The sequence below is a fragment of the Gigantopelta aegis genome, chromosome 14, assembly GCF_016097555.1.
Source record: "Gigantopelta aegis isolate Gae_Host chromosome 14, Gae_host_genome, whole genome shotgun sequence".
Lineage (NCBI taxonomy): Eukaryota > Metazoa > Mollusca > Gastropoda > Neomphalida > Peltospiridae > Gigantopelta > Gigantopelta aegis.
This window is the reverse complement of record NC_054712.1, coordinates 7,559,591-7,693,154: the sequence shown is the minus strand read 5'-3', so window position 1 is coordinate 7,693,154 and position 133,564 is coordinate 7,559,591. Positions and strand designations below refer to the sequence as shown.

The window sequence follows — 133,564 nt, the reverse complement described above, 5'->3', positions numbered from 1 at the left end:
GGTGTGTGCCCAGGACATCGTGCTTGAACATTAATTGGATGTAAGCACGAAAATAAGTTAAAATTAATTATATGAGATTCTTCAAGATTCTTATCACAGCAAATACGTATCGTGTGAGGCCGGCTTTACCATTTTTCATCGGTTGCTATGTCCATTGGACTATTCTCTATGATGCACTCGTATAGTATGGCATCGCCATAATTCATTCATTTCAACTTATTTTGGTGCTTAAGGTTCAAGCACAGTGTCCTGGGCATACACCTTCGCTATCCGGGCTTTCTGTCCAGGACAGTGAGTTAGTTGTTATTCGTTGTTAGTGGTTGGAACAAGAGAGAGAGAGAGAGAGATCGTGTAGTTGTGATACACCTACCCATTAAGTCGTTAAAACTCGCTCTGGGTGGGAGTCGGTACCGGGCTGTGAACCTTGTACCTACCGACATTATGTCCGATGGTTTAACTACGACACCAACGATGCCGTTATCGCCGTAAGGTCAGGTCAGGTCATAGGGATTAACGTGCACATTCAGAGTTAGCTGTTGTAGCGCATGCCTGTCGTGGGCGTAGGTGTCGACCCATGTCGGTTTCTCTGTCCAGGACAGGAAAAGGTTTGGGGTGGGTGGGATAAGGGTTCGCCCACGCTGGCATGTGCAAGGAAGCACAAACAGCCCGACCAGAGTCGGTACCGGATGAAGGTTGGTTTTGGTGCTATCGAATTTGCAAATGTCTCGTAGGATTAAAGCCAAATAGCAAATGTTGCGTAATTTCGTGAAGGTAATTTTGACGCACAATTTAGAGGGTCATTCCTTTAATTGTAGCAACTGTAGAAAATAGTTGTCGCAGCACTTTGACCTCTGATTGTACAGTAATATTTAAATGTATTATAAAATAAACACTATTTCTGAGTTGTCTAGTTCATTCCCTGTACTTTTGAGTCATTATTGGACCTGCCATTACTCTTCTTTCCCTCAAAAAGGACCGTCGGAAAATGCCGACCTTTAAAAATACCCATGTCGCAAATGAGGATCAGCATAAAACGGGCATCACAAATACATGATTGTTACCTCTAAAGTATGTTTTTATACTCGGGTAAGCACAACAGCATGGCACCTTTTCAAAACATGTGTCTACTCTACTTAAAATCATCTTAAATTATGGAATATTCACTAATAAATCATGTCGCAAATTCTAGGTCACGTACGTTATCCAATTTGAAAGAGAAAACTACGTAGGCCTGACGGCCTAGATCGATTCGGATTAATGACTAAATTCTGGTAAATATACTTAATTATGTGTATCTGCTTATCCTTCCTCTGAAAAATGTACATAAAAGATGCAGAAAGACAAATAATCCATAATACTGGGCCGTGTCTGTAAGGGTGTCACGTACGAACGTTCCCGTCTTACAAAAGTAGACACTTAAGCGCATTAATACATAGTTTGGCTTGGAGTTTCTGAGATGTACAAGGGCACAAGCAGAGAAATGCTGATAAAATGTAGTGCATATATGACTACAGGCCCTTCTTACTGCAAATGTCACGTACGAAACTGTCACGTACGTTATCAGACATCCATTAGTCTGCGTTCCAGGCTGAATCAACATTTTAGATACAACATCGACGGGCAAAATTGTCGTCTGCATGGCGCACATGTTTGGACCCCGATTTTATTCTTAAATACATCAGGTATGCTAGAGATTCATTAGATATTTTTGCATGTACTGATAGTTCACTACATATAGCCCATAAAGAAAAACTTGAAACCCTGTGCAAGAACATACGTCCCATCGGTGGCACGATGAAACTTCATGCGGTGTATGGCCAAGGTGATGGTCAGATTAAAGTCGCTCAACTCTCGTGTTACTGCGAACATTGCTTTGATACTGGTACGATGTATTGCGGATGCGATTCATGGGAGCATCGTGTTATTGAGAACAAATCTAGGAAGGCCACCACAACCAGAGAAGATGCGGCATCGAACCCCGTCACTGCGACCACCGTGGAGACACCAACTAACCCTCCCCCCACTGCGACAGTATCTACAAGTAGCCCTGCCGTGGAGGTCACACAAACTACCCCTCCTCCAACCATGCCGGCTGCGACAGTATCTGGCCCTGCCGTGGAGACCGTGCATCAGAAACCATTCGAACTTGTCCCAATTACCGCTCCTGTTCATCCAACCGCATATTTGAACAAATGGGTGATAGTAATGTACGATGGCAAGCTCTATCCTGGAATGGTACAAGCCGTAGATGAGGACGACTTGGAAGTGAAGGCAATGTCTCGCATTGGGCGTAATCGTTTTTTCTGGCCCATGTTTGATGATGTCGTATGGTATGCCAATACTGATGTCATTTCCTTAATTTACAAACCTACTCCTGTAACAAGCCGCAGCCGCCATCTTTAAGTTAACCCGTGTGAGTGGGACGCTATACTGAAGGTACTTGGTTTGGATTAAAGGGATTGAATTACATAGGGCCTAACCATGACGTTATTCTTTGAACATGTGGATGGCACTATGGACAATCATTTTAAACCAAACCGAGTCACGTACGTTATCCCCAGATGTTGTGAGGATACACCGTTCGTGTGTCCTTTGGAGATAATGTAGCATTTGGGTTAAATCCCTCAAATCAGAAAGACAACAATGCTGGGTAGGATTCGGTTTATTTGGCAACCGTCAAATAAAGGTCCTGAAAATAGTATATAAAAATATGTAATATAATATAATTGGTAAAACACCGTGTCGTCATCCTCATACAATGCAAATGTTATACATCTCACAACTTTACAAAATACACATCGTCAAGGATACCAAGTTATAGATTACTTAACAGTTATACGTTATCAGAATAAACATGTATATACATCCAAAACCTCATCCGTGGACATAACCCACTGATTCAATACAACATAAATACACTACTGGTTCATCGATCCAGCTTACAAAATGACAAGCGCTGGCCAACACGCTTGTGAAACCAACAACACACGAAAAATGCGTGCGTTGTTACTGGAAACTATACACACAAACACCTATAAATAGTTAAGTTACACACCTTGGCTGTGGGCTATGGACCGAACTGGTTGCCGAGTATTAATGACAATTCCTCATCCTATAAACAAACATCATAATATAAGCGAAAATATATAATGGTTAGACCTATATATATTTATAGTTATTGTATACAATATAATTACCCTAATAATTATTGTCTTTACAGTTAGTAAATTAAGAATATATATTTAAAAATACATTAAAATTACATTAAATATACTTTTAAATACTTATAACCACTACCTTTCCCTAGTGTCAACTACATTATCAATTTATATCTATCCATAGTTAATACAGATTATGATTTTTATTTATCAATAGTTAATACAGATGATTTTATATCTATCAATAGTTAATACTTAAATCATAATGGAACATAATGTGCACAATAATTATATAAATATATAAATTCATGTTAGTCAAACCTGTGTAACCGTCGCAGAAAAGATGAAAAAATAATCAAGAAATTGTTGAGAATTATGTCGTGTGTTGATGGCTTGCTGTTCAATGTGAATGTGGCACGGACTAGCCGTGACCAATGTCACATGACACCAGAATAAAATATCATTGGCTAAACTCCAATTTGACTGGAAAGAAAGGTTAGGGCGTTGTCTAATAGGGTATTCTCTACGACGAATATCCTAAAAACAAACGAAATAACCCATTAATAAAATATTATAAAATAAGTAGCAAATAAAATAAAACATATATACATACAGTGTTATATATTTTTACCCCGTTACAATAATGTCCTGGTATCTTATACATGTCATAGTTAGGGGAGGTAACCCTGTACGTGTTTTGTTAGAATTGTTTTATTTTAAGCACTTACTTGTTGATCAAAAATCAATTTATGAACTATTTACTTGTATTACAGGCATATTTTCAGTGACATTCATTAATTAAATGGGCAATATGCACATGATTCGCTAGATTATCATTCTACATGTTAGCCAAGGTCATGGTGATGGATAGTTTTGTTAGTAAATATAAACAGATTGCAAGAAACTTTTACAAACGACCATATCCTAATTTAACGTCACGTACGTTATCCGTACCTTTTGATACAGTTGTCAATAATAAGTGAACACTTCTGAGTAGTATACTTCCCTTTTGTGTTATTTCATGTGTTTGTTAGGTGCAGATAAACTGTGAAATTTACCTGGAGCAAGTCTGTCACCAATTCTATGCAGTTTGGAACATAAGGTATCAATCTGTGCATAAAAATGTAGTCAGATTGTGTTATTACAAACATCGATCTTGAACAAATTAGTAAAGAAAGTTGTATTTTTCAAGTTGATTTCATTAAAGATGTTTCTTCTTGTTCAGAAAATGTATTTTGTTCACTTCCTAACATGACCAATTTGTATATTTATAGGGTACAATTCCTAAGGAGGGCATGACGGGTCACGTACGTTATCAGTACGACTTTCTTAGTTCAACATCCGCCACTGTTAAAAGGGTGACTCTTTACAGGGGAATTTATTTTTAAATAGTTACAGACAATTTAAGACTATGCAGGCAGGTCACTTTTAACATTCTCAGAAGATATTTATTTTTCAACATTCATACTTTATTGGTTGCTACAGTTAATGGAGAATGACCCTAGAATGGTTCATCAAAAATTAAAGATGGAGCTAATTGGTTGATTTGACTTAGCTGATCGAAAGGTAGCTCCTTGCTGGAACCTTTTGGGATTGGGTAGAGTGAGCCGGTATTCTTTTGTCCGATTGCCTCTGGGTACGAGTGCAAGTGCGTATTAGGGAGCCAGTTTTCCTTTGCCTGGCTCCCCATGGAACGTAGTGCAGTGGTGCTGGGCCATTAAAGGTAGTTTGGATGCATTGTTATCATTAGTCAATGCATCTTGTGATATGTTTAGTATGCGTGCTGTATGATTGTTGTTACTTAATTATCTGTATTTATTATCACCACGAGAATAATGTCTTTAAATACCTGTACACGTGTACCGCGGGCAGGCATTCGGTCCGTGGTCTACAGGGTTGTAACATGTCGCGGGAGCGGGGTCCATGATCATACACTGTCTTGATGGCGCACCTGAAAATTGACTGTTTCATAATTAATCAACAGTATAATGCTCTAGTCCTATCCTCTCATAAACACATGCATTAGCAGGCCCATAGGGACGATATCTGGAGGGGAGCACAAGCCATAGTTTTACCTTCATTTACATTGAATAGGACAAAAAACCGCTTCTGTGTTTTCGAAATCCGCGTTGACTTGATACAGTATACAAACCTGAAGTAGTGTACATGTGCCAGTTAAGGGTGTATACCAAATCAAATCCCATAGACGACAATAGTAACATATGTGGCTAAAACTCCTACATGCAGCGTATCAATCGACATAAACGCCACGGATATAAATACTACCACCCCTCACCCTTAAAGTGAATCAGAAAAAAATGGGGGTCAAGCTGCTCATTTCAGAGATAACGGGTAGCGTCTTTGACTATCCTAGTTCCGCACAAATTTTGATTACTTTTTTTTTACAGGTACCCCATACATGTTTCAAGTACAAGGTTACTTGACACAGTGGTACTAGATGAAATAAAATTGCATACATGTTTTTGCGCAGATGAAACTAATTTTTTTACATCCAACACACCCACATTTATCACCAATCACAGGACTTGTGGTGTTAACTCTCTATCAAAAGTTAGGTGCACCTCGGACTTTGACCCAGCCGGACGTTGTTTTGGTTTAGTACTACCTTAAGCTATCGAAACTACTGAATAGTAACTTATAGCTTAGCCTACTAATTATTTAAAGCCTAAGTCTGTTGCTAATTAATTTACTATTCAATATTATTTTTCTTTACATGCTCATGAAAATAAAGTTCAGGTTCAGTCTCATGACCTTGATTTGTAACATGGCAATTTCAGGTTTTTCACCCTATTAAATCAAACATTTGTTCATAATTCCAGCTGCCTCTGTGCTATAAAGGTTTCTCTGTGAGATTTTACTTAATATTTAAATATTTGAGTGATGTTTATCTCAGTTTTCTTACTTTTATCAATTTTAGAGAGTGTAACGCAATATGACACATTTCGGGAGACTTACTCGAAAAACAATAAACTTTACCTTGATATCCATAATTTTGACAATGGCATATCGTACACGGATCACTATCGGGAATTCTTTGTCCAATTCCGTAGATGACCCCGTCATATTGACAAGCGTCTACTGGTATGGTAGACGGTGGTTGTTGTTGTTGTTGTTGTTGTAGGTGGTGATGGTGACATCATAGGCATCGTGGCTGCGAGCGCAAAGCTCCCGGAAAGAGCGAACAATACGTATAATACCATGGTTTACACACTGTTAACGTTGTTAGTGAGTTGTATAATGACTCTGCGACTATTACAGTTTATATACTAGAGTATCTTTCAACACCGACACCTGTTGCATTATAGCAAATATGCGGCCTGATTATTAAATGCATGTATATCGTTCCGCACGGTGTTCATTCTTGAATCATATTGTTAGTGACGAATTACTTTAAATCTCCTGTAGTAAGCATAATATTAAGTTAACTGTTAATGCTTCTTTTCTTTCTTTCTTTCTTTTCTTTCTTGTAAGTTGCAAAACGTGTGCCTAATCCATTTTTCTAAAATCAATAAAATATGTTTCTATGCAACCTGGTGCATGGGTGACGTTTTGTCAATATAAGCGTTAAATGTAGTACCAAGAGAGACCATTTCCTTTTTGTTAATATGCATATTATATGTTAATTATGTACACACAAGAAAACCCTCAATGTCTAAGCTGTTTCCATGCTATCTGAATCCGATAAACCGGTAAATTCCATGACCAGGTGGCGTTAAACTTCAGGCCCGTACGCAGTGGGGGTGCGAGGGGTGCGTACGCACCCCCCATAGTTTGCCGAGGTTCGTCTGTACATGTGTAAAAAATATATTTGACATATTTTGAGACAAAGAAACATTTCAAATTTACTTCCCAGAATGCAGGAAAATGCATCTCCTGCATTCTAGATTAAAAGAAATTTCGGGGGGCATGCCTCCGGACCCCCCTAGCAACTCCGTCTCTTTGGGCCGTCGATTACACACACACACACACACACACACACACACACACACACACACACACATTTCTGCGTACGGGCCTGAACTTAGTTTGTTCTGTTTAACTACACCACTAGAACACTTTGTTTTGTTAATCATCGATTAATCATTTCATATTCTGACACGTAGTCTTCAAAGAAGAAGTTTGTCTTGTTTAACGACCCCACTAGAGCACACATTTGGTAATTTTGACATATATTCTTATAGAGGAAACCCGTTACATGTTTCCATTAGTAACAAGGGATCTTTTATATGCACCATCCCATATACAGGATAGCACATATCACGGCCTTTGAAATACTAGGCATGGTGCACTGGCTGGAACTAGAAATAGCCCAATGGGCCCACCGACGGGGATCGATCCTAATACCGACCGCTTATTCATGTGATCTCTTTACCACTAGGTTACGTCCCTCCTTCGGACGGAATTACCTTGATATCTTAGACATTGATCTACTACTATCCGGATCAGTAAACCTACCAATTGAAGAAAACACTTTAATTTTTAAAGCAGTACATAAATATATAGCTGAAAGTAAGAGATTCGAGTTGAACTAACTTATTATTTTGATTTTACTGCCCCATATAAGGTTAGCATCAACAATAGGACCATTACTATCATATTTTTTCTCGACTATCCCATTTCTATTCTATCTACTCTCTACCTGTTATTACTATATATTAAAAAATATTGCCCTGCCTTCTGGCCGTAATGACCTCAGAAATCTGTGTCAGTCTAGGCCGAATGGCCTTGCCCTCTAATTTGCCAGATTATTAGCATGTGATTAAATTCCAAAAATGATAATGCAAGTGGGTTGCAATTTTGATTCTCCCTACTTTCCACTCCAAAAACGTTCCTGAAAGTGTCTGGGACATTACGAACAAATTTTGTGTGCATCCAACCTTATTTCTGTAATCCAGGGAACATTTTGTTCAGTATTGCTTCGCGATTCGCTACGCAAGTTACAAAAATCACTGCACATTTTTCAAACATTAAACAAATAGTTGCTAATTTGAGTAATCAACTTTCAATTGACTAGAAATATCTCTAATCAAGATTTTGAAAACAAAATGTTCCCTGTAATCTGGCATCTGTTTTTGTAGTGCAGAATCTCAATGAATGTTCCAGGACTTTTCAACAGTTTAGAGCACTCTCCCAAAGTGTGATGGGTCTTAGGATCAATCGCGGACATGTTTTTCCCAGATTACACCCACCCCCACTATTAAAGCCGTTTTTTATCATTAATATCAGACATAACTTACAAGTCACAGTTTATTGTTTAGAATAACCATTTCTGTACATCCGAAGTATTTATGGTTACCCTGGTGTTTGTAATGCCATAAAATTAATTTTTTCATACTTCTAAAAACACATCTCAGAAGCAACGGTTGTGGAGACAATCTCTAGTTTCTTTTTTTTTAGGTAATTTCTGTTTCAACGTCAGTGACTCTTGTTTAACTCAACTGCATCTTTATCCAGATGTGTTACAGGTTTGTAGATCAACCAAACTTAGTGTCTTGTTTCCATTGGTTCAAACGAGGGTGTGCGGCTTTAATATTGCTGAAGGGCCGGCTGCATTTAGCTCAGTCGGTTGAGTTCTCGCTTGAGGTGATAGCATCGTAGGATCGAACCACCTCGGTGGGTCCATTCAACTGATTGGGTTTTTTCTCATTCCAACCAGTGCACTACAACTGGTCAAAGGCCGTGGTTTCTGCTTTCCTGTCTCTGGGAAAGTGCATATAAAAGATCCCTTGCTGCATTAGAAAAAAATGTAGCGGGTTTCCTCTGATGACTACGTGTCAGAATTACCAAATGTGCTCTAGTGGTGTTGTTAAACAAAACAAACAATATGGTCGCTGTAATTTTGTACCATTGGTATTTAATTTTTAAAAACAAAATCTTTCTGTACCTTTGACTCTCTTTTTTTTTTCTCTTTTTTCTTTTTCTTTTTTTAACTTAAAGGTGCCATCGTCTCTTAGCGAATTCACGTGTAATTCTGTGCCAATGATCCGCGAGGTGGTCGGGCACGACGGCGACCCTGACGAGGACTACGTGTACGACCTCTACTACACCAACAGCAGCAGCGTCGACTTCCGCCTGTTTGAGAACATCCTCCGGATCGAGGCGCTGCGGGAGGATGCAGTGGTAGATGAGCGACTAGACTGGAGCGATGACGAGGTGCGCGACGATGACGATGACAGCAATGAGGAAAACAACTGGAGGAACGATTACCCCAACGAGGACCCACACTTCTACGAAAACGTGGACGCAGAATATTACGGGGACGGGGAGTCATGAGTGGAGTCGGAATAAAACGGAAGAAGAAATATTACGGGGACAGTTTGGAGGGGAGGGGAAAGGAAGGAATAATGTTTTGATGGTATTCCACCAATGATATTCCAGCAATGAGAAAAACAACTGGAGGACCGATTACCCCAACAAAGACCCACACTCCTACAAATTTGTGGACGCCGAATATTACAGGGACGGTGAGCCATGAGGGGAGGGGGAATAAAAGGAAATAAGGAATGTTACGGGGATGGTGAGTCATGAAGGGGGAGATAACTGGAGGAATGATTACCCTATTGAGGACCCGTACTTCTACGAAAATGTGGACACAGAATATTACGTGGACAGTAAGTAATGAGGGAAGGGGAAATAAAGGGAAGGAAGGAATATTACGGGGACAGTGAGTCATTATGGGAGGGGGGATAAAAGGAAATAAGGAATATTACGGGGACAGAGAGTCATTATGGGAGGGGGATAAAAGGAAATAAGGAATATTACGAGGACAGTGAGTCATGGGGGGGGGGGGAATAAAAGGACAGAAATAATATTACGGGGACAGTGAGTCATGAGGGGGGTAACTGGAGGATCCACTACCTTATTGAGGACCCATACTTCTACGAAAACATAGACACGGAATATTATGGGGATGGTGAGGTCATGGGGGGGGGGGGGGGCAATAAAGGGAAGGAAGGAATATTACGGGGACAGTGAATCATGAGAGGAGGAGGAATAAATGGAAGGAAAGAATATTACGGGGACAGTGAGTCATGAGAGGAGGGGGAATAAATGGAAATAAGGAATATTACGGGGACATCGGGTCATGAGGGGAAGCGGAATAAAGGGAAAGAAGGAATATTACAGGGACGGTGAGTCATGGGGAGGGGGAATAAAAGAAAAGAAAGGATGTTTATAATGAACAATGTTACAGATCAAATTTAACATTCTTGGTGATATAGGGCAGTGACCCCAGTATTCGACCAGTGTATTTAATTAATTACCATACTCGTTTAAACTGAATAGTATATAGATTTTCCGAACGTATTTTGAACATGCGCTACAGGGAGAACATTCTTTCTTCCGGAAACGCAATAGCAGACGATAACCATGTGAATGAACGTAAGTATATATTCATCGGCTATAGTGATAATATGAACGTCGGCCATTTTTATAGCATGCTATTACACCATCCAACATCCCGTGAACATTTGCAATACTTTTAATCCAAGTAAAATCTTTGAAAATGTCTTTAATGTTTTTATTTATAATCAAATGGAGCTGGCAATGCGATGTGACCTCAGTCATTATAATTTCGATCATGTGACCACGTGATCAAATAATGGCATATGATAGAGAGTATGACCCCAGTATTCGACCAATAGAAAAGCTTGAGGATACATTCCCAAAATAAACTCCCAAGAACCACAAATTTACTACTTTTATGTCTTTTGGTGCTGTTTGTTAGGACTTACACAATTATGTTTTCTTTTATTTTCAGTTTAATATCATTATTTGTAAATTGAGATAGGACCAAAGAGACTGTTTATCAGAAAGTAATTGTGCGTGTGTGAATGTGTATATTAGCATGTGCGTGCGTGCGTAAATGCATGAATATGTGTTACAGTTGTTAAAATCAACACTTTTTGGATTTAGTTGTTTGACATATGCTGCATTTACTATAAAATAAACTTCAGTGTTTAGTTTTATTAGTTAATTAGAAAGTGGTCGAATACTGGGTCAGCTGGTCGAATACTGCATACAGTTCCTTGCGCCATTCAAACCTACTCTAGTCGGCGTATACCGCATGAACAAAACTTTGGTCTATTCAATGAATAGCATTGCCAGTAAGTATTTACGAAGAAAAACAAATATTAGCAAATGCCAATAAAATGAACGCGTTATAATCCTTTTTTTCTTAAGTGGTCGAATACTGGGGTCGTTGCCCTAACCATTTTTCAGAGTTATAGCCCTGAATTTAGGAGATAGGAAAATAATTTGGGGCCGAGACGGGACTTGTATATTTAGCAGTACTCTCGGAATGCTTGTTCAATTTTATTTTGTATTTGTGGCTCATAAAATATAAAAACTGAAGACCTGTGACCTGGTCAAGTTTTAGAATAGTTATAATTTATCCATTGTTCTGTTTGCAGATGGAGTTGGGAATCCCTTGTTCAATGACAAGGAACCTTTATCAGAGTGGATGTCATCAAGGTGTAATATAGGTAGCGTATTACATGACCTACATCACGAAAATACTTGATTTAACATAGTTTGGTAACAGGTGTAATATAGGTAGCGTATCACATGACCTTTATCACGAAAATACGTGATTTAACATAGTTTGGTAACAGGTGTAATATAGGTAGCGTATCACATGACCTTTATCACGAAAATACGTGATTTAACAAGTTTGGTTTGGTGTAATATAGGTAGCGTATCACATGACCTTTATCACGAAAAATACGTGATTTAAAATATACTGACACACAATGAAAACGCAAAACAGATATTTTTCAATATTTTGTTGTGATTAATGAAAAATATATTTATTGGACTTAAAATAACAATTTATGAGAGGAAGACATTGATTGGTACTTTTGTCTGGGTTTTAATCCTGGTTTTGTTCTCGTTACACATACAATAGCAGAAACACACAAAATGGTGTGAAATGCGTTCACTACATGCTCGATCATGCTGCATGCAATGCACATAAAATGCCAGTATGTGGACACATAAAAGTCACGTAACGGTGTCATATTCCTCGTCACATTAAGAATGCCACGACTCAGAGAAGAACAATGGGAGCGAGCGCTGGGCATGGTTCAAGGGGGGACTTCGCAAAGCCAAGTTGCTAGGACCTTCAGAGTCCATCCATCAACTATTGGACGACTTGTTGAACGTCATCAACAGACCGGGAGTGTCCGTGATCGACCTCGACCTGGTCAACGTCCCGTTATGACCCCACGCCAAGATCGGCAGATTCGACGACACCACCTCCGTGACCGGTTCAGAACTGCGACGATGACAGCAAGCAACACGATAGGACATCATGGAAGGCCTATCCATCCGAATTCAGAACTCATGGCCAATGGTGGACACACCAGATACTGACCATGATGGGGGGGGGGGGGGGTTGAACTTTTCCATTACGAATGCAACTCCATTACTGATGATAACTGGCCATGTTTCCATGTGAATGTATCTCATGAATACCAGTCATTAATGTCTTATTACATTATCCATCAATTCATTAATAGTTTGTCGTTATTTGCAATGAAAAGTAGTTTTTTGCGTTTTCATTGTGTTTCAGTATAGTTTGGTAACAGGGGTAATATATGTAGCGTATCACATGACCTTTATCACGAAAATAAGTGATTTAACATCGTTTGGTAACAGGTGTAATATAGGTAGCGTATCACATGATCTTTATCACGAAAATACCTGATTTAACATATTTTGTTACCGGTGTAATATAGGTAGCGTATCACATGACCATGATCACGAAAATACGTGATTTAACAGAGTTTGGCAATATAGGTAGCGTATCACATGGCCATATTACAAAAATATGTGATTTAACATAGTTTGGTAACAGGGGTAACGTACGTAGCATATCACATGACCACCTTCATGTAAATACCTGTTGTGTTTGCTTACAGAGGATGATGGTGACGACTCCAATGATGAATCTCCACCCGGTCAGTATGACCCGCTGTTTGGACCGACAGCTACATACGAACAGTACCTCAAGTGAATCCACCATGAAGTGGATTCACTCGATGATTAAAAACACTGCAAGGATGGATGATTGTTGGTACTACATGTTCCCACTGTTTGGACCGACAGCTACGTATAAACAGTAGTTATCTCAAACGAATCTACCATGAAGTGGATTCGCTCGATGACTGAAAACACTGCAAGGATGGATGCTTGTTAGCACTACGTACTGTTTGGACCGACAGTTGATGTAGGAACAGTACTCATCTCCAGTGAATCCACCATGAAATGGACTTGTTCGACGATTGATGATAAAATTATTCTCAATAACGGGGCTTTGTCTGTATGACCCACTGTTTAAAACTGATGGCTACTCATCCATGTAAAACCTGAGAATATTCTCCAGTGATTGGGTTTTTGGGGGGATATTTAGTTTTTTTGGAGGGGGTGTTTTGTTTTTTAAAAGACATCATAAATATATAACACAGAAACCAACAATTTTTTTTGTTTAGACATGACAAAGATACAGATAACAGTAATGAAATGACTGGTGAAGCCACAGTATTCCCATTCAGTATGAGACTACATGACAGTGGGGTGCTCCACACTTGCTGTATTTGAGTGATCTCCAGTGTCACTCGAGCCTGGACAGTAATGAAATAACTGGTGAAGCCACAGTATTCCCATTCAGTATGGGACTACATGACAGTGAGGTGCTCCACACTTGCTGTCAGTTGAGCAATATCCAGTGTCACTCGAGCCTTGATAACACGGAACCTGCAGTGCCTGCCAGGTAATCATCCCCATTTTAACTCTGGTCCGTTGTTAGGATCGATGACTTGGCGGATTTACTCTGTGAATGCAAACCCTGAATGTGTAGATGATAAAAGTTTGTTTTGTCTAACGACACCACTAGAACACATTTATTAATCATCGGCTATTGGATGTCAAATATCATTTAATAATTCTGAGATACATTCTCAGATGAAGCCTGCTACATGTTTCCATTGGTAGCAAAGTATATCTTTTATATGCACCATCCCACAGACAGGATAGCACATACCACAGCCTTTCATATACCTGTTGTGCACTGGCTGGAACGAGAAATAGCCCAATGGGTCCACGGACCGGGATCAATCCTAGATTGACTGCACATCCAGAGTTTACCACGATCCCCTTTCAATTATTGGTACAGAACAGATCACCTCTTTGTTATTTGTCGGATTCTGTCCAAAATATAGTTGGGTATTAATGACTTTTTTTTTAATTTACTATTTTTTTTAATTTTATATATCCATGATGTATCCATTGTTTCATTGCAAATGATTGTTTAATTATTGAATAAATATTTTTACCTTTTATTATCATTATCATTATTTTAATATAATACAGGTTAATGCGGGGATTTTTCAGGGGGGGGGGGGGCATAAAATACAACTCGGTTGGCTGGATTTGATGTGAAAAATAATCTTTATTTACAAGTGTTAACTTTTAAAAGAATATTTCAGTTTTGGTTTTGAATGATTAATAAGAGAGAAGTTGGTGTGATGGATTTGTTTCCCCAAGGCGTCAGAGGTTTGTTCCCCCCCCCCCCCCCCACTCCACCACCACCCCCAAACAGATGAACATGGAAGGAAGGAATGTTTTATTTAAAGTTGCACTCAGCACATTTCAGTTACGGTTATATGGCGTCGTACGTATGGATATGGATCACACAGATAATGAGATAAAGGAAACCTGCTGCCACGACCACACAATGGTCTACTTTTTCCGATTTGCAGCAAGGCATCTTTTATATGCAATCGCGCATCGAGCGAGCGCAGACACTGGATACGTGTTAAAAGTTCGGTGTGCAGTTTCATGTGCGGATACGATTTCAATGACAGCGTGGCATGATCAAAACAATCGTATCTTCCTGAATGCCGTATATGTATGCTTATCCGAGAATATGTGAACACCTCACTTGAAAACAATATTTGGCGACATTTGCTGTATCCATATACACATACGTATCCATGTAAATGTGAACATAGCTTATCGCATCATGTTATTTAACGTTAGGCGTAAAAAAAAAAACCAGTTGATAAATACCAGTGCTCAATATGGTAATGTCTTAAATGGCTCTAATTGATTACTCTCATATCTTGTTGTTTGTTTTTCCACGACAAGGTCTGGTTAGCTGATTTAATTAAAAGTATTACCTGTGATCATTGTTTGGAATGAGGGGCTCGATGATACTGAGAGGGATCTAATACACCTCGGTCGTTTTTAACCCGCAACGTCCGTGGTAAAACATTCTCTTCAAAAACAAAACAAAACTTGACATTGGTAAAAATAATGCTATCGGATTATTTTTACAGAATCAAAGACATCAAGTAAGTGAGCGAATGGTGATGCAAAAACACCAGAAAACACGTTCGATTCGCATACACGTAGCCATAGTCAACGTTTGTATTGAAACGCAAAAGCGCAACCCTCCGAGAAGCACGTGCATCATGAGTTCTGTAACTTTGCATGCCGAACCCTCTGTTGGTGGGGCATAAAATGCCACATCAGCAGTGATTCAAACAGACCACATAACGACACTGTAGGTAACACAATAATACCAAGATTGGCGTGAGCTCACGGCAATAATGCCATTGGGAGATTGCAAGCAGGGGCAACTCAACAAGCTGTGGCAAGGCACTTTGGCATCTTCAGAGAGACCATCTCTTCTTTGTGGGCACGGTACAACACCACTCAAAGTGTTAATAACAGGCCAAGGTCAGGTCGTCCCAGAGTAACCACTGCCGCTCAAGATCAATACATCCGGATGTGTCATCTTCGAAATCGAACAACAACAGCAGCAACCACAGCGGCACAAATCCTTGAACTACGCAGAATTTCTGACCAGACAGTTCGTAATTGGCTGAGGGAAGCAGGAATTTTCCATAGAAGACCAGTGCGACATAATGTTTTGACTCCACGTCACTTAGCGGAGCGTCTGCAGTGATGCCAGCAGAGGGTGAGATGGACACGTGCCAGGTGAAGGACTGTTTTGTTCTCAGATGAGTCTCGTTTTCTCCTGTCACGTGCTGATGGACGCACACGTGTCTATAGACGTCGATGGAACGTTATGCTCCAAACTGCGTGCAACAAGTCGATCGTTTTGGTGGTGGCAGTGTCATGGTGTGGGCAGGAATCCATCATGGTGGTCCATGTGGCAGGTGCACTGACGGACATCAGATATAGAGACGAGATCCTGCAGCATCAAGTTATTCCGCACATGAACGTCAACGGTGGAATGTTTCAGCATGACAATGTCAGACCACATGTTGCACGTGTTAGTCAGGAGTTTCTGCAGCGCCACAACGTCCAGACATTACCTTGGCCTGCCCATTTGCCGGACTTAAACCCAATAGAACATCTAGGGGATGCACTGGATCAGCGTGTGCGGCGGAGCAATCCACCACCCCAGACACTTCCGCAACTTCTTACGGCACTGCACCGTGAGTGACAGAACATTCCACAAAGTGTTGTGCAGCGTTTGATTGCTTCCATGCGTCGCCGTTGTCAAGCTGTCAACAGGGTTCGTGGTGGTCATAACTGATACTGACATTTTGCCCACCCCTATGTCACACATATGCCTGTGTACATGTTTCAGGTGGATTCCCAGAGATACTGTTTCTGACATGTACAGAGTAATCCCCTAACCATGGCGTCTTGATCTTTGGTTGCTTGTATCATGTCTACCAGGGGCTTTTTAAAAATAAACTTTGAAAATCAACGTCAATTTTCTTTTTTTGAAGAGTATATATTCCTTGCTCCTTTAAAATTTCAACTAGCATTATATTCAAAACCTAAACCAACAGTTTTACAGTATTTAAAAATATATATACAATGTATATGGATATATATTGTTATTATTAATAATAATAATATATATACATCTATATATAATAATAAATTATGTTTATAACATTTTAGTATTTAAAAAATATATACTGTATATATATTTATATATCTTGTTATCGTAGTCATTTAATTTTAGTGGAGACTTTACTTTTCCGCAGACTGTAGATGAATGAAATAGCCATTAGGCGTATTAATGCTTCGAAAAGTCGTAATTTTAATTCCTAAGAGTGCAAGAGCCCTGGATTTTAAATGTATTTATCATTCCCTACGGGATAATGTCCTAAAGCATTGTTTATCATCGAAACGTTTCGTCCTGTTTCAATTAATAAGATTTTGTCAAATATCATGTCATTAGACGAAAAGTCTCTAAAGGGTTAATATGCTTAACTGTTAGGGTTTTGAAAAGATACTGAAGTTTCGCTAATTTGGTATTCATGACCGACTAATGGCTACTACATGTATGTGCAATCCAGAATAGATTTTTAAAGTTTACTGGTGTCAGTAGAGAAAACTCCTACCAGACAGATTAGTAAAATAACCATCCGTCAAACAGGGGGCGTCCACAGCGTGGGGGTCTGGAAGGTCCGTTATCCCCACCCCCGGATAGTCCTGACGCCATATCCGTAAATAAAATGTATTGAGTGCGTCGTTAAATAAAACATTTCCTGGGTAGTCATAATGCTAATGCGAGGGGGGGGGGGGGGGGGGGGAGAAAGATAATAACTTTAACACACGCACGCACATCAGTATAAGTTAAACACAACTCGCTGTTTTGCGTGAGCAGATGGGGGATCAAAACCCCTCCTTGCTACAAGCGAATTATCTTCTCTCTTTTTTTCATGCATTTTCCAGAAGAGCATGACCCGACACACACACACACCCCCTCCCCCACTAAAATCTTCGCTCGCCATAGTCTACACCCAACCCCCAGCACAATTTGCAATATAATTTTTGATCAAATGAAGTCAAATTATTCTATATTATTCAAACATCGGATTGGACACATGAATACAAATCTTGTGACAAGTCTCAAAAAGCTACAGATTATACCAATAAAAGCTTAATTTGATTTGTTCAAGCTTTTTTTTTTCAAGGTGTACACAGTTACAGAAGTTGATGACAAGAATTAAGTATGCCCATGGACTGAAAACTAGAAGGAATGACACATTATGACATATTGGTTAAAATATCAGTCAGGATACATACCCTATTGTGTCATCAGCACTTCGTGTGTCTACCATGTGCACGAATCATACGAATCCGTTGACAAGTTTCTTCATACTCATGATGGAAAACTTTGAAAATATCGCACAGCCCTCTCCACTTGTTGAAAAGCGAATTAATGTGAACTAAGACAAAAAGGATTAGCAATTTGGTAAATATGCTCAAATAAAAAAAAACTCGTAACGTTTACAGTGAAATCAGACACCGAATTTAACTGATGCATCAGGGCTAGTATAAGTTACAGATTTTCTATACAAAATGAAATGCATAATTGTCACGTCATTGTATGTAGCTTGCATTTTAAAGTACAATGCAGAAGTACCAAGTTGCTAAATGTTTTTGTTTTAAAGGCATATTGTAACAGACCACTGACCTATTTAATGGTCTAACAAAGTATTACTTGAACAAAAATAATTTCATTTGTCCCTAAATGTACTTTATTCAACCATCTTCATAACCACCATACTCCATTTATTAATGACAGTTTGTAAAAATAATTGAATTATGGCAATGGTCCATAATTCAAAAACTAAAATTGTCGAGAGGGATGACATGGATTTCACTCCATCATGGTTCAGTTAAGGTGATGCGATAGCTAGATTTGGTTTCCAACAATTAATGTAGTTTTTATTTATTATCCATTTTTAGAGAAATAAGGTCCTTAAATCCGTGACAGTATGCGTTTAAGATTTTACTGGCCTCTAGTTTCTGGCATCTTCAGACGCCTACATGGTTGATCACCTGATTTGTTACAGTTAACAATTACTAACTGTAAACCCTATGTTACACTCGTTCATTTTGTACTGCCACCCCACTTATTTTAGGCGAATATGGTTGAGAAAGCTTTGAAATCGTAGATACTCTTATTGTAATAAAAGCATTCTGGGTCGTTATCAATGTAAGTTTTCATTCCACTTAATACCAAGTTGGCCATACATTGTTTTGCCCCCCCCCCCCCCCGGCTATTTCTCGTTCCAACTAGTGCTCCACAACGGCAAATGTAACAAGATATGGTGTGTACTGCCCTGTCTGTGTGATGGTATGTACAAAAGATCCCATGCTGCTAATCGAAATAGCCCATGGAGTAATAGTAGCGAGCTTCCTCTCATGGTCTGTGAGGTTCTTATGTCAGACGCCATATAATCGTAATCAACTCCTGTAACTGCCCACGGCAATCGGCAATGCCGTGGAGATTGCCGCAGAATTTATAATTATTCAAGGCACTTTTCTTCTTTTTTTTGTTCGTTTGTTGCGTTTTTTCTTGCTGTGAACTATATTTGATATTTTTGCATGGTTTGTTTTGAGGTTGTTGTTTGTTGTTATTGTTTTGGGGGGGGGAGGGTTGCTGGGGGGAGTTACCGCAAATATTTCTTGATTGCCGGGGTTGCGTAACTCAAATGTATTGAGTGCGTCGTTAAATAAAACGTTTTTATTTCTTTTGACTCTGTCATGTGCAGAGATACAGGCTTCAATCTGTTGATGTTTTTTTATCGTTCAAATGTGCACTGCGCCATAGATGTTATTTTGCTCTTCCGTGGTGATCATTGGAAATACAGAACTGTACACTTTTGTCTAACTAACTTGGGAGACAATATTATCACCGTCTTCCAGAGAAAATTGCATTTATCTTAAATTCGCATCAAACATCAGGCCATGCCACTAACAAGAAATCGCAAAATTACAACATTATACATCTTGCTCTCCAAGTATTGCTATTAACTCAAGGAAATGTGACAATTTTGACATCGATGAGAAATTGAAAATTACACAGAAACTGAAATCAGAGTGACTCGTACATTTTCTATTGTAGCGCTATCGTCAATTACAGATATATTTTTTCTTTCGCCGAGATGTAATTTCTGAAACTGACGCGTCCGTAATGAGACATTTTGCTCTCTAAGGAGCGGAGCAAGTAATTAATCTGATATTTTTGGCCCATGTAATTGCCTAGTCTCTCTTTTTCTATTGATCTGCTTTCACATTTCATAAAATCCTCATAATCCTTCCATTTTCCTTATCGCTCGCCCGTTCCAGGTCCGCCTGAGGCAAGGGAGGCTAATCTTGGTGGTCTCGGCACTCGATGATCGAGCGGCGCCAAATTACATCACGGTGCAAATAAAGATTTTTAACTACAGCGGAGCACGCGCATCAGGCTCGTGCTCCGACTCAATTGAGGCCAAATCATCGCAATTGATCACGGGAATCAATTTCAAGTTCAGTTTTAACTAGCTGTGATATAATTATCTTTCATTTCGGTGATGAAACAAAACGCACTGATATCATGTCAGAAGTACATATAAATTAATGCAGCTAGCGTTATCCAAGAAAAAAATAATTATCGTTTTTCAAATACGAGTTTGTAATCGTTGAAATTAAGTCTTCAAACTTATAAAATTCCAAACGAAAAAAGTAAAAAGAAAAAAATACAGAAATAAAAACAATCAAACACCAAAGTCAAAGAAGAATAAAAAAAGAAAAAGAAAATAAGATCAGCAACAACAATCTAGAGCTGCAGAAATTACAAATCAAAGATTAATTTCTTTTTTCAATCTTTTAATATTTTCAAGTAAAATAAAGCTTTTTTAAAATCAGTGCAATTAATTATATGTTGTTGGGGTTTTTTTTATAATGCTTTTAATCTTCAAACGAAAGGAACAATTGTGGTTTTTTGTTTATTTCTGAAAGCCCTGGTTTGTGGTTTATAGCAACAATAACAAAACAAAGACGAAGAATAAATCTTTTTTAAAATACATAAATATAAATGAACCATTTCTCAAAATTGTCTATAAGATATGTCAATTAATGTACCAAATTATTATTAGGCATACAATGGTGTATGTCAGGATGAAATTCGTTCATATTATTCATTATAAAGACCTACAATAGATTTACAAAAATACAGTTTTTGGAAATGTTAAAGGCTAATAAATACTGATACCTTTAAAATAATGTTGGTTTAAATTATTATATATATCAAGCATATTAAGCTAACTTTTACTGATATATACAGGGGCGTAGCGTGATCTGGACCTGGGGGGGGGGGGGGGTCGAGTATGAACCAAGTGGACCCTTTTTGTATTTTGTTTTTGCACCACCAGAAACTCCATATGTTTTAGTTCTGAAAGCGGACCATTTGCTTCAGCGGGGGGGGGGGAGAGTTCGCCCACCCCCCTCACCCCCACCCCGCCTATGCCCCTGATATAATATTACTACCTAAAATATACCACAAGAGAGGGTAAGGGGTTGGAGCAGTTTCAAACAACCTCGACGATGAACATGATCTAGGTTTGTCTCCAAGATGGAACACTTTTACCCTGTATTGCATATTTGATCATACTTTTGAGTAAAAGTTTTGACGAATTAAACCTACTTTGGTCGTTGGTGAACAAATAAATTTGACCACAATATAACAATATCGATACCCCCTAACCGTTTTGTTTATTGCTGAACAGTTTTGATGATAAAGGTAAGACTAAATTGGCGTCTGAAGTTAGAAATTTATTGTTTCATTTTGGAATGTGTGAATAGCCCAAAATGTGGGTGATGTGATTTTATTATTATTATTATTATTATTATTATTATTACTACATGTATATTATTATTTTTGTACAAAGGGTTAAAGATGTGTGTTTGCAAACGTCATCTCCGATTACGTCACATTCTGCTAGCTTTAAAACTGTTTCGAATACTGATAAATATAAGCGCCGTGTGTAAGTACATGTATTATAGGCATACATAACTTTAAGATAAATTTATATCGTAGATTAAAAGGAAAATATTTTGTGGATACTGATATTCGAAATTGTAATTGGAACTAAAGACAAATTTCATGTAATTATCGTCTGTAAGAAATATATTTATTTAAGACAGTTATATAATCTTGCACCTCTACTTGAGAACTCGGTTATATGTCATCAGTGGATGTTGATTTTATGAAGTCTGAAAATCTTGTAGCTATTCATTATCTAGCTCTGTTTTTCAAATATGTATTCTTACTTTAAAGTCAGTATAATTATGCAAATTATGTAACCAACATGCATTGTTTTTGCATGTGAAATTGTACTATAGATCACAAGGCCCACCCCACTGAATAACCTGCCCCCCCCCCCCCCCCCCCAAACCCAACTCCACTTAGAAACAGTCATGACTAATGGTATTTTTAAAATTAAATTTTATTTTACGACAAAACCGAGTCGGTCTCTTGTCGGCGTTTGTTAACTAGTACTTCGTCTGATGTAAGCACCTAAATTGATTAGACGTCTGGGTGAGAGAACCGCTGCCTAAAGCTGGTGCTCACTTCATCGAGGAGGAAACAACGCGATGACAGACACTGCTGCCACGTTGGCGCGCGCGTCCATATCATAACATTTAAAAGCAGAAAAGTAATAAAGCAAATGGAAACTTGACTTAATGCCGTGATGTCAAAATGCGTCTTGTTACTCAACCATCTATCATATCTGCTAATTCTCTCCCAAGACGTAAAATCATTAATTTCTATTCCCAGCATAAAAATCCTTTAAACTCGTTATTTTTTGGTCGTGTTTTTTCGTTGGCCTGCTATTGAACATTGATGTCACAGGCAAGACATTTTTGAGGCTACCACAAACGAGAAGGGCGAAGCGGCTACATTTCCCTTTCATAGACTCGTTAACAAATTAAAATTTTATGCGCTCTGCGTGCATAGGTCTTTTTTTCGGTCAAGAATCATTTGGTACTTATTCTTCTCGGGATTAAAAAAGTCACTTTCCTAAATGAGCTAAAAGCAGACGTGAATCTGTCTTGGGGTCTGAATTCATTAAACGGACTGGAAAGCTATTCATTACAAAAGTAATCAGAAAATAGTGTGGTTTTTGACAAGATCATTTTTATTCTATGTACAAAAAAAAAGAAAGAAGAAAAGTATTTACTGACCTTTGAAGCCAAAAAGCGGTGTTTAGGAGGTAGCCTACATGGTTCGTTTGAACTTGGTATCATTCTCAAAAGAAAGTTTGTTTTGTTTAACGACACCACTAGAGCACATTGATTAATTAATCATTGGCTATTAGATGTCAAACATTTGGTAATTCTGAAACGTAGTCATCAGAGGAAACTCGCTACATTTTTCTAATGCTCGCTCGAGGTGCTTGCATCGCAGGATCGAACTACCTCGGTGGATCCATTCAGCTGATTGGGGTTTTTCTCGTTCCAACCAATGCACCACAACTGGACAAAGGCCGTGGTATGTGTTTTCCTGTCTGTGGGAAAGTGCATATAAAAGATCCCTTGCTGCATTAGAAGAATGTAGCATGAGTCAGATTTACCAAATGTTTGACATCCAATAGCCGATGATTAATTAATCGATGTGCTCTAGTGGTGTCGTTAAACAAAACAAAACAAGCTTCATATTTTAAGGATACCTCAAAGTTGCCAACGTAGGCTATTGACATTTATGCTGGCGTAGCTGTGATGGGGACGGGTAACACGAGGACAGTGGTTAGGCCTTTCCCTTAGTCCTGGCAATAATATCGTTATAATGCGTATTGTCTTCACCCTACAACTGAAGACGCTGCTTGTGCAACATTGGACAAAATATTTTGGTTTTATTAGCCTATTTAGTTTTCATGTCCTTTAAAAACAACATTTATTGGAAACTTATATATACAGCCTATTTAGGTTATTTATTTATTTATTTATTTATTTATTTTATACCGGCCTCGGTGGTGTCGCTGTCAAGCCATCGGACATAAGGCTGGTAGGTACTGGGTTTTCAGCCCGGTATCGGTTCTCACCCAAAGCGAGTTTTAACGACTCGGTGGGTAAGATTAAAACTCCTACACCGATTTCTCTCTCACTGATCATTAACAATTAATCACTAACCCAGTGTCCTGGATAGACACCCCAAACAGCTGAGATATGTGCCCGGTACAGCGTGTTTAAACCTTAATTGGATATAAGCACAAACCTAAGTTGAATGAATGAATGCATTTTTAATATTATATTTCTTAATGAATTAATGTATAGGACTATCTTTTTAAACAAAATCTATTTTCTTTATATTCTTTTTCACTCCTATAGAGAGCTCTTCCTTTATATTCAATTCTTTGAAAAATAACGGTTTTTAGTGTGCATTAAAGTTTCTATTGGACTGAACCCAAGTTTGTTCTTTTTTCATTTTTTAAATGTAGTATTATCAGCAAGGGTTGTCTAATCTCTGACATCCACAGATACGAATCTGACCAAAGGCCGTCAGGTTGTCAGCACGAATGTCGTAATTTCAATTTTTTGAAAGAGAAAAACCTCGAGTCGCTCGTCGAAGCGCTGTGTGCACTGGGAGTGTGCCGAGTGCTATGGACCGTCTCACCCAAACATCTCGACATCTGATTTATTAAAAATAATTACCCTTCTGACATTTCATACACATCACGAAAATACTGTGACATTCCGAAAATGAATGTTTGTTCATTTATATATTACGCAAGTGATATAATTTTCTGTGATTGGGGAGGGGTGGGGGAGAAGGGCACGACTCTTCTTATTATGCCAGAGGAATAGAACGCATTTAAAACGTTCTGTAAGATTGTGTTTAGTACATTATTTGACGAATTGTAGGAAATGTTTTAATATTTCAGCGTTTAAGTTGTTCAAATTCACTTGAAACTATTTGGCAGCAAAGTCAAATATTCTGATTGGCCAGTAATGAACTCAAACTTTCACACCTCCCATTCCGTCACTGGCGAAGTCAGAGGTTGTGCGCAAAGGGGACGTGTCCGAACCTTAATTTAATATAAATACGTTAATAGTGTTTGGATTTGGACTTAACATAATCTTTATGGGTACGCGAGATGCACATATACCTATTGCTCTAAGCTAATTATTATATGAAATTTAGTAATTTTTCGCATGCCTAGTGCAGACAGGTTTTTGGTATCTTAAAATCTTCAGACATTTTAAAATTATTTGCAATAAACAGTTTCTGACTGGAGAAAAATGGAATCCTGCCAGTTGACACTAGTTGTATTTTTATATATTACAAGAAATGGCCATTAACCTTGTATGGACGTCGTTGTGCTTATTTAAATATTAACTCGATTCGTAGAACACAATATTGTCGTTCACAACCCCTTTGGTTTTATTTCCCGGCCACATTGATCTTTGGATAAAGAAAATGGCGATACTTGGCCGGGGCATGGCGTGTCCCCGATCTTTAATTAATCCGCTACGTTTTCGCCATGGCTGTGTTATGCTCTCTCCAGTTAGCTCACAGCAAATATTTACTCAAAGGTTCATCAAGACAGTAATTCGCGTTTCGTCCGTTTTGTCGTGAGTTAATATTCCATTTTCATCTCGAGACCCCAGCAGTGTAACGCTATTAGTGTCCTTTCCTGGGGGGTAATATGCACAATGAGAGGAATAATTAAGAAAAGTTAAGCCTTAATGGGTACTGCACTGAAGAAGCTTTGGCAGATATTAAAGTGTCAGTTTGTAGGCCTACTGCGTCGCATAATTGGAGAACATAGTACTGTAACTGTGACCTTATAAAAAAAACGGGGGCGGGATTTGGCTCAGTCGGTAGAGCGCTCGCTTTCGCTTTGGTCAAAGGATCGAATCCCCTCAATGGACCCATTTTCTGATTGGTTAACCCCCCTCCCCCATCCCAACCACTATTAGACAAATGTTGGAGAGTCACCAGCCCTCACATAAGCTTTGGCTACTGCTTTTGTTTTTCTTCTTCTTTTTTTTGTTTATACAGGTAAATATATCTGCTAGCCCAGACCAAAAAAACATTCACTAGCCGAGACCGAGGGCTAGTGCCTTTGTCAAACCCTGTCCCAGCCAGCGCCCCGCGACTTGTATATCAAAGTTCGTGGCATGTGCTGTCCTGTCTGTCGGAAAGTACACTTAAAGATTCCCTACTGCTGATGGAAAAAGATGCAGGTTTTCTCTAAGACTGCATAAGAATGATCAGATTTGACATCCACTAACCGATGATTAAGAAACCAATGTGCTTTAGTGGTGTTAAACAGAAACCTTATGACACGGCCATCATCAAAAAATTATATTATGCAAATAGGCCCAAACTTTTACTTCGCTGCATTATGTTCAACGGCCTGATCCTAATTATTACACTAAAGTATTTTTTTTAGTGATTTACAACAGGTTTTGTACTGTTCCACTTCACATAACAGTGGCTGATTTAAGGAGTAGGGATTGAGCAGCCCCCCCCCCCCCCCCCCCCTACTAAATTTTGCGGCAGTTACATTACATTATATTTTATTTTATTATTATTATTATTATTATTATTATTTTTACGTCAGAGAATCCCAGGAATCTCTTCGGGAACATTTGTGCTTTTTGTCCACATGTCATTGCACCCCCCCCCCCCCCCCCCGGTGGATTTTGTAAAGTTTGTTTTATTATACACCATTAGAGCACTTTACTTAATATTGGGCTATTGGGTGTGAAACATTTGGTATTTCTGACACGCTTCCCGTTATTTCTGAAATTAGCATCTTATATCGCACTACCATTTCTGATCATCCTGGAGATAATAAAAGTCCAAAATGCATTTTATGCCAAACAAAAAAACTGAAGTTTGTTATTAACACCATTAGCGCTTCCCGTTACATGTGAAATTACCATCTTATAGCCTGCCCCCATTTTTTTCTGGTTTAATTAAGAGAGAAGGGCGATAGTATTTAAATATCCATGGCGTATATGTTGAATGAAAATTCTACTTGTGGCAGTTTTAGCCATAGGTTACTGTTGTCATCTATGCGATTTGATTTGGTGGTATACACCCTTAAGCCGAAGACAGAGTGAAAGAATTTTTTTTAATTGGCTTACAAAACTAGGGTACTGTGGTAAATGTTTCCGTTATGCGATTAGCGCAGGAATTCCATGAGGGGGACCATGATGGTTGACGCAATTCCTCCGATATTCTTATCAGTCCCAAGCGACCGCCCGATAACGCCCATTGCGCTCCAAACGACAAACCTTTAAAACGAAAAATTGCCGAACAAGTTGGCATGCCCGAACACAATAAACTTCATTACCGAATCTAGTTACCATTTCCAAGTAAAGATTGGAATGTGAAAATTTAGCTCATTAAACATTGCCCAAGGACACAAGTCATCTTATCAAAGCTTTTCTTTGTTTCTCCACTGTGACTTCGCGGCGTGATGGGGAACTGGCGAAAACCTGTTTCAATTTAATTAAAAGCCAACTCTTAAGATGTCAGAACTGAGGACAAATTTTACTTGTCTTGGGGGTTTCTCCATTAAGAAGTGGGAATTAGGGATAGAATTATATCTTTACGAGACCGCGATATTGATCGTGGCGTTGGCGCTATTCATCGTTCATTAGTGCCAACACGAACAAATCAACTATTCCTTGACACATGTTGCAGTGGAAAAAGATTTTTTCATTTTTAAATAAATAAACCTCTTTGGGTAAATGGAATTAGAAAAATAGCACGGCTATCCTCTTTAATTTACTACTCATTAGCATGCAGCGATAATAACTGGGTTTTTTTATTTTTATTTACATTTTCTTTCAATATTTGCTTCTGAAATGAAAAAATCGTTTGTCCAATAAGACGAGAGTAGGCCTACACTGGTCAACGGACACTTATTAAATAACTAGCATGTCTAACTGCGACATTTGGTGTAACAAAAGAAGAAACCATTTGCAGCATAAGATTTTTTTTTTTAACAGCAGCATTTGTATTTACATCTTCTTGCCCATAGGAAAGAACATTTTATTGTTTGATATATATACCAGTCATTAATTTGTCAAGCAGATTAATATTGGCCTGTTTAGGAAATAGTTCATTTACTCCCCCGCCCCTCAAAAAAAAAAAAAAATAAAAAACAAGAAAAAAAAAAAACCCCACAACACAACACAACCCCAAAACCATAAGCGTACAAGACAGGGGGCAGGAGGGGTGTGTGTGTGTGTGTGTGTGTGTGTGTGTGTGTGTGTGTGTGTGTGTGTGTGTGTGTGTGTGTGTGTGTGTGTGTGTGTGTCAAAAATTAGAGATATTCGGGGAAAATGTGCTAATCAGACCTTTTTACCTTGTATGCCATCATTCTACCCTCAACATTAGTTGTAATCCATGTAAAAATGCGTAGCGATTTGTTTGCAACCCTATATAACCGTTTGGCAGTAATGCTAATATGAATAACTGTTGTTATTCAGATTCTGGCATTTTCGTTTAATTCGGGCAAAAGTCAGTCTGCTCCCCACCTCCACCCTGACAAAAATAGGAGCCCGTAAGCTTATGCCGAAAACAACTACATATCAAACGAGCGCTTTACCACTGGGCTACCTCCCACCCCAGGGCCAACAAGAGGTACAAAATACACTGCACACTAAAGGCAGATAAATCAGGATTATTATGGTTAGATTGTAATAAGGTTTTCTTGATTACAGACGCTCAATTCTGTGAAATCATAAACGGATGTTCACCTGTAATTCCCCTGAATATCTAAATGTGTTCATCCCTTGTTAATTTTTAAATTTTTTATTAATCTTACAGCTGAACATTATATTCGCAGTTGTTTTGGTGTTCAGTATATATGCCTGTTTACAACCAATCGGGTTGGGTTTGTTTGTTTGTTTTGTTTTGTTTTGTTGTTGTTGTTTTTTGTTGTTTTTGTGGGGGGTTTTGGTGGTGGTGGTGGTGGGGGGGGGGGGGGTGGGGGCTTTGTGGGTTTTTTAAAAATGTATTATTATTTTTTTAATATGATAAAATATTTAGTTTTTGTTGGTCAGGTTTTTCTTTTTTTGCAGAATACATATTTAAATGTTACATTAGCAATATTGAAACAGTTTCTTACACACCCGTTATTTTTGAAAATACATGGGTTGTTTACACACGTACGTGTTAACAATTTCAAGACATATGACTGGCCGCTCCTAGGTGATGACCAGGTCACCAGTGTCATGCATCCAATGAAAAACAACAAGTTGGAAATAGATTACATTGTGACGTATAGTTAACTTGACAATGATGTATGTGTGACGCTTAAGTTAGCTACAAGTGCAACGACTGTAAATAACTTTTAGTCGAAAAAGATGTTAAAATTTGCTTAAAATCTGGTGTAAGAAATAGAATAATACATTCGTGTCCGTTAAATACCATTTATCTCACAACTTGTTGTTTAAAAACGTATTAAACTCGCTTTCGCTCGTTAGATACATTTTAAAACAACTCGTGAAATAAATGGTATCTAACGGCCACGCATGTATTATTCTCTATATAGTTTTTGTGTTTGTGGTCAATTGCTAATGTTTCTAATAGTCAATTTTCATTTTACTTTGTAAATATATAATTTTACGTATGTACGAAATTACTGGGAAGTAAATGTGGTTTTGGACTGCTAAAAACACCAGGACAACAAACACCTTATTTATAAATACAGACACTGATATTCTAAATAAGAAAATATATTTAATATGTAATTTTAGTCACAAAAAAAGGCTCTGTTAGCTGAAGACAAGACATATATTCAGTTACTGAGGCCACATCTTACGATGAAAGCACTCTCTCTTTAAAATGCTGAATGGAAAAGGAATTTTCTTGGTTATTGCTGGCCCCTACCTAGCCAGAGTACTCTGACGGTAAGAGAGCTAGACGGACATTTGGACAGTTATCAACACTCTCTAGCGTTGAGTGCAATGATAACTGTCCAAATGTCTCTCTCACTCTCTTAGCGTCAGAATACTCGGGCTAGCCCTTACCCATGGGCGTACATAGGATTTTGAAAAGGGGGGTTCCAAAATAGATTGCAGAGATATTGGGCATATATTTCTATGTTGAGTAAGTATAATAATGTCAGATATATTAAATTATTAAAAAAAAGCGATTTCTGGGGGGTTCGGTCGAACCCATTGACCCCCCCCCCCATGTACGCCCATGCTACCCACTAAAATAAGTTAACCAAGGTCCTTTTTATTATGCTGTAGTATTTTCTATATCCTGCTCAGTCTTTAATTTAACACTCTTCTGTCCATAGAGTTACAGATAAATTACAGTATTATAATATATACGGTAATTAAAACAATACCCATGAGCCACTGGTGTTTACAATGGAATCGCACAAAGGACAGACACACGCATGCACACGCACACACACTCCGTCTCTCTTGTGCATGCACGCACACACACAAACGCACACACACAAACACACACGCACACACCGCCTACAAAGAGTTTGCTCTTCTGTTTTACAATAAAGCAAGAATAATTTCCTGAATGAAGGAACAAGAGATAATCAATAAAATTTATTGAAAAAGTAGCAACAATGCTGACATAAGAAGAAAGGACTTCAGATACACTAATGGTACTGTAATACGATAATAACAATATAAAAACAAACAAGTGAACTTCAGCGTGGACTGATCAGTTAGATCTCATTTCTGTGAGGCGTAATGCTAACGAAAGACAAAAATTCCATGGAACTAAATGTCTCGCCTAACACAAATCAATGTGATGTTACTCATAGTTGCACCTAAAGTTGTACATCTGATGAACATCAATAGGTGCAACTATAAACCAAGGTTCATTGATCCAGGACTTGTAGTTTGTGAGAAACTGAGATCTAAATGCGAATCGTAAAGCAGTGGCGGATCCAGAAAATCCATTTGGGGGCGGGGGGTAAGGACATGATGCGGAATGCCAATGGAACATTGGGGGACGTTTGGAGGGGATCGTAAAAAAAATGAAAATTAATATATAATAAAATTATAACTCGCAAACTTTAGGGGGGGGGGGAGGCACCTCCCCCCCCGATCCGCCTCTGCAAAGGTTTACGATTACGTTACTGCCGCTGCCAATGACGTCGGAAAAATAATACCTATATCTAGTTTGTAAAGGCGAGACAAAAGTAAATTTATCACAGTAACACTAATCATGTTCATACTGAGCAGCAGTTTTCCACTTCAGATACCGGGGTCATATCCACTGGCTTAGCCAGAGGGTGTCCAATGGGGGCAATGCCCCCTCCCACACACACACCAATCACACCTCCCCCCCCCCCCCCCCCCCCCCCCATGTTATGTATTTTCCTATCGTCACATAACATGAGTCATAGACAAATTGGTTACCCCATCAATATAAAATCCTGGATACGTCAGTGTGTGTGTATGTCTGTATATAGGGTGTGGTGTGGAGAAATTATTTTACTGTTCCCATTCCTGAATACTTTCTTTCCCACCCAATTCATAATTCTCTGAAATATTATCTCATTTCAAATACTACTACTAGTGGGACACCTAATATTTATCATGAAACTTGGCCGGTTTTTGACAAGATTCCAGTTTGTTCAGGATCTGGTTTAGACAGGTTTCGCTATAGTTACATCACACCACCCCCCCCCCCCCCCCCCCCCCCCCCCCCCTAGTTGTTACTTTGTGTAAAACAGCGTAACAGTCCAGTTTAGGAAATAAGTCGTCATTGGGAAAAAAACCTTTTCAAATCTTTCTTTGATTATAAGTAGGTTGACCTACGAAGTACATAAATAACCCATTGGTTTCAAATTTATTTTATTTTTATTACTAAATAAAGGAAATGTTTGATTTAAGGACGCACTCAACACATTTTATTTTTACTAATGATAACATCAGTACATGTGGTATATACTGTCTTAGATAACCGCAAAATGGGGCGGAGCTTCGACTTAAGGGTAGATAACTTAAATTTTTGTGGTCAACCCATACTGATTTCGTTTTGTATGGTAGTTACCAAGTAACTGTACATCCTAAAAATAGTGGTCTTGATATTGTCTTATTTTTTTACAGAATACATTCCGACATTAAAATTGTATTGAGATACATGAAAAATTAAATGGTGGTGTGCAACCTTAATTTCATGTATCATGTCATGCAGTGGAATGGCAAGAAAAATTTGCCTAACAGTACTTCATCACATTGTTTAATCTGCAGTTATTTGGTGTAAAAATGTATTTACAAATGACAGTTACGAAGGAATCACACTGAATTGTCACACTGACTACTCAATCTAATACTAGTTAGCAGCAAGGTATCTTTTATAGGCACTTTCATATAGATATGGCAGCATGTAACACACTGAGTGATATAGTAGTTGTGGTGCACTGGTTGGAATGGGAAATAACTCATAATTCTTCTTCACTGAACATATAGCCAACATTCATTTACTTTCCTTGTTAACCTGCAGTAACAGGGGACAATATTTCAAAATCTTATGTAACTATGTCTGTTCACATGCTTTTTGCCTAGGTAACGGATTGTGCAATTAAATAGAGTATATCTGCATAACTGCAAAGTTACACACTTGTGTTAATGTTCAATACTATTTGTATACTGATATTTAAAATCTGGTTTAAACAAATTGTTATGTGATAGTAAAAAATTTAATGTGACTACTGATGTGCTGTACATCAAATACCCTAAAATGACTAGAAAATGTTTCTAACAATTAGATTTTAGTACAACAAAATTCCAGTCATCCGTAAGTTTGCAACTTCTAATTTTAAAATACAACTGCTTGCCACACATACCAATTGGGGGTATGAGTGAATTTAAAGTTGCATAACAAATACGTTAACAGAACAATGGTCTGCATGAAACATTGTCCCCTGAGTAACAAGACATAATTGTGTTTGCCATCTATTTCTGTTACATTTATGAAATGTATAGAAACCAAGGACGGAGCCTGGAAATATTTTAGGGAGGGGACCAAAGGCAAAAGGACACATGGACCAACTCCCTGAAAAGGGCACTTAATGAAAACTGTAAACAAACTGTCAAAAAATGGAGCACTTTATGTTTTTCAGGAAGGGGAGTGGTGGACAGGACCCCCTTGTCACCTCCTTTAGATCCTTCCTTAGAAACACTTGACTGAAGTAACATCTTGTGGTCAATCAGACTTTAACTTTACAACATTTCAGCTCTCACAGGCGGGTAATGCCAACTGTTTTTTACTGTTTTTCTCTCCACATCCATTTCGACCGAGACTTTTGTTTGGCACCTGCTGCTGACCAGCTCCTTTTGACGCCGACGTCGGCCGGTCGGGCTTCAACATCGGCAACGACGGCAGCTTCGTCCGACTCTTCAGAACCTGGTTCTCGTCCTTCAACAAATTCAGCTCCCGCTTGATTAGCACGAAGTCCTTGAACGTCTGCTTGTCACTGCACTGCAACAACTGTTTCCTCAGAGCGTGGATCTCCAGATACGCTTTCTCCAGCTCCTGGGTCAGCATGTGTTTCTGCTGCTCCAGTTTGATGAGCCCAGATTTGAGACGATTGTTCTCTGCGTTCAGCTCATGGACCTGCTTGATGAGCTCCTCCTGCTGGGTCCGGTAGCTCTCTCGCTCCTCCATCAACTTCTCGAGCTTCGTCTTCATCCTCTGGACGAGCTCCACCAGCTCCTTGTTCGACTCCGCCTCCTGCACAGCCTTTTGGAGCCGGTCGATTCGCATCTCCAGCTCGTCCTTCTTCTGACTAGATTCTTGCAGTCTCTGCTGTAAGGTCTGCTTCTCGGTGATCAGTTCCTGCATCTGGAGCAGGTCTGTGGCCTGGTTCTCGGACACTTTGTGCAGTTTCTCATACTCCGCTTTCAGTCTCTTTATCTCTCTCTCGGCATCTTGTAGCTTCACCTGAAAACAGAAGGAAGGAAGGAAATGTTTTATTTAATGATGCACTCAACACATTTTATTTACAGTTATAATATATGGTGTCGGACATATGATTAAGGACCACACAGATATTGATGGAGGAAACCCGCTGTCGCCACTTCATGAGCTACTCATTTCGATTTGCAGCAAGGGATCTTTTATATCTCATAGACAGGATAGCACATACCACGGCCTTTGACGTACCAGTCGTGGTACACTGGCTGGAGCGAGTAACAGCCCAATGGCCCACTGACTGGAACTGATCCCAATCCAACCACGCATCAAGCGAGCGCTTTACCACTGGGCTACATCCAGCTCCGAAAACAGAAGAAGCCAAGTAAATGTATGCAGGTGCAGATCCAAAAGGGTGGGTTGCTGAGGGTGCACTCCGTTCACTTGAACTCTTCAAGCAGCATTCTCATTGTGTGATTTGTCATGAGAAATAGGACATGTTCCAAGTTAGGTGTTTTCACTGTACGATTCCATCACATGCGACAAGTCGGTGCAACTAATCGCATAATGAGAACGCCCCTTAAGGAACAATATGTTAAAATCTTTGGTAACCAGAAGCTGGTTTGCATGATTTTTATTTAGGTAACCGACTGTTGGTTGTGTGAATTATATGTGCATAACCGGTGAATAATTTAATCATAATACACATGTACAGGTGTTCTGTACTTCAACAACATTCCAAATGTATTGTAAATAAATAATTTTGCATATGATAGATACTATTTTTCAAATGTTCAAAATCAGTCTAGAAAATGTTTTGAAATAGTTTGCAACTGTTAATTTTAAAACATAAGGGTTCACAAAATATCCAAATGACCCGTTCGAGTGCATAACTGACAAATGAAAAATGCCCCCAAAATGGTACTTAATAAGTAATGATATTTTACAAAAAACAGAGTGATTCTAAATATAGGGAACATTTTGTTCAGTATCTTGTATGTTAAATAATAATCGCTAATAATTTTTTAACAAACTGTTCCATGAAATATTCAAGGTTTTACCTCTGCAATTGATGTCCATGGTATTTTAAGAAATTTAAAATGATTTAGCATAAAACTGGTTATGTTTACGTTTAATTTGTGATGTGTCTTGTTCCTCACAGAAAAACTAAAGTTTGGAAATTGTACATTCAAAATGTTAAAGTTTAGAAAGATGATAAAAGCTTGGTACATATATCACATCTTTTATTCATTGTTTCATGCATAAACAAGAAAATACACACATGTGCCAAATACAAAACTAAAAAAACTTTATGAATAATTTATTAAACAAAACAAAAACATATATACAAATATAAATACCTGTGTAAAAATAAAATTGTCAAGTGCTCATGTCATATGATGCCAACAATAAAGTGTGGAATAAAAAAAATAAAAAAAAAAAAAAAAGTTTATATTTTTTTTTATCTTGAACCACTATTAAATACAGACACCTGTAGTAGTATACAGCAGATCGTAGTCATATGCATACCACTGTTTGTTATAGTTATCTTAACAGGAGCTGAACTACCTATATACAATGCATATTAATTAGTGAAATAAAGTCTATTTAATAGTATAATTAGAGAAAGAAAGTATTTACATGTTACAACTTTTAATAGTAACTTAAAAATGTGTTCACATGTGATAAGACAAAAGAGAGAGTACAATATATATGACTAGTGATTCATGAATTAAATAAACTTGATGTACCTGTATTCTGTTGCTAGGTTACTGAAATATCAAATAAACCATAATAATAATAATAATAATAATAATAATACACAGGTTTTACAAATCACAATATTTAAATGTGATAGAACAGAAAGTTTAAAAATATAAAATATTTGTATTGACACCTCAGCACATACCTTTATTTTAATTTTAACACCCGACCAATAGCATTAAAAATAAACTCACCGATGATACATAGAATAAGATATGCATTTTCCTAAGGTAGGGCTTGAACTAAAAAATGTGTTACCTGCAGCAATTTGGAAAGATTTTTGCTGTAGGCAAAATCCTTATCTATGGCAATTTTGGCACTCTTAAACCAGTGACATATGCAATACACAAAATTACAACCTAAAAATTATCCCATCAAATGACAGTAATAATTTTTATCCAGCATCAAAAACTGCCATCAGTAAAGCTCCTGATCTGTGACAATTCATGCTGCAGTTGTGCCAATTGCCATTGGTACCATCGTTAAATTCGAGCCCTGCAATACATTCATTAGCAGGTGACAGACGATAAAGTTTTATGAATACTGCAGCCTCCATGGCCACCTATATTTATTTTCATCTTTCTTCTTTTTCCAGCATTCGGGCAGGGAATCCAGTAGCTTGAACACATGCTGCTATGCATTGCAGGTTCTCCATGAAATCGAATAGTTTCTCCTTCAAACGTTCATCTCAAGGTCACACTGCTTTTTTTCTAGTCCTGATAGTGGGAACAGTGCTGCAGGAAATGATCGACAGTCTTGTGGGATGTACCACAATCACATGTTTCAGTGTCTTCCAATCATAGTTGTGTGTACAAGTGGTACTTGAGTCTACAGTGGCCTGTTCTCAGACGTGTCACCATCACCTGGTCTTCTCTTGACAGTTTCTAGTAACTGTCTCTGCTAATATCGTCTGGGTGTTGTTGAAGCCATTGAGTCTTGTACGTATGTTTTACATCACCTCATATGTGATTTGTGGCTCATTTTGGACCAGTTTTTGTCCTCCTTTTGCTACTTGTTTTCATGTTTACTCACAGCATTCTGTAGCTATAGACTTCACCATTTCTAAAACAACCTCCTATTTTCAAAGATAATGAACACCCAACTTTCCTACAGACAGGACAGCACATACCATAGCTCTTTTATATACCAGGGGTAGTGTTTACAGTCTCCTATAACAAGGCTAACTTTTAAACACATATTTAGTTTTTTTTTATTGTAACCCAACCCACTTATAAAAAACTGCACTGACTAAATTTTTCATCATCTATTTCTATTTAGTCTCTATTTTTTAAAACAGTATTTAAAAAACCCAAGAAGCTTACAGATTGCCTAATAGCAGCTAGAGATACAACTATCTGCATATTAAGTAGTTTAAATAAATGGACATCAACTCACTTCTGCCAAGTCGTCACTTTGTGGCACATTCTCCAACTGACACATAAGCTCTGCATTCTCCTGTTGCAAGGCCTGTATCTCTAGTTTCATCTACAAAAACAGGAAAGCATTCTGAGAGTACATCTAAAGCAATACATGTCCTCTTCCTGACCCAACAAATGTTCTTATCTTTTAACTTCAAGGAAGGTAACTCTGCAAAAATTTAGTAAATTACCATGACGGTCAAACTTGTCTGTAACAGTACATGATAAAGCTATACACAAAATGTCAGCTCAATATCTTGAGGCTTTGCGAACAAAAAAATCTGAAAAACAAATTTCCGTATAGGTGTCGTAAGTTCAAGGACTATAACTCTGTCAAAAATAGATAAATCACCATGAAAGTCAAACGTAATCTGTAACTACATTATAAAGCTATACACAAAATTTCAACTCAATATCTTGAGGATTTGTTTAAGAAAAAAAGGCTAGAATTTTTTTTTCACATCTCCTATGTTCAAGGGCCATAACTCTTTGAAAAACCGGTAAATCGCCATGAAAGTAAAACTTTTTCTGTAATAGTACATGATAAAGCTATATACAAAATGTCAGTTCAATATCTCAATGTATTGCAAAAACAAAGTCTGGAAAACTCTAGTTGGGACAGACAGACAGAGAGACAGATAAAAGATAAGAGACGATACCTACCTGTATAATCCCATCCGGTTGGACCGGTACAGGACTAATAATAACAAGAAGCTTCAAGTGACTTTTTATACAAAATATGTAAACTGGTATACTTAAAATTTAATATTTTTAAAATTAATGTTTTTATATACATAAACAATTGTTATTACAATCTATTTCAACATGGGCATTAGAAGTTGGGGATGGTAGGGAGCTATGCTACCCTAATTTCAAGGTGAACTCAGTGCCTACAATATTGCACAATTTGGCACAACTAGCAACTGAAGGGAAGTAACTCTACATTATTAAAAAAATAAACATGCAAGAATTCTGTTTTGTTCATGGAGACATTGCATTAAGCCTTCTATAGTTACAAAGACACAATTTTATTTAGTCTGTTGTGGTTAGTCGAGTTCTACTGAATTATCTCATTAACGGTTTACTAGTTTAGGTTGTTTCACGGTTATGACCATCTCACATTCTAACAGTCTGGACCATCTCACAGTCTACATCATTTTACAATTACTGTCTACTAATGTGGACCATCACACAAACTTTCAGTCTAATTAAGTCATCTCACCATCTACCAGTCTATACCAACTCACCATCTACAGTATATGTCATCTCACTGTCTACCTGTCTATGCCATCTCACCGTCTACCTAAGTCATCTCACTGTCTACCTGTCTATGCCATCTCACCGTCTACCTAAGTCATCTCACTGTCTACCTGTCTATGCCATTTCACCGTCTACCTAAGTCATCTCACTGTCTATCTGTCTATGGCATCTCACTGTCTACCTGCCTATGCCATCTCACTGTCTACCTGCCTATGCCATCTCAATGTCTACCTGTCTATGCCACCTCACTGTCTACCTGTCTATGCCATCTCACCAACTACTTGTCTATGTCATCTCACTGTCTACCTGTCTATGCCATCTCACTGTCTACCTGTCTATGCCATCTCACTGTCTACCTGTCTATGCCATCTCACTGTCTACCGGTCTATGCCATCTCACCATCTCACGGTCTACCTGTCTAGGCCATCTCACTGTCTACCTGTCTTAGTCATCTCACTGTCTACTTGTCTATGCCATCTCACCATCTACTTGTCTATGCCATCTCAATGTCTACCTGTCTATGTCATCTCACCGTCTACTTGTCTATGTCATCTCACTGTCTACCTGTCTATGTGATCTCACTGTCTACCTGCCTATGCCATCTCAATGTCTACCTGTCTATGCCATCTCACTGTCTACCTGTCTATGCCATCTCACCATCTCACTGTCTACCTGTCTAGGCCATCTCACTGTCTACCTGTCTTAGTCATCTCACTGTCTACTTGTCTATGCCATCTCACCATCTACTTGTCTATGCCATCTCAATGTCTACCTGTCTATGCCATCTCACTGTCTACTTGTCTGTCATCTCACTGTCTACCGGTCTATGTGATCTCACTGTCTATCTGCCTATGCCATCTCAATGTCTACCTGCCTATGCCATCTCACTGTCTACCTGTCTATGCTATCTCACCATCTACTTGTCTTTTGTCATCTCACTGTCTACCTGTCTATGCCACCTCACTGTCTACCTGTCTATGCCATCTCACCAACTACTTGTCTATGTCATCTCACCATCTACTTGTCTTTGTCATCTCAATGTCTACCTGTCTATGCCACCTCACTGTCTACCTGTCTATGCCATCTCACCAACTACTTGTCTATGTCATCTCACTGTCTATGCCATCTCACTGTCTACCTGTCTATGCCATATCACTGTCTACCTGTCTATGCCATCTCACTGTCTACCTGTCTATGCCATCTCACTGTCTACCTGTCTATGCCATCTCACCATCTACCTGTCTATGTCATCTCACTGTCTACCTGTCTAGGCCATCTCACTGTCTACCTGTCTTAGTCATCTCACTGTCTACTTGTCTATGCCATCTCACCATCTACTTGTCTATGCCATCTCAATGTCTACCTGTCTATGCCATCTCACCATCTACTTGTCTATGTCATCTCACTGTCTACCTGTCTATGTGATCTCACTGTCTACCTGCCTATGCCATCTCAATGTCTACCTGCCTATGCCATCTCACTGTCTACCTGTCTATGCTATCTCACCATCTACTTGTCTTTGTCATCTCACTGTCTACCTGTCTATGCCATCTCAACATCTATCTGTCTAAGTCATCTCACTGTCTACGCCATCTACTTGTCTGTCATCTCACATTTACCTGTCTATGCCATCTCACCATATACTTGTCTATGCCATCTCACTGTCTACTTGTCTATGTCATCTCACTGTCTACCTGTCTACATCATCTCACTGTCTACCTGTCTATACCATCTCACTGAATACCAATTTAAGCCATCTCAATGTCTACCAATCTAGGCCACTAGCTATCAATGCCTGTACCATCTCATCATTGATCTCACAAAATACAACTTAATTAAGTGATCTAGTCATGGGTACTTCAAACCAACTTGCTCCGATCCACCTGTACTAGCCCCAGTCTAGTCAATGCTATTTCTGTCAGTTTACCTTGGTGTGTAAAACTAATTACAAACTTAAGCATATCATAGAGTGAATACATTAAATCATTTTGTTCAAGTTTTATCCTTACCACAATCATTTTACTTTAGCTTGTGTTTATATACATAGACTTAATTTGTCATGTTCATAAAATATAGTATACTAATTGTATTAATTCCTTACTCCTAAAATTTCTTCATAACAGTTCCTCTCTAGTTCCACCTTTTCATCAACAAGTTGTAATATCTGAAACAAAAAACACACATAAAAGAAACATCAATATGTGAACTATCAAAAGAACATCAACTTAATTAACCTATGGTAATTAACAGAGAAAGAAAATGTAAACATATGTTGTGATCCGTGCAAACATTATTACTAGTATTTAATTACTGAAGGTTCATCCTAAACTGCAGATAAAAGTAGATAGTACTGTTCTATAAGTAATGGAATAAAACCATGAAATATAAGTACCAGGCAGTAACTGGAAAGATGCACACCCATGGTGAACATATCCACTGTAACAGTACATTATCACTGGCAATATGTATATACACTGTAACAGTACATTATCACTGGCAATATGTATATCCACTGTAACAGTACATTATCACTGGCAATATGTATATCCACTGTAACAGTACATTATCACTGGCAATATGTATATACACTGTAACAGTACATTATCACTGGCAATATGTATATACACTGTAACAGTACATTATCACTGGCAATATGTATATCCACTGTAACAGTACATTATCACTGGCAATATGTATATCCACTGTAACAGTACATTATCACTGGCAATATGTATATACACTGTAACAGTACATTATCACTGGCAATATGTATATACACTGTAACAGTACATTATCACTGGCAATATGTATATACACTGTAACAGTACATTATCACTGGCAATATGTATATACACTGTAACAGTACCCAAATATAACAGCTCTAATAAAAGCAATGTAATCCTAGAAACCATAAAAAACCCTCAGTTATTTCTAGTCAGTTTGAATCATGATTTTAAGCATAATTTTACATATATCATGGTGGGCCTCTCTCGTTAGCCAGTCATGATATGTATTGCACTTGGAATCATTCTGAATAACTGTACTCAGAAACCCCAAATATGAACGAGGGTTACAAAATAAATCTGGAAATTTTAATACTGGTGGTTGGGCACTGCAACTGGACCTAAGGTTAGGACTGTACAAGGCTAGCTCTGGGTGAACATAAAGTTTCGCCAAATCATCTATTAAACTTCAAAAACATGGCAGAAAACCATTATTTTACAATAAAATGTAGTAAAATTATTTCACCAACTCAAAATAAAATTCACCTGTTGTTCTCAAAATTCGCAAGAGCTAGCCCTGCACTGTATGTCTAAAATAACGGTCCCCATTCAAAATGTAAGGAAACTATCAGCCAAAACTATATCAAAGGTTTTAGATGGTGAATATGGAAAATGTTTGACAAACAGTGAAAAACCTGGAAACACTGTACAGAGGATTAAAAATCAGGAATTCTGGATAAATCCAGAAATCTTTCATCTCAGAAACCTTAAAGGGACACACCCTAGTTATGGCTAGTTGTTAACCATTAAGGTTCTCGTGCACGGTTCGCGCAATCAACATCCGATTTGTTGTTGTTCATTTGTGAGATTTTTCTTCACAGTTCGTGAACATTTTCAGAAACAATAAAGTTCAGACAAGTAAGTATCTCAATATGAAACGTTACAAACCCTTAAAACCAATAATTTTGCTAAGTCCTACGATATCTGGAGAGGGGATACAACCAGGACAGAACAGTTGGAACATGTCCAGGAGAGGTGAAAAGAACGCACCCCAAGTCTGTGAAATTTGTCGTGACGTAGGCATTGTTGTGCTTCGAGCGACATCTACCGGTGACATCAGATTACAAACTTTCAAAATTATTTCAAGCAACTGGGACATGGGGATTCCCATGGTATTTATCAATATAAAACCTGCTTTTTCACTCCATTTGATAAAAACGTGATCTAAGTGTGTTACAGGTTTGTATATTAACCAAATTATAATTCATTTTCACTGGATGGAACTAGGGTGTGCGGCTTTAACATCACCACTGTGTTCCTGAGAACTACAAAGTTTTTTTTTAACAACACTAACTAACCTCTTGCTTGTGTTTTTCTGCCAACATAGAATTGATTTCATCCGATCGGGTCAAGTACTGCTGCTGAATGTCCTTGATTCGACTCTGTGAATTTTCTGCCAAGGCATGTAATGTGGCACATTGTGACTGCTGCTCCTGAAACAAAGAAACAAGACGTCACACCTTAATCGTGTGGATTTTAAAGTCTATTAAATGGAGAAAACTCAGAGTGTTTTCTCTTTTATAGATACATCACCTGTCCTCAAATTGGTGCATATTCCCCTAAGGATAGTAGTTCTCAAGTCTTAAATAAACCAAGTAAAAACGACAGATGGCTCAGATTAACATGGAGTGAAAAACAAAGACGTCCGAACCATAAGAGTGAAGAAAAAGAAGGAAGTTACAGTCACGTGACCGGGACAGGAAGGGGTACGCAGTAGAAGAATCTTAGGCCATCCCATTGGCTGTTGGGATGTTCGAACCAGACTGTACTATCCTTAGGGGACAATGCACTAGTTTGACGACAGGTGATGTTGAAAAGAAAATAGTATTCGGGTATTTAACAATCACATTGGCAGTAACAGATTAATTCTGGTGTTGTCAGCCTCCATGTTACTGTTTTGCTTGCATATTTATAAGACTTGTTTGTAATTGTTTGTGAATTTATTGATGTCACAAATTGTATAAAATCGATAAATTTACAAAAAATTACAAACAATTACTATAATTACAAACAATACAAATTAAATGTAGTAAAAAAATTACACATAAATCAGTTTTTAAATTGTATAATGGTGAAAAGTTTGTAATTATATATTATTAGCTCCCAACATACATGTCAGGAAAGTTGAAAAATCATGAAATTTAACCCCTAAAACAAATAGCTTATTTATTACTTTACCAAGAGGGGTGTGTAGCCAGTAATTTTATTATGCATACAATATCTGGTGCCTTTATCCGAATACTGGGATCGAACTTAAAGATATGTTGCCTACAAAACAAACAAAAAACGTTGGGGACGAATCAAAGTGGGTGCAAACTGCTTGGGAGCGGAACGTCACTGTCACCGTTTCGGCGCACTACCTCTAATTCTTGAACTTTGGCTTTTAATTCTTTGTTTTCGTTAGCAAGATCTTGTAAAAATGATAGCGTCTGAATGTGCTTTGTTGTCAGTCTTTCATTCTGAGTGTGTATTAATTCTCTGGGAAGTCTCTCCGGAGATCCGGAAGAATCTTGCATCTTGACCCAAAATTTAATTGCATTGCCTAGCAGCTGTCAACAAGTACTTGCCCTGTCACTACTACGATGTATGCATTCGCATTAATAAATAGTTCACAACAATATTACATTATGGCGGTATTACATTATATTACTATTAATATTACATTATGCTCTGTAATTTGTAAATAAGTGAATATGTATTAGAATCATATAATAGTCTAGTTGTAAAAACAAAATCATAATTTCAATTTTGTTTCAATATTAAATATAACAAAGTTTCAAACACAGAACTGGAATCTGTGTTTCGGACTAGAACATTTCAAATAACCGGAAACACTAAGACATCAATTGGTGAATTACATACAGGGATGCCTCGATCCTCGTCGGTAGACTCAGTGGGTTATTTCTCAGTCCAGACAGTGTACCACGTTAAAGGCCGTGTTATATGCTCTTCTGACTGTGAGGTGTGCACATAAAAGATCCCTTGCTACTATTAATGGGAAAATGTAGCGGATTTCCTCTCCAAGACTATGTCAAAGTTATACAGAATGTCAGAATACATGCATAGCAATTCATAGAGTACCAGTGGGAGTAGGTCGTATATATACATCTTCAATTTCCATTCACTAAAAGGAAAGTCATTTAATAACATAGAATAAGAGAAGAAACATGCTGCCACCACATAGGTCACTTAAATTGTACCGATTAGCAATAAGGTCTCTGCAATGTGCATTTTCGGCCAGCGCAATCTTATAAAAATAGGCTCCACTGGTCCGTAGACTAGTATAGCAGATTTTAGTCAAATTGTGAACCGCGAAGTGTAAATATTCGTGTGTGTGTGTGTGTGTGTGTGTGTGTGTGTGTGTGTGTGTGTGTGTGTGTGCATGTGCATGTGGTCGATCGGTGGGGGACAGGGAGACGCATCCCCCTCACTTTTCAACGTCGGGGGACAATCTATATACATGCCCCCCCCCCACTTTTTCGTTTAGCACACACACACACACACACACACACATACACACACACACACGTCCCCCCACTTTTAAAGCCGGATTGACGCCCATGTGTGTGTGCGTGTGTGGAATTTAAGGGTCCAATCCACCCGATTTGTTAGAGAGGGTTCAGATGCATACATGTTCTGAGAAAAAATAAAATTCAGGTGTTCAAATATGGCATCTCCATCATTCTGATCACAATAACTGGGTGAAATGTGTGTGTGGACATCATGCCCCTCCCCCAACCCGGTTTTGCGGTCCCTGCGGTTGTCATAAATTGTGCTGTGTGATCTCCACAGCTTGGTAATCATACTGGTCTGCACCTTCTGGCTAGGTCTGGTATTTCTGAACAAAGTTAAAGTTTGTTTTGTTTAACGATATCACTAAAGGACACTGATTTACTAATAATCGGCTATTGGATGTCAAACATTTGGTACAATTTTGACATATAGCTTAGTCTTATAAAGGAAACCCGCAACATGTTTCCATTAGTAGTAAGGAATGTTTTATATGCACCATCCCGCAGACAGGATAGCGCCTACCACGGCCTTTGAAATTTATACCAGTCATGGTGTACTGGCTGGAACCATGGGCGTCAGTCCGGCTTTAAAAGTGGGGGGGGGGGGGGGGGGGGGGTGTGTGTGTGTGTGTGTGTGTGATAAAGGAATGTCAATGAAAATCATAAAGCTACACATTAGTAGTTAAATTTTTAATTTTTGTTTGTTTTTTGTTATTGCTGTTGTTGTTTTTGTTGGTGGTGTTGTTGTTCTTGCTTTTGCTAACGAAAAAGTGTGTGTGTGGGGGGGGGGGGGGAGAGAACACTTATATAGATTGTCCCCCGGCGTTGAAAAGTGAGGGGGACGCGTCCCCCCTGTCCCCCACCGATGGACGCCCATGGCTGGAATGAGAAATAGCCCAATGGGGCCACTGACGGGGATCTATCCTAGACTGACGGTGCATCAACCGAGCGCTTTACCATTGTAGAGAGGACAGACATTAAATGTGCGTCATCTGCCTTTCCAGTCCTGAACGGAGGGCCGGCGGAAGTGACACCTGCACGTATGACAGGCGTGCGTTACAATAGCTTGCTCTGAATGTGCATGCAAACCCCTTAACCCATGGCCATATCAGCTGCCAGTGTTTCAGGTGCACACTGCACTATCAGCAACACATATGCATGCTTTTTAGACAGATAAGAATGCAACCATGCTTTAATTTCTGTCTAGAAATCTTAGAAAATCTTGTTTACAGGGAGTTATAAAGCTGCTGTATATATATATATATATATATATATATATATATATATATATATATATATATATATATATATATATATATATATATATATATATATATATATATATACATATATATTAGTTATGGTGCCTATTACTTTTTGAATTTTCACACCAGGGACGTAACCTCCATCTGGTGGAACTTAAAGGGGGCCATTCGTGTTTAAATGTGGACATACACACAATTTTGGTTTAAATATTTATTTACTGTAAAAATAAAAGGTTTTGGAATTGATCTATATTAAGTCTCCCAGCATTTTACAAAAATACAATATTATTTCAGCTTGACATGTACACATGGTTTTTACAGATTTATGACATTCTTGGAGGAAAGGGGGGAAAAAAGAAAAAAAAGCTAGAGAAGAATGATAAAGAAGGAGTAATGTTTATATATTTTTGAGTTATGCTTGACAACCGCGTTTTTAATACTGACAAATATTTCACTTTTTCTGTCACTGAGGTCAAATAGAAATTCAGCACCGGTACACGCAAATATCCCAGTTCCTACTTTATATTTATATTGTATTCATACACTTGTCTTCCGTTTCCTGTGTTTACCGGATATCCTTTTCAAGAAAATTGAAAGTCATTCCACTTTTAACACATTTACGGATTTAAGACTAAGAATTAATCAGTTAGAAGAAACAAGAAGTTAAAACTTGAAAGAGAAAAATATAAAACGTCAGTTAGACCTTTACAAAATGCCACCAACAGACCCTAGCAAGATTAACAAAGTTGTGGTTCATCCACTTGTTTTGTTGAGTGTTGTAGATCATTTTAACAGAATGGGCAAAGTAGGAAATGTTAAACGTGTTGTTGGTGTTTTGCTTGGTTCAAATCGACAAGGCATTCTTGATGTTTCAAATAGTTTTGCTGGTAAGGATGGTGATGTATTTTGTTTGGCCCTTTTATAGTCAAGTAATTTGAATAAACTGTATACCATTGACGTCCCAAACTGTGTTCACCTAACGACAAAAATATGAATACAATATTTACGGAAATACTATTTTACATTTTTCAGCTACGATATATAAAACAAAATAAATTGCAATCAGTTAACTTGAAAAATCAATAATGTGGATGTAAAACAGATCCATTCTAGTAAACAAAAGTGAAGCACCCTCCAGTAAACAGGAAAGAGTGCAACATTTTTAACTGTGTTCAGGCGCATATGTTTGCAAAAAGTATCGTACCGTGCATGTGCGGTTCATCATTTTCCATTTTTAAGGCCACTACATGAAAAATATATGTTTCTTAAATATGCACAGTTGATGAACCCGTTCTTTAATATTTTTTTAAAAAAGAAATATTCAGTTTGTCAAGTGTTCTGGTCGTGTCCACGTTTTACACACACATCGCTAACACTTGATGTCAATACTAATAGGTATTACATTCATACCAGTGAATAGTTTGTAAAAAATATATTTTTTAATGAATTGATTGTTAATTAACACAATTTATACACTCCAAATTATTTACAATTGTTATGAATGGATTATGAATACTATTCACTACAGTAGAGGCACAAAAATGTAGCATACATTTTGCAGATCGAATATAATAATTGAAAACAATTTCTAACAATAGGGGGCTTAAAATCGTAAAAATTAAATGATTTGGCTGTGTTGCTCTGGCACATGTGAGGTCATGTGACACGCACCAAATGTTAATTCATCTTCCTCCATTTTAAGTAAATTTCTGTGAGTCATGTGGACCTGATATCACTGATATATAGTTTTTCCGATCAGGGAATCATCCTGGAATGTTCTTTTCTTTTTATGCAGGAAACATTTTGATTAGCAATATTTCCAGTGAATTAAAAATTGATTAGCAATTACTGTTTAATGTTTTAAACTTTTAGTGATCTCTGAAACTTGCATAGAGAATACTGAGCAAAATGTTCCCTGAGCACTATGGTATTGTACTACAAGTCATTTATTTTTAAATAAAACTTGCAAATAGTGCTTCTTTGTTATTTCCAAAACACTTTTACATCAAATCAAACTGAAATTATTTTCAATATATAAAGATATGTTCATGGGGGGAGGAGAACGTAGCCCAGTAGTAAGTGCTCATATGATGCACCTGTAGTCGGTCTGGGATTGGACAATTTCTCGTTCCAGCCAGTACTTCACAGCTGACATATCAAAGACCATGGCAACCCCTACGATTGCAATCAGCAATGCCGCATAGATTGCCGTGGAGTTGTTTTTATTCCTTGCAGCATTTGTTTTGCAATGGACTATATTGGATTTTTTTTTCTGTATTTTTTCGTTATTGTTAAAAATAATACATACTTTGTCAACTGAAAACAGATTTAAAATGAATATTAAAACAGTAACTGCACTGTTATTACTAAGTATCTGAATCTCAGGGCCATTGCTGTGGAAAATGCTGTGGACCCTATTTTTTCCATGGCAAATTGTTTGCCATGGTCATTTTCTTAATTGCAGGGGTTGCATGGCATGTCCTATCATGGCTGTCAGATTGTGCCATTGGACTATTTCTTGTTTCAGCCAGTGCACAAAGACTGGTATATCAAAGGCCATGGTATGTGCTATCCTGTCTGTGGGATGGTGCATATAAAAGATCCTCTGCTACTAATGAGAAAATGTAGTGGGTTTTTTCTCTAAGACTTTAATGTCAGAATTACTAAATTTATGTTTGACATCCAATAGACAATGATTATTAAGTCAGTGTGTGCTCTAGTGGTGTTGTTAAACAAAACAAACTTTATCTTATTGAGCGTTACACATTGTACATGTATGTAGTTTATGAATGAAAAAAATAATTCAAAATAAAATATAAGCTTTTAGTGTTATTATTGTTTTAAATTTAATTATAACTAATATAAGGATTGTCTGTTATTTTTTTTATGTTAATCGAGGTATGGAAAAAAAAAATCGGCACACTTATATGTGAACGGCATCACCAATTCACACATTTGTTAAAAATTACCATTGCAATTTGGATATATGCATAGAGTACATTGCCAAATTAGCCAGTTGCTAATGTTTTTATAAAAATTGGCTACAACATTTACTCTTTGACTAATAAAATATTCCTTATAATAATTTTCAATAATTTCTAACAATTGGCTAAACTAAAATTTGTTCCAGTGAGAGCCCTGTGTATGTTATATTTATTGTGTCCAGAACCAGAAACAATGGTGTCACTGTGTGGGAAAATCTTGTCATCAACCTTAATAGTCTTAATTATACATATATATATACATTTATTGTAGTACAGAATTTTCAAAAGCTTATTTTGTTAAATTTGCAAATGACACCAATGCTCTGACTTGTGAGCATGTACAGGTAACTGCAGACAGTCATCTAAGAATGATTCTTTATTGGTCCGAGTTAGTATTTAATAAAAAAAAAATAAAAAAATATTCTGACCATAAATATACAAGGAAATTATTAGAAGTGTGTACAAATGTCAGTTTGGGATGATTAAAAATATTCTATAACAACTCCTTTGTTTTTATTTTACATATATAAGATTTTTTTTAAAATATTTTTTATTTCAGTACCATTTGATGAAGATGATAAGGACAACTCTGTTTGGTTCATGGATCATGACTACCTCGAAAACATGTACGGCATGTTCAAGAAGGTCAATGGTGTGTATGAATATTATCAGAAATTTAACTTTAATAAAGCTTCAAAGAATTATGCACTGCCAAGAAAAATGTCCTAGTGATTGAAGTAATTTATTGATTAATTTCTTCTATTTTTGGGAATCAGTTGGAATTTCGGTTATAATCAGTTTGCACCAACTGATCAACTTCCGTTTTCACAATTGGTTAGAATAATATTACATGTAGCTCCAGAAGGATATGAATTATAAGAACCATGCGAATTATAAGAACCATGCAATCAATTGTCAGGTTCACCAGGATTAACCCAACAAATTGCTCATTTTAACATTAATAACAATTTAATAACTTTTTTCTTTTTGTACTCTTGTAAACAAACACAAACCCCAAAATATTTACATCCATTCCATCGTCTAAACTAGAGGAATAATTAAAATTAACAAGTTCTGGGAGTCTTTCCACACACAATCTATATGGATTTTTACAAATTATTATTGCATCTGCAGAGCCAAACCAATAAAAAAAATTCAATTATAATCACTAGTCACTAGTTTCTGTTAATTATTTGAGTCATATTAATAATTGCTTGATACTTGAATAACTTGTACATCACATTGTAAGTTCATGTACTTGTGTAGATGTTAATGTATGAATTAATCTAATAAAAATTATGTCCAGAGTTATTATAAGTTTATATTAACTTAATGTTTGTTTAATGTCATAACTTGTACAATAAACAAGTTCAATTAATAACTTAATAATCTTACATTGAGAATGTACTCTTGTTTTTTTCATTTTCATGACTTGTATATTACAGAAGTACATGTAGTTCTTTGGAACTCAGTTTATGAATTTATTCAATTAATAACTAACATGAACGTTGAGAATTATTGTTTTGTTTCTGTTTTCTGTGCAGCCCGAGAACGAGTTGTGGGCTGGTATCACACGGGACCCAAGTTGCACTCCAACGATGTGGCTATCAACGAGCTTGTCAGGAGATATAACCCTAATTCTGTAAGTCACCTGTAGTTTGCATTCAGAGTTTGCATTTAAGAATTTCTACTTACATGCCAAAGGCAAAATGTTCACCTATGGCAATTTTGAGCCTGCCTACAGCATTTAAACCAGTAAGGGTGAGACTTTCACTTTCCAGCCAGTGCACCACAACTGGTATATCAAAGGCCGTGATATGTGGTATCCTGTCCATGGGATGGTGCATATAAAAGATCCCTTGCTGCTAATGAAAAAAATGTCGTGGGTTTCCTCTCTTAGACTATATGTCATAATTACCAAATGTCTGACATCTAATAGCCGATGATTAACAAATCAATGTGCTCTAGTGGTGTCGTTATAAAAATTAAAAAATTAAACCAGTAACGTTTGTAACCAATAAACACTAGAATGCCATCAGTTGACCCCTGACCAGTAGTGCTTCATATTGCAGCTATGGCAGTTGCTGTTGGTGCCACTATTACATCTCATCTCTATGAGCACTTACTAAACACAACAGACTTTGCATCATACGTGCATGTAGTTTCATACAATTGTTATTGTAGACATCTGTTACATCAAAAGTGGGTGTGGTATGTAACCAGTGGTAAAGAGTAAAACGCTTGCTGATGTGTGATCAATGTACGATCAATCCCCATTGGTGGGGCTATTTCTTGTTAGAGCCAATGCTCCATATAACTAATTAAAAATGTGTTGAGTGCATCATTGAATAAAACATTCTTTCTATAAAAAATTCCACCTATTGCTTTGGTATGTTCTGTCCTGCATGTGAGTCACAGTGTAACATTGTATTTACTCTAGACAGATAATCTAAAAGAATAGTCTATATGACTAAAACTAATTAATAAATAACAAATTTTACACCAAACAAAGTGTCGAAAATGCCATATGTTAGACACCTAATAGCCAGTGACAGTACATTTTCTTACCTTCCTTTCTTCTGCAGGTGATGGTGGTGATTGATGCCAAACCTAAAGACCTTGGTCTCCCGACAGAGGCGTACATCTCAGTGGAGGAAGTGCACGATGTAAGTCTACTTAGACAGTTTTTGAAGATCAAGATTATAGACAAATAGTGATGTGTATATCTGTCTCATTATTTGTATTTTGCAGCTCAGGCCTTAGAGAATTGAAACTTTGTGTAAACATTCATGATAATTTTCCCGTTATTTCTCATTCCAGCCAATGCACCACAACTCTTATATCAAAGACCATGGTGTGTGCTATCCTGTCTGTGGGATGGTGCATTTAAAAGATCCCTTGCTACTAATGGGAAAATGTTGCAGGTTTCTTTTCTAAGAATATATAAAAATTACCAAATGTTTGACATCCACTAGCCGATGATTAATAATCAGTGTGCTCTAGTGGTGTCGTTAAACAAAACAAAATGTCAGTCTTCTCTAGCTACACACAGTCAACTTGCCTGATTTTGTGGATGTACTGATTTCATAAGATTTGTTTTAACTTGATTTTATTATAAAGTTGACCTTTGATGTTTTCTTCTTGTAGGATGGAACCCCGACCTCGAAGACTTTCAATCATGTACCGAGTGAGATAGGAGCCGAAGAAGCAGAGGAAGTTGGTGTGGAGCATCTGCTAAGGTAGGAGCTTCTTTCACAATTGGATTAACTGAGGGGGTGGGGGAGACACCATTATTAATAAGGTCAACGACAGTCACTTTTCACACCCTTGTTTTGGCTTCATACACAATAAATATCTTACCATAATTTCACTTGAAATCCATATTAATAATATGATATTTCGTAAAAAGTACAATATTTTAATAACAATATTTTCAGGTGCATTAGTAATGTTAAAAAAAAAAAAAAAATCAGTAGCAATTTTGCATTGGAATTTTTCCAGCATTCTTAAAATAGAAAACTCATGTATCAAGTTTATGATTATTGTAAGGAGATGCAAAGTGACGTCATTGGAATTTTGACGTCATTCAAATTCAAAATTAGCTATATTATTACAATGCTTTGCCACATTAAAATAAAAACTGATCTACTACCAAATCATCTGTTAAACTTCAAAAATTGCAGAAACCCAGTTATTTTGTAACAAAATTTAAATTATTACATGGAATTATTTTGCCAAATTAAAATAAAATTCGCCAGTTGTTTTTGAAATTCGCAATTGGCAATTTGGCGAATGCCAGAGCTAGCCCTGAATTTGTTGGGCCTAGCAGGTGACATGTATTGCTTCAGCAGTACTCTCAGAATGCTTATTTTACCCATGAGTTTTCCATATTACAGGGATATCAAGGACACGACAGTTGGTACCCTGTCACAGCGCATCACCAGCCAGCTGATGGGACTGAAGGGTCTTCACAAACACATCAACGATGTCAGTCTGTACCTGGAGAAGGTCACGTCCAGCCAACTCCCGATAAACCACCAGATCATTTACCAGCTCCAGGACGTCTTCAACCTCCTCCCCGACGTCAACCTTCAGGAGTTCGTCAAGGCCATGTATGTGAAAACTAACGATCAGATGCTCGTCGTTTATGTCGCCTCGTTAATTAGGTCAATAATTGCCCTGCACAACTTGATTAACAACAAAGTTCAAAACCGTGATGCGGAGAAGAACGAGGGAAAAGATTCAAAGGAAAAGAAAGAAAAAGACAGTAAGGATAAGAAAGATGATAAGGATAAGGACAAGAAGGATGAAAAGGATGGAGAGAAGGATAAGACGAAAGATGCAAAGAAGGAAAAAGCCAAAGACACTAGTGGATCCAAAAAGCCTTGAAGAAAATAAATAAAGACAATAGTTCTCTGTAAATTTGTATTTCACATATTTTGTGAATCGCATTGGGTTTCTTTGACAAAATTCAGTCAAAAGGTTCGCAAATTGTCATGTTCCAGCAGCCTATATCCGTATTGTGTGAAGGTAAAACGTGATGAAAGAAGAAGGAAAAATGTGTAAGAACTCTTGAATGTAAGGGAAATACTTTTGAAGAATGGATTTTGTTCAACATCATTGTCATTAAATTTATTTCATAGATGTACCATAACTGCCTTTTTTGTTTCCATAATTTTCTGGAGGCTTATTGCAAAGTGCATGTAAGTGCATTATAGCAAAATAATATGTCAAAAATTTAGGAAATGAATTACTGTTATTAAACACTAATTCAGTTATATATTTTTATAGTTTACAAATATCTTAGTTCAATAACTAAAGATTTTTAATGGAATTAATATTGTTCTTCACTATAAATCAATTTTAAAAAGTTGAACCAATCTAAACTTAACATTAATGTAGTCCGACTAGCTGATAAATAGGAATTGGGATGTAGCTGTATGGTAGATCACTTGCTAAGGAGATAGATTAACCTTGGCAGACCTGTCGGGGTTTTATCCCATCCTAACCAGTGCCCTACGGATGATGCAGATCAAAGGCCTTTATTCCCCCTTCTTTTATCATCCTATGTCCTCTCCCCCCCCCCCCCCCCCCCCCTTTTCCCTCCTTGGAATTCCATCTCATTTCTTTCTCATCTAGCAGCTCCTATCTTTTAACTTTTACTGTCCAGCTTCACATCCCAGTCCTTATCTATCCAACAATGACAGATGCTGGTCTCCCTTAGCCATCCATACCATACACCTGCCATTTCTATCAGCTTTAGCTGTGGGCTTAGCCTGACCACATTGGAGTGTTCAGTGGTGTGTGGTATTTTAAAGATAAATAAACCATGACCTGTAGTCGCCTGTATACTGATCTGGGAAAGACTGCTGTTGTAATAGTTAAATAGTATTGTGCGACAGAAGTGGGTTCCATATTCCACTCTTTAAACCATGTCATAATAACAATCAGCCCTCTACATTGCGACCAATTTGGTTGCATATGCGAGTTTTGTTTTCATTTGGCGACTAAAACATATACTATCTATATAAAAATACAAGTATGTGCAAATCTGGCTCCTAGAGGGAAAAGTTAACGTAGAGGGATGAACAATTAAACCCCAAACAGCCATAGAATAAAATGTGCTGGGGTGTCGTCAAACATTCCTTTCCTTTTTTAAGTGGTTGCTTAACACAGGTATGGCTGTACTCAAGACAAACAAGGTAATAAATTTCTTTGAATTCCTATGTTTTTGTGGTTTATAGATTGGACAAATGTATTAAAATGCACGGTTCCTGTTTGACATTAATTGTAGTAGTAAAATATACTCAATAACATTGGACAACTTTAAACCTGGTTCTTAATACAGCTAAAACTACACCAAAAAAACCCATTTTCAACGGATGTAAATGTACATACAATTATCTTACATATATCTGCTTCCGATTCAGTGGTCCTAATTTAAGGGGAAAAGCTATTATTTGAGCTACTTTTTACCATGACCTAAAAAGAAGAAGAAAATGGTTTATTTAACGATGCACTCAACACATTTTTATATATGAATATATGGCCTCGGACATATGGTTAAGGACCACACAGATATTGAGGGAGGAAATCCACTGTCGCCACTTCTTGGTCTACTCTTTTGATTAGCAGTAAGGGATCTTTTATATGCAGCACCCCATAGACAGGATAACACGTACCACAGCCTTTGATGTACCAGTCGTGGTGCACAGGCTGGAGCGAGAAATAGCCCAATGGGCCCACTGATGGAGACCATGACCTAGAGGTCAGATGAGCAATTTTGTAATGTAGCTACATGTACATGTATGTGATGTCGCGTCAAAAGTCATAATCTGCTAGTATAAATTTATAACTTTCCTTTAATCAGTGTCGTAATCGGCTAATAGAAACGGTGTTTGCAGGATAAATATACTTACCCACTGACACGACAGCACAAAGGCCTAGGATATGTATACCAGTTGTTGGGATGGGGATGGGGGAATAAACAGAAGAATAGGTCCACCAAAGGGATTTGATCCTATGACCCAAGCACCTCCGGCAAAAACAGCTAGATCCCGCCCCTATACAATTATGTACAGAAACAGACACAAGATGAGCCATGTTTTTAATTTTTATTGGTGTGCAGTGATTATTTGCAGTGATATTGTTTAAAAATTCGTAAAAAATATACAAATCTGTAAAATACTTGAGCATTATACATGTTTAACATTGGTGATGTGATATGACTTGCACTAACTGAATTAATTAATTCTATGTTTAAGCTTCATCTACATCTCAAATACTACTATAATTATATATAAAAAAAACAAAATCTGTAGAATTAAATGTCTCGCTTACAATAAACTTAAGATGTTCAATATCAAAATAAAAATTAATAATAGTTCAACAAAAAATGTACTTGGTTTCTTTTCACGTCCATTGTAAAGAACAGCCATAGGTAAACTATACACTGAGTTTCACTGACCTAGGGCAGAGTGAGAAACTGAGCTAAAATTTAAAATATAATGTTGGCTAAATACAAAAGTTGACATCATCAAAAAGTTAATACTTGTATATTGCCCTTTTCCCCCGTAAATGTGATGCAAATATGTCCATTTTCAACAAACATAACAACATTTTATATGAAAAACTTATTTCTTAATTTTTAACATATTATTAAGAAATTATTTTAATTTAACTAGCATTGTAAAAGCCAATTAATAGTACTGTATTTAATATTAAATATTTTATTTCAACTATTACAATAGAATCATATTTCAATCATAATGTGTTGTGCTGAAACCAACTCCCAAAAGATTACTCTAAAATAAACACATTTTTCTAAAACAGAAAGGTTTTCTGAACCTTGGGTTTATTATTAAAAGAATATTTTTAGTTTATCATATCCATAAAGGATACATACATGTACATAAAACTTATCTTTAAAATACATAAAATTTGACAAAATAAAAATTCCATTCAGTATTTTTCCAAATTAATTTTGAATTAACGTATAATAACCTCATGTATAAATTATTTATCACAAAGAAATATGAACAAAGTGCAAAATATACTAAGACAAAAACGTTTAGCAATTTGGTGGAACTTCATTGTACTTCATATTAAGTAAACTACATTCAACAACAGGACAGTTATGCATTTCAATTTGTATTGAAAAAATTTGGTTACTTTGACTAACAAATGTTATATCAATACTAACAAATGTTATATCAATTGAAACCATTGTCCAATTTCACTTTGAATGTCACAAGTTTTCTTTTGTTTAAGCACATTTATCAAATTGCTAAACTTTTTTTTTTAGTGTATGTACTGGTGCCAGCATGCAGTTACATATATCAACAATACAACATATTGAGGTAGATTACATACAAAGTAAGTAAATCTACATAAAACGTATAAAGATTGCTGCAATTAAAATGCAAATGCTATCATAAAATGGGAGTATTTAAAACAAATTAAGATATATATATATATATATATATATATGTGTGTGTGTGTATATATATATATATATATGTATGTGTATGTGTATATATATATATATATATATATATATATATATATATATATATATGAAGAGTTCAGGCCAAAACGCGATATATCCATTTTTCATTTTCAGTAAAAATGTTTTTTTTTATTGGCGTATATCGTGTTTGATATATATAAAAAACGGGATTTACCCAATACAATTTCATACGGATCAATCACGTTTTGCAACAAATCAGCGGGCCTACGATTATCCCTTACTGACATACAATAATGGCTTTAACTAAAAACTAGAAAGAAAATGGTTTATATCGCGTTTTGTGCCTGAACTCATATATATATATATATATATATATATATATCAAAAGAAGAAGAAATCTTTACAAAAAAATATTTATTTAAACTGGACTGCAGCTGATAGTAAGGGCTGTTCCAGAACTGGTGACATGGGATAGTTGGGATCACCTGAGGTGCTTGGGTTGTAGAATCAAACCCCATCAGGGGACTTGTTCCCCAATTGGATTCTTTTTTACGTCATTGCAATCCGATGTTTTATATCAGGAATGGAATGTTTATTTATCACAAACTGCATGTTGGTTTTTTTACGTCTCCAACCAGTGCTCTATGATTGGTATGTGTTGTCCTGTCAGTGTGAAGTACATATAAAAGAAATAATATAATACTGCAATATAATTTTATCTGCGACAATTTTATCTACATGTATATTGTATTACATTCTTGGTTTTGATAAAATTATATTACCGGGTATGTGGATACACCCCCGTCTCCATGTCCTCAATTCTGGAATGGTCCTTAGCAACAAGAGACTGGATAGCGTATACCAAAACATTTGTACTGTTTTAATGGTAAACGGTTCTGTGCAGCAATATAATATGCTAATAACTGATTTATGCTATTAAGTAATATATATATATGTATATATATATATATATATATATATATATATATATATATATATATATATATATATATGCATGAAATTAAAAGGGACTGTCCTGAGTTTGCGACTAAAAATGCATTTTTTGATGATTATAAATTTACAGATTATATATAGTTTTTTGTTTATAACATTCCACCTCTTAGATGATCAGAACTGCATTGGAGAGGCAGACACTGATATTCAAAAAGAGAGAATGTATGGAATAAGTAATTTTAACCAAAACTCCATTAAAGAACCATTCAACTATCTCAAGCAAATACACAAACACTAGACTACATGTATGCTCCAACAAAGCAACAAGCAATTAAGAAAATGTCCATGGCCAAAAAAAAAAAAGCCAGAAAAAACCAAACTGAATATAGTGCACAGCAAAAAAAAGGTGCTGCAGAGAATTAAAAACTGTCTGGCAATCTCCATGGCAGGGGCTGAAAATGATTATTGCTAGCTGATGAGGAGTGATCAAACAAAATACTAAACTGATGCAATAAAAACTGTGAGACTAGTTTACCAATTAAAAATTATATCCAAGTAAAAAAAACAAAAAAGAAGAAGAAAAAGTTATGACCAAAGGGCCATAACTCTTGACATAAATGGGTGTAACATTTAAAAAAGAAAATGGTTGAAGGCCATCCTAAAAATAAATGATTTTCTATATTCTCAACCTGAATAACTATTTTAGTCGGTCATATATTGGAGTGGGGGTGCAATGAGTGCTTATCTCTTCTGGAAAAGTTTTTTCAAAAGAAAAACCCCAACATATTGGATCCATTTGTTAAGTAAATAAAACATTGTTTTTTTATGATGGAAATCACGATTTTACATGAAGTACATACACATTCAGTGGGAATCTTACACACAGGCCTGAGATGGTTTGTTTCAAACTTTAAAAATTTTCCAAGAGTATGTGTTATTTTTAGTTCTGGTTGATTAACAAAAAAAAACAGAAAGAAAAGGTTTTAAAGAGAAAAAAATAACAAGATCATATATGTTTTAATTATAAGGATAAATTCACTTGGAATGTACAAATACTTTCAGTAACCAAACACTATACTTCAATATTTAAATGGAATGTACAAATAGTCAAGCCTATGGTAACCAGTCACCTCTCTTAAAGGTGCAACATCATAGTTACAAGTGCCATATTTTGCCATTTTATTACATTTATTTGTAATAAATAAATGTAAATTAATTAATCCCATGCAAAATCTTTGCATAAATAACTCAGAAATATCAACATTGTAACATGCTATAACACCTAATTAACAGTATGATTAGATTCCTGTATTATCATATCATAAACAAATCTTATGAAATCAGTGCATTCACAAAATCCAGAAAGTTAACTGTCAGTAGCTGGATCAGACCGTCGGAGACAGATGAATTACACAAAGATAGCAAACTTGTTAGCAATATCCTTCTGACATAATGTTACAGAGTTCATCTTTAACAGAATGCACCCTGCTCCGTTAGTCGTTCTCTAAAGACCCTCCAATAAAAATATTGTTTTTCAACTAATAAATTAAATTGGTGTGCAGTTGAAGATATAATGCTTATATTTAACAGTTAATAAATTATTGTTGGGAAGCTGCCATTATGCAGTGTTCAGATTACACCTTTAAAGAGGTCTACTGTTGTTACTTCCTTACGTGTACGTCTGACTGACACAAGTATTATCAGGTTAACAAGTCTATCTTTGTATTTTTAACACTTTGAACAAAATAGTGACACCATGTTTTTAATACTTTGAATAAACCTGTGGAATAGTGAAAAACTGAAGAAAAAAAACATTTTTATGAGACCTGAATTAAATGTTGCAAGAAAATGTATCTATCCAAAGCATGGTTCACTAATGGAAGAAAAATCAACATAGTTAAATTAATAGAAAATTAAAAATATAATTGAGATTGCAGAGCTCTTTAAAGAAATATCTTATAAAAAAAACCCATGAAAAAGAGTAAGACAAAAACGTTCTTGTGAAGTAAACCAATTTGTTCAATGACTATAAAAGAAGGAAGATATACTTTTAAAAATATACAGAATATAATATTCTATAATGATGTTACAAAAACTATCTAGAGATAATACTCTAAAATACATATTTAAAAAGTATTAATATTTAAATGTTAAAATTTTTATACAAATCAATAAATTAAAAACCGAACATTTGGCAAAAATCACTACTCTAAAATACTGACAAAACATAGTCCTTCAATACAGTTAGGTAAATAATAATAAAAACCCCCACACAAAATTATAAAGTTGTGCCACTGTGACCCAAATTGGGGGTTTATTAATACATGTTGTACTAAACTATTAATCACTACAGATGTTTTCATTTTCAGTCGGCTAAATTGACTACTACATAGGTAAATATTTCTGGGTTTTTTTTTGTGTACTCAAATCTTAGTAAAGGTAACACACTGTGAAAATCCACCAAACAGGAACATTTTAAACAAAAATCATTTTGTTCCAATGTTTTCCTATGTTTTGGCGACATCCCGCTGTCTTCATTAGATTATAATTCTCTATTTACGTTAAATCCTTTTTCCCTAGTAGCCGTTAACAATAAAACTCTTTATATTAAACAGCCAATAGGAAAAATGGATACAATATAAATAGGTAGAGATTTACAATCCTCTAATGAAGTTGCCAGGATGTCACAGAAAATGTAGAGAGAAGATCGTATCGAGAGTGATTTATGTTGGTAAATGTCATTTTACCCAAGGATTATGGCATCTACTCTGACTGTTTTGCCTTGTACTTTGTTCTGAAATGAAAAGGCTGTAACTATATTCACTAGGACTAGTAAAATGGTCTGAGCCGGGCTAGCTCTGGCACTCACCAAATTCGCCTATTAACAATTCTGAAAACGTTTGGCGAATTTTATTTCAATTTGGCAAAATTGATATTTTGCTAGAAAATAACTGCGTTTCTCAAAAAATTTAAGTTTAAGAGAAAATTTGGTGAAAGTTTCTTCTCTCTTCTCACCCAGAGCTAGCCCTATATTATGAACGCACAAGTAAATTCTAACACTTTGTTGACTACACCGGTACATTAAATACTGTATTATCACATTAATGGGAGTGCTTTGATGCAAAATATATCCCCAATATGGTTCCCTGATTGGGCCACACACAAAAATAATGGGTGTTCCATTATTATGCTAAAACATAATTTTAAAAAGTCGAGTAAATGACTTTGCTAACTAAAATTAAACCAACAAAAGGAATATTTGTTTAACATGCCTCAGCACATTAATTAATCAATGGATATAGTAATAAAAGTGATAGTCTAATTATTAAAAAGTACTGAAGGGAATTTTAAAATATTAATTATTTTGTGTGTCCTATAAATACTGAATAATACAAACCAAAAGCATGCTTTAAAAAGTGAGAGATTATCATAGCTAAAATTATATTAATGATAATGAAGTAAAAACAGACTCGGTTGTTGGGGGGGGGGGGGGGAGGGTAGAAGGGTAACTTTGTTGGTTAGATAAATAAAGGATTAAAAATTGTTATTCGTTTTTAAAACCAAATTTAAAGCTAAAATTAAACATTAAAATTAATCTGGCTTTTAAAAATTACGGTTGACTAAATTTTCACAGCCTAAATGAATATTCATTATCAGTGAGGTAAATATAGGGCTGGCCAGACTTAAAAATAAATGCCAGCTGTTTGTTTTTTAAAGTGATACTCTGTTAATACTGATTAAGTTACAAATATACTATATATAACAGAACAATATAACATAGTGATCAAATGGTAACAACTGTAAAGAATACAGCATCTCATAACACCAAAACGTAACAATTAACAATCATGTTAATTATTTTACGGTTAAAAATCAAAATAATTAACAATTTCTTGTTTCATTTATTCATACTTTTGCATGCCATTATATTATTTACTATTATTATGCAGTATATGTAATGCAAATATTCTATATGAAGTTTCATCACAAAACGCGATAAACGCCATAATAAAAACCATGGTGCGAACACCACCACTCAGACACTGTTCACATGTAGTTCAAATTCAGTTTTCAGCAAAAGGCGATACGATTGTTTGAAGATATATCGCAGATTGCAGAGAAACTGGCGTAGTGTATATGGTGGTTTGGAATAAAACGTTTTTAGAATTGGGTGTATATAGTGGCGTTTTATCGCATTTTGCAATGAAAGTCTTTATATAGTTTTCAAACTGTGTTACTCATACCCACCTAGGATATATGAACATCTATAAGATGGTATATTATGTATTGACAAATTACAACTTAATTTTAAAATTAAAAAAAACCCATTTACATGAAAAGGAATGAGTTAAAAGAGTGACACTCAAATGGGATTTGTAGTCTTTACAAATTAAAAAAAAGTTTTATGGTGTATTAGACCATAAATATGAAGAATCATCTGTATAGAGGATACTCCCCGAGTGTCTTGTGATATCATAATTTATCAGCATGAGTTGATAAAAAAATAAATATTCTCAGCAAGCCTTGGATTTCATACTTTTAAACTCCTGCTGATAAATTATGATATCACAAGACATGAGGGGGATACATGTATTCTTTTTATCATCCATTATCATTCTTTTCATTTGCGACCATTGTAAACAATATCAGTAATGTGGGTTGAATGTCACTATATTTGGTAGTGGTAGACTCGTTAACTAGCAGATCGACAGTGGCATGACGTCACTAATGATAGGTTTAACGCTGAGACATACACAGTGATGTAACAAAAGAAGCAATATCTCCTAGGAGAATATTGCAGATGTCGCAAATTATAGTGCCAGCGATATCTCCTACAAAATCCTTTAATAGATGATAATTTAGGTTAGGTACTTTGGCTGCTAAACGTACTGATGCACATACAAGGCTTGACCTTAATATTAGCCTGTAATATTCTGGCTACTGAAATCTAGCTTGGGCTACCAATCACTGTACTACCAGATGTCTCTGCTTTATAATCATATTAACGTATGCTAAATTCATCAAGGTCTGAAATTTTCCTTTTTACATGTGAGCCCACGTGATACTAGTGACCAGGGTTTTTTTTTGCTAGTGCCTCTCCCCTTTTCCAACACATATACATAAAAAGTATACATTTTTGTTTTAAAATAATACTCTGGCATTAATCCACTCAACCTAATTACCATTTGTTTACTTGTAAAAAAAATTGTAATTGTAACAATGCCACATAATTTTACCGCATATAAAAATGTAATTTTTGTCATACATTTTACATTGTTTTAATCATACCAAAACTTAATTGTGTTAATTTAAACTTGACAGTGTCATTGATCTGGGGGCAAAATATGAAATTAAAAAAATTGTTGAGAATCACATTAATATTATTTGTCAGCTTTATAAATTTCAACCTGAACATACAAACATTAAATAAATGCCTTACATACCTGGGCTGCTAAATATCATTTTTAAAAGTTGATATGAAAATACATACAAGTCAACAAAATGTATCTGGCCAGTGATATAACATGATATGACTTTCTTATTGCTAATCTCAAGTTATCAGGTCATAAAATAATTATGTCTATGGTAATAATGTCTTTAGTTTGCATTGGTGTGTTGTTACCATGGTAACACTTGTTTGTTTGAGTGTACCATGGGGCCGTTGCTATGACTCGGATCCACTTGGTTCTTGCCAGCAAGCTAAAATTCTGTCGGTCATCCCGCTCTCCTCAAGATGTAGCTTCCTGTATAAATGGAAAGGAGGAAAAGTTAAACTTTGTTTTGTTTATTAACACAACTAGAGCATATTAATAAATTATAAATCACTGACGACTCAATGTTAAAGGCATATTGTCACAGACCACTGACCTATTTAATGGTCTAACAAAGTATTACTTGAACAAAAATAATTTGATTTGTCCCTAAATGTACTTTATTCAACCATCTTCATAACCACCATACTCCATTTATTAATGACATTTTGTAAAAAATAATTGAATTATGGCAATGGTCCATAATTCAAAAACTAAAATTGCCGAGAGTGTTGACATGGATTTCACTCCATCATGGTTCAGTTAAGGTGATGCAACAGCTAGATTTGGTTTCGAACAATTAATGTAATTTTTAGTTATTATAAATTTTTAGAGAAATAAGTCCTTAAATCCGTGACAGTATGCCTTTAATCATTTGATAATTCTGACATATGTGCTACATGTTTCCATTAGCAGCAAGGAATCTTTTATTTGCACCATCCCATAGGCCACAGGTCCACCATCCCACAGGCCACAGGTCCGTAGGAACAATACCTGGAGTGGGTTGGGGAGGCGCAATCTCTAATGAGTTTGTTTTGTTTAACAACACCACTAGAGCACATTGATTATTAATCATCGGTTATTGGATGTCAAACATTTGGTAAATTTAACATACAGTCTAAGAGAGGAAACCCATTACATTTTTCCATCAATAGCAAGGGAATCTTTTATATGCACCATCCCACAGACAGGATAGCACATACCACAGCCTTTGATATACCAGTCATGGTGCACTGGTTGGAACAAGAAATAGTCCAATGGGCCCACTGATGGGGATTGATCCCAAACTGACCGCACATCAAGCGAGCGCTTTACCCACTGGGCTACGTCACACCCCAATCTCTGATGAGGGGGCCACAAGTAAGATTTTTATCATTATTTATACAGGACAGAAAACATACATTTTCTTCTTCAAGTGAGAGGTGGGGGCACAGGCCTTAAGCAAGACCTCACATACCATGATCTATGATATATCAGTTGACAGGCACTGGTTTGAATGGAGAAGAATGTTTGTTTACAGACACTTCTGCATATTAAAAACAATTTGGCTATTGGTGTCTAATAGGTCTATCCGATTATATATTGACAATGTCTAGGTAGAAAGAAAAATAAAACTTAAATTACACTTCTATAGAGCTATTTTGACACCTGGATTATAGCCTGTATGCATAAAAAGGAAGTTACATTTCATATAAAACAATATATTAAGTTTTAAGCCTATTTTTTGAAAACAAACATTCTGAGAGTACTGCTAAAGCAATACATGTCCCCTGCTGGGCCCAACAATTTGTTGTATCTCCTAAATTCAAGGGCCATAACTCTGTAAATAATGGGTAAATCACCATGAAAGTGAAATTTGATCAGTAACAATACATGATAAATATATATTGCAAAACAAAAGCTGGAAAAAAAATTCATATCTCCTACGTTTAAGGGCCATAACTCCATCAAAACTGGGTAAATTGTCATGAAAGTCAAACTTGATAAGCTATACACAAAATTCAGGTCAATATCTCAAGGCCTTCTGAAAAATGTCCGGGAAAACAAATTTTCATATCTCATAAGTTCAAGGGCCATAACTCCATAAAAAAGGGATAAATCTCCATGAAAATCAAACTTGATCTGTAACAGTAAAGCTATACACAAATTTTCTCAAGGCATTCTAAAAAAAACATCCAAAAAACTATATGTGGGACAGACGGATGGACAGACAGACAGACAGACAGGATGGACAGACAGACAGACAGACAGGATGGAAATGAAGCATAGAGTCCCCTCCTGTTGGACCGGTAGGGGGTTAATAAAAAGGTTTCTTTACAAAATACAATCAAATTGCATCGGTTAAATGTCCTTTTTTGATACAGACATGAAGGTAAATGAGGGAACAGACATGGTAAAGCAACTAAACCCACAGTTCGGCCGTAGCATTGTCCGTTATTAGTAATAATCCAGGTAATACTACCACCCTAGGCTGTTCCAGCATTTTGTTTTTACCCAACGAGCTTTAATCTGTACAATTAAAAATATGAAATTGTTTGTGTGACCAGTTTAACATAATATTAATACAGACAAGACTATGGAACCTACAACTGTGTGCTATAGACTGTATTCTCACCATAGAACTGGGAACTGGTCCATGATGTCAGCAGCAGAGAGATTCCCGGACTCACATCTGTGGAGACACCACTTGAGAAATCGCATTGCAATATCCTGGGTGAAATAAAAAATAATAATAATGATCACGGTTATTGGCTATTGTATATCAAACATCTGTAACTCTGATATGTCTTCAGAGGAAAAGTTAAAGTTTGTTTTGTTTAACAACACCACTAGAGCACACTGATTTGTTAATCATCGGCTATTGGGAAAAAACAGAAAGAAAGAAATTATTTATTTAACGACGCACTCAAAACATTTTACATATGGTTATATGGCATCAAACATATGGTTAAGGACCGCACAGATAATGAGAGAGGAAACCCACTGTCGCCACTTCATGAGCTACACTTTTCGATTAGTAACAAGGGATCTTTTATATGCACCATCCCACAGACAGGTTAGTACATACCACAGCCTGTGATATACCAGTCGTGGTGCACTGGCTGGAATGAGAAATAGCCCAATGGGCCCACCGATGGGGATCGATCCCAGACCGACCGCACAGTGAGCGAGCGCTTTACCACTGGGCTACATCCCGCCCCACCCGCTATTGGATGTCAAACATATGGTCATTTTGACAGTGTCATAGAGAGGAAACCTGATACATTTTTCCATTAGTAGCAAGGGATCTTTTATATGCACCATCCCACAGACAGGATAGCACATACCACGGCCTTTGATATACCAGTCGTGGTGCACTGGCTGGAACGAGAAATAGCTCAATGGGCCCACTGACGAGGATAGATCCTAGACCAACCGCACATCAGGCGTGCACTTTACCACTGGGCTACGTCCCGCCCCTGCCCTATGGATTCACATTTGCTGATTAAAACATTAAACAGTCATAGAGAGGAAACCCGCTACATTTTTCTATTACTGTAATTTCCTGCGTATTGCCCGCTACAGTAGATAGTCCGCAGCGATCTATATTTACGTTTTAGGATAATAAAATGCTCAGATAGCCCGCTCCGGCAGATAATCCGCGGACTATCTGCATGTAATTGCTGAAGTGATCACGTGGTCTGCCTGTTCGCTTATACCGGTAAGCTGATATTGCTAAGACTGAGTTGTTTTTATAGTAATTTCCTCCTTGCTTCTGTCACTACGACTGAGTAGTTCTCATAAAAGCTTCATTCTGTATGTTCAGATCACAGTTTGTCAGTCATTATTGAATCATGGATTCGCCAAGTAGCAAAAAACGTAAAAGGAAAAGTTACATGGCAGAGTTTAAACTTAAAGTTGTGTTATATGCGGACGAACATGGTAATAGAGAAGCAGGCCGTGTGTTCGATGTTGGTGAAAAGTCTCTTTGTCAGTAGAGAAAAATGAAAAAACAATTATCAGTAGAACCTAGAACAAAAAGAGCCAGACGGCATGGCATTGCACATTTTTCGACACTTGAAGTTGATTTAGTTAATTGGATTAAAGCTCAACGTGAAAACGGAAGGTCAGTGTTGACAGTGTTGATTAGGTTAAAAGCGCAAACCATGGCTAAAGAAATGAAACTGAGTACTCTTAAAGGTGGGCCAACCTGGTGTTATCGATTCATGAAAAGGAACGATTTATCAGTCAGAAGTCGTACGACTGTAGGCCAATCTCTCCCTGCCGAATAGGAGAAAAAAGTTAGCGATTTCCATGATTTTGTTACACGAACATGAACAATTTGAAAGCAAATTTAATTGGTAATATGGATGAAGTGCCCATGTGTTTTGACGCCCCCCTTAACAGAACAGTTGACTGTGTTGGTTCCAAACCCGTGACTATGTAACGACTGGCAATGAAAAAAACCATTTCACAGTTGTACTCGCTTGTATGGCTAATGGTGAAAAACTATGCCCAATGGTGATATTTAAGCGGATTACAGTTCCAAAAGTAACTTTTCCCCCTGGTGTTGTTGGTGTTGCAACAAAAAGGGTTGGATGAATGAAGAAGAAATGTCTGTTTGGACACAAGGTGTTTGGAAAAAGCGGGCAGGGTCATATTTTAGTCAGGCAAAGTGCCTTCTAGTTATGGATAGCATGTTAGCTCATAAACTTGAAAGTGTCAAAAGTGAACTGAAAACGCTGAATACTCATATAGCGATAATTCCAGGTGGATTAACAAAAGAATTACAGCCACTAGATTTGACGGTGAACCAAGTATTCAAGGTTAAAGTATGAAAGCAATGGGAAGCTTGGATGTCTGAAAGACTGCACACGTACACAAAAACGGGACGCATGCGCAGAGCTTCTTATGTCGAAGTTGTGAATTGGGTGCTGAAGGCATGGGAGTCTGTTGATAGAAAGATAATTATTAAAGCATTCCATAAAGCTGGAATATTAGAAGCATCAGAACCGTGTGATAGTGACAGCAGTGATGACGATATTCCCCTGTCCACCATAGCAGGTCACTTAGAAGAAACTCAGCTGCAGCTTTTCGATAGTGAATCGGAAGACTCCGAATTCGACGGATGGGACTGAACTGTCACTGTGTTTTATGTTTAAAACCGTTAATCGTGATTAAAATAAATTTTTGTGTACCGGTACTATTATTTACTTTTATGATTTTGTTTTATCAGCCCACATGTTTATTAACAAAATAAAACGAATAATGATCACATAGTCCGCAGGAGGCATTTTTTGATGTTTTAAATCACATAGCCCGTGGAAATTACGTTAGTAGCAAGGGGTCTTTTATATGCACCATCCCAGAGACAGGATCGCACATACCATGGCCTTCGATATACCAGTCATGGTGCACTGGCTGGAACAAGAAATAGCCTAATGGGCCCACCAACAGCGATCGATCCCAAACTGACTGCGCATCAAGTGAGCGCTTTACAAATGGGCTGCGTCCTGCCCCTCGTCTTCAGAGGAAACCTGCTACATTTTCCTATTAGCAACAAGGCATTTTTTATGTACACTTTCCCACAGACAGGACAGCACATATTCTTTGGCATACCAGTAATGGGGCATGGGTTGGGACAGGAAAAACTCCAGTGGGTTCACAAAGAAAATTTGATCCAACAACCCAAGTACTTTTATCACTTGAACTAAATCACACCCTCTAATTAATAATCACATCATGAAGTAAACTGTCTAACCCAGTTGAATTAATTATACTCAAAACATTACCAAACACATTTTATATTTTTATCAGAAGACAAAATGACTACAGAAATTGCCGTAGGGTCTTAAAAATGTAGGGTGTTACTATAAGCTTTTTATTATTGGATGTTTAAACATTTGGTAATTTCAACATTGTCTCGGAGAAAATCTGATACACCAATCAAACAACAATGACAGGAGTAGATTTCATATATGTTCTAGCCATGCTAATAAAATTTGTCATGAGTTACTTCCCTTGTCTTAATTGAAGCAAAAAGATACAACCTACTTGGTAATACAATGGTCAAAACAGAACATTCACATCAGTTTTAAATAGTTTTCCTTTAGTAGAACATAGAAAAATACTGTAACAGTATTTGTTGTAAACTGTTTTTCAAAACAACATGATTTTCAAGGCAGTATAATGTCCCATTTAAACAAAATGCTGCAGTATTATGTGACATTTATACTGGTCAGGTCAGGTCAGGTCAGGTCATAGGGCTTAACATGCACATTCAGAGCAAGCTGTCGAACCATGCCGGCTGCTCTGTCCAGGACAGGAATTTTATACTGATGGCTATTGCTATTAATTAACGGCAGACCACATCACAAATAAATGGAAAGAAAGAAATGCTTTATTTAACGACACACTCAACACATTTTATTTACGGTTATATGGCGTCAGATATATGGTTAAGGACCACACAGATTTTGAGAGGAAACCCACTGTCGCCACTTCATGGGCTACTCTTTCCGATTAGCAGCAAGGGATTTTTTATTTGCGCTTCCCATAGGCAGGATAGCACAAACCATGGCCTTTGTTGAACCAGTTATGGATCACTGGTCGGTGCAAGTGGTTTACACCTATCCATTGAGCCTTGCGGAGCACTCACTCAGGGTTTGGAGTCGGTATCTGGATTAAAAATCCCATGCCTCGACTGCGATCCAAACCCAGTACCTACCAGCCTGTAGACCGATGGCCTAACCACGACGCCACCAAGGCCGATCACAAATAAATAACATAGTTTGCCATTTAGTACAGGTGAACCAACTAAACTGTTTTATAAACATGAACCCAATAAAGAACCTTAAGAGTTAACATTATTTCAAAGAAATACCACTAAAACCTTTTGATGGTGGGGCAAAAAAAAAACAAGACAAGATTTTATTCATTCCTTCATCCTACCTTCCAGGCTCGGACACTGTCCTCATCAAGACCGAGCCATTCCTGGATCTCTGTGATTCTCTTTTCAGTCTGAAATAATGAAGTTTAATTTTCAATTCTGTCTATTTGACCAAACCACAGCAATAAGCTTTCATATACTTCACAACAAAAGGCCAAGTAATGAAAGACTTTAATGGTGAACAAATAAGAAAGCCCCCATTATTATTTCCAGTTTTGCACATTGAATTCTGGGAGAGGTCATGGGTCAATGTTTCATATATAAGACAGGGGAAACTGAGTAGGCCTAAATCTGGCAGGATGACTATTGGCAACAAGATAGGGCTGTTTGAGATAGATGAGTTACACAAAAACAATGAACTTGACAGCAGCATGTTTTAACGTTATCAACTGAACATGACCAATTCCATCTGTCATCCACAAAAGCTTTGGCAATATAAAAACAAATTATTTGATTATAACAGAAACTCACTGTTTATAGACTTGGATACTGAACAGTTCTTTAATGACTTCTGAAATAAATTACATTTAAAACTCACCATGACAAATACTGAATAATTATTTGGAGATTGTTTATAGAATAAAAACTCACAATGTTTAAAGACTTGGATACTGAATAATTATTTGGAGATTTCTGAAATAGTTAAAACTCACCATGTTTATAGACTTGGATACTGAATAATTATTTGGAGATTTCTGTAATATTTACAAATCACCATGTTCATAGACTTGGATACTGAATAATTATTTGGAGATTTCTGAAATAGTTAAAACTCACCATGTTTATAGACTTGGATACTGAATAATTATTTGGAGATTTCTGTAATATTTACGAATCACCATGTTTATAGACTTGGATACTGAATAATTATTTGGAGATTGCTGAAATAGTTAAAACTCACCATGTTTATAGACTTGGATACTGAATAATTATTTGGAGATTTCTGTAATATTTACAAATCACCATGTTTATAGACTTGGATACTGAATAATTATTTGGAGATTGCTGAAATAGTTAAAACTCACCATGTTTATAGACTTGGATACTGAATAATTATTTGGAGATTGCTGAAATAGTTAAAACTCACCATGTTTATAGACTTGAATACTGAATAATTATTTGGAGATTTCTGTAATATTTACAAATCACCATGTTTATAGACTTGGATACTGAATAATTATTTGGAGATTGCTGAAATAGTTAAAACTCACCATGTTTATAGACTTGGATACTGAATAATTATTTGCTGATTTCTGTAATAGTTAAAACTCACCATGTTTATAGACTTGGATACTGAATAATTATTTGGAGATTTCTCAGCAGAGGCACAAGCTCCTCGAACTTTCTCGCGTATTGCTCGACACAGAATATACCTAGAAAATAATTTATACATTTACAGTCACACCTGCAGTTAAGATCAGTTAACATAATCACCATCTGTGTTTAAAAACTCGACAGTCACTCTTGTTGACAATGAAAAGAGACATACTCATGTTGAATTCAAAGTTTGAGTTTGTTTTGTTTAATGAAACCACTAGAGCACATTGATTAATTAATCATTGGCTAGTGAATGTCAGACATTTGGTAATTCCAGCGGATAGTCTTGGAGCAAATTTTCCCATATAGCAGCATAGGATCTTTTACATGCACTTTCTCTCCGACTAGACAGCACATACCACAGCCTTTAATATACCAGTCTTAAGGCGCTGGTTGAGTCAGGAAAAAGCCAATGGGTTAGACAAGGATGTTCAGTTTGATGACCCAAATACCTCAGGGGTGGGATTTAGCTCAGTCGGTTGAGTGCTCGCTTGAGGTGCTTGCATTGTAGGATCGAACCACCTCGGTGGCTCTATTCAACTGATTGGGGGTTTTCTCGTTCCAACCAGTGCACTACAACTGTACAAAGGCCGTGGTATGTGCTTTCCTGTCTGTGGGAAAATGAATATAAAAGATCCCTTGCTGCATTATGAAAAATGTAGCGGGTTTCCTCCGATGACTACATGTCAAAATTATCAAATGTTTGACATCCAATAGCTGATGATTAATTAATCAATGTGCTCCAGTGGTGTCGTTAAACAAAACAAGCTTCTTCTAAAAACCGAGTTAAATGCTACTCCAGGAAATCTCAAAATCGAGAAATGATCCTATGGCAAAATTGTCTAGCCCCAAAAATGCTGTTTATTTCGACCCAGTTACCTTGAACTGTGTGGTTCGATTCCTTCATTATTGAGATAACAGTGTTTCAACGAACAAGTATTTTGATTAAAATGGACATTGTGAAAAATGCACCAAGAGAAAGTAAAACTCACCAAATAGTTTTCTTCTTCAGAAGTCCCATCACAGACCCTGAAGAATCGAGGAAGTACAACACTTCCCCTTCGTAGCTGTACCCTTCTCGGATCTGCAAACAGTAACACAAGAAAATATTAGTGAGCATAAAACACTAACAAAAAGAAAATATTTGTAAATATAAATATCTCAGCATAAAATATTAATGAGCATAAAATATTTGGGAATGGAAATACATGGGAATAAAACTATTTGAGCATAAAATATTACTGACTATAAATTCTTGATGAACCTAATTTGTAAATATAAAATATTTGATCAAACGTATTAGAAAGCATAAAATATTTGAACATACAATATTAGTCAGCAAAAAATATTGATGAGTATAATTCTATTTGTGAATGTAGAATATTTTGTAAATATAGAATATTAGTAAGCATAAAATATTGATGTCTATATTTGTTAATGTAAAATATTTAAGCATAAAATATTACAGGCTTTCATTATTAGTCAGCTGACCTCTCTCAATTTTCATGTGGATCACTGATATAAATTCACTAAACCATATCAAACATGCATGTACCTGTACTTCCTTCCTCCCACAATGCTCCCCCCACCCTGGGCAAGACGTAGCCCAGTGGTAAAGCAATCCACGTTGGTAGCCCATTGGGCTATTTCTCAATCCAGCTGGTGCACCACGACTGGTATATCAAAGGCTGTGGTATGTGCTATCCTGTCTGTGGGATATTGCATATAAAAGATATCTTGCTACTAATGGAAAAATGTAGTGGGTTTCCTCTCTAAGATTATATCAAAATTACCAAATGTTTGACATCCAATAGTCGATGATTAATAAATCAATGTGCTCTAGTGATGTCATTAAACAAAACAAACTTTAACTTTAACCCTCTTCCCCATCAACCCCCCCACACATTGATTGAGAGATATATACAAGTACAAATGTATATAAATTGATCTTCAATTCTGACCCGTTTCATCCGATTTTCCACATGGGACAGCGGCAACATTTCATAATCTACGGTAGTTAAACCTAAGGCACGAGCTATCTGAAATACAATGATAAAAACACCACAATAACAAGCTGAAAAGGAGACATGTCTAAAAAGGCTGAGATCTAAATTTAACATGCTTTGATGAAGTTCAATTCTATGAAGTATAAAATTAATGCAAGGTGTTCATAAAGACCCTATCTATTTAAATAACTACTCTAATAATTTATTTATTTTGTTTTTCAAGCAGATATGTTATCAACATTCAAAATACCCCCTAAAATTTAGGCTACTCCAGAAGAAATAGCTCAAATGTCCTCAGGCCATATTCTCTTTACATATATTTTACCCGGTACTATCATGTCAATAAAATAGAAAGGCTTATGAAGTTTCTTACAAAAACATTTAATAAAATACTGTGTGAGATTTGGCAACAACCAGTGTATGATGGAGATTGAATTAAAACATCTGATTAGTTGCTCTATTATAATGACCTAAATATCAAAGTCCACTGAAATTCCTGTCAACAATGTGCACAAATTAGTATAACTGCAGTTGGAACTGACGTTTAACAAAATTTAGTTAGAATTATTTTGTAGGCTATGTAAGAAATTTAACATTACACTTGTGTCTTAAGATATGAATTATCGTTACAAGTAACTCCGCTGCGGCCGGTCCCAAGCCCGGATGAGAAAGGAGGAGGGTTGTGCGTGAGGTTAGCACCCTCACCTCGTAAAAAAATCCCCAAGTTACAGAAACCAATGTCAAAGAACAAAGCGTCAATGGTACAAGCAAGGAAAGAAGGAAATGGTTTATTTAACGACGCACTCAACACATTTTTTATTTACAGTTATATGGCGTCGAACATATGGTTAAGGACCACACAGATATTGAGAGAGGAAACCCACTGTTGCCACTTCATGGGCTACTCTTTTCGATTAGCAGCAAGGGATCTTTTATATGCACCATTCCACAGAGAGGATAGCACATACCACGGCCTTTGATAGCCCAATGGACCCACTGACGGGGATCGATCCTAGACCAACCGCACATCAAGCGAGCACTTTACCACTGGGCTACATCCCACCCTGCAATGGTGCAAGGTGTGAAGCAACCCAGGGAACTGGGAGCATGAAGGATGGCAGCCAAACCCGCCTGGGAGCTGATACCCCCGACAGTGGGAGCAAGGAGTGAATCAACCCAGGAAACTGGGATCATGAAGGATGGCAGCCAAACACGCCTGGGAGCTGATACCCCGACAGTGGGAGCAAGGAGTGAAGCAACCCAGGAAACTGGGATCATGATGGATGGCAGCCAAACACGCCTGGGAGCTGATACCCCGACAGTGGGAGCAAGGAGTGAATCAACCCAGGAAACTGGGATCATGAAGGATGGCAGCCAAACCCGCCGGGTTGCTGATACCTCGACAGTGGGAGCAAGGAGTGAATCAACCCAGGAAACTGGGAACATGAAGGATGGCAGCCAAACCCGCCGGGTTGCTGATACCCCGACAGTGGGAGCAAGGAGTGAATCAACCCAGGAAACTGGGATCATGAAGGATGGCAGCCAAACCCGCCTGGGAGCTGATACCCCGACAGTGGGAGCAAGGAGTGAATCAACCCAGGGAACTGGGATCATTAAGGATGGCAGCCAAACCCGCCGGGTTGCTAATACCCCGACAGTGGGAGCAAGGAGTGAATCAACCCAGGGAACTGGGATCATGAAGGATGGCAGCCAAACCCGCCTGGGAGCTGATACCCCGACAGTGGGAGCAAGGAGTGAATCAACCCAGGAAACTGGGATCATGAAGGATGGCAGCCAAACCCGCCTGGGAGCTGATACCCCGACAGTGGGCGCAAGGAGTGAATCAACCCAGGGAACTGGGAGCATGAAGGATGGCAGCCAAACCCGCCGGGTTGCTGATACCCCGACAGTGGGAGCAAGGAGTGAATCAACCCAGGGAACTGGGATCATGAAGGATGGCAGCCAAACCCGCCTGGGAGCTGATACCCCGACAGTGGGAGCAAGGAGTGAATCAACCCAGGGAACTGGGATCATGAAGGATGGCAGCCAAACCCGCCTGGGAGCTGATACCCCGACAGTGGGAGCAAGGAGTGAATCAACCCAGGGAATTGGGATCATGAAGGATGGCAGCCAAACCCGCCTGGGAGCTGATACCCCGACAGTGGGAGCAAGGAGTGAATCAACCCAGGGAACTGGGATCATGAAGGATGGCAGCCAAACCTGCCTGGGAGTGGACACCCCGACAGTGGGAGCGGGGGATGAAGGCTCTTGGGTGGACTTGAGGCCAGGTGTTGAAGCTTGCAATGGACAGACAACATTGGCATTCTTTGGTGTCGGCCTTGTGTGTGACCACACACAAAGAGGATTAAGCAAGCAAGTATCTCTACAAGTTGATGTTTAAAAATATATCCAACTCACTTTTGCTCATAATGTACAAATTGAAACAACTCATTGTAAGATAACTGGTATCTAATGACAATTCTTTTAACATTGTCTATGGTGTATTTACCTCTATTCCTATATGTGGTGGTACTGTACAAAGCTGGTTCTCTTTGGAGGGTTCAAGGTCACTCAAAGTCCATGTAATAAACTTGAGCTGTGGACTACAAATAATAACATATTTTGTAACAATCATTTGAATAATTACAATAACAAAAATATAACTTGTTTCTCTGATTTAAATAAAAGAACATTAATTACTGCTATGGTTGATAAGACCATCATTAAATAAACCGTTGATATATTATAATCTGATGGACCATTTTAATTGTGTGTGTGTGTGTGTGTGTGTGTGTGTGTGTGTGTACGTGTGCATGTGTGTGTGTGCGTGAGTGTGTGTGTATATGTGTGCACATGTGCATGTAAGCAAGTACATGCATGCTTGTGTTTAGTTTTTACATTTCAAACACTGGTTGCCACATTTATTTATATGACCTACTTTTAAACAATTAACACCATTTTGTTTTTAGGTTGGTAAGTCGATATTAACTGTTTAAATACATCACTGATGTATGTTATTAGTAACCCCCCTCCAAAGGATGGTTGGGGCAATTCATTGATTCATGTCCCCAACCCCTGACATCCATGTATCTATTCATGCAGAGGGGTGAGACATAGCCCAGTGGTAAAGCACTCGCTTGATGTGCGGTCAGTTTAGGATTGATCCCAGTCAGTGGGCCCATTAGGCTATTTCTTGTTCCAGCCAGTCACGAGTGCACCACGACTGGTGTATCAAAGGCCATGGTGTGTGCTATCATGTCTATGGGATGGTGCATATAAAAGATCCCTTGCTACTAACGGAAAAATGTTGCGGGTTTCCTCTCTGAGACTATATGTCATTATTTTCAAATGTTTGACATCCAGTAGACGATGATTAATAAATCAATGTTGTCTAGTGGTGTCGTTAAAGAAAACAAATTTTAACTATTCATGCACTTCCAAGGAAAGACCACTGTGTAACACGAACCTAGACAGATAGGAGAGATCTTCAACGTGTTGGTGATGAGGTGCAAGAATCTCAAACACGGCTGTGTAGTGAGTCAGCGCTAGAAAACTCAGCAGTCTGAAATAATATAACCAATTGTTCAGTTACGTAAATTATATTTGTCAGGGCTCGACCTTAGTGGTGTTTTAGCTACCAATTTGTTGCTAGTTCGTCAGAATACAAGATTTGTTTTTGCACATCCCGTTACTCCGCAATTAACAAGATGCTTAAACACCTAAAACCCCATCTAAAACAACATCTTTAAATTCATTTTGCCTTTTTCTCTCTCTTTTTTAATTTATTAAAATTATTGGGTTATCAATTTTTACTGAGGGCTACCAGATTTTACTGAGGGCTACCAGATTTTATAAACTGAAGAAAGTTACGGTCAAGGTCTGTTTGTGTAGCCCAATCAAATACCAAAAATAGTGACAATATTTCCAGCTGTAACTGCAATTATAAGTAAAACAAAATTGCATATCACAGGTATCTGAGAACTGAACATTTGAGTAAACCATTTACGGGTTATGCAAAAACAAATTAAGGTAAGCCATTTTGTTTTTATGTAACCCATCATGAACCTGTAAATTATGACATAAATTCAATACACAAACGAAAAATTGGTTATGCAAACTACACTTACGCGAGTGATGCTTGAACGAAACTATTGCTCTCGCAATTTACTGAAACCTGTATCATTAATTGAATATTTCTTTGATACACGTACTTCATCAGTATAAATTATGCTTGTGATGTCCTCACAAATATTTTTCTGTTTCTATGTTAAATGTTTGTGACATCTTTCAATTTATTTTTATATGTTGCTCCATAATTATTTTATGCTTGGTGGTTCTGTTACAATTTCTTTCTCAGTTCATTCTTAGTTTAAGTAACATTTCCTTGTGGGTGATGGGTATCTTAAAACAAAATGGTCCCCCTAACCATGTGATGAATTCCGGAACAATTCAGGACTAACCCTTACCTGTGTTTGTCATTTGGGTCCATCTGTTCGAGAACGTCCATCACAGTTTTACACACTTCTCTCGCTATCCGGAACCGATCTTCTGGGTAACGTTTTATATCCACTGGAAAGAGAACCACAAAGAATCAAGTTTTTACAGAAATTTAAATTGACTTTCATATATATAGATTATTATACGAGCTTGTGTGTCATACTGATTTTACGAAACGAGTGTCAGGATTTTTGTATTGCCCGAGCGAAAGCGAGGGTAGTACATAAATTCTGACACGAGTTTCATAAAGTCAGTACGACTCACATGCGAGTGTAATCATTTCTTTATTATCCATATTATTATTGTTGTTTTCTTTATGAATAACAAGACCCAACTCAAAATGTTTCAGCCATAACTATAAGGAGATGACGAAATGACGTCATATTTCAAATGCACAATCTGAGCTAAGACTGGAGAAGCAAAGTCATGTTATGACGTCGCTTCCCAAAATTATGTCATTACACTTGTTATTACATGTGTGCTTCGTATGATTATTATTAACTCGGTTGAACCATATGGATAATAAAATAGTCAGTTACTGAGTTAAGAAGGAAGCCAGAAAATGTTAAATTTAACCCCCCCACGCAAGTGGTCTGGTCCGAACATCCCAACAGCCAATGGGATGGCCTAAATTCTTCTACTGCATACTGCTCTCTAGTTCCGGTCACATGACTGTAACTTCCTTCTTTTTCCCTGAGCGCATCGCACGGAGAACAGGAAGCGGGGAGGCCCGGGCGGGATGAATCTTGAGGACAGGTAATGTATCTATAAAAGAGAAAAACACTCAAGTTTTTCTCCATTTCTATAGACATTACCTGTCCTCAAACAAGTGCAGCATTCAACAGATGGTGGTGGGTGCCGAGATCCGTAGATGCTTGTGATAACTCCCCAACCGGAAAGAGGCTGACTAGTGGAAGAATAAGGCCAACCTTGGTAAGCCCTCATCCTAGGGATGCCCGTCACAGACCAATGCAGGTGATGTTAGTAACAACAACCAGAATGGTGGCATCCGTCAGCAGTGGCAGGTACGGCTCCTAGAACACATGGACCAGGAGGCGGAAGCCACATCTCATGCTGGTTCTGACAGGGTGGGAAGACGTAGCCACCAGGGATGCAGGTGTTAGGTAACCCTCACGTATTGAAGTGTTATAGTTTTTCAATAACAAGCGACAACCTAATGAGGTGCATCCGTCAGAACATTGAACAAAACAAGACCCCCGAGTGTTTTCTGTCTAGTACACCAAAGATCTGTTAGTTCAATAACGACAACCAATAACCACATGCAGTGCAGGGTAAAGGTTATCGAGACAAAAGTTCCGGCACCAGTACGTGAACTGTGCAAAAGAACAAAAGTCTAAGCAATCCTCATCTGTCTATTCGATGGACATCTCGGTATGCAGCCCAGAATCAGACAGACATCAACGGCGACGAGGACGGCTTGTATTCAACAGAGTCTGTGCAGCAACAACCGGACCCAGATGATGGAACCCCTCAACGTCTTCTGTGGAGACATCCCTCAGATAATAGTTGGCGAAGATGGAGTCCGTAGCCCAGAACCAACCAGTGATAATGTGCTGAATGGGTGTGTTGCAGTGCAGGGACATCGTGGCAGCCAAGGCACGGAGTTCATGCGGATTAAAAGCAGACGGAGCAGGTAAACCCTCCTTCTGATAGGCGGTCAGGATAGAAGACCGGATCCAGGTGGCCACCGTGTTCTTGGTAAGGTCCCTCAACCGACTCTGGTTACAGGAAAGGAAAAGTCTTTTGCGATGTTGTCGAAAAGATCTGGTCCTCTCGATGTACTGGTGCAGGGCTCTGACAGGGCACAACGCCAAGTCCTCAACGTCCGCCGGACCAACGATAGAGGAGAGGGCCTGCACAACATACGAACGAGGCGCTTGGTCTGGTAACTGATTCTTTGCAACAAAGTTCATGAGTAACCCCAAGTTGACTGCACGCCGATCTTGGTGAAAACGTACCAAGTCTACATCAAGAGCATGGAGTTCTGAGACACGGGCAGCCGTGGCAAAACCGAGTAAAAACACCGTCTTCCGCATCAAGTCTTGCAGGGAAGAGGATTCGATCGGCTCATAAGGTGCGGTCGATAACGCTCGTAACACCAGATTCAGGTCCCATCTTGGTGGCCGAAACCGGTGTACTTGATCATCAAGGCGAAACCCTTTGATCATCTTATGGATCTCAGGAATACCCGATAACTTCGTTCCAGTAGCGACATCACGAACAGTAGCGATGACCGAAACGTACCCAGCGATGGTAGACCCCTTTAATCGTAAAGTGGTCCGCAGATACAGCCAAAAAACCCAGCAAGACGAAGTATCTGGATCGTCTGAGGTTTGAGGTTTTGCCGGACACACCCTCGGTGAAAGCAAAGCCATCTGACGTTGTAAGCCACAGTAGTAGATGATCTGTGCGCTTTCAAAATGGCCGCCGTAGACTGTGAAGAAAAACCTTTCTTTCTCAAACTCTTGGCGATAAAGTCCACGCGTGCAGTTGGAACAACTGCGGACGTGGATGGTATAGTCTTGACGTGGGATGCAGCAACAGATGATCCCAGTCTGGCAGCGGTAAAGGATGTGGATCGGCAAGACGTATTAGATCTGGATACCACATCCTGGATGGCCACATTGGAGCAATGAGTAACAGGCGACAATGGTACAGCTGAAACCTCTGAAGCACCCTTGGAAGGAGGATTCGTGGAGGAAAAGCGTACGCGTCCATCTGTTCCCAGCTGATGGCCAAGGCGTCGAGATCCAGAGCTTCGGGATCCAGCACCGGAGACACGTAAACCCTCAGCTGATGGTTGAATCGTGTGGCGAAGAGATCGATGTTTGGTGTCCAAAGTCTGTCGCACACCCATCGAAACGCTTCGGGATGGAGCATCCATTCCGTCGGCTGTGGAGACGACGGCCGAGACAGTGTGTCGACTAGTACATTGGAAACCCCTGGAATATGGCGAGCCCGAAGTTGCAACGGAATCTCGTCAACCAGCTTGTAGAGACGATAAGTCAACTGCAGCAGACTGCTGGAGTGGGTTCCGCCCTGACGGTTGATATAAGCCACCGCGGTAGTACTGTCTGTGGCTACCATGAGAGAGGCGCCTGACAGCATCTCTCGCCAATGAAAGATGACGTAACTGACAACATCTCCAACAGGTTGATGTGTAGATCGGCTTCATCTGGAAACCACAGCCACCAACAGGGACTGGACTGCAAGGCGACTGGTAACCGGATCAGCAAATCTGCGTTATTGTACTGAATGCATGGATTCAGAAACAAACTGGATACCGCGACCTCTAAGCATAAAATGTTGCGCCGACGTCAAAATTACTCTTGCAATGATACTTCATGAAACAGTAATAGAGTGATTCAGGAATCAAGACATCGGAAACAGCGACCCCGTGATACAGGCAAGAGCCAAGACAGCGTAGCAACTCGCTACGCTACATGCCCGATATACCTGGAAGTGAAGCAACGCAAAACAGCAACCGGCTAAAATCCACGGCCGTCACACCACCCGGTGCGAAACAGCAGCAGAGACCATCTAGACAGCATCGGTCACGAACTCTGGCGGTAACAACAGTAAACGTCAGTGAGTTGATAAGCCGCAATGAACCATAGGAAAACGGTGACGGTAAAACCCCCGTACCACGTGATGGCAACTGGATAACTTCCGGAACCAGCGGAAGTAGCGACTGTCTTGCATCGCCACCGGATATAGAGAACGATCTGCCGAATGTCGCTGAACCTTCCTCGAACAAGAGAATATCGGTGCACGGGATCTCAACACAAGTGACCGGACCAGTAGACTTTCTTCGTCACCAACCCGGAACGCTTGTAACGTCGACCCCTTCACGGCAAAGAGCCGTATGTAGACCACAGGTCTGCCAAGATTACCGGCTTGTGCTGAAAGTCAAGAATGGATCGCTTCAGGCAAGTCGGTTGACGATAGTGTGCAATCGTAGTGCACATCGACGTCACGGAAGATATAAGGTAGACCAACATCAAAGTCGACGGCTAGAACAAGGCATATCCTCTGGCATCCTGCACATGAGGAGTTATGGTCGCCATGTACAACATGTACGCTGAACTGAAGCCATCGACAGGACGTGCCAATCTGTAAGTTCTAGGAAGACGTCTGGTCCCGCCGGAAACAGCGTCATCCAAGGCCGGCGTCACACCGTTGAAGGATAGGTTGAAGACGGGATACGTTCGTTGTGACGAATGGGGAACGGCACAAACGAAGTCTACTCAAGTAAACCGACATCGGATCAGTCCTCAAACGGAAACCTTCTAGAATGGTGCGAGTGGACTGTGAAGTGACGAAAGCATATACACCGCAGCGAGACAAACAGTCACAGCCATGTGGGTCACTGCGTCCGGATCTTCTATAACGGAAGGTGCCGACGCATCATCTGGAAAATCGGTCAGTAACCTGGCACAGGCACTTCGATCCAATGTACTGGCTGCATCGGAAACACGGACCGTGGACGGTCCCGTCAGGAGCCGGTGTAACCCTGAACGCCGAATCAGCTGCCGACTGGTGTGGACGGTACGATGTACACGGACCGGCAGGAGCCGGTGGAACCCTGGACACTGCACCACTTCGATCGATCACGGGACGACGGTACCGAACGGTGAGCCGATGACGCAATTTTCCAATTCGTTACAGGGCTCCGTCTGCTTGCTGGAACAACGATACGCACGGGCCAGTTACTGGTAGCCGTGTAAACCGACGGGGGCCTGTGGCAGCCAACGATCGAATGCCGATATCTGCCGGTGGAACCTCCGTGGCGATCATCGAACCCGGACCCTTCTTGGCTGAAACCGGTGGATGGGCCAGCGGCGGTAGCATATCAGATATGACAGCCAGACAATCCCTCAGTGACAAGTGGTCCGCCGCATCCAGATCTTCCAGCACCGCATGAACCGATACATCATCAGAAAGTCACGTAGCACCCGTGAACAGGCCAGTCGCTCTGGTCATGGCCCGATGGAGATACCGGAGAACCGGACCGTGGGCGGTCCCGTGTGGATACCAAGGAACGGATGACCACATCGTCGTTGGATGTGGCAAGGACGGCAACATGTCGTAGACAGCCGCCAAGCAATCCCTCATAGTCATATGGTCCGTAGAGTCGGGCTCTTCAATGACAGATGCCGCAGGCGCTTCATCACCAAAGTCTCGTAGAACTCGAGCACAGGCCAATCGATGTACCGTAATGGAAGCCGCTGGTTAAACCGGACCGTGGATGGTCCCGTCTAGCCCTCGGAGGCCTTGGAAGCCACATCAACTGAAGGTTGGCGCTGACGATCTATGGAACCCGTAGGGAGCCATACAGGTCATGTGGAACGGCTACGGTCCCGGCTCCGATGCGCCGAAGGGGACATCCCCGCCGAAGATCGGTGAGCCTTGGAATCCGTGGAGCGTCTATCTGAATGAGCCGGCTTCTTAGAGGGCTGCGTAGAGACCGCAGGCCTGTCATCCGAAGTCTTAAGTAACGGTGGAGCTGAAGAAGCCGCACCCCCTGAAGAGGGGACTGGAACCGGACCTGACCCCGAACTCGCCGATTTAGGTAAGGTCGCCATTGACGCCATTGTTTCTTCCAGCATGGTCGGTAGAATTGAACGTAACTCTTCCGCCACGGAGTCAGCAATCGAAGGCGAAGATTCCACCTTCTTGGTCCTCGAAGATTCCACCTTCTTGGTCCTCGCTGACACCACCTTCAGGTAAGCCGCGAACTCGACATCAGACAAGCCCGCACAAAGGTCGCATCTAGAAGTGAGGCCACACGAACACGACAACCTGGGTCGCCGCCGGCTAACTTCTTGCAGCGTAACACGCTCGAACTAGTCGCCTGAACATTATCAGATATGATAATAGTAATTTTTCAATCTGTGAAAAGAAAGAAAAACCAACCATAACACAAATACAAAGCCGGTAAATAAAGACGCCATTTTGCAAATGGCGTCCGACACGACAACCGGCGATATAACAACATTTCATGTAATTAACACTTGGCAAGTCAAGCGAAATACGCGAAAGACATATGAAAGCTAACGAAAGCTAACGAAAATTAAGGTGAAAAACATTTCACCCAAACACAAAGCCAGTCAACACAGACGCCATTTTGCAAATGGCGTCCGACACGACAACCGGCAATATAAACAACATTTCATGTAATTAAACGCTTGGAAGTCAAGTGAAATACGCGAAAAGAACATACGAAAGCTAATGAAAACGAAGGTGAAAAACATTTCACCCAAACACTAATACAAAACCAAAGGTCTTATAAAAGTTGACTCCAAACAGAGCCAAGCAAAAGGACGTCCAGACCCTTTAGCGAAGAGAAAAAGAAGGAAGTTACAGTCATGTGACCGGAACTAGAGAGCAGTATGCAGTAGAAGAATTTAGGCCATCCCATTGGCTGTTGGGATGTTCGGACCAGACCACTTGCGTGGGGGGGAGGTGCACTTGTTTGAGGACAGGTAATGTCTATAGATTTTGACATAAAAATTGCATTGAAATGCATGTAAAAATTAATGGTGGTATGTAATGTGTAGCTCATACATGTGTGTCACTTAGTGGTCAAAGAAAAGAAGAATGAATGAAAGAAAGAAAAAATAAAGACTTCTGTTCTAAAAAGGTACATTCTTACATTTCTTTCTGAACAGCATATGAACATTCTTTGATCCACCACACAGGAGAAACTCTCCATCGATATTCCGACAGCTCAAGTGAGCAGCTTCTCCATTGGCTTTCCTTGTAGCAACTATACTATTGGTGGATTTGATTGGCTGAAAAGATTTTGAATCAGTTTCATGTTATCAAAGCCATTTGATTACATCTACCTATAAAACATTAAATTATTTTAATTATCAATTTTTAAATACTAAATGATTCCTATTCAGTCAAAAATGATTACAACTTTCTACTTTTTTGTTTATTTTAAAAATCTTTTATCTTTTTTATTCTACATGTACACGTAGTACAATCGCAAGAGATATAACTGCTGAAAATATTTGTTATATCATAGAATGGACTGACTAAATTAGTCAATATTTCTTATTTATTACAAAAAGAAAATTCTGTTTGTTTTAATGAACAGCTCTACCTTAGTGAAATATTTCTTCCATGTGTGGTTATCTCCCTTCTCTTTGTCATCATCATCTCCAAGACCACCTGTGAATTTTTTCATTGCATAGAGTATACAGGTTGTGCCATGGTAGGGACCATTATCAATGTGAAGAAACGTGTTACCCCTGGCAACCTGGATAAAATGTAATATTTAGCATAAAAACAGGGCAAAACATAACAGCATCATATACAAGTAACTATAGAAGGAAGGAGGAAATATAGCGTTAAGGACCACACATATATTGAGAGAGGAAACCTGCTGTCGCCACTTCATGGGCTACCCTTTCCGATTAGCAGCAATGTATCTTTTATATGCACCATCCCACAGACAGGATACTACATACCATGGCCTTTGGTACACCAGTTTTGGAGTACTGGCTGGAATGAGAAATAGCCCAATGGGGCCACCAAAGGAGAATGACCCTAAACCGACCATGCATCAAGCGAGCATTTTACCACTGGGTTACGTCCCGCCCCAAATAACTATGGATAATAATTGCTGATAATTACTCATTTTACCAAATATGGGAAGCTAGTTGACATTATAGTTATGTTGTGTAATCATAATGTAGTTAAAAGGTACATAACTAACAAGCTATGAGGAATTTTGAATTATATCTGTCCCGGGTGAATGAATGTTATAAACCCAAGCCTTGATAGGGAGTTGGTTATTCTCTTTATGGTAATTTTTAACTGGTTTCTAATATACAAATTCCTCTGCTTTCTACAACAAAGCTATAAACCATTACATTATATATTCTTGCATGCATTATATGACATAATGTAAGAGACGTCATGGCATAACAGCGTTCTTTTCACAGCCAAATGTTTACAATACAAAATAATACGACTGTGGTTGCATTAGAAATTAATATTTTTCTCTGTTACTAAAACTGCTGCTTATCAAAATATACTCTTTCATATTTATAAAACAAATGACTAAAATATTTTCTGTAAATCTTTGTAGATCGTATAACTACAAACTTGTCAAGAGAAGGCAGAATGTGTGTGTTGAAAAAGCAGATTTTTTTACATGCACACAATTTAACCCAAAATTGCAAGGTTTAAAAAAAAGTATTACAATAAATCATATGAACACTACATTATGTCATATATACTTGTTATCCCTAGATCTTGGGATTAACAACAAAAAAAAGTTTTATTAATAGCTAATTTGTAATCTGACTTATGAATGGAAACATTATTTGAATGAAAAGTGAAGTTCCGGCCATGGCAACCAATCAAACATCGTGATTTTTAAGGCAGGCAATCATTGGCTGTAGAAGCAATCTGCACATTCTGTAAAGATCACATAAAATATGACCCCTTATATTTGAGCCCAAATCATGGGTAATAAATGTATGTAGCTTCACTCAAAAACATTTCTCTCTTTTTTGTCTAGAGATCACCTGAAGTGCTTGGGCCATGGAATTCAATCCCCTATGTGGACCTATTGCGTTTTTTCTTAAAAAAACAACCAATGCTCCATAGCTTGTGATTTGTGCTGTCCTGTCTGTATTCATAATAGCCGTACAGCCCAATACCTCTGACATCAGCACTCAAGGTTTCTGTTAGGGTTACCTCACCTGTAGTCCATATCAATCTAGCCTCTACCCATTGACCAGTCCAGCTTGGATGTCCCTAACAGAAGCCAAAGCTCCTGCTGGCATAGCTCTCTGGGTCACTGAGACATACAAGCCCCCTTACCACGTCAAGGAATGGACTATGAAGGTGGGTCCTGTCTGTGAAAAAGAACATATAAAGAATCCCTTGATATTATTGGAAAAATGCACAAGGTTTCCTCGAAAGACAATGTGTCAGAATTATCAGATGTCTGACATCAAAGATTAACATCTGGTAGCCAATGGTTAATATATCAATGTAATCTTATGGTGTCAGTCAACAACAACAAACATTTCTCTGTCACTTACTTTTGCTCTGATTTCTTCATTATTGTCATAGATTCCATCATCAGGGCCCCGTTTAGAGAAGACTTTGACATCAATCAGGGTTCCTTGGTAACCGTTTGGCAGGATTCCAACCGGTACAGCTTGATGAATGACCTTCAACTCCTTTACTCCAACTGCCCACTCAAGCCATCTGAAACAAGTGTATTTGTAAACTGTTTACTAAACAAAATAGTTCCTGGATTTTCAAACTTTAAGTCAAGACATGTTTAAAGAACAGCAGCTTTGTTAAACCTGATACATACATGTAAAGGCCTTTCACAGTTATTGGATTAAAAACATATGAGTTTACAAATACATTTTTTTTTTTTTTTTGTATTCCGCTCTCAAAGTTATACCTTAAAAGTGATTGTTGGCATCTATCTCTCCCCACAGTCTTAGCATACAATGCATGTATATGTTTGTAAAACAAATTTAATAATTGTGAGTGATGTCTTAAATTCATTTTAAAATAATAAAAAATTGCCAGCAGCAATGTCATGGGAGCATGTGATGTGCTGCACAATTTTTTTTTTCATTTCCTGGTCACAAACCTCAGCTATCTGGGCAATCTGTCCAGGACAGTGTATTAGTTGTTAGTGGTTAGTGAGAGAGAAAAGGGTGTAGTGAACTTACACCTACCCAATAAGTTGTTAAAACTCACTCCGAGTGGGAGCCAGTACCAAGCTGCGAACCCTGTACCTACCAGCCTTATGTCCACTGATTTAACCACGACACAATCGAGGCTGGGTTATTTAAAAAAAAAAAAAAATCATAAATGTCTTTATAATTGGTTTCTGTGGGGAATCATCTTCATAAATCAAGGCTAATATTCGTTCCTCGTATTCAGCCTTGATACATGTTGTCAAGAAATCGTGCCACAAAATGCTTAAATTTCATTGGATGCGATGAGATCTGATTGCAACGAATCGCAACGCTCCTTATAGATTCCCTTGTTATTGTAAACAAACATGGCAGCATCAGCGTCCGTGGAAACATGTCGTGTTTGTCACGATATGTTAAAAAAAAGGTTTTGGCTGTTAATTTTTTATATTGCTTTCAAGATTGTCACATGTTACCGATGCTGTGATTGGTCAGCGATGTCATCGTGTAAGGGACACAATCGGTGTTACAAATTTTCTTCCAATAGAGGGCGCTAGTAGTGGATATCAGTAATCTTGACTACATGTATCAAGGCTGAATACGAGGAACGAATATTAGCCTTGATTTATGAAGATGGTGGGGAATAGGAAGTTTAGTAACACTCAAGCAAATGTTTTATTATTTTCTCACACTTGGAACGTGGACTTGGAAAAAAAAATTAATGCGCGCATTCAGAGCAAGCTGTTGTAGTGCATGACTGTCCTGGGCACAAGTACCGGCCTCAACTGGTTCCTCCGTCCAGGACAGGAAATGGTTGGGGTGGGTAGAGGGACTGCCTGCACTGGCAGGTGCAAGGGAGCACCAGCAGTCCGACCGTAGCCGGTAACAGGCGGAGGGTGGTATGGTGCTATGTAATTTGGAATGTCTCGTTGGATTAAGCCAAAGGGAAATGGGTGAGCATTTTGATGAAGGAAATTTCGTGCAATTTTGATGGTCGTTCTAAAGAAAAAAAGGTAGGGAGCTACGTATAGGTTTGGATTTTAGATGGCCGAGAGTAGCTCATTGATTAGGACCTGCGGATGATGAGGTGTCTCCCTAGGTTGCCCCGTAGGGCCCTTAGAAAGGGCCTGATCTCTTCCGATCTGGGCACGACAAACCAATTTTCTCACACAGCCTCCCCCCTTTATTTTGTTTAAATTTCAGACAATTAAAGACACTTGGCTTAAACATTGAAAGAAGAAACCCACAACTCCTACTCATGCTATATAGGCATATATATTAACATTAAGTAGTCGGCAATGTAAATACGCCTACACGGAACTAGTGCCAGTAATCATCATACAGTGTTTCTGTCAGAAAGAAACTTTTGGGTATGGCTCTATGGAATTGAATGCAACCACAACCAACAGGGGTATTGGGGGTGGGGGTCCTCCCTCTGAAAGAAAATGGGTCAAGTTTAGGGTTAGGATTAAGAAAATCATACAGTAATAATAAGAGTAATTAAGTTTGTCTAAAAGTTAACTTTAAAAACAAACAATTTTGCAAAAATATTTGGGTATGGCACTATACCTATTTTACCCTGTGGCAGAAACCCTGTCATACACGGATACAATAACTGTAATCATAATCATAATGCGAGTATTGAGAATAGTTGTGCAATGCGGCCTATTTTTAAATATCCCAAAACACACTTTTCAGCCTTCAAATTTTCTTCTTCAAAATCAGGATTATAGTCCAGGCATGCAAGATGAGATGACACTTTTTGGTAAAGATCATTTCCTTCCAAATGCGACAAAATTCCTGATTTGATTTCGTCAGCAGAAAACACTTCCTGCTTTTTTGTTGATATGGCCATTCCGACTCTTCTGTTGTGTTTTTATTTTCTCTCTTCGCAAGTGGAGCACCACTTAGATGTTGTACAGAGGAAGTCAAGTTAGGCAATTTGAATGCTTAACAAACCAGTTTTCGCTTTTCAAATCGTATCTTTGCATGGTCAACAATATATTTTTAAAACGACAAGACTGTTCCCATTCACCCTGTCTGTGTTTTGTCTAGCAGAACTAACCCCATGGGCGGATCCAGGATTTTGTAAAGGGAGGGTCACAAAATGCTAAAAATAGAAATTTGAGTTTGTAGAAGGCAACTGAGCCAGGCTCCCAAACGGACTGAGATCAGCAGGGGGTTCAGGTGCATACTCCCTGGAATTATTTTTAATATAGATGCTCAGAGACGCGTTTTAAAGGCAACTTAGAGTTGTATATTGTGGGTGATGAATAAAAAAAAAAACCCCAAAGTAATTAAAATAGGGTGGGTGGGGTATCACTGGACCCCTGTAACCCCCTCTGGATCCGCCAATGACCACACACCCATCCTACTCCTGTCCGTAGAACTGCCACTCTTAAGTCATGTTTAATTAATCCAAACTTGCCCAAGACAAACGGGGTGGGGTTAGGTAGGTGTGTGTGTGTGTGTGTGTGTGTGTGTGTGTGGAGGGGCTTTCAGCCAGATAGAGCGTTAAACCCAACGACTATGTCGGGAATCAGTCACATAGTTTGTGAACGTTAGCGTCACTCACTATCGCTGAACGTGAAACAGATAAACATAGACATACAAACCATTTTTTGTTTTATGACATACACTCACAAATCACTGTCAAAAAAGTCAGACAATCCAATAAATTAAACGTGCAATATTTAGTACTCGAAAACAGTGCATGGTAATTCTTGTCCAAACTCACAGAACTTATCTTGCTTTAATTTCTGTACATCTGTGTGTTATTCCCACTCTGGAGCTCGCCGCGGCAACACGTGTTTGTTTCGCCTGTACACATTGCACGTGTTTTTGCTTGCTTGACCTGGAAATCCACCATTTTTTTTGTTTTGTCAGTTTTTTTACTGGGATGTATGCGGTCACTAGAACTGATTAAACGCTAGGACGCTTCACGTTGCCTGTACCACCAGGGTGGATTGTTTTTTAATAAGAGTCATTTTCAGGCTGATTTTAGTCGACATGTTTTCGCTTGTTCGCGTTTATTCTCTTAACTGTACCAGCCTGTCAAAGCAGCACTGGAAGATTGACCGCCCCAACTCAAAGAAGAAATTGGAAGCGGAGTCGACCCCTATTACTCTTTCCTAGACTTTATTTGTTTTATATTGGTACAGTCTCGTATCTCCCGGAGCCGGGCCCGTCCGCACCACCATACCAACCATGAAGAAGTTTGTTTTGTTTAACGACACCACTGGAGCACATCGATTAATTAATCATCGGCTATTGGATGTCAAAAATTTAACAATTCTGACTCGTAGTCATTAGAGGAAACCCGCTACATTTTTTTTTAATGCAGCAAGGGATCTTTTATATGCACTTTCCCACAGACAGGAAAACACATACCACGGCCTTTGTCCAGTTGTGGTGCACTGGTTGGAACGAGAAAAACCCCATTGAGCTGAATGGATCCACCGAGGTGGTTCGATCCTGCGACGCAAGTAGCCTACCTCAAGCGAGCACTCAACCGACTGAGTTAAATCCTGCCCCATACCAACCATGACGACAGGATACTTTATAAAAACTGTTCACATAAAGAGTTACCGGCCTCGGTGGCGTCATGGTAGGCCATCGGTCTACAGGCTGGTAGGTACTGGGTTCGGATCCCAGTCTAGGCATAGGATTTTTAATCCAGATACCGACTCCAAACCCTGAGTGAGTTCTCCGCAAGGCTCAATGGGTAGGTGTAAACCACTTGCAGCGACCAGTGATCCATAACTGGTTCAACAAAGGCCATGGTTTGTGCTATCCTGCCTGTGGGAAGCGCAAATAAAAGATCCCTTGCTGTTAATCGGAAAGAAGAGTAGCCCATGTAGTGGCGACAGCGGGTTTCCTCTCAGAATCTGTGGGGTCCTTAACCATATGTCTGACGCCATATAACCGTAAATAAAATGTGTTGAGTGCGTCGTTAAATAAAACATTTCTTTCTTTCTTTTTTTTTTACATAAAGAGTTTGATGAAAACTGGGCACCTTGGCAAAGATGTCTAAAAAATTAAATTTAGCCTTAACAGTTAAAAATAACTCCAATATAAGACACGTACTTTTGGTGGTGAGGTTTTTGTGTTTTTGTTTTGTAACCTAAAAGCCAATAACGTTTGTTTTCTATATTTGGAAATATAGATTTTTCTTTTCTTCTTTTCTCTCCGTCTATCTGTTTAATTTCTCTTTTATTATATATTTAGTCTGTCATTAATTTTGTGCTCCAAATTTGACTGTTTCAATTAACTAGTAATTTTATTGAATGCACTTTATATTTATGTATCTATTGTAAGATAATGATTATAGGGCCCCAACCCTGACATTATCAATATGTAAATATCTGGGGCAATAAATATATTTACCCCCCCCCCCCCAAAAAAAAAAAAACCCCAAAAAACCCAAAAAAACATGACGACAAGACTATACCTACAGTGATACACACGTGGACATATAACTAGAACTTTAAACTTTTAGACCTTCGTTCAGAATGTTACCAAAAAAAGTCTATAATTATTATTAAATTGTCCGATCCTCTTTTATATTCCTCTCATTTACTTTTGGACTGTCCATCTAAAACGCTCCAAATTAAATATAAATATTCGGCCGAGCAGTCAATTCCTTTTTATTTTTGGCTTGTTAACTTTTTTTTTTCATTAAAAATTTATATATATACTCTTCAAAAGAAGAAACGCAAAACCACATTGTCGTAACATTTGGAGAATTGATTTAGTTATTGAATGGTGAGTCCGATAATTACCAAATGTTGCAGGATTGTTCACAATTCACTCTAGTCCATTGTGAGTAAGTGATAGGACACACCACCAAGGTCAAGGTCATCTGGAGTCAATACCGGGTGTGGCCTCCGCGTGTGTTGACAACTGCCTGGCACCGCCTGCCCATTGAAGCAACCAGAGTACGGATGACGTCCCGGGGGATGGTGGCCCACTCGGCCTGCAAGGCTGCTGCCAGCTCGGGCAGGGTCTGGGGCTGTGGTTGTCGCTGTCGGAGGCGTCGGTCCAACTCGTCCCATAGATGCTCAATTGGGTTCAAATCCGGTGATATCGATGGCCAAGGAAGGACATTAATGTTGTTGTTCTGTAGGAAAGCCGTTGTGAGACGTGCTGTGTGAGGCCTGGCGTTGTCATGTTGGAACACTGCGTTGGCGTTGGCCATAACTGGAACGATGTGTGGCCGGAGGATCTGGTCAATGTAGCCCTGTGCATTCAGGTTGCCCTGCACGTGGACCAGGTCAGTTCTGCCAGTGTGTGAGATGGCTGCCCACACCATGACACTACCCCCGCCGAATCTGTCCACTTCCTGCACGCAGTTTGCCGCATAACGTTCACCACGACGCCTATACACGCGACATCTTCCATCATGACGTCGGAGCAGAAATCGGGACTCGTCACTGAACCACACCTGTCTCCATCGCAGTTGAGGCCATTGTCGATGAATCTGGCACCACTGCAGTCGGAGTCGACGGTGTTGTGGTGTTAAGATGACACCTCGAACTGGACGCCTGGCACGAATTCCTACCTCACGTAGGCGGTTCCGTACGGTCTGGTCGGATATCCTGCGCAAACCTGGTATTGCTGCGGCTGTGGAGGTGGCAGTAGTCAATTGTTCCCGAAGGTGGCGTACCCGGATGTAGCGGTCCTGCCCGGGGGTAGTGACCCGTGGTCGACCGGATCTAGGGAGGTCACGTGTTGATCCATGTTGCTGGTAACGGTCCCACAGTCTGGAGATGGTGCTTGGGGACACATGGAATGCCCTGGCAACGGCCGTTCTGGATTCGCCTGCGTCTAGTCGGCCGATGGCATTGTTTCTCTGCGGTTCACTGAGACGTGGCATGTCCTGGATTGTCAACTGTCGGCCAGATACAGAGGCCAGGCAAGCGAACACCCTGCACTTTTATACTGTCGGTGTTCATGTTGCACGTGCAGACAACGCACGTGCAGTGGTGACATGGTTTGCACGTGGCTGCGTTTTTGCGAATATTCACATTTTGGAACTTTATTGTACAGTAGCTGCGTTTTATCGAATGTAACCGTGGGAATGTGTTTGGGACATGCAATGACCTTATATTCACGAAGCATGAACCAGCAGGAAACATAAAATCGGAGTTATAACCCATTTGTACCCTTTTGCGTTTCTTTTTTTGAAGAGTATATTAACTTTTTCACTGACTGCTATTCCAAATTCTGTCTTTTTCCAACTCCCCCTCCCCCCTCCCCACTTTGTTCCGAGAGAGACGTGCCTGAATCTTAATTTGATATAGGCACGTTTATATCCTATCCTATCCTATCCTATCCTATCCTATACCATATAACCTATCTTATCTTATCTTATCATATCCTATACTATGCTATCCTGTCCTGTCCTATCCTATTCTATGCTACCCTCGTGTTCTCAGCGGGTTTCCTATCTAAGACAAGGCTATATGTTAGAATAACCAAATGTTTGACATCCGGTGTCGTTAAACAAAACAAACGTTTTGAGAACACTTTTGAGAACACTTTAACTAATCACGAACATTTTGGGTAGTGAATTTTTAGGTGATTATATACTCAAAAATAAATTTCAGATATTATTAAATAGTACGATACCTGTTTATTGTATGAAGTTAAAAAGTTTGTTTTATTTAACGACACAACTAGAGCACATTGCTATATTAATCATTTTGACATATAGTCTTAAAGAGGAAACTCGCTACATTTTTCCTTTAGTAGCAAGCGATCTTTTATATGCACTATCCCAAACAGAATACGACGGCCTTTGGTATACTATATAGTCGTGGTGCACTGGCTGGATCAAGAAATAGCCCAACTGGCCCACCGATGGAGACCGATGGAGACCGATCCCAAACCGACTGCGCACCAGTCGAGTGCTTTACCACTGGACTATGTTTATTACCGTTGAGAGCCATAAGAAAGATGAGTAATAAACATGTATGTTTTATTTCACAGTTTTCGAGTTAATGTCGACAACTACATATAGAATCGATAACTGTACTGATCATCTGTTGAAGTTCTGAATATATGTGTCTTAGCTTTTTATTCAGTGTATTCCCCTTTAATGAATATGTAATGACATTATCGCTTCCACAACCACCAACCACCATCACCACCACCATCACCATCACCAGGATCACTATCACCAACACCACCACCATTGCTTAATGGCTAAAAATTATATATATAATTTCTTTATTATCGTATAAAATATATTAAAAGTATATTGTCGTGCAATGAACACTAATAATTATTATGTATTAAATAATTATTGCAAAAAATAATATTGTGTATAATAAAAACAACAAAATATGTAGACCTGAATGAGGGGAGTTAAGTCCACCCCCCCCCCCCCGATGAGAAAGATTGACCCCAAAGCATTGAATTTTTAAATGAAAGTTATCTTTGCTATTGTAGGTGATTCATTTTAATGCAACCCCCACAAAAAAACACCCCAAAACAATAACAACACAAAAACCTCCACAACTCCCCATAAAACAACAACAAAAACAACAACAACAACAACAACAACAACAACACACACACACACACACACACACACACACACACACACACACACACAAACCGCACCCCATTTGGAAATCCTGCATGCCATGGGCATGGAGCTACTCTCGTAGGCATGAACGCGGGAAAGAGGGAGCTGCCCTTACCTATGCTCTGGGACGGGACGTAACCCAGTAATAAAGCGCTCGCCTGATGCGCGATCGGTCTGGGATCGAACCCCGTTGGTGGGCCCATTGGGTTATATCTCGCTTTAGCCAGTGCACCACGACTGGTATACCAAAGGCCGAGGTATGTGCTATCCTGTTTATAATGCATATAAAAGATCCCTTGCCACTAATGGACAAATGTAGCGGGTTTACTTTCTAAGAGTAAACATGTCAAAATTACCAAATGTTGGACATCGAACATGCTCTAGTGGTGTCGTTAAATAAAACGGACCCACGCCCTCATCTCTGAAGATTGTGCATTCCCTCAGATGAAAGTTGAAATAATAATTGCTGCATCCCACCCTCCAGTCGCTGGGATCATCCAAAGGGGGAGGGGGCGGGGGTGGGCAGGATCTACCGGATAGCTCGCCCGGTAGAGCGTTCGTCTGAAGTACTTGTTTTGATGGATCGAATCTACTCCGTGGACTTATTATCTGATTGTTTTCCCCCGTCCCAGCCAATGCCCCACGACTAGTATATCAAAGCCTGCGGTATGTGCTGTCCTGTCTTTGCGGCTAATAACAAATATGTAGCTTATTTCTTCTAAGACTGCCTGTCCAAAATTACCAAATGTTTGACATCCAATAGGTGATGATTAATAAATCAATGTACTCGATAGTGGTTTCATTAGACAAAAGAAACTTTAACTTTATCCAGATGCTTGACGGATTAATCAATAATTACACATAAATACTTTATTATATAATGAACTCTCTCGCTAACAGTTAATATTGTTTTTCAGCTTTGTTGTCGCAACAGCTGCATGTTGCTGTACTGTCACGGTCTACATATTCTGAGTGAGTGCACCGCAATGCTCAATGGGTAATGTGTAAACCACTTGAACCAACCAGTGATCCATAACTGGTTCAACAAAGGCCATGGTTTGTGCTATCCTGCCTGTGGGAAGCGTAAATAAAAGATTCCTTGCTGCCTGTCGTAAAAGAGTAGCCTATGTAGCGGGTTTCCTCTAGAAAACAGTGTCAGAATGAACATATGTTTGACGTCCAATAACCGATAATAAGATAAAAAATCAATGTGCTCTAGTGGCGTCGTTAAATAAAACAAACTTCACTTTTTACTTTACATATTCCTGCTAGAATGATAAACTTCCGTCTCTAGCAAGCGTAACTCTTCCATAACGCCGGAAGATATCACATGGTGTCACATTGCATGTTCTATTAACGCTAATGATCAACTTACACATACATTACAAAGAAAGAAAGAAATGTTTTATTTAACGACACACTCAACACATTTTATTTACGGTTATATGGCGTCAGACATATGGTTAAGGACCACACAGATTCTGAGAGGAAACCCGCTGTCGCCACTACATGGGCTACTCTTTCCTATTAGCAGCAAGGGCTCTTTTATTTGCGCTTCCCACAGGCAGGATAGCACAAACCATGGCCTTTGTTGAACCAGTTATGGATTACTGGTTGGTGCAAGTGGTTTACACCTACCCATTGAGCCTTGCGGAGCACTCACTCAGAGTTTGGAGTCAGTATCTGGATTATAAATCCCATGCCTCGACTGGGATCCGAACCCAGTACCTACCAGCCTGTAGACCGATGGCCTAACCACGACGCCACCGAGGCCGGTGCACATACATACAAACACAAAAACATGATGCACGTTCGATTGTTTTGTTAGACTCGATTTTTTGTTCTGTTTATAAATCCATTCTGTGAAACTGATCGAAGTCGTGCCTCTGTTTCCAGACAGCGTGACAATGGATACTTATATACATAATTTACCACGATAAACTGTTTGTAACCAATGTTGTAAATAGTCCCCACCCGAGTATGGCGTTACTGTCGGGGTGATTCATTGTGTACATCTATATAACCATCCATTCATGTTGCGTCTGTCCGTCCGTCCATATACCCTCCCAGCTCTCTGCCTGTACATGTACGTATGTGTGTGTGTGTGTGTGTGTGTGTGTGTGTATGTGTGTGTGTGTAAATGTATGACTATCGTTTTATTGTATGTATGTCGGGTTTGACTAATACATACAAAGATTATAAGCACAAGAGCATAGGGGATAAAAAAAATACTTTTTTTGGGAGGGGGGCCTCAGAAATTATCCCATGCCGTTGCAGGGACTCGAACCCTAGGCACCGAATCGCCCGCAATTCCCAGACCTGTTTGCGTGCGTGCATATAGACATGCATGATTAATGAAAAGACACGTGCTGTCTGGGATATGAGGGCGGTGAGGGGGAGTGGGGTGGGGGCAACTGCCCCCCCCCCCCCCCCCTCCGCCAGTGCTGGAGCAAAACCTCAAATTCGGGCAAAATTGATACAAATATTCAGGCAAAATGTGCTAACCTGAAACCTTTTTACCATGTAGGCCCTATTTCCACCAGTCTACTCTGAAAATTATTTGTAATCCATGTAAAAATGCGTAGTGATTCATTTGCAATTCAACTGGTTGTAATGCTAATAAGAATATGTTGTTATCCAGATTCGGGCATTTTCATTTAATTCGGGCAAAAGCCAGCCTGCCTCCCTACAAAAATGGGAGCCCGTACGCCTGTTTCCCCTCCACTATAGGTTGCATAGGCGTACGGGTTCTAATTTTCATGGGGGTGGGGGACAGGCCGATTTTTGCCTGAACTAAACGAAATATTTACCAAACTGCTATATAGAGTTCCAAACGAATCAGTACACATTTAAACACGGATTACAAACAATAATGTGAGTAAAATGATAGAAACACATTGTGAAACGTTTTCAGGCCATTCCCGGGGAAGCAGTTTACCACCGCCCCCACCCACACTCCCACGCCCACCCCGTCTTGTATGCTTATAAATGACCATCTGTACTCATCTCCATATGTCCACCCACCATAGATACCGTTCCTTTGAGCTTATTAAACAATGATGGGAAATAGAACAGGTAAAGGGAATAACAATGGCCTCTTTTCAAAATGCTTTCCTTGTTATATGTAACCTGTTACGTCATGCTGACAAACAATACTAACAAAAAGTACGTAGCGTACACTTATCGCTATCGTAGTGTCATATTATCACCATCGTGTTAGCAGACATTGTTCAAAGTCGAGAGTACGATCTACCAGGAATGAAAGAATTACATAATAACCATAGCGCACTGTGCACCAGTAAATATAGCCTGCAGAGGACAAGAAGATACCGGCATTGGTGGTGTCGTGGTTAAGCCATCGGGCATAAGGCTGGTAGGTACAGGGTTCGCAGCCAGGTACCGGCTCCCACCCAGAGCGAGTTTTAACGACTCATTGGGTAGGTGTAAGACCACTACACCCTCTTATATCTCACTAATTACTAAACAACTAACCCACTGCCCTAGACAGACAGCCCAGATAGCTGAGATGTGTGCCCAGGACAGTGTGCTTGAATCTTAATTGGATATAAGCACGGAAATGTGTAAAAAGAAAGAAAGAAAAAAACCGATGACAGCCAATCTGATTAAAATTAGCTCTCTTGGTCTACCACATGTAATAGTGAAGCTAATTTTAATTAGATTGGATGACAGCATACTGTTTAAGTCATCTTCTCTGAGGGTGCTAGCTACTGGGTTCGTATCCCAGCTCAAACCCAGAGTGAAAAGAAGTTTGTTTTGTTTAACGACACCAATAGTACATATTTACAAATTGTTGGCTATTAGATGTCAAACATTAGGACCGTAGCTAGCGGGGGTGGGGGTGGGTGGATAGAAACTTAAAGAAAATTCTCTTCTTAACCGTTTAAGGAGTTTTAGACTATTAACTACTCAGTTGCCCCCCCCCCCCCCCCCCCCCTGGCCATGTTTATATACACTATTCCACAGACAAGACAGCACATACTAGCATCATTAATATACCAGTCATGGAGCACTGGCTGAAACAGGGGAAAACCCAAACAGAGAATGGGTCGACCGAGGGGATTCGATCCTACAACGAAAGCACCTCAGGTGAGCGATCTACCGACTGTGGTAGATCCCAATGCAACAGAGAATGAGTGTACAACTTAGTCTTAGGAGATAAGAGTTCGGGGGGTAAAACCACTACACTGACCCCCCCCCCCCTCCAGCTTTCGACGCAGGGGTACAATGGGTTACGGTTTGGATCACACTAAAGATTTTTGTTTTGTTTTGATTAACGACACCACTGAAGCACATGCATTGATTGTTTAATCAATGGCTGTTGGATGTCAAACATTTGGTAATTCTGACATATAGTGACAGACTTAGAGAGGAAACCCACTACATTTGATCACTAGTGCTACTGTAGCAAGGGATATTTTCTATGCATCATCCCACTGACAGGATAGCACCAGTTACGGTCTTTGATATACCAGTCGTGGTACACTGGCTGGAACGAGAAATAGCCCAGTGGGCCACGGACGGGGATCGATCCTAGATCGACCGCACACCAGGCGAACTCGTGCTGTACCACTGGGCTACGCCCCACTCCACCCCGTGATTGAATAAGACGATATTTTATGTATGGTGCCCCCATTACATGTCTCTCTCCTACCAGCTTCCATTTTAGAAGTACATGTATATTATTTTACACTCCGCATAATACTGCAAATACCGTTATTGTTGCCTTCCTAGTTATCTAATATATCACGTACATTTGCATAGGGCTAATTAAACTAATTATCTCAACACTGTATTTTCACTGATTTTTTATTACACCTCGATCATTACTGCTGCTATTACTAATAATTAAAGTTAACCACAAACAAAGTGAAATTAACCGTTACTCGTTTTCCACCCGCCGCTACAACCGTAAACAATGCGTGCGATATCATAGTGAACATTACATTACACGCCCTGAAAACTCATTCCCGAGCAACGGCGGTCAAAGGGTAAATCGTACAACGCTCATGGCGATTACGGAAGTTGTTAACACTATAAAATATACGTTCACAAAATAGTTCCATCTAAAAACAATTATAATATATAAATAAAACGAACGTTTCTTAAATAGTCGAGTGAAATCATTATAATATTAAGTTTTTAGATTGTCCATTAACAATATCAAACATGTCAACTTTTATTTGAGTATTCATGTCAAAAAAGGAATATGGCATCCATAGTAACTTGTATTATTGCGCGCCCTTGGCAACCTCCCATGTATACACACCCTGAAATCTTCACTTGACAACTTGGTGATCACACGAGTAGAAGCATATAAAGGTCTGGCGTGAGAAATAACTTGATTTTTATCCAGTGCTGGATATTATATTATTTCAAAATGTTCAAGAACACATTTCAAAGTGGATTTTTATCAATACTTTACAGCATTGGTAGCAAACCGCTTCAAATTTGGGACAAAAAGGTAAGTTTTAAAGCTTTTTGTTTCTTCCTGTCTTCCATGATAATTTCCCTGGATACGCATGTTTTATCAAGCATATCATTTAATATTTATATTTACATGCATTGTATTAATATAAGGTATGATATATTATTTCTTATCTTTTATTTAGAACATTTATATTATTGCAATATGACAGTTTATTTAATAATTTTACAAAATAAAATAGGCTATACAAAGGCCTGTTTTGAGTTTTTGTGTGGGATTCTGTTAAAAGTCAAAGAGTGCAGGTTAATTGTGTGATTTTTCATTTTTATATTAGTATTTTATTAAGAGTTAGTTTAGGTTTTAGTTTTAATTTCATTGGTGGATCTAAAGGGGTGTGTGTGTGTGTGTTAGTTACAGTGGTTCCATGACCCCTTCCCCATCTGTTTCAAGTGCCCTTTTCTTATGAACTTTAAAAAAAAAAAAAAAAATTCATAGTCCCCAATATAAAACACTAATTTGCCCTGAAAATGCACCGCTGAGCATTGTTATTTAAAAATGTGTGGGGATTCTACACCCGAGCCCCTCTAGATTGAGATCTCTCTGCTTTTGCCTTCAACAAACTGAAATTGCTCATTTTTAAATTTTGTGATCAACCTTTCCAACATGCTGGATCAGCCCCTGTACTTAATTTTTAATGTTTTAACTATTTTTATGTTTCAGGTTCGGAATGGCCACATAAAACGAATTACAGACAACGATATCCAGTCATTAGTGTTAGAAATTGTTGGAACAAATGTTAGGTATGTAATAAAGGAGACCATCTTAGCTACTTTATGTAAATTAATTTTTAGCCCTAAATCTTCATTCACGGATTCATTTAGCAATACAGAGCTTTATGCCTTGCCTTTACAGTCGTCTTAATTTGTATTATTTTGAGGGAGTGAATCAAAAGTAAAGCATTTACACCAACATTACATGTAGATAATATTATTCCCTCTTCTGCTGTTAAGTTAAAAAATTTTTTTACCTCTAATACAAGTATTTCTTTAGATCTTGGAAATTAACTTATTGTTGATGGTCCTAACATAATTTCCTATATCCATAATCTATACCTCTTTGGAAACAAATTAACTGGATTTATTGTTTTGTCAGGTTGTTTTTGTAATGCTATTGAAAATTGTCTTTATCAAGTGTTGAAATGACATAAATTGCAAAACTGACCCAACCACAAGAAGTAGTTTAAACTATAACTAAAATGGGCATTTTGAGTCAATGTAGTTGAATAACCTTTATATGATCCACAGTATTCTTTATGTAGAAAATGTTTTGTAACATAGAAACTATAGTTCAAATGTTACTACAAATAGACAGACTTGAAGCTTCAGATCAATTTCTATATTTAGATATATTTTTGTATTTTTGCAGCACAACATTCATCACATGTCCGGCAGATCCAAAGAAAACACTGGGGATAAAGCTCCCCTTCCTGGTTATGATTATCAAAAATTTGAAGAAATATTTCACATTTGAAGTTCAGGTATGTTTAGTAATTTTCACTGCAAACAGTATTGTGGTCAGAGCAAAGTCTGTCAGTGTGAGTGAATATATGTTTGGGCACAAAATGTTTTGGCTAGTGTAATTTCCTTTCAACCAAAATATTGTATCCTGATATTATTTGTTCCATTCAAACAGTAGGGTTAGTTTGGGACTTGATAAATGTTCTTGTTTACATTATTGAAAAATTACTTCTTCCAGTTTTCCTAATTGATTGTCTTCTAATGCACAAACTGCTTAATCAAATTTTTCTTCTTTAATTCATAAACGTTTGTAAGTTATAGGTACACAAAATTTAAAAAAAAGTCCAGTCAAGATCGGTATCTTTGTAATGAAACTATTAAAACAATTTGGAGGTGGGCATTTTGGATAAAGTTTAGCAATTATAGGAATCCCTAAGGGACAGTAACTCTTAAACTGAGGGATGTACACAAAAGCACATGGCTGACAGTCCAAAAATTTGCAGAAATCACTTTCATTACTTTTATTTTCACCCTTCGTTTTGGTGGAATCCTGCCATGTTCACCAGAGGATTGTAATTCTCTCATCTCATAGATAGAGTGGAAGAGAATTACTATCCCCAGATGAAGGCAGTGGGATGCCACTAAAACATAGGAAGACAATTATAACGAAAGTGATTTATGTTCAAACATTTCTCATTTTGGAACTTTTATACTATAAGTGTTAGAAATCAACTGTCTGACTGGTAAATTGGTACTGCCAATTTCCCCATGTTTTGACTTTGTAGTGTCATCTTCTTGTTTTAGCAGCTTGCAGTAATGTTGCTCTCTTCTATCAGGTATTAGACGACAAGAACGTGCGGCGGAGATTCCGAGCCAGCAACTACCAGAGTACGACCCGCGTGAAGCCGTTCATCTGCACCATGCCCATGAGGCTGGACGATGGCTGGAATCAAATTCAGTTCAACTTGTCTGACTTCACCCGCAGAGCTTATGGAACAAACTACATTGAAACACTACGAGTGCAGGTGAGTGCTTTGCTGAAACATGGTAAAAATATGAAGAAAATTCCCCCCAACAATAACAGTGAGGCTTGTGCTTATAAAACTTTAGTCTAGACTCAATTGTTTTATGACATCACATATATGTAATTTGTCTGTTTTACCATGATGTTAGTCTCATGACATTATTAAAATCACAAGTCTAGACTGTAAAATGGTTTTATAAGCACAGAGCTTGGTCAGGGTCCATGCTTATCAAACTTTTAAGGGCCAAATTTACAAAGCCTGTTTTTGTCTTGCATGCATATACAAATTCAGATCCAAAACTTAAGCAAAAAAACCAACACCATTCTATTTATAAGGGCAATACTTTGATACTATTAGAGTTTGGACTTAAATTGTTTTAGAATCACAGATACTGATTTCATCTTCAGGGTTCACTGTTTAAGTTCAGTTTTCAAAATTTGTGATGACAAATAAGTTTTTATTATTATTTAAACTATATTAATTCTACATGTAGGAGTTGATCTGAATTTTAAGGTCGAAAAGTTTAAAAATATTTTTGTCATTAATCTTTTTTTTCTAACTTTATAAATGGATGAAAAAAGGGTGTTTTTATTAATAATTTCATAGGTATTTTAAATAACAAACTTTTCTCTCTATTATTTGAAATGTTTTGAAATTTTGTGGGGTTTTTCAGATTCATGCCAACTGTCGAATTCGTCGAGTGTACTTCTCTGACAGACTATATTCAGAAGACGAATTGCCCGCAGAGTTCAAGTTGTACCTCCCAGTAACCGGCAAACCAAAAGCATAACAAACGTTTCATAGGAAGTGGTTCATCATTGTAAATATCCCAACTGTTACTACTCAAAGGATCGGAATGACCTACGATATATGGGACGAATCAGATTTTGGATTCTGCAGCAGCTGTTTATTATTGAGACGTTGTTATTTGATATAAATATCACTCAGACCTGATTGAAGACTTTACTCTTAAAACTGATGATATTGATTATCAAATTAACAAAAGCTGTCTTGGACTTTTATATTGTTAAAATACTGATATTAATATCAAAGTAATATAAATTTTATATTATCATGCTTGTATGACTATAAAAAAGCAAAACATCACCTGATATTAATATTAAATTATTTTATTTAAAAAAAAAAAGACAGCATACTAATATTAATTTCGAATAAAAAAAACTGCCACTTGATATAAAATGACCCCAAAAATGTATTAAGCCTTTATTTTAAAAATATAATAATATTGATATCAGATAACAGCAGGCCTGGGTACGGTTGCTTATTTTGTTAAGAAATCTGAAATGAGACAAATTATACCTCCACAAAACAAAATAGAAAAGAGTGAATAATAGCATAACCAAAAAGCTGAAGAGTCCAAAAATACCAGATACCAGACAAAAGCAAGGTGTAACAGTAGATTCGGTGTCCGCTACACATCTGTCGTGCAGCGGCAAAACCTGTTTAACAAATTGTTTTGTTCACAATTTTATATAATGTAATTTTTCAGGTTACCTTAAATTATGTCTAGTGATGGTTATTTCCAGATTACGTTTTAATGCATTACTGCAAACTGAACTGCAGTTGGCTTGTTTTACCACTGGAATCTTCATCACCACAAATCAAGAACCTAGGACTCCCAGTGATTAAGTTGATGTCCCACCCAAAAAATAAGACATTTCATAAATGAAAAAATGGGCTTAATAACTGGATACAATGATCATTAGTGTTGAGGCATCAATAGTCTTGGTGTCAAACAGCCATTAAAAAGGTACAACTTGCCTATTTCTTGAAAACAAAATGTAAATGTAAGTTACTAAGTTTTGTCGTTGGACGGCAGTCATATAACACTGCCATAGGTGACAAGACTTGCTGTGGTGAAAAATAACACCGATATACGTTACCTTTTTGCATTTGGGGACTCCGTTTCTACATTATTGGCCGTTGCACCATACTTAGTGGTAAAGCTGAACATGAACAGTTTGGAATGTGGAAGATGTACAGAATGTGTAGAGATCAAAAACGTCTTGAGAAGTTTTGTTCCCAACGTATACTGGCAAGGGAAATTTAGCTGTTAGTTTATAACCATCACTAATATATATATTTCAAATAGAAACTCATTACAATATCATATGTAATTAAAATCATCAAATGGCCTTTTTTTCTTTTTTTTCCTTTACTTTTTGAATGAGTTGTTGGGATCTGTTGCAATATATTTAAATGTTGCTTGTTATATTTTAGGGTTTTTTTAATCACGCTCCCAACTCCTCATTCAGAATTTATGTTCACAACATGTCATGTTTGGACTGTTAAATTGTTTATACTTTTTGTAAATATCACTTCCGTAGGTATCGAATAAATGTTGAAGTATTACCATAGTAGTATTTGATGTTTGTCATTTTTAGAAGTACAAAAGATCAGGAATTATACCCAGATAGGCCCTATTGGCAGTTATTTTTTCTTTTTTACAGTTCTTTGCTTGGAAAAAATTAAATATTAGCAATAAAATGTACTAATTGATTGCAAAATGAACTCCTTTAAAAAAAAATCTTATTACCACCTAAGATATATTTGGGTGGGTGGGTTAAGCATTACTGTGTGAAGGGTAATGGTGTTTATAGTTTTTATGTTCTGTTAAATCACCGGATAGTACATACAAGATACAAGGCATATCTTAGTCTCACAGTCAAACATATACCACAAAAAAAAGAGTTTTATTTAATGAGGCACTCAACATGTTTAAAAAGAAAAACAAAAAAGCTCACAAAAAAACTGCAAAACAAAACACAATCTAAAAATAATGCCATTGTTAATTTAACAATGCTGTACCGGCCTCGGTGGCGTCGTGGCAGGCCATCGGTCTACAGGCTGGTAGCTACTGGGTTCTGATTCCAGTCGAGGCATGGGATTTTTAATCCAGATACCGACTCCAAACCCTGAGTGAGTGCTCCGCAAGGCTCAATGGGTAGGTGAAAACCACTTGCACCGACCAGCGATCCATAACTGGTTCAACAAAGGCCATGGTTTGTGCTATCCTGCCTGTGGGAAGCGCAAATAAAAGATCCCTTGCTGCTAATCGGAAGAGTAGCCCATGTAGTGGTGACAGCGGGTTTCCTCTAAACAAATCTGTGTGGTCCTTAACCATATGTCTGACGCCATATAACCGTAAATAAAATGTGTTGAGTGCGTCGTTAAATAAAACATTTCTTTCTTTAACAATGCTGTTTTTATGCAGCTATAAAGATTCTCTTCTGTTTTTTATATACTATATCAAGTTACTTTAGGCCAGGTTGTATCTTTGCAGGGTTTTTTTTCTTCTCTGAAATGAACCAAGCTGAGGTAGGGTGAGAATTGCTTGCTCTTGCAATTGAAATTCCCAAGAAAGCTTTTAGGAGCAGGAATGATTCAAAAACTTAAAATGATTACCTGCGTTTGCAACAATTAACCATGAGTTACTACTAGTATAGAGATTACCCTGTACCAGAAATTCATTAAATGTGCATATAAGGTTATAGCCTAATTTTAACACTGAATCTGGATGTAGTTCAGTTTTCAGTTGTAAAGAGATATGTGTGATGAGTCATAGTATGGCTTCATGTGTGGAATGGAGGGTCCCAACCAATGCCTCTTAACTGGTACATCAAAGACCTTGGTATGTACTGTCCTGCCTATGGGAAGGTGCCTATAATAGATCCCTTGCTGCTTTATTGGCAGCAGGTTATGTCTCGTTGAAACAAGCATTCTGAGAGTACTGCTAAAGCAGGTTATGTCTCGTTGAAACAAGCATTCTGAGAGTACTACTAAAGCAATACATGTCCCCTGCTAGGCCCAACTAATTTTAAAAAAAGAGTAAAGTTTGTTTTATTTAACGATGCCACTAGAGCACATGGATTTTTTTATCTTATCATCGGCTATTGGTAGTCAAACATATGGTCATTCTGGCACTGGTTTTTAGAGGAAACCTGCTGTTGCCACATAGGCTACTCTTTTACAACAGGCAGCAAGGGATCTTTTATTTACACTTCCCACAGACAGGATAGAACAAACCCATGGCCTTTGTTGAAACAGTTATGGATCACTGGTCGGTGCAGGTGGTTTTACACCTACCCACTGAGCCTTGCAGAGCACTCACTCGGGGTTTGGAGTCGGTATCTGGATTAAAAATCCAATGCCTCGAGTGGGATCCAAACCCAGTACCTACGAGCCTGTCGACCGATGGCCTAACCACAACGCCACCAAGACCGATCCCAACTAATTTACATATCTCCCAAGTTCAAGGGCCATAACTGAAAATGGAGTAAATAACATGAAAATCAAACTCGATCTGTAATGGTACATGATAAAGCTATAGGCAAAATTTCAGCTCAGTATTTTGAGTGATTATGATATAAAAAAAAGTCTACACCTTTTTTTCTGTATCTTCGAGGTACAAGTGCCAAAACTTTAAAAAAATGGGTAATTAGCAATGAAAGTCAAACTTGATCTGTAACGGTACATGATAAAGCTATACCATGCTCAATATCTTGAGAGAAAATATGTCTGAAATTCCATCTATTTTTCTCTCGAGCTGACAAATCCTATCTTTCAACTTCTTTAGCTGCCCACATCCCAGTCCTCGTCTTTCCATCCATAACAGTGGTTGTCTTATGGCTATCCGTGCCACACACCTGCCATTTCCCATTAGGGTTCAGTAGTTACTTCTGGCAGTGTTAAGAGGCATTTCTAACCGCCTACTATACACCCCTACTAACAGCAGTTGTTAGTGCAGAGGTGAAAAAAACAAGAAGACAAATTAACAAGCAAACATTAAAATAATTTATTTAAAAAGAATTGTTTATACCATCACATTTCACATCACACTGGAATCGCATGTGCATAACAGTTTTAGAAAAAAACAAAAACAAAATATTTACAGATAATTTATGTTTGTAAATTATAAATAGGAATACTTTATATACAGATCTATAACAATATATACACAATACAATAAAGTATCACAAGCAATATAACCAGGGCTAAATGTGTGTGCAGAACATTTTGCCAAATTATGTATTAAATGTCAAAAAGAGAGTTATTTTTAACCAAATGTTAATCATTACATGAAGTTGTTTCACCAAATAGAGGTATTTCTCATTCCCATTGTGCATGTGCATGAAGACAAAAGGTTCCTTGCCGAATTAGACTGTATCCATGCTATTTATAACTTGGGGAGGGGCATGATCAACAGTTGTCATAAGCATTGTGAGTAGCTTCGTAGATGTGAATCTCTGGTGACTAACATAATTATTTTGTATTAGATGGTATAATGGCTGCGAAAAACGGTCTACTAAAGTTTACATCGGAATGGTTTAAGACCAAAAGCAGTTGTTTTTAAAAAATTTGCCAAGTGCCAAAGCTAGTCCTGGTAATAAATGAAAATTGAAACTAATAACAGAATAAAGTGACTATATTTTAATGTATGTCCACTTAAAAAAAAAATATTAAAATTTAAAGCCATATATCCCACTCCCATTAATAGCTATAATAGCTAATTACATAGAGGATAATAAATGAGTTACCAATTTTCACTTGTCACAAGCTTTATTTCACTCAGGACATAAATTTGATAATAACTGGTACTAGTTTGTTATTCTGGTTTTTACCCCAGCTGTATTTTATTCATGGTTCACAGATAAATTTCAAAACCCAAAGTGCTATATATTCTGTAAAAAAAAAATCTATAATGAATTGCATTAAACTACCATTTTGTTACAAGTTTAACACTGAAACCAGAAACACATAAACGCAAACGCTTTAAACTATGTGATGTTGTTGTGTGTGCTTTGCCAAATTGTAATGACATCATACTTAGTATAGACAAGTTGATTGGTTTGTTGGCGTCAAATCGTCCAATAGTAGTGTATATTAAACCAATGCATGATAATTTCTCAGTGTGAAATTATGATTTTTATTTTCCCGTTATGAGTGCCTGCTAGGGTAATAAATGTGTATAAGTGAGCTAATTACCAACTATATTAGTGTAAAAGAGACCAAACAGAATCTTCTAATAAACTATCAAATGGGGCCAGATTGTTCAACAGGCAGACGAGACAATTTATGGAAATAGCAATGTTTAAAGTCACAGATCCTATTTTCAACCTGTGAAAATCGACATGAAGTTTGGTTAATCAACAAACCTGTAACACATCTGGATAAAGTTACAACAGTCTATAATGTTCAAACCACGAAATGCCATCTACAAAGATACTAGGGCTCATCAGACCTGTCAACCCTCCCGGATTCCGCGGGAGTCTCCCGGTATTTGATCAAATCTCCTTTCCCCTGTGCCGCACCACCGTTCCTCATTATAGTAGAAATTTAATATTAATTTATAAGATTTATATAAATTTGTCTTTGGTACTTAGGTACACTAACCACAAATGATAATGTAACGCAACCAGTAAGGCTGTAAGTGTAATACCGTAAATGTACTAATTAAATTTTTTATTTCTTGTTCATGTTCTTAACATTTTTGGATTATTATTTTTTTTTTTTAAATATGTATTAAATCATATTTAAACTTTAAAAAAAAATGTTTTTTGTTTTTGTTTTTTTAATGCCAAGATCTAAGGTTAAGAAGTATATATGACATTATAAAGTATTCATATAACTTATTGTAATAATGTTTTTTTTTAAATCTTGCGATTTTGGGTTAAATTGTGTGAATTTAAAAAATCTCCTGCTTTTTGACAAAATCTCCTGCTTTTTCAACACACACCTCCTGCTTTCTCTTGACTAAAGGTTGACAGGTCTGGGGCTCATCTCCATAACATTTACTTCTCACAGGTATATGGATTTTGTGCCATTACAATGAAAAGAAAATTAATACTTGTATTCCAACACCATGTAACATTTTAAATCTGGTGTTAAACACCTGTGTTTCAGAAAAAAACAGCCTTCATAATTTTGGATACAGTATTTATAAACTACACATCTGTACATAAGGGTTGTTTGAGAAATTGTCACATGACGGTGGGGGTGGGTGGGGGAATAAAGGTGACAAATGAGGAGGCTATAGAGATTATTTTTTGGTAGAGCATTCCATACCACTGAATAGGAATAACTAAAAGTTCTTTTTAACAGGTAACTTTTTTCATCCTGCTAAATGTTTGCAAACTACTTTGACTGGTTCTTTGCATGGCCATTCAGTTTAACCTACAACATAAAAACCAGTCCAACAAGTTTTGGCAACAAATGACTGGCTGAACTTACCCCAGGTTTGATGAGGTATAAAACTGTCAACTGACATGAGACACACCATTTTCTTGAAATAAATACAACATATTATTCTTTTCATGAACTACTGCTACACTGCATTTGTACATTATTTGTAATCTTGTATGGAAACTGATTGTCTGTACATATCTAGACTATGACAGTGGATAAAATGCAAGTTAATTTTAGATATCCTGTCTATAGCACCATATTTTCTTTACAGCACACTAAATTGTAAAAATAAAGATCCTTTATGCCCGTAATAATTAAATTTAAAATAACAAGATACAGATGAAAAAAAACCTTTCTAGTTTGAATTACTCTCACGATTAAGTTAATATGAAACAAATGGTGATGGATGAATGGATGGATGAAACAAACATGAAATGGAAGAAACAAACATGAAATGGAAGAAACAATTCAAAGATTTAGTTTTCTCATGTTTGGCACCAGATAGCAGCACTGCCAAAACACAATATGGGTAATATAGGAGTAGAACTACTTCCAATATGGTTGTAGACATGAATTTTCGAATATTAAAATAACCGAAGCTAAAATAAGCTAGGATATTTAGTAACACCAGACACATTAAAATGCTGGATTTTTCAAATCATAAAGTAACTGAATCTAAATAAGTTATGATATTTAATGACACATTAAAATGCTGAATTTGTTTTTAAACCTTAAAATTACTAAATCTAAATAAGCTAGGATATTTAATGACCCCAGGTACATTAAAATGCTGGATACTGATCCAACAATTATAACTTTCAGCAAATTGTTCTGTAACTAAATTATGTCAAGTAAAAAGTAAAAAGTAACATCACAACCAACGCTTATACAAATGGTGTATCTGGACTTAAAGCTCAAACAGTCCATGGACTTCATATTGCTTAGGTCCATATATACTTCATATTCATAATGCATTCTCATCTATTCTGAGAACCATTCATCATCTTAGACTAAAACAATGTTTTTAAACACGGACTCTAGAGGTGAATGTGCTGACCCAGTGCCTACATTTTGTAAAGTCGCACAGGGTTTTTGACGTGTGAAGTCTTTATTATGCATGACAAGTGTGATATATTATGTATCATGATATATTCTAAACAGATATATAACAAGCATTCTGAGAGTATTGCTAAAGCAATACACGTTCTCTACCGGGCAAACTAATTTTTATATCTTCTAAATTCAAGGGCCATAACTGTGTTAAAAATGGGTAATTTGTCATGAAAGTCAAACTTGATCTGTAACAGTACATAATGAAGCTTGAGGCATTGCAAAGTACAATAATGGAAAACAAATTTTAATCTCATAAGTTCAAGGGCCATAACTCTGTGAAAAATAAGTAATTTTCCATGAAAGTCACTTGATCTGTAACAGAACATGATAAAGCTATACACAAAATTTCACAAAAAAATGACATTTTATCTTCAGTATATATAAAAAACACAACATTTTATCTTCAGTTTTCATGAAAAACGTAACATTTTGTCTTCAGTTTACATAAAAAACCCAGCATTTTTCTAAACCTTATATAAAAAACTACATTTTGTCTTAAATTTACATGGCATCGAAATGGAATCTTTGAGCTTCTTCAAGTTTTTCTTTTTTGTCTTCCACCTGTGAACGAAAATAAGATACTTAGTATATATGATATTTTTTAACATCTGCTTTTTCTTAACATACATGTACATCCTTTAATAAGATTTTTATATTATTTGATCAGCTTTCCAGATAGAATGCTGCCAGCTAGGTGTTGCCCATTAACCAAAGTTTGATATTATAGTTAAAGGGACTGTTCTGAGTTAGCTGCTATTGTATCATGTTCCCAACTAGTAGAGCCTTTATAACAACTAGTAGGGGTGGGATTTAGCTCAGTTGGTAGAGTGCTCGCGTGAGGTGCTTGCATTGCAGGATCATACCACTTCTATTCGGCTGATTGGGTCTTTTCTCATTCCAACCAATGCACCACAACTGGTCAAAGGTATGTGCTTTCCTGTCTGTGGGAAAGTGCATGTAAAAGATCCCTTGATGCATTAGGAAAAATGTAGCAGGTTTCCTCTGATGACTATGAGTCAGAATTACCAAATGTTTGACATCCAATAGCCGATGATTAGTTAATCAATGTGCTCTAGTGGTGTCATTAAACAAAACAAACTTTATATTTACAACTACTATTACCTATATAATATGTATTTAATTTTTAGAATATTGCTGTCTATAATTATATTCTTTGGTTGTCCTATTGTTTGTAATAGTCTAAACTAGATTTATTCCCCCCTAATACTTTCGTATGTATGAAAACATATATTCTAAGAAATATATGAAGTTTTAGCTACTACACACATTAGGATGATCAGAAACACTGGATAGTTTAAGAAAAGTTTATTTTGTTTAACGACACCACTAGAACACATTTATTTAAAGTGTTATTTTTGGCATTAAAAGACGTTATCAATTAAAAACGTCTTATAATGGCAGCAAACTCAAGACACTCTCTTTAATTCTGATGGTAACCATGCGATAAACATCCATAGGTGCAACAATAAACCATGGATCATGGACTTATAGTTTGTGACAAACTGATCTAAATGTGAAACATTAAACAGTAAGGCAAAAGTTGACGCCATCACCACCGCCACTGTTGGAAAAGTAATACCTACATCTCGCCTTTTTATTTCATAACTACGAGACAAAAAGCCAAACAAACTTCCTACCCTCTCCCTCCAGTGTAGCAGTCCTATGATAGCCGCAATGAAGCCACAGGTTCCCAGCAGAGCAGAACCCGTCAACAGCACCAGGCGAGATGGAGTTGTAAACAATTTGTTTTTCCACCTGAAAAATAACGTGTTACCTGTTTGTAGTCATGAAACAGTCAAGCATGTTATATGGCATGGAGAGCTCCAACCCAGAGTATGTTTAAATGACTCAATAGGCAGGTGTAAGGAAACTGCGCCAACGTAACTCTCAAAAACACTAACAAATGACCTTTAATCTACGATCCTGGACGGACAGTCCTGGTAACCGAGGTGTGTGCCCAGGACAGCGTGCTTAAACTTTAATTGGATATAAGCATAAAAATAATGTTAAAATGAAAATTATTTATCATTATTACAAGTTAACAAACCTGCTATGATGATACAGAGGATATGGTACAGTAATCAACTGAGAGTTAACGAACCTGCCAAGATGTAGGAGAGAGTACAATAATTAACTGAGAGTTAACAAACCTGTCAGGATGTAGGATGGGGTACAATAATTAACTGAGAGTCAACGAACCTGTCAGGATGTAAGATGGAGTACAATAATTAACTGAGAATTAACGAACCTGTCAGGATGTAGGATGGGGTACAATAATTAACTGAGAATTAACAAACATGTCAGGATGTAGGATGGGATACAATAATTAACTGAGAGTTAACGAACCTGTCAGGATGTAGGATGGGGTACAATAATTAACTGAGAGTCAACAAACCTGTCAGGATATAGGATGGGGTACAATAATTAACTGAGATTTAACGAACCTGTCAGGATGTAGGATGGGGAACAATAATTAATTGAGAGTTAACGAACCTGTCAGGATGTAGGATGGGGTACACAAATTAACTGAGATTTAACGAACCTGTCAGGATGTAGGATGGGGTACAATAATTAACTGAGAGTCAACAAACCTGTCAGGATATAGGATGGGGTACAATAATTAACTGAGAGTCAACAAACCTGTCAGGATGTAGGATGGGGAACAATAATTAATTGAGAGTTAACGAACCTGTCAGGATGTAGGATGGGGTACAATAATTAACTGAGATTTAACGAACCTGTCAGGATGTAGGATGGGATGTGAGAGTCAACGATGGGGTACAATAATTAACTGAGAGTTAACAAACCTGTCAAGATGTAGGATGGGGTGCAATAATGAGCTGAGAGTTAACGAACCTGTCAGGATGTAGGATGGGGAACAATGATTAACTGAGATTTAACGAACCTGTCAGGATGTAGGATGGGGTACAATAATTAACTGAGATTTAACGAACCTGTCAGGATGTAGGAGAGAGTACAATAATAAAGTGAGAGTTAAAGAACCTGTCAGGATGTAGGAGAGAGTACAATAATGAACTGAGAGTTAACAAACCTGCCAAGATGTAGGAGAGAGTACAATAATGAACTGAGAGTCAACGAACCTGTCAGGATGATCAGGAGGAAATGTTACAATAATTAACTGAGAGTTAACAAACCTGTCAAGATGTAGGGTGGGGTGCAATAATGAGCTAAGAGTTAACGAACCTGTCAGGATGTAGGATGGGGAACAATAATTAACTGAGAGTCAACGAACCTGTCAGGATGTAGGATGGGGAACAATAATTAACTGAGAGTCAACGAACCTGTCAGGATGTAGGATGGGGAACAATAATTAACTGAGAGTCAACGAACCTGTCAGGATGTAGGATGGGGAACAATAATTAACTGAGAGTCAACGAACCTGTCAGGATGTAGGATGGGGAACAATAATTAACTGAGATTTAATGGACCTGTCAGGACGTAGGATAGGCTACAATAATGAACCGAGAGTTAACGAACCTGTCAGGATGATCAGGAGGAAACGGTACAATAATTAGCTGAGAGTTAACGAACCTGTCAGGATGATCAGGAGGAAACGGTACAATAATTAGCTGAGAGTTAACGAACCTGTCAGGATGATCAGGAGGAAACGGTACAATAATTAACTGAGAGTTAACAAACCTGTCAAGATGTAGGATGGGGTGCAATAATGAGCTGAGAGTTAACGAACCTGTCAGGATGTAGGATGGGGAACAATAATTAACTGAGAGTCAACGAACCTGTCAGGATGTAGGATGGGGAACAATAATTAACTGAGATTTAATGGACCTGTCAGGACGTAGGATAGGCTACAATAATGAACTGAGAGTTAACGAACCTGTCAGGATGATCAGGAGGAAACGGTACAATAATTAGCTGAGAGTTAACGAACCTGTCAGGATGATCAGGTACAATAATTAACTGAGAGTTAACAAACCAGTCAAGATGTAGGATGGGGTGCAATAATTAGCTGAGAGTTAACGAACCTGTTAGGATGATCAGGAGGAAACGGTACAATAATTAGCTGAGAGTTAGGGATGACAGACGTCCATTGCTTATGCCGTGGTTCCTAAAACAGAAATAAATGATATGTAAACATCCGCAATGCCCACCCTGCTACTCTGAAACTTGAGAGACCCCCCCAATTTTTTTTTTACTGGGAACAAAAAAGTTTAGTTTACTTACAATTTTTAAAACCCCAATTAAAAGTACAATATATTTTGAATACCAGACTTTTAGATGGCTGGATAACAACATTTAGTCAGTATAGAGATTGAGGGGAAACACACTTCCACCATATACCTGTAGGTTACTCCTATTGATAAAGAACCAAGGGATCTTTAATATATAGAGGATTTGACACAAGTGTTTTTTAATATGGAAAATATCAACCTAGTCTATGTTGATTAATATTTGTCGAGCCTCTGCTGAGAATAATACTGATTAACTAGACAAAGAAAGTTGATATTTCACACATTGAAGTACACCAGTAGCGAATTCTATTTATCCTATATCATTTTAATTATATATTTAGTAAATCACAGTTCTAAAGTTGCTTTCATCGGTAATATGACGTCATCAAGACTGGCACAAAAGTAATTTGACATCATGCACTTTAACTAAATTTTATCAAAATGTTACGTTCAGATCTAAAGGTCTTGTTGGCTTGTAAACAAATGACCTATTGATAGCAAAAAACAAACATTAACTGGGTTAATACATACAAATATCAAATGGGTTTATGGCATGGACATTATGGCTAAGTTAGAGGATAAATTCATTGTACTTCCCAATAGGCATCTCATTCCAGCCAGTGCACCACGACTGGCATATAAAATGCCATGGTATGTTCAACCCTGTCTGTTGGATGGTGCATATAAAAGATCCCTTGATGCTAATCGAAAAGAGTAGCCCATGAAGTTGGGACAGCGGGTTTCCTCTCTCAATATCTGACGCCATATAACTGTAAATAAAATGTGTTGAGTGCATCGTTAAATAAAACATTTCCTTCCTTCCTTTGCAATAGACAGTACATATGGCCCTAGTTGTACCTGTTGTCGGGGACTGGCTGGAATAAAATAGCAACCTACATTCACCAAGAGCTCTTGATCCTATGACCCATTGCCCATCAGGCAAATGCTCTACCTAAATCCAAACCCAATGTTATGTAACAGAGAGTTACCTTTCCTGGGGGGTAGGGTATACCAACATCCACGGTGTCCACAAAGTTTGGTGTCTGCCCGAGTCCAAACAAGATAAACGGCAGCTGCAGCGAGAAGTAGGCAGACTTGGTGAGTTGAGATGCTGAAATAAATTTTACAAAAATAATAATGTTAAAGTTTACTTTGTTTAATGACACCACTAGAGCACACTGACTTATCAATCATCATCTATTGTAAGTAGTGTTGACAATCAGTTGGAATTTAATCATCGGTTATAATTAGTTTGCACCAACCAATCAACTTTTGATTATACAATCAGTTAGAATTACATGAACATAAGAAGGATTTGAATTATAAGGACCAAGAACTTATTGTCATATTCTTTAAGATATATCATACAAATTGCTAATTTTACCGTTAATTACTTTTTTCTTCTTTATCTACACATGAAAACAAACACCAAACCAAACATGTTTGCATCAATTTTATTGTATAAATGGGAGGAACAATTATAGGTAATATTTTCTGTGACAATTACAGGAAGGAAATGTTTTATTTAACGATGCACTCAACATATTTCATTTATGATTATATGGTTAAGGACCATACACAGATATTGAGAGAGGAAACCCGCTGTTGCCACTTCATGGGCTACTCTTTTTGATTAGCAGCAAGGGATCTTTTATATGCAACAGCCCACAGACAGGATAGTACATACCACAGCCTTTGTTACACCAGTTGTGGAGCACTGGGTATGAATGAGAAATAGCCCAATGGGCCCACCGACGGGAATCGATCCTAGATTGATTGCGCATCAGGCAAGCGCTGTACCACTGAGCTACATCCTGCCCCATCAATTGACATCAGTAGAGCCCAACGGATCAATTTTCAATGACCATGGATCACAAATAGGATGTCAAACGGTTGATACTTTCGACATACATTCTAAAAAGAAACATGCTACATTTTCCCCTTAGTAGCAATGGATCTTTTCATAAACACTTTTCCATGGACAGGACAACACATACCAGGGTCTTTGATATACCATTTGTGGAGCACTTGTTGGGGCAGACAAAAATCCAACTAGAGAATGGGTTCACTGTTGGATATTTGATCCTTTGTCAGACTTGGAAATCCAACATCCAAACTATTAAGCAACTGACCCACACACACTATAAAATAATCCTTGCTAACGATATCAAGTAGAAAGGTACCTATACTAATCTGTGGGTCTCCGTTGGGTTTGGTCGTATGAATCTTCACAGTAGGACCGATCTGGTTCACTCCAAAAGGCTGCAATGAAAACTTAAATAAATATCTTGTCAAATACTAGTATACGAACACACAAAAATGACAAATATTTTTTAAATAAAAGAAAATAGTTTCATCTGGGCAAAAATGTATCCAATTTAATTTTTTCTAGTACCACTGTTTTAAGTAGCCTTGTGCTTGAAACATATACGGGGTACCTGTAAAAAAAAGTACTCAAATTTTGTGCGGAACTAGGGCAGTCATAGACGCTACCCATTATCTAAAAAATTAGCAGCTTGACCCCCAATTTTTTCTGATCCACTTTAAGGGTGAAGGGAGGTAGTATTTATATCTGTGGCATTTATGTCAATTGATACGCTGCAGTAAGGAGTTTTAGCCACAAATGTTACTATTGTCGTCTATGGGATTTGATTTGGTAGTATACACCCTGTAATTGTAGAATTTAGTATTGCACTTTACCTTGTGGTTATTTGAACAGTTATTCCAACACCGACCACTGACAACTGAAAGAAGAGATATATCATATTATCCAAACGAGAGATATATTGTGTAACATATCCTGTAACATACTCACAATATCCATGTCATAAACACATCTCACATTTCGGTGTATCTTTACCAGCGGCAAGAGCATAATGTTTTCACAAGATTTAGTTAAAGTGTCACACTACAATTGTGCTAATTGTAATGACGTTATATTACCGAAGAAGGTGACTTTAGAACTGTAATTCACTAAATATTGAATTAAAATGTTATTTTAGAATGCTTTTATGACTTTTCTGTGAGCAGCCAGGGATCTTTTATAAGTACAGGAAGGAAGGAAATGTTTTATTTAATGACGCACTCAACACATTTTATTTATGGTTATATGGTGTCAGACATATGGTTAAGGACCACACAGATATAAAGAGGAAACCCACTGTCGCCACTTTATGGGCTACTCTTTTCGATGAGCAGAAAGGGATCTTTTATATGCACCATCCTACAGACGGGGATTGATCCCAGACCGACTGCACATCAAGCGAACTCTTTATCACTGGGCTACGTCTTGCCTGCTTTTATAAGTACAGTGAAACCTGTCTACACCAGACCCTGAACAAACATAAATTATGTCAAAACCGGCCAAATTTCATGGTCTCTATTCTAAAATGCGACCCTCTAAACACCGATCCTATCTAAATGGCATAAATATTAGGTCCTCGACATGATGTGTGTGTGTGTGTGTGTGTGTGCTATAGGTCAGAAGTCAGGTTATATATAAAACGGAATATTAATAATGGTGCCTCCTGTCTCTCCAATGTGATCAATTCTCGAACAGGCTAGAGGATATACATCAGCTATGAAATGAACCAACCTGTGATCTTCTCAAAACAAGCATCGTCGGTAAACGTTTGCTTCAAGGCACGCAGATCCGAGTCCTTTGCCGTCAGTGAACTTATAACAATATCGAGAATACCCTGCAAAACAAGTCGACACAGACCTATAAATATATCATATCTAAGAGTTGTAAGACTGACATCCAAACACATCAAAACAGAGCTATAAACTTGTCACATCTAAGATTAATGTCAAAGCGAGTAAACAAAACCCCATAAACTTGTCACATCTAACACGGACTTCAAAACAAGTCAATATAAATCTCTAAACTTGTCACATCTAAGACTGATGTAAAAACAAATCAATATAAATCTCTAAATTTGTCACATCTAACACTGACGTCAAAACAAGTCAACATAAATCTCTAAACTTGTCACATCTAACACTGATGTCAAAACAAGTTAATATAAATTTCTAAACTTGTTACATCTAAGATTGACGTCAAAATAAGTCAATATAAATCTCTAAACTTGTCACATCTAAGATTGATGTCAAAACAAGTCAACACATACCTATAAACCTGTCACATCTAAGTTTGGGACAGGGGGTGTATATACTCGTAACAGAGGGAACACTATTTCATGTGAACCATTGTTCCAATCACATATCGGTTACACATCTTTAAATTGACATGAACTGCCAGTGGGTTACGTGATATTGACAGTTATTTTATCATAGAAACTGTTCATCAGTATGTTGCATTAAAATATTTATATTTTACATTAATTTTATGCTTCTTAAACTAACAGTATCTGCAGGACATAGTGTCATTAAAATGCAAAGTCAATGCAAAATTTAGGTAACGGATTAGACTACACAAATATAATTCACATACCTAAACAATTAGTCACCTATGTCAAATTCATTTGGACTACACAAATATAATTCACATACCCAGGGCTTGACCTTAGTAGTGGCCCGGAGTGTTTTAGCTACCAATTTATCACTTGGGCTACCAGATGTCTGAACACGGTAGTCTGCTGAGCTACTAATTTTTTGGGGGCACATCCAGTTCCTTCGCAATCAACAAGATGCTTAAACACCTCAAACAACATGTTTTAATAAAAATAAATGATTTTGCTTTTTTCTGTTTTAACATTTTTGAAATTAAAATTATGGGGATACCAATTTTTAATGAGGGCTACCAGATTTCATAACCTAAAAATGTTACGGTCAAGGCCTGCATGCCTGAACAATTGGTTACCTGTGTAAAAGTCTTGCAAGACTCGATTCCGTTCACAGGACTCGAGAACCTGTGCAAGGAAGAGCACTCTTATTTCATTATATTGTTTTAACGTCATTTTGCCATATATTTGTCTCCAATTACATTATAGGGCCATGAGACATGGAGGGAACACAAAAGTCAAATGTGTTAAATGCAATACAATGGCATTATTTGGTATCCATGTTCAGAGCTGCAATTAAGATGCATAATGCTAGTTTACTTAATTCCCTAGTCTCATTACCATCTAGTGTAAGTGTTGGATACTCGGGTCCGGGTCGAGTTTGACCCAAGAGTACTCGAGTCCAATATTTTGGACTCGTGGAGTTCCTGTCCTATACCACGACCCCATTTGATCTGCACCTGAAATGTGTATTTAAAATCACAGGCAGCTAAAAAAGCACACTTACATTTTCTGTTAAATCAAAGAATGCAGGTACAAGGTATTTATTGGACGCTGGAAGCACTGGGTTTTTCACATCTACACGGAAAGTCCTCGGGAAGCCACCGCATTCTGAACCGCAGTCAACATTGTTCATCACAAAGGCACTGTAGGTGATATTTCTGAAAAACACGTGCAAACTGCTGTAAAAGCATGGACGCTGATTTACAAAAGCCACCCACAAAATATTGCCCAAAACAATATATACCGGGGGTACATTTACTTTGTCCAGAAAAGTATTTTATCTTGCTAATATAAGCTGTTTTATATTATAAACAGAAATTCAACGATAACCATTTTTTTTTAATTAAAAAAAACATTTGAAGACAATATACGTTACCCAGTAAAATGAAAAAAAGAAGAATATATATTAAATAACTTATCTAGTTATTCAACATTTACGTTTTAAATACAAATTCAAAATAGACCAGCAAATTGTATTTTGTTTTAAAGATAACATAGGCCTACATTACTTAGTATAGCAATGATTTAACTTTTTAATGCAGAAAAATTGTCAGTATTTTTAATCCTGAATAATTACCCGTCATTGTTGGAGTAAAGCACTGTTAAGGCATCGGGGAAGGAGTTGAGATTAAAGTCACCGAGACATAGAGTGGGTGATATTTCCAGCCATGAATGAGGACTTCTGTTCGGAGGTACGAAGTTCCACTTCGTCTTGTCGTCTTGAAGAGCTAGACTGAGGTTGTACCACTAGCAAATACAAATAATATACAGTAACATAATTAACATTTTATATTAAGTCTAAATGGACAAAATATATTTATAATAAAACAGTTAAAGATGATTTGGACAACTTTATTTATTTTTAATTTGACAAAGTTTATTTCATAATATAACAGCCAACATATTATTTGGACAACCTTTTGTGTTTTAATTTTCTACTAGTGTTAGTAGATGCATATGTTAAACAACTTTTATCCTGTAACCACCATTTATATTGACAGAATATGATAACGGTTAAAGCATGTGACGTCATTCATGTGACATCACACACATAGCCCACATTACAAAATCACTCATTTGACCTCTAGGTCATCGTACAATGTGGCTGAAATAAAAGAAATAAAAACTTTTCCCCTTAATTTATGGTCTGCAGGATTAGAATAATAACTAATTAATAACGTCGGATATCTGCTTTATCCTGTTCAGGCTGAATGAGAAATTCCCATTCTTACCTTCACAGGATAAAGCAGATATCTGACGTCATCAACTAGTTATTCTCTATCTATTGGTGCATCATAAATTGTACAAAAATTTCAAAATAACACTGTCACTGTCTTCAAGTGACAGATAAAACAAAAACAAATGAAATGGACCACACTAAATGAAAAACCCCCAAGTTATGACTGCTAAAACAGATGTTGTTCTAAAAATGGAAATCCATTTTAAAATGGAAAATGAATTGTGCAGGTGTCAGCAAGAATTTACCTTGTCGTGTGACCAGACATAGATGACACTCTGTGTACAGGCTTCGTCCACACACGCAGGAAGAACAATATCCACTGACAGGTTACCCTCTGAAACACAAACATATTTCTCTTGATAATAATCACTTGAGACATGGTCAGGAGGACAAGCGATCGATCGCGACTGATCTACTCACTAGACTGGTTTTCTGCACCTAACAGTAAATGAATGTGATATGATAGAAGATGATGGTACCAGTCAAACTGCACACGAACTCTCAGCCTCATGAACATGCCACTGGCTGCAGTCAAGGAAGAAAGGAAATGTTTTATTTAATGACGCACTCAACACATTTTATTTACAGTTATATGACATCGTGGCTGCAACCAGTTCATTGGCAGACCCAGGAGGAGTTCACAGGGGTCATGTGAGTCCCCCCCCCCACCCATGCTCCTGAGAGGGCCCTTTTCAATTACTTAAAAATAAATAAAAAATACTTCTCTCATAATCTTTATTTAAAGATTTCTTCGAGAAGCATGCCTCCGAACCCACTCCTGCATATCCTATTCCCTTTGGGAACTTCATTGATTTACCAATGGCAAGCTCAAGTTGCTCTATTTACAATTTCGTGATCCCCCTTTACAAAATTGTGGATCCACCACTATGAGTGTATGATGGTTGACTTATTAACATCAGATGAATTTAGACTCGCCCATATCAGTGTATGGTGGTTGACTTATTAACATCAGATGAATTTAGACTCACCCATATCAGTGTATGATGGCTGACTTATTAACATCAGATGAATTTAGACTCACCCATATCAGTGTATGATGGTTGACATATCAACATCAGATGAATTTAGACTCACCCATATCAGTGTATTATGGTTGACTTATTAACATCAGATGAATTTAAACTCACCCATATCGGTGTATGATGGCTGACTTATTAACATCAGATGAATTTAGACTCACCCATATCAGTGTATTATGGTTGACTTATCAACATCAGATGAATTTAAACTCACCCATATCAGTGGATGATGGTTGACTCATCAACATCAGATGAATTTAGACTCACCCATATCAGTGTATGATGGTTGACTAATCAACATCAGATGAATTTAGACTCACCCATATCAGTGTATGATGGTTGACCAGGAAACTTGGCCCCTGCTGGACCTGGTATGGTCTTGTTCCATGTGAGTACACCATTCTGAAAATGTTTACAATAAACTTCAAAACCCATTTCTTTTTAGTGAAACCCATTATATTATATCCATGTATGTTTTAAATCTAACACACAAATATAAAATAGGTTACGCAGAATCAGATTTACACGAGTGACGAACAAAACAATCGGTGTCACTGTTTTCAGAGACCTGTTACGTGTGGGTTTCTATTTTTATGTAACTATTGACTGTCCCCTTTAACAACACACACATTAATTATATGACAGGAACTTGATAAAAATACTGAGTGTCAAATTTTTCCTAATGCAGCAAGGGATCTTTTAGATGCACTTTCCCACAGACAGGAAAGCACATACCACGGCCTTTGACCAGTTGTGGTGCACTGGTTAGAACGAGAAAAAACAGTTGAATGAATCCACCGAAGTGGTTTGACCCTGCACTGTTGATATTCAAACATATTTGAAAAGTTCTAAAGCTACCACCTCAATTTACAAAAGTACGCCATTTGTTTCTCAAGTTATTTTATGTAATAAAATTTATCTTATCTTATGCTTATGAAACAGTAGATCTAGCGGTTTTCCTCTGATGACTACGAGCCAGAATTACCAAATGTTTGACATCAAATAGCCAATGATTAATTAATCAATGCGCTCTAGTGGTGTTGTTAAACAAAACAAACTTTTTCATAATATTATTAGATACAAATTAATAAAAAAAAGTTTGATTTCTGGAAACTTTGTACAAGAATATTAACTTGGAAATGTCAACAGTGTACATGTATTTAGTAAAATTACATGTATTAGTAATAGAAATAACAATGTTTCATTAGTTCACCGGACAAGTACATCTTAAAATCTACTTGTCCACCAATATTTTCACTTTCCAAATACAAGGATGTGAGAGGGGCTGGAACAAAAAAGCTTATTGCGGCCGAGGTCCAAGAAATTGTTGTTTGCAACACCTGGAACTGCCAAAAATTGCCTTCAATGCTAACAAATCTAAACTGGTTATAACTTATAATATAAGACACACATCATAAACTTGAAACAGTGAAAACATGCAAATGAACCTTGTGTGGTCAACAGTATTGGACATCATGTTGTTGTTTTTTTGGACGAAATGGAAAAGTGCATTTACACATTTCCACGTAGCTCTCACATCCGTGCAAATAAGTTATTAAAACATTCAAGAGTAATGTGGGTATGTTCCTACAAAAATATGACACTGTTTTGCACATGCCCAGTGAATAACCATTTTTGTCCGAGTGGATTTTCACTTGCAAGGACAAATACTTATTTTGAAATACTTTTTATAAATCACAAAATGAAAAATGACCAAAATGTGGATATTTGTTAAAATTATTCTTAAAAACTTCACACTTACAACATTATACCAAAATTCAAACTGAAGTTGGCCATCTTGTACTGATGCAACACATAAATCTGAAATAAAATAAGATATTAGTCAAACATGTTGATCAGTGCCAAATATGGGACAAACTAAACGGGCTTCTGTGTATAATAATTAAAGGGACATTCCTGAGTTTGTTGCATGGTAAGATGTTTCCAACTAATAAAATATTTCTATGATTAAACCTACATATAAATATATTTTTATGCATAAAATATCAATGTATGTATATTAAATGTGTTTCTGGTTGTCTTAATATTTGTAAGAAGCCCAAACTGAATTTTGTCTACAAATTATTTTATACGTACGAAAAAATATATTTTAAGAAATAAATTGAAATTTAACCTAGTACAAATATTAGAACGATCAGAAACATGTTTAATATACAGCCACTAATATTTTATGCATAAAAATCTATTTGATATGTAATTACAATCGTTAAAAAGTCTCTGTTAGTCGATAACATCTTACAAACTGCAGCAAACTCAGGAATGTCCCTTTAATATACAAACTTGTATTCTCCAGAAATTATAGCATGTAATATTTATTGAAAATATATTTTGTTGTTAATGAACATTTTAGCATTTGTTTAGAAATGCATAAAAAGGTCATCCCTACCTCCATTTCAAAATAATAGAAAATATAATGTCATGTCTTCTAAACTAAACTTAAAGATGATTACCAGTAAACAATTAAAAAAATGTAACAGAGTTGTATATATGTATTCCTAGTCAGGGATTTCCTGCAGGGCAAAATCTAAAAAAATTCTATACCCTCAAATTTTTCTGAGGATGCATATCCATACCAACACTGTCTTTAGAGAGATTAAAAAACAGTTTGAACATTCACGTATGCTTTGCAAAGCACCAGAGACATGTGACATTGAAACAATCTTCTACATTCATATATCAGTAAATATGCAACATAGAATTGCTTTTCTGTGATCATGAAGGGAAAAAAATGGACAGAACAGTAGCTCTTCATAACCTTGAAAAAAAATCACTAGTAGAAACAGTGCTAGTCCTCTCCTCCCACAAAGTGTTGAATAGCCTTCTTCTTACCAAAATCAATCACATTTGTATGTAACTCTCTCACCACTATAACATTTTCTCTGACAGTCCAGTATATACTATTCCACCCCTAATCCTCCCCCCACCCCCAGCAACATACCTGATGTCAAATCTCCATTTAGGTCGACAAAGGCACTGGACTGTGGAATTTTCAAGGGAGATAACTCTTGTGATGTTCCATTAAGAACACGTTTCAGTGTGTAATTTCGGCGTTCACTAAGAAAACATAAAAATAAAAATAAAGAAATTATTTTTAACATCATCCACAAATATTATTTAATTAATGATTATTAAAATATTATTAGTATCAAACATAAATCAGGGGCAAACAAAGAGATCTGGTTCTGTCCAAACTCATCAATTTCTGATTAACAAGTCTTAATGATTAGCAAATTCTGAAAAATATGCAAAGAAAACAATGTTATTTATTTATTCAAACAGTATAGTTTTGAATCTGTTACATACATGTATGTTTGCCACAAAAAGCTATATTTAAAACAAACAAAAGCAAAATAGTTGACTACCCTCATTTTCGCAAATAGTGGACAGAGCCAGTTCTGGTTCTCTGCCCGTAATAATATCACATGACAGTTGTGAAATGTCCTCTTCTACAAGGAAAGAAACTTTTTATATTGATAATGATCATTATGATTCATATATACTTACCTTTGTATGACACCCAATAGCAGACGTGTATTTTTGTGCTGGGGTGTCATTAAAGATTCATTTGTTGAGTGCATCATTAAAGAAAACATTTCCTTCTTTAAACATTTATTCATTCATTCCCAATAGCCAATGTATTTTTTGTGCATGCATGTTGTTACACATTAATTAACTAATTCATTCATCCCACCCACATTACCATCCTATACAGAGCTCGAACTCAAGAATTTATTACTTACAACAATTTTGAATATTGTTTTGTTTTGAGCCTACCAAAAGCAATTTTAAACTAGTAACTGTTGCAATAAATAAAATCAAAATTAAAAATACAAAAATTATCCCTTCAAATGAGGGCAATAATTCTTATTCAATGGCAAAAAACTGCCATTAATAAAGACTGACCTAGAGCACTTCATGCCAACATTTTAAAGGTCAGGGCTATGTCAAAGTTGAAACGACAATATTTGGTTATTTTCACATTTATTTGTAATAAATAACAACAAATTAATTGACTCCATGCATAATCTTTCCATAATAAACTATAATAATAATGTTATAAAGTCTTGCACTGGAAGACAAGAGGGGTTTCGCGAATAATGTGTTCTAAATATAGGATGGCCACCATATCTTTGTTTCTTTGTCAGTTGACCACAAACAATTCTGGGTACACTTAGTGTGTTGAGTGTGTATGCATAAAACAGTGAGACTGGCCTCAGTGGCGTCGTGGTTAGGCCATCGGTCTACAGGCTGGTAGGTACTGGGTTCGGATCCCAGTCGAGGCATGGGATTTTTAATCCAGATACTGACTCCAAACCCTGAGTGAGTGCTCCGCAAGGCTCAATGGGTAGGTGTAAACCACTTGCACTGACCAGTGATCCATAACTGGTTCAACAAAGGCCATGGTTTGCGCTATCCTGCTTGTGGGAAGCGCAAATAAAAGATCCCTTGCTGCTAATCGGAAAGAGTAACCCATGTAGTGGGGACAGCGGGTTTCCTCTCAAAATCTGTGAGGTCCTTAACCATATGTCTGACAACATATAACCGTAAATAAAATGTGTTGAGTGTGTCGTTAAATAAAACATTTCTTTCTTTCAAAACAGTGACGTCCCTAGTTAAGGCATGTAACACACTCTCAAGATTCCCCCCTAAAATAAAAAATATTCTACTAGAAAATGGAATTATCTACTTGTATTTTTTATAGTGTATATAACTGAAGGTATAAACTTTATGTTGCAAAGTACAAATTAATAAATATTTTGGCGGGAACCACCATTATTGCAACTCTGACATAGCACCTTTACATTTGAGTCCTGCCATGTGATAAAATCTGGATCAGTCCTACATGTAAATAAATCAAATAAAAATTCTATTTTGTCCATGACTGATCCAATGTACTCACTTAAATATCCAGAAAAAGCGCTGAGGTTTGTTTTCAACTAGCATTTCACCAAACAGATCTGGAATCATGTCTCCATTTTCACTGGAAGAGAAATATCAATGAAAGTACAAACATTAAATAAAGCCCACGTTAAAAACAACACTAAATAATACAAAAATGAAAAACATACCATTAAATACAGCCACCCACAAAAGCATAACACTGAAATGGATTGATAAAGGCCTACATAATAAACAAAACAATAAACAAAGCCAACATTAAAACATAACACAAAAATAAAGACAATATTAAAAACATTTATTTATACCTAACAAACTTTATAAAACCCAATGTCAACAGCAGTAGCTCAATCAGATGAGCGCTCTACCGACTGACTGAGCTAGATCTCACCCCTCACCGCTATAAAAACTTAATGTGATTAGTGTGAGAGTGATTATGAATAAAAAACCCCACAAAAAATACTGTCAAACAAATAATATGTGTCATTTTAGGTTAGCATGTATCCAACAGGCAACTCCAGCCAGTGCACCACGACTGGTACATCAAAGGCTGTGGTATGTGCTATCCTGTCTGTGCGATGGTGCATATAAAAGACCCCTTGCTGCTAATCGAAAAAGAGTAGCCCATGAAGTGGCGACAGCGGGTTTCCTTTCTCAATAGCTGTGTGGTCCTTAACCATATGTCCGATGCCATATAACCGTAAATAAAATGTGTTGAGTGCGTCGTTAAATAAAACATTTCCTTCTTTCCAATAGGCAAACACAGGAATTAGTATGTACACCACCACGACTGGTATATCATAGGCCGTGGTATGTGCTATCCTGTCTGTGGCATGGAGCACATAAAATATCATTTGATACTAATGGAAAAATGTAACAGGTTTCCTCTCTAGACTAAATGTCAAAATGACCTAATGTTGTAGCCAATAGCCAATGATTAATAATGAATGTGCTCTAGTGGTGTCGTTAAACAACAAAACATTTTTAATATGTCCACTAAATTTGGATTTTAACACAGATCTGTTGATTTATGCCCTGCTCTTCCTCATCAAATGTGTACTTGCTCCAAATTACAAATTTACTGAGTGCAATAGAAATGAACTCACTCTATCACAGCAGGTTGATCATTCAGTGTTTCATTCAGCGTCAATGGCACACCTGAAAATAAAATGAGACAATAACTGAAGGACATTCATATTTACAAAATGGACTTAAATGCATTTGACAACTTGTTTTTTTTCCACTAGTCATCAGGCATGGAGATAGTAGTTATTTACTAGCCCAACACTGAATATCACTAGCCATGGGAGTGTGGCTACCATATCTAGAAGCCCTGATACCGTATCCTATTTCTGTTTTGACTAGGGGTGTTTTGATACACCAGTGCATTACTGTATCACTATACTACTGCTCACGATATAGTGCATGATATCCTTGCTTGCGTATCGATTCCTATATGTATTTTGACCATTTACCGATTCCTACTTTAATTCTGTATCAATTTATAAACACCAATTTGTACTGAGAAACTCCTGCAATTATTTACTGCAATCAGCAATGCTGATGAGATAGCTAAGTAGGGTATCCACGAGTACTCGCACACTGGCCGAGTCTAGCAAGACTCAAATCTGTTTACAGGACTCGAGTACTTGTGCAAGGAAAAGCACTCATTTACTTTTCTGTTTTTTTAACGACACTTTGCCACATGCTTGCCATCAGTTACATTATACAGTGTAGTGTTATGAGGCATGGAGGAAAAACAAAAGTTGAATGTGTGGAATGCAATGCAATGGCATGATCTGGCATCCATGTTCAGTGCTTGAATTAAGATGAATGATGCTATTTTACTTTATTCCTTAGTGTCATTATCATCAAGTGTCGGGTACTCGGGTCCGTGTCGAGTTTGACCCTCAAGTACCGGAGTTCAATATTTTGAACATGTGAAGGCCCTATTGCTATGAAGTATTTAATTCTCTGTGGCCCTTTTTTTATTTTACTGTGGTCTATATTCGATTTGTTTTTCATGGCATGTTTGTTTTGCTGTGGAGATTTTCTTATTTGCAGGGTTTGATGATATGTACTTATTGACAAGCTATTGAAGGAAACACAGTGAAGTAGACAGAATGTGACTGTCCACGTCAATATGTCTATGAAGTATGATTTCTACATTAAAACTGTTTCTAATTAATGTTTCACTTGTCGCATGTTTATTCCTTATTTTCATACCACCTATGCTTCAGCTTCATGTTTTACAGGAAAACACTGTGATAATGTTATAATTATATGTATTGTACTGTGGGCTATTTATCATGATACATGTATTATGCATGATAGGCACCCTTATTTTATTATTTATTTTTTAAAGACTCAAAGTGAATATAAAAATACATGTATGTATATATACCTTGTACAGATGATTCACCATTTCCCCAGAAAATATGAACTGTAACAGGCGTGGACTTCTTTCCTTTGGACTTGCAGGTCACAAGAATGTCCATCTGAGAGTCCCCGTCAAAGTCCGAAGGAATAACACCGGTGATTACAGAGTCAGGAAAATGCTTTTTATCAAGCAGGGTATACTGTGTGAAATGACCATCGGTCATGTCCAAGTGCCCCAGCAGAAGCAGCAGTGAATTACCTGTAAAAGTAATAAAATGTAGGAAACAAATTATAAGCTTTTAAAAAAAGATGATATACATGTATGTACCTCCTTGTAGTCAGCTATAGATGACTAACCTTCTACCTGAGGCACCGTGCAACAGGTTCTAAACTTGTGAGAAAATAACCTCACCTCAAAACAGACCAACAGAGCGGGGCGGTATTACTATTAACATTTCAGGTTTGGTATCAGTATCAATATTTTTGGGGTAATTTACATGTACTTCGGTATTGGTGCGGTATTCACAAAAACTCAATACCCACATGTATATACTGATATATAGTCACTGTGGGTTGGTTTTGGGTTTTTTGGAGGGGGGGGGGGGGGGGGGGTATACCTGGCCCTAAACACATGCTTGCATAATGTTCATATTATTTTGTAATCCAATATCATCACAATGGTCATGTGAAAATTTGACATCCTGGATTTTTTGTGTTAAATTTCCTGCAACTTTTATTGTGAATATTATGCTAACATGCTCTTCTTGTCAGTCTGTTTGTGTTCGAGTAATGTTGTTGGATATATGTGTTTTACTTAATGGCAAGAATACGTATAAAAATCCAAACTTTCAGTATTTTGAGGTTTACTCGGTATAGATATAATACTGATACCGATTGATATATATGATATACCACCCATCTCTATTAACAACTCACCCCAGTGGCAGTGGTTGGTCGACTTGTTTCCAATCTGTATAGTCAAATAATCATAGCACTCATAACTCTTGGAAAAAATGTTTTCAATTTGTTAAGACAATAAAAGGCCGATGAGATAGCAAGTTTTGGATAACTGATTATGCTAAACTGCCTAACATTAGTGCAGCTGACAGCTAACTTGGAATTGTGCAGTGCAGGGCGCACATTAAGTCAATACTTTTCTTAAGGTGCAGGGTAAGTTGTTTTCCTCTATTTAGTTAATTTGAAATGTTTGAGTTTGTCGTCGGAAAATTTATTTTGTTAATAATGATGCAAGTACTTCAATCAGGATTTACTGAGTATGGTAGGTTATACATTTTTTGGTTTGTGTGTCCATTTGTTGACTATTTCAATTGACAAACGGTTGAAACATGATGCCACAAGTTTTGAATACCAGCTGTATATAATATAGGGTCACCGTAATGTAACCATTTTCGAACGTAGAAAGAACCACACTTGGACTAAGAATTTCAGATCAAGGGAGGATGTGTGTCATTGCTGAAGTGCCAGTTTTATAACATTAAATAAATGCATCATCCACAATATCATAATCATTGAATATGCAACACGAAATTGCCCTGGATTGGCTGGAAAACGAGTCTCTGGGATTCGTGGGAACATCTTTACTTCAAAAATATATTTCCGGGGATTATGACCCTGAAACAACCTACAGATCTCAATTCATTTGCTGTTGCTCTTTTTAGAATTTTGTGACCTCCCTTTAAAAAATCCTAGATCTGCCCCTGCTTAGACCCTGCCATCTGACCTTTAACGTTACCTTCATCAGTTAGTGAAAAAATGTCTGTCACTCGATCTCCATTGAAGTCACCAAATGCTGCTATTATGCCGTTCTTGTCCGACCCAAACACATGTCGAGTAATGTCTGAGAGCGAAAACACTGCATGATACTGGACAGCAAACAGCAGAAAGAGGCCTATTGATGTAAACATCGTTACATTTTAATTTAGTTTACGTTCAAGTCAGGCACAGATGTGTCAGAATTATATACTGGTTTTGTGTATGATGTTGCGCCTTTTACATGCAAACTACCATTAGAGTAAAGCGTGACCGATATACAGTAGATTCATGTTGTTGTTGTTTGTATTATATTCGTACATTAGTATTTTGTTCTCAAGTACACGCACCCAATTCTGTTGCGGTTTTTCTTTTTATAAAACGCGTATTTTATAATACGAGCAGCCTATCTTCAATATCTTTCATTCTTCTTTTTTATAATATGCACATCAAAGCCGATCAGTAAAAAGAGAGATAATGTAGTAGTGTTGCTAAAAAGAAAGAACATGGAGAGTGGGAGACAAACACACACACACACACACACACACACACACACACACACACACACACACACACACACACACACACACACACACACACACACACGCACACACACGCGCGCGCGCGCATCGTAATTCCAGCACTGAACATGGAAGGAAGAAAAAGAAGGAAACGTTTTATTTAACGACGCACTCAACACATTTTATTTACAGTTATATGGCGCTGAATTTGGATGTAAAATTATGCCATTATATTGCATTCCATACATTCGACTTTAGTTGTCCTTTATACCCCTATAATGGCAACATGCCGTAAAAATCTAGTAGTAATCTAGTTTATTCATAATTTCCAGATTTTGTTATTCTTTTAGTAGCAATTATTTGTAAGACAACAAACGTTCAGTGACAAATTCTGTTTTCACTATGTCGCTAGCCTATAGCCGTATAGGGTAGACATACAGAATATTTGTGAAACGTAAATAATGTTTTGAAGAGTTTGAAGAAAATATAAAAAACATAACCCGAAAGATCCCCCCCCCCCCCACATAAAACAAACAAACAAACAAATACCCCAAAGAAACAAAACCAAAACAACACCTCCCACCCCAGAAAAACCCCAATTACCGCTCCCCCACCAAAACCCCCAAACAAACCCAAAACAACACATTTTTAATGAAATTAACCTCCTAAATTAGTAGTCTTTTATAACTTGTACAAAGTATTCATTATTTGTCAAGGTGTAAACTAACTCAGCTGGTATGTAGTATTGTATGTAGTATTTTTTTTATCACACTATATGGTTTGC

At 37.7% G+C, this 133,564-nt stretch overlaps 5 protein-coding genes and 1 long non-coding RNA gene across 6 annotated transcripts; 2 read left to right on the top strand and 4 right to left on the bottom strand.

Moving 5' to 3' along the window:
* Positions 1-2,606: 2,606 nt before the first annotated feature.
* Positions 2,607-3,791, bottom strand: LOC121388005. Its single transcript, XR_005959918.1, has 3 exons — positions 3,480-3,791; positions 3,056-3,112; positions 2,607-2,689 (listed from the first exon to the last, which is right to left on the bottom strand). It is a non-coding gene; the product is annotated as an uncharacterized LOC121388005 (long non-coding RNA).
* Positions 3,792-30,526: 26,735 nt separating this feature from the next.
* Positions 30,527-43,643, bottom strand: LOC121388127 (paramyosin-like). The gene is made up of 5 exons (XM_041519350.1): positions 43,447-43,643; positions 42,385-42,519; positions 40,405-40,467; positions 37,021-37,110; positions 30,527-33,891 (listed from the first exon to the last, which is right to left on the bottom strand). The coding sequence occupies exons 1-5, from the start codon at positions 43,600-43,602 to the stop codon at positions 33,181-33,183; spliced, it is 1,155 nt and encodes a 384-aa protein (XP_041375284.1). The 5' UTR covers positions 43,603-43,643; the 3' UTR covers positions 30,527-33,180.
* Positions 43,644-46,427: 2,784 nt separating this feature from the next.
* Positions 46,428-54,571, top strand: LOC121388128 (26S proteasome non-ATPase regulatory subunit 7-like). The gene is made up of 6 exons (XM_041519351.1): positions 46,428-46,750; positions 49,407-49,499; positions 50,392-50,489; positions 51,433-51,513; positions 51,995-52,086; positions 52,744-54,571. Exons 1-6 carry the CDS (start codon positions 46,576-46,578, stop codon positions 53,234-53,236), a joined length of 1,032 nt encoding a protein of 343 aa, XP_041375285.1. The 5' UTR covers positions 46,428-46,575; the 3' UTR covers positions 53,237-54,571.
* A 7,929-nt stretch (positions 54,572-62,500) lies between these two features.
* LOC121388446 lies at positions 62,501-89,389 on the bottom strand. Its single transcript, XM_041519768.1, has 13 exons — positions 89,226-89,389; positions 86,917-87,085; positions 84,963-85,118; positions 84,507-84,645; positions 77,800-77,902; positions 76,800-76,895; positions 75,843-75,936; positions 73,289-73,366; positions 72,320-72,411; positions 71,284-71,383; positions 70,013-70,081; positions 65,697-65,791; positions 62,501-63,514 (listed from the first exon to the last, which is right to left on the bottom strand). The coding sequence occupies exons 1-13, from the start codon at positions 89,387-89,389 to the stop codon at positions 63,436-63,438; spliced, it is 1,434 nt and encodes a 477-aa protein (XP_041375702.1). The 3' UTR covers positions 62,501-63,435.
* Positions 89,390-100,387: 10,998 nt separating this feature from the next.
* Positions 100,388-105,486, top strand: LOC121388476 (cilia- and flagella-associated protein 20). Its single transcript, XM_041519827.1, has 5 exons — positions 100,388-100,607; positions 101,292-101,371; positions 101,997-102,108; positions 102,925-103,113; positions 103,787-105,486. Exons 1-5 carry the CDS (start codon positions 100,524-100,526, stop codon positions 103,901-103,903), a joined length of 582 nt encoding a protein of 193 aa, XP_041375761.1. The 5' UTR covers positions 100,388-100,523; the 3' UTR covers positions 103,904-105,486.
* A 4,298-nt stretch (positions 105,487-109,784) lies between these two features.
* LOC121388963 (T-cell immunomodulatory protein-like) lies at positions 109,785-132,456 on the bottom strand. Its single transcript, XM_041520516.1, has 17 exons — positions 132,243-132,456; positions 130,515-130,748; positions 129,217-129,268; positions 128,112-128,192; positions 126,150-126,265; positions 124,953-125,011; positions 123,511-123,592; positions 122,396-122,484; positions 121,488-121,657; positions 120,915-121,068; positions 119,260-119,362; positions 118,365-118,408; positions 117,848-117,926; positions 116,654-116,775; positions 115,458-115,540; positions 113,091-113,208; positions 109,785-111,993 (listed from the first exon to the last, which is right to left on the bottom strand). The coding sequence occupies exons 1-17, from the start codon at positions 132,412-132,414 to the stop codon at positions 111,934-111,936; spliced, it is 1,818 nt and encodes a 605-aa protein (XP_041376450.1). The 5' UTR covers positions 132,415-132,456; the 3' UTR covers positions 109,785-111,933.
* Between the last annotated feature and the right edge of the window lie 1,108 nt (positions 132,457-133,564).

Excerpts from the sequence above, each read along its gene's own strand:
- LOC121388127 (XM_041519350.1), bottom strand. The coding sequence starts at position 43,602 with ATGCAAGATTCTTCCGGATCTCCGGAGAGACTTCCCAGAGAATTAATA. Across the intron at positions 42,520-43,446 it reads CCAAAGTTCAAGAATTAGAG|GAGCAGCAGTCACAATGTGC; the intron begins GTAGTGCGCCGA and ends TCTTTGTTTCAG. Across the intron at positions 40,468-42,384 it reads CAGAAAAACACAAGCAAGAG|ATATTACAACTTGTTGATGA; the intron begins GTTAGTTAGTGT and ends TTTTTGTTTCAG.
- LOC121388128 (XM_041519351.1), top strand. The coding sequence starts at position 46,576 with ATGCCACCAACAGACCCTAGCAAGATTAACAAAGTTGTGGTTCATCCA. Across the intron at positions 50,490-51,432 it reads GGAGATATAACCCTAATTCT|GTGATGGTGGTGATTGATGC; the intron begins GTAAGTCACCTG and ends TTTCTTCTGCAG. Across the intron at positions 51,514-51,994 it reads CAGTGGAGGAAGTGCACGAT|GATGGAACCCCGACCTCGAA; the intron begins GTAAGTCTACTT and ends TTCTTCTTGTAG.
- LOC121388446 (XM_041519768.1), bottom strand. The coding sequence starts at position 89,389 with ATGGCCATATCAACAAAAAAGCAGGAAGTGTTTTCTGCTGACGAAATC. Across the intron at positions 71,384-72,319 it reads CTGAAGAAGAAAACTATTTG|GTATATTCTGTGTCGAGCAA; the intron begins GTGAGTTTTACT and ends ATTATTTTCTAG. Across the intron at positions 70,082-71,283 it reads TATCCAAGTCTATAAACATG|ACTGAAAAGAGAATCACAGA; the intron begins GTGAGTTTTAAC and ends TCATTATTTCAG.
- LOC121388476 (XM_041519827.1), top strand. The coding sequence starts at position 100,524 with ATGTTCAAGAACACATTTCAAAGTGGATTTTTATCAATACTTTACAGC. Across the intron at positions 100,608-101,291 it reads TTCAAATTTGGGACAAAAAG|GTTCGGAATGGCCACATAAA; the intron begins GTAAGTTTTAAA and ends TTTATGTTTCAG. Across the intron at positions 102,109-102,924 it reads ATTTCACATTTGAAGTTCAG|GTATTAGACGACAAGAACGT; the intron begins GTATGTTTAGTA and ends CTCTTCTATCAG.
- LOC121388963 (XM_041520516.1), bottom strand. The coding sequence starts at position 132,414 with ATGTTTACATCAATAGGCCTCTTTCTGCTGTTTGCTGTCCAGTATCAT. Across the intron at positions 123,593-124,952 it reads TTGAATTTTGGTATAATGTT|AATGGTGTACTCACATGGAA; the intron begins GTAAGTGTGAAG and ends AAACATTTTCAG. Across the intron at positions 122,485-123,510 it reads ACCATCATACACTGATATGG|AGGGTAACCTGTCAGTGGAT; the intron begins GTGAGTCTAAAT and ends TTTGTGTTTCAG.